This window comes from Macrobrachium rosenbergii, chromosome 48 (genome assembly GCF_040412425.1).
Source record: "Macrobrachium rosenbergii isolate ZJJX-2024 chromosome 48, ASM4041242v1, whole genome shotgun sequence".
Lineage (NCBI taxonomy): Eukaryota > Metazoa > Arthropoda > Malacostraca > Decapoda > Palaemonidae > Macrobrachium > Macrobrachium rosenbergii.
This window is the reverse complement of record NC_089788.1, coordinates 69,601,452-69,745,630: the sequence shown is the minus strand read 5'-3', so window position 1 is coordinate 69,745,630 and position 144,179 is coordinate 69,601,452. Positions and strand designations below refer to the sequence as shown.

Here is a 144,179-nt window from a genome sequence, read left to right as displayed (position 1 = left end):
CAAAACCGGGAGAGAAAATGGTGGTTTTCTGACATTCCAAACGTTAACGCCTCTGCACTAATACCTCCGCCAGACACCAAACCACGGCCCCGATTCCCACTTATTGATTTCCTTAATTCGTAATGCTTTCTATTCCAAGTAACATTCTGCCTGGTCGCTTGTGTTGTTATTACTATTATATTATTACAAGGATTATACTGTGGCGACAGAAAAAAAGACCTCAGAAGTTAAAATGAATAAGCTGTACGTAAAGCATACACCGGATAAAACTACTAGCTCCTTCATACACTCGAAAGAGGGCTCACCAGCAGTGCGTCAAACCCCATTCACACACGACCGTCACATTTATCTTTACATACACTCGCTTCCTGGATACTGAGTCCCTCAATATTACAAACACAGATGTATACTTATGTGTGTATGTATATATACAGGACATACATATATATGTACGTATGTCTATATATACATGAATCAACAACAATTAACGTTACATACAAATGACTGCCAAATAACAACAAAATGAACAACGTGCTAAAGACACAACAACTACGGACAACAGAACAACTCGAGAAACGGCACTTGACTTTTATCTCGGCCAGATTAGCAATCAGACACATCCAAGGCGATCAAGGGAGCCCTTTCAATGGTCTTTCAGAGCCCATTTAAATGTTATTTCACTCTCAAAGGTTTCCTTTGTGCCATATCGACGCGAGGGAAGACTACGCAACCGAATAAACGTTGGGTAAATATAAGATGGGAGATGTACTATTGTATCTCCCATCTTGCGGTTCAAGATATGATTAACGTTACGGAAATACGGGGAAAATGTGTGTTGATGTTACCTATAAACGTAAAATTTAAGTTACTAATTCAAGTCTAAATACCTTTAAGTTGCTAATTCAAGTCTAAATAACTTCAAGTTACTAATTCAAGTCTCAATAACTTCAAGTCTAGATAACTGACAATGGGATAGATGCAATCAAGTTACTTACAAAGAAAATATATACAAATATAAAATGCAGTTACATTAGCAAGGAACAGATTTAAGTAAAATTACTGAAGTACACAAATATAAAAACGACTTCAAACAAACCAAGATAGGCTACTTAAAGTGAAAAACAAACACTTTCTTACAGCAGAAAAAAAATATGATGTAACATGAACACAGGGAACGTCCGCACAATAAATTTACTGGTCACTAAAGATAAGGAAGACAAGTCTTGCCAAGAGTACGTTAACAGGGCTACTTTCGGTGAGAGAGAGAGAGTCTCCGTTACTAAAAGTTTAATGTAATCTTCAAGTACCAGTTCACCGTCCAATGATTCTCACGTGTCCATGATACAGCGCATATCAATAACATTTCATCCCCGTAGGGGGGGGGGGGGTTAGAGCCGTCAGTGCACCTCATGCGGTACACTTTAGGCATTACTTAAGGTTCTTTGAAGCGTGCCTTCGGCCCAAAGCTGCAACCCCTTTCGTTTCTTTTACTGTGCCTCCTCTCATATTCTCTTTCTTCCATATTACTTTGCACCCTCTCCTAACAGCTGATTCCTAGTGCAACTGCGAGAGTTTCCACCCGTTACACCTTTCAAACCTTTGACTGTCAATTTCCGTTTCAGCGCTGAATGGCCTCATAGTCCCAGTGCTTGGCCTTGGGGCTAAATTCTATATTCAATTCAATAACATTTCATAGTTAAAAAAATGATTTAACAATAGCGATATTATGATAAGACTATTTTGATACAATATTACGCTTGAAACAACCTCAGAATTAATAAAAGCATCGATAATTCATGAGAAAACATGATTCCTTACCACTCCCAAAATTCAGCGGAATTTTCTTCATTCGTAAGGGTAGAAACTGACATAAAGCAGCATTATGAAACTTTTACAATTATATTCAAGCATAAAAGAATAACCACTTTTATAATCAGTGAATATCAACATATCTCCGTTTTTATTACGAGGTAAAAGAAAAAAAAAAAAAAATCTGACGATTGGTGGACCAATTTACGTAAACTGGGATCGCAATGACTATGGTCACTATAACAGCATTATGAAACTTTTACAATTATATTCGACCATAAAAGATTAACTACATTTTGTAATAAAGAAATACCATGATATCTCCGTTCTTATCACGACATAATACTGAAAAGAATCTCAATTTTGATGGATCAATTTACATAAAATGGGATCGCAATGACTACGATCAATAGAAAACACAACGCAACACACCTTTAAAAGATAACCCCTTTCAGGAAACAAAACAAGACATAAAACTAATATATATATATATATATATATATATATATATATATATATATATATATATATATATATACATATATATATATATATATATATATATATATATATATATATATATATATATATATATATATATATATATATATATATATATATATATATTAATTCTGATGGGCCGATTTACGTAAACTGGGATCGCAATGACTATGGTCACTAGAAAACACACCGTAAACACCTGTAAAAGATAATCCCTTTCAAGACACAAAACAAGACAAAATTAAAACAACAGAAAAAACAATATTTTAATTCTGATGGACCGACTTACGTAAACTGGGATCGCAATGACTATGGTCACTAACAACAACGTAAACACATTTAAAAGATAAATCTCTTCCAGACATGAAACAAGACATAAAAATAAATTTTACGTAAACTGGGATCGCGATGACTACGATCACTAAAAAAAAAAACCACCCCGTAAACACCTTTAAAAGATAAACCCTTTCAGGACATAAAACAATCAAATACCAAGGTCATCCCCACGAAAACAAACCTTACCCTAAAGACCTTCGATCGGGGATGACGCAACCGAGAGGCACGGCCTGATGCCGGCCAAGTGGGGAAGATGGGGAGGATGCTTCGCTCCCGTCGTTACATAACACCGTGACTAAACAATACATTGGTGCACGTGGCACCAATACTCTACGACCAGGGGGCTCTGAGAGAGAGAGAGAGAGAGAGAGAGAGAGAGAGAGAGAGAGATTCTTATGCAAAGCCCTAAATCCAATTGACGTTCCTTACAAATCTAAACATAGGAGTGTGTGTGTGTGTGTGTGTGTGTGTGTGTGTGTGTGTGTGAGAGAGAGAGAGAGAGAGAGAGAGAGAGAGAGAGAGAGAGAGAGAGAGAGAGAGAGAGAGAGAGATTTCTCCAATAAAACCCTTATAAATTCGTTCCTTACGAACGAGAGAGAGAGAGAGAGAGAGAGAGAGAGAGAGAGATTCTCCTCAGCAGCACCAAAACTTTAACTGACGTTTCTTACAAATCTCAACGCAGAAGGATCAAAAGCCCAAGCAACTGCATTCATTCCTTGGGTATGATTAGATATGCCAACTTTGGTTCAAATATTGTAATCAATAATTACTATAAGTTACAGAGAGGCTATCAGTCGAGAAACATGCCAAGGGCCATCCTGGGTCAAAGTATTTTTTAATTTAACTTATTATATTTTAAAAATGGCACTTGGCATGTTTCTCGACTGAAAAGCTCCGATGTACCAAAGGACAGATGGAGGTCTTTGCTTTATCACCCACTCCATTTGCGAAGAGGCAATCAATGTAGATCCAATGCTACACATTAATGCCACTGTTACTATACTATGTAAAATTCTATACAGGTTATACCATTCAATCTCATCAACATTTCATCATTCATACAACATATATTTTCCATTACATGGCGATAAAAAAGTCACAGGAAAATGGAAAATATATGATGTGCGAATGATGAAAGGTTAATAGTCAGTTGTACTAAAAAGAAAAAAAAAAGGTCTTCAAAAGATCACAATGAGATATATCGCATTAGTTTGCAAAAGTAGCAAAAAAAAAAAAAAAAAAAAGAGCATGCAGACGTCACACCCGTAAAAGTAGTAGCACGACGCAAAAGCCGGAAAAAGTAACATCAAAATGTAAAAGCAATAAAAGTAGCATTAATACACATAAACCGTAAAATGTACCATCAACATTAGTATGGAGTAAAAAGCCACAGGTATAAAGGAGCAAAATATCTGAATAAGATCTCATCCAGAAGTAAAATGTCTGAGGAAAGTATAATTAAAATGTATAATGTCTGAAAAAAAGTCTAGTATAATCAATACGTGAAACACCTTGAAAAAGTCTCAAGATATAAAATGCACTGAGAAAGTCTCAAGATACAAAATTAATTGAGTCTCAAGATATACAACTGACTGAGTCTCAATATAAAATTAATTGAGTCTCAAGATATAAAATTGAGTCTCAAAATATAAAACTGATGGAGTCTCAAGATATAAAATGGACTCTCAAAATATAAAACTGAAGGAGTCTCAAGATATAAAATTAACTGAGTCTCAAGATATAATATTGACCAAGTCTCAAGATACAAAATTAACCGAGTCTCAGGATGTAAAATTAATTAAGAAAGCCTCATGATCTAAAAATCTTATAATAATCACAATCACGCTTAAAAATCTTTAACACCTCGTAACAAGATTTCAATGAACCTCAAGGCAGTCATAACAAAATTTTAAAATTAAAACTCCAACACATTCAAACTGCGTTTCGATAAGCCATGACTTGTGATTTTTTTTTTTTTTTACGATTAACGAGAAAACTCGCGCGACAATGCTGCGTCATCCCTATATGAAACCTTTGTAGGAGGTTGGACGGTCTTACAGGAAATACTCGAGACAAACACGCTCCCCTGTGCCATTCATGATGATCATAATATTAAAGAATCCAGACAGACAGACGGAAAGAATGACGCACCTATTGAGGGAGTGCTACAGCCGTCAGGAAAAAAGGGTTAAAGCTATAAATAAGCTACAGCGATTCCTTGGGAGAATACCTGCATATATACCACACACACACACACACAGATATATATATATATATATATATATATATATATATATATATATATATATATATATATATATATATATATATATATATATATATATATATATATATATATATATATGAATGTCTTTTACTGCAATACCACAGTGTAATATGAATATAAGAAGGCCCATAAACACTATTTGAACGTTGCACCCATATATTTCGAAGGAAGTGCTCGAAATATATGGTTGCAACGTTCAAATAGTGTTTATGGGCCTTCTTATATATATATATATAATCCTTGTCTGAACAACGAAACCTTTTAATCCACAAGACAACTCTATGATAAGGCTACATAATTAGACATAGTATTCTCAAACCCAACGCCAATTAGATTTATAGCAACAGTCCCTATGTATGTAACTTCCACATCCCTGATGTTCGGGCAATTGTGAAAAAAAGAACGGATTCAGCTTTGATTTCAGGTGTTTAAGAGAAAGAAAACATGGATGAAATTATACTTGGTCACTGCATCGCTGTTTTCAAAAGCAGAAAATCTGACATACGATGAAACTGAAGAGAAATTTATTACAGAATGTTGGAAGGTCCCGAACTAACGAAATTACCCTTCATAAAAGAAAACTGTAAATAAAACATTAATACAATATATACATTAATAAACTATATACATTAATAAACCTTCCAATAGGTAGTTTAATAATTAATACTGCTAAAAAAACGCAAATCTGTATATATACATAGCATGCTTCTGAGAACGAGACAAAATGGAAATTTATTAATAAAAAGAACCTAAAAAAATTATCCCTAATGTTTCTAAATGTCAAAATCATCCAAATTAGTGTGATACAAGAGTCAATAGTGTGATACCGTATTAGAGTCACACAGTCGCATTAGCGTGATTACCTAGCCCACTCTCAAGTGCACCGCAAGTACATTACAGTGCAAACGCTGCTACTATGCTATCACCAAATAACAAAAATATCTTACCAATAACAGTAGTGGTAATGGGTGAGAGTGTGGGTACATTAACTGTGGTGGCTTTCATTATTTATTTCTCAAATTTTTTTTTCTTGACATGAATGCGACTGACTGATACTTAGGGGAAAGTTGTTGTTGTTGTTATTATTATTGTTATTATTATTATTATTCAGAAGATAAACCCTATTCATACGTAGGAAGCCTACAGGGCCACTGAATTTCAATTCAAGCTTCCAAAGAATACGGTATTCATTTCATAGATGTTACAGAAGATAACAGGAAATACAGACCTACAGAACGAGAAATAATAATAATAATAATAATAATAATAATAATAATAATAAAAGATATGGAAGACCGTTCACGGGTTACCATCATTAGGAAGCCTTATACAGCCGGCTTATAAATCTTGACCATATTTTTTCCTTTAATAGCAGAAGGAATCAATCAATCACTCAACGTCATCGACCTCCGTGACCTTGACAATCCATCGGTGTGACCTTGAGAATCACTAGAACTTTTATCCATCGATGGGAGCTTCAAATCCATTACTGCAAAATATCATGGCATGGGTCAGTGTGACCTTGCCAATTGATCAACGTGGACTCTCATACTTCATGTTACCTTGATAATCCATCAGTGTGAATTCCAGTCTAGCAATGTAACCTTTACAACCCTCAGTGTGAGATGTGTTCCATCAACATGAACTTATCAACCCTCAGTGTGAACAGTAATCCATCAATATAAATTTTGAGTAAACAAATCTGAAGTGGACACTTGTGTGGGGTCGACGGAGAAATCACACGTGCCAGATTACTTGCCAATATTCCATTCTAGGATTATAAATAACAAGGTCTAGACCTTGGTAAATACAGGATCAGAATCTAACGCTTTCACAAGATTGCTAACTAAGCAGTCTCTTTAATTCTTAAAAGAATGTCCGTGATGTTTCCTTATGGTAAGTGTTTCAGACATCGAAAAGATGAAAAGAAAAAAAAAAATCCCACAACACTGTGGTCCCCGCCACCCAGTTAATCGTGCAAAAACAAGGCCGTATTCAGGTTCATCTCCACATAAAAGTCACAGTTAATTTAGTGTTGATAAACATTCCAACTTAGGGAAACAATAATGAGAACCCACCGCTGATTACTATAACGCAATGTTGCATCCAGCTGAGTCAAACAAACTGTCTGCAAGGACTCTTCGCTTGATTTGTCTAAAGGGGAGAGATAACGCCTGTTAACGCATTTAGCAAAGAAAACCTTCAAAATGGTTTTTGTTGAAGGATCTCGTAAAAGCTTTAAATTACGTTGCACAAGAGGACTGGGAGAACGCGGGCAGTGAAGTGAATATAGAATTTAGGCCAAAGGCCAAGCACTGGGACCTATGAGGTCATTCAGCGATGAAACGGAAATTGACAGTAAAAGGTTTGAAAGGTGTAACAGGAGGAAAACTTCGCAGTTGCACTATGAATCAACTGTTAGGAGAGGGTGGAAAGAAAGAGAATATGAGGGGAGGTACTACAAAAGGAACGAAAGGGGTTACAGCTAGGCCCGAAGGCACGCTGCAAAGAACCTGAAGTAATGCCTACGGTGCAGCGCATGAGGCGCACTAACGCCACTAGCCCCCTACGGTGGAGAGAACGCGGTCAGGCAGCCAGAAGATTCGCAAAACGAGACATCAAATAAGGACGTCGAAGTTGATAAACATGTTGAGGTATTTGTGACTGGCCTCGGTTTCTCTCATGGAAATTCCACTTCATATTGATGTTCAGCTTCGTGTGTATTTGAAGTATGTAAATGAGCATTTAAAAATAAATTTTAATATTAATGTAAAGAATATTCAAAATGTAACAAGAAAACAGAAGTCTGGGAATAGCCATTCTTCTCTTATTAAAGAGATTACGGTTCAAAACCAGGCAAACAAGATCATAAACATGTTATATTATTTTCTCACAACCTTCCTCCTGAGGCTCTAATCCCCGCTACCCTTATTATTATTTTTTTTCTTTCCATTTAAGATTCCTACACTCCTTGATTATTATCCTTGCTGTGGCCAGCATTGAACCTTTCAAGGTTCCTCGGATAATCAGAAAAGTATTGGAATCCTGAAGGCAATATTATCATTATTATTACTGTGTTGTAATCCTGAAGACAGTATTATTATTATTATTATTATTATTATTATTATTATTATTATTATTATTATAGATTGGCACTGACTTCTTTTATATCTTTATAATTCTTCTGAATTTCCTTTATTTCTTCCACGGGGATTGAAAAACAAGCCCCAAGAAAGGAAGGAAGTTTAGAGCATTATAAAATACATTAATGTCATTCAAATTAATAAATATTAATATTTAAATAATTAAATATTGTTATTTAAATTAAATAACAGTGCCTTTAAAATTGATAAAGTCATTTTACCTGAAAGGAAATTTCCCTTGATCACGGATTACTTCCATACTACTATTACTGTTGCTGTTTGTCATATTCAATATATACTTATGTTTTATTTAATAAAGACAGAGGTTTAAGCAAGGGGTATGTTTATATGGCATCCAGGATACCCTAATCGACTTACAGAAACCGTACCCTCGCTGATATATGACCGGGACAGGTTATTATTACTCCAAGGCAATATTGACTTTACAGCACTGCATTCCGCGATAGAAAAAAAAACAGCAGTCCTTGAGAATTATTGGCAACAAAGTATCAAAACTTAATACAGAAGAGAAAGGTATAATTTATCCCCACTTTTGAAGAACACAACTGTTCTTTGTATTCATTATTATTATTATTATTATTATTATTATTATTATTATTATTATTATTATGTTCCGTTTTGGTCAGACCCCTACGAAACCTAATTCCTCCAGAATCTTTTTTTCTGCACTGATCAGTACCACAACGCGTAGTTAAGTCTCCTAATTATCTCTAAGTATTACTGACCTCTGTATATAATCATCAATGAATTACAAACGCACAAAACCACCATAGGAGAGAATAAGGCTTCGATAATCTAGATGCACGTATAGAGTACAAAATAATCAAATGGCCACATACCGGGTACTGCGGCCAATCCCCCCGTAATGTGAGCACCTTCATTAAGAGTGAAGGTTTGCCAATTTATGAGGGGCTGAACTATACCATTTTTCTTCTGGCTTACCAGCTTGCTTCATACTTTTGAACTGGGAATGACTGCACGTCATACTTACTCTCCAAACACCTGGGATTCTCTGACTGGTGGGTCTCTTTACCTTTGCTTCAGACTTGGGAATGTTCTCTTACCGGCTCGAGTTACTGCGCGAAAAATTTAAGATTCCTGTCAGATCAGCTGGTGCACACCTCAGTACAAAATACCAGAATGAATATGTAAACTGGGCGTGCACTCTATGATACCAATGGTAAACTTCAAGAGAGAGAGAGAGAGAGAGAGAGAGAGAGAGAGAGAGAGAGAGAGAGAGAGAGAGAGAGAGAGAGAGAGAGGTATATCTGAAATCGAATGGTCACTATACCTCGATGTTTAGTGATTTAGTGTCAGCTGGAAGAGCAAAACCTACCAGCGATTTCCGTATCAAGCTCGACTTCATCTCAGAGTACCAAAGATTTCGGTAGTCGAAATTAACCTTAACATTGAGCCATAATCTCAAACAAGTTAAAATAGCATTTATACATCTTATGTTACAACAGGCAATGTGTACCTGTGGCAAGCCCCCATACGAGTGGCCACTGCAGAATAAAGGTCCCTTGGTACGAGCTTCGAGATGGCACTTAACGTTCTATGGTCAAGATTTGCAATGCTGACCTTCTCTTATTACAGATGTTTTGACGGAATGGATACACTTGTAAGCATATAACTATCATAATATGGTGCATTTGTAATAATTTAATCAGTCAATCGGAATTTCAATCTGGTTCATCCTTACTGCACACGTTTTCCTTCAGTGACATTTACGAGGCACTCTTCCATAATTCATTACGCTGATAAAACGCGTCGACGGGAACTGCGCACATTCACAGCATCTGTCAATGACGTAACGGCTCGATTGAAGAAAAAAACCTACTTGGATATCAAGGAAAAAACAAAACAGAAACGTATCATCGATGCGAGCACGCATGTCTGGTCTACGATTTCTCTAAACTATAAATGGATCCGAAATTTGTAAGTACTCTTCACTTTCAAGGTGAAAAAATAAATAAATACACGTTGTAGGGAGTTGAGATAAAATGCGAGCCATTCAATCCCTGCCTGGTCTCGAAAACAACAGGAATTCAAACTGTGTATTATGGAACAGACCTAATGTAATAAGCAAGAAACATCATGCCATCATATTCTTTGAAATATTAGGACTTGACCAAGTTGGATAAATGGAAAATAAAAAATATTCAAGTTCGTCGCCAGCAGCCATTTGGGAGAAAATGAGACAGCAGAAAATAATAATAATAATAATAATAATAATAATAATAATAATAATAATAATAATAATAATAATAATAATAATACCTTATACCGTATGTTTTATCATATCTATAGAGACTTTCTTATCGGCACACACTTGCCCCATCGGTCGGATTTTCCGTTTTTAAAGTTTGTCAGCCCAAAATCTTTGTTACACATTAACCTTGTCACATGCGCCCCGGCGCGAGCAATCAACATAGCAACACACGACATGAAGAAAAGTATTTAAAGGTCATCAAGCCTTCAGTTCTTCATGCAAAGGTCAGTGACAGCCACGCTAAAGACGACAAACCACATCTGAAATTTTCGGTACCACAGGCATTACAGATTCCTCTACTGGGGGGGAAAAAAAAAGAGGAAAACATCTTAAACTGGCCAGGTCTGGCATAGCTCACTCGCACGTAAACAAGGGTCCTCCACTAAGATGGCATGGAGTCAGTTTTAATTGCATTTCAATATCTTACCTTGATCTCTTGCAAAATTAGCAGATTGCGCAAATTTTAAAATGTATTTCTAATGAGTTATCATTACCTAGTGAATTAAGACTACTGAAATATAGTTAGCTAAGCTGCTCAAATTATTGACAAATATTAGTTAATGTCTGGCTAATTAAAATTGACTGCTGTTTTAGACTACACACACACACACACACACACACACACACACACACACACACACATATATATATATATATATATATATATATATATATATATATATATATATATATATATATATATATACACACATATATTATATATATAAAATATCGCCAGTTATAGCAGAATTCCATTTTCGATAAGGTTGCCCATAAAACACAAAACAGGGTAGCTTTTACAGTGTTATATTTCTGAAACTACTGTTTCCCCTCATAGTTCCATAAATATAACGCTGTATAACATACTCTGTTTTATGGGCAACTTTTTATTATAATATATACATAATATATATATATATATATATATATATATATATATATATATATATATATATATATATATATATATATATATATATATATATACATATATATAAAAGCCAACATATACCGGCTTCCTTTATAAGGTCAAGAAACACAAGCAAGCCAACGACCAAGCTGATGAGAGTGGCGGAGGCGGCCGCTGTCTCTTTGCTCCGCAAATACATTCTGAATAGATACTCGAGATAATGCCGGATTGAAGAGGCTCCGCTTGGACCAAAGTTTGAGAGATATCTCCCTCGGTCTGAAGGACAAATCTCTCACCACATACGAGCAAGAATTACAATGGGTTTATTCAAAGGTCTAAGGAAAGACCTTGTTGAAATCCTCGTATTTATGACTTTTGAATTATGCAGGATTCAAACGAGGCTTTACGGAACACGCATACTAATGAGCGAGCAAGAGACATGAACATCACGCTATCACATACTGAAAAAAATATTAGCACTTTGACAAGACCAGATAAATAAAGAAAATTATTCAAGTTCGTCGCTAGCAGCCATTTGGGAGAATAATAATAATAATAATAATAATAATAATAATAATAATAATAATAATAATAATAATAATAATAATAATAACAACGTCTTGCCAGGACGTGTTTTCACATAGGCTATGATGAATAGCACTGACATAAGCCCACTATCATTTTTATATCACAACTATTACTTAAACACATAAGACCCCTACTCAACTGGTATCATTATAGTATTTTTATACATAGTGAGCTAAACTACTCAACAATGATTCCGCTTTAAAACAAACGAAATGTGCTTCCCGTCGAAATACGCAGGCGCTTTAGATAAAAGATTCATCTAGAGCTAAAAAATTTAAGCAAGTAACCAATGACGCACCGAATGAAGCCTCAAAATAAAACCAGGAGGAGGAGGAGTAGTTCTCCTCATGAACAGAGTATCATTTTCGCTTAAATTAAATAATATCTTCAGGATGTAATAGATTATCATTATTATTACCATTATTATTATTATTACCATAATAATCATTATTATTGCCGAGGACAACATCACTTGTACTTACCACCAGACTTCAAAAGATCCTCCAGTTGGCGACGTCCTGGGGCCATTTATCGTCTACACGCCAACTGCAAATAAGGAATAATATTAAAATATTTTTTCCATTTTGCTATTAGATGCATGCACGAAAAAATAAAGAAAAACTTTTTTTTATGATCAAGGTTACCGGGCACCACCCAAATACCCGACGAGAGAGAGAGAGAGAGAGAGAGAGAGAGAGAGAGAGAGAGAGAGAGAGAGAGAGAGAGAGAGAGAGAGAGAATGTTACCAGACTGGCATGTCAATTTCGCATTCATACATATCAGGGCTTAGAATATTTTACAAATGCTTCGTACAGAAAAGCTATCTATATTTTCATGTATCTTACTAAGGCTTTCATGTAAGTAGCCTTCTGATTATCGTGTTGAACGAACTATGAAAATTTGAATTTCTCTTAATGACTGGTGAATCTGGGAGTTGGAAGTTTCTTTAACGTTTTGACAATGACCTAAGATACATGTTACAATCAGACCCATATCAAAAACAGCCAAAATTTGCACGATTCAGAAAATACCAAAAATGCTATAAATATATAAACAGAACTTCCTTCAAAGTACTGACAAACAGCACGGAGAGCGCCATGCACAAGAGGAAACAAAGATTAATTTCTGAAATAATCATGATGGTTCCCTGTATGTTTCTTGTGCTTTAAATCTTCAGCTGAAAATCCTTATGGACTGAGTTAAGTATACCTTAGTTTAACCAGACCACTGAGCTGACTAACAGCTCTCCTAGGGCTGGCCCGAAGGATTAGATTTATTTGACGTGGCTAAGAACCAACTGGTTACCTAGCAACGGGACCTACAGCTTATTGTGGAATCAGAACCACCAAAAATGAATTCCTCTAATTCTTCATTGGCCGGTTAACAGACTATAAACCCAAGAGGGCTCCAAAGGGAAATCAGCCTGCAAAGAGACACAGGTGACAGGAAAAGGTGATGAATAATTATACGTGATGGGCCAGAAAATATGTAAAGCCAGAACAACCAGCAAAGCCTATTCATGTTTTCGGGAGTCGCCGCCACTGCCAAGAGCCCGAGCGAGTCACCGAAAGGCCAGCCAGGCACGTCCAGGAGACCTTGCATGCATAATAATGCACGCTGAAACCGCTTCTATTTGGCTCAAACTAGTCCTTCGCATCTTGGGAGCAAAACCTTCACTACAGCATTTAGATCTGGAGTGAAGTGTATTTTTGTTGGGTTTGCCTTTATGATTTATTTTTGGGGGGGGCCACCTTCAAGGTTACAGGGAAGCTTCAGAAAAATGGTCAAAAATGTTCTGAGCCGAACAACGACTTTTGTGTGTACTGTTTTTCTTCCTGCTTACACTCAGGTCGGGACGATTAGGATATTAAAACAGGGTGTCCTTTTCCACAGATGAAATCCAAATTACGCTCATCTACGTTAACATATAAATAAAAATGTAAATAGTAATCCCTGATGTTTTTGTTGTGAAAATGAAGCATCAGAGCAGAGATCATCAGCAGGTCACGTGGCATCCGAGAGCTGAATTCCTGTACCCAAAAACGGCTCTATGTATTCACAAAACCACCCCACGGCTCTGAACATTTTTGACCATTTTTCTGAAGCTTCCCTGCAACCTTGAAGGTGGCAAAAAAAAAAAAAAAAAAAAATCACAAAGGCAAACTCAACAAAAATACATATCATTCCAATGAAAGTTAATGAGCCAAGCGTCATATATTTATTCTGAAATAGTTCAGAAACGCGAATATGTTTACAGAAATAAAACTGATCGTGGCAAATAAAATTGTGAAAACCAAACCGAGTGATTCACGAAACACACAAGAAGTTCAAAATACTACAAGAGAAGGACCTGAAGGATTGATCGATTCTAGTGTTGGCTGTCTCCAGAGAGTGACTGAAGGAATGCAAATCGGAGTGCACAAGGCCACGGAAGTGGTGTCATTGGCCTTATGTCAAGAGGATCATCTCCCGTGTAATGCCCAAAGCAGTTTCTGAGTGATGAGACAAAATAAAAACCAAGGCTGCCTAAAAGGTTCAGGTTACTAGTTCCACATCTTGAGAGAGAGAGAGAGAGAGAGAGAGAGAGAGAGAGAGAGAGAGAGAGAGAGAGAGAGAGTTTCTCAGTTAACTGCTAGATGCAAGTCAGTAAAGAATATTCAAGTAACAGCAAATAGAGAGTCGGCATTATGTCTAAATAAAAACAAGTAGTACCCTGAATAGACAACCCGAGTGGAGCTTCATAACCAATGAAAACAGTATACAACATCATAACAGATAAGAAAGAAGGATCACATAAAAAAAAACATAGCTATCCGTATCTCTTAAGGGACTCCGTTATCCTGTTATCTCTTCAGAGGAAAAATCTTGTTTACTGTTTACTACAGATAATCAGCACATCGACAAAAGTGTCGATTATTAAAGATGTCTGGTTAATGTGATAAAGCTGACGTGACTTTATCATGCATTTTTATGGCCAAAATGATTTGCTTTAAAAACAATGAAATGAACAATGAAAGGAGGCAGGGCCGACTGGAATTTCTCCATGATCTTCAAAAGTAAAAATCAGATCGGATGAGCAATACAAGGAGGCAAGCTGCCTGGAATTTTTCCATGATTTTCAAAAGCAAAAATCAAATCAAATTAACAATAAAAGGAGGAAAGCTGCCTGGAATTTTCCATGATTTTCAAAAGCAAAAATCAAATCAAATGAACAATAAAAGGAGGAAAGCTGCCTGGAATTTTCCATGATTTTCAAAAGCAAAAATCAGATCGAGTGAACAACACTAGGAGGCAAGCTGCCTGGAAATTTTCCACGATTTTCAAAGGCAAAAATACAATCAAACGAACAATAAAAGGCTGAACACGATCCTCAACTAGTGCATTAACCAAACTACTAAACTAGCACAAACACCTGTGACAGCCCGTGGAAAATGGTTCCAACAGCCCGGCCAAAGCCAGATATGTAAATTGAGACGAATGGCCGTAATAATCCTTGCATAATGTGTTCAACACAGGCCACCTATGGGCGCCACACGCAATGAAGGGAGTTAGTCAACAAAGATAAACGGATCCCTCTCAGCTGGCAATCATTCACAAACGTTTTTAGGGTCACTGGTTATTCTATTATCCGACGTCATGACCTTCCTTTTTACCTACAGGATAGTGTTATGCAGTTTGGAATGGGATGTGTCCCACAGGCTTGCTTCCTTGTTTGAGGGGAGTGACAAGGTCAGGTGTCAAAGATACATGCGTGTTTAACAGTTCTATATATAGAACAGAATATAGAATTTAGGACAAAGACCAAGCACTGGGACCTATGAGGTCATTCAGCGCTAAAAAGGAAATTGGCGGTGAACAAGGTCTGAAAGGTGTAGCAGGGGGAAATCTTCGCAGTTGCACTATGTTACACTGTTCTGAAATATATCTTGACAATACTAATTTACAGCTCACTATTCTCCAGTCAGTCAGAGCCCTATCTGAATTTGGTGGTTGGTCCCAGACCGTGCCACGGTTCTTGAGCGGTCTGGCTGTCAGGCGGGGGTACCAAACTGAACCTCTTGGAAGTCAACGACGCGGAAGTAAGCACATTAAGTGACACTACATCGTCATGGGTTAGTGAACAATAAAACCACCTTATGCGGAGGTAACAAAAAAGGCAACACAGAAGCCAATTGACAACCCATTCATTCTTTTATGTTAAAAAGCTAAGTTTTTTCAAAGGTGAATAGCCATTTTTTTTTTTTTGCCCTTAAATAGCACTTTTACATCTATCCTGTCTATCCCGAGGAAAATATAATTTTTTAAAATCTGCAGTGTTTTCAATATCTTAAATTGTTGGATAAAAACTAGACTTCCAATAAACTTCTTATTCTAGATCTCTGTATCAATTTCTTGCACTGTTGTTTTTGTTTAACTCAAAGCGCATACTTCATAAAATTTTTCATAATTCTGATCATCCTTTGCAAGATGAAGTTCCTATGCTATGTGATACAATGTGTAGTGCTAGACTTGCATTTAATTATAACTGCTTTGCCTTTTCTTTTGAGGTTCAATATCATCAAGTTTTCTAGAGGTTTTGTTCCAGCAATGCTCAAGTTATGGAGTGATTTCTTAGTCATATAACTGAATCGTTGGAACAAGTTCAAATTAGGTGCGAATCCATTTTCAATGAGCAATGTTACGAGTCTCACTTCATCATTACATCGCTTTATCGCATTTGTTTTGTTTTGATATTCCTCTTGTACAGTTTACTCTTTACTTCTCTATTTCCTTGTACAGTTTACTCTTTACTTCTCTATTTCCTTGTAGAGTTTACTCTTTACTTCAATATTTCCTTTGCTGCACAGAGCTGCTTTCCCTATATTAACAAACGATCATCTATAGTTCCATGATTAAAACATGATTCTCAGAAACTATTTGTTCGTGAAACTTTTGACCTGAGGTAAGAAGGATCTCTTGGCAAACAATCTCATGGGACTAAACAGAGTAATAAAGAACACAGGTCCTGAACAACTGCTTTTCACTTCTGCTTAACTAATAATTGCCATTGATAAGAGTGACAACAACTAATCTAGCAATCGCACCCATAAGCATGAATCTAAACAAACAGCAACACAAAATAATATTTAATATGACTCCCAACAAAGACACGCAACTTGCCATCACATCGGGTGCACGTGCTACACATGTGCCCAGCTGTCGCAAGGTCACGACAAATGAGTGAACACAGGCCTCACATTAACTGAGTATCACAAGGAAGATGCACTTCGACAACTACACAGGCAATCATATTGTCTTCGCAAATCGAATCGGCTTCAAAACACGCACGTTTATTAAGCAATCTGCTGGACGATGGCAATTTTTGCAACTTGAGTTAAAGGAGGAGGAGGCTGTCAGGAGGATATTTGCGTGGGCTGAGGAGGGGGAGGGGAGGAGGGGGACAGGAGAGGGGCTACACAAAGAAGCTTGACTAGGTCAGCCTCCTTATCCGACCACCAAAGGAGGCCTTGGGTATATCGTGGTGTTGCACTGGCGTAGCCTACCTGCATAGGAGTTCCAGGCGTTTACAATTCTGTCCTTATTCTCTCTCTTAACACTGCATATATATACACACATACATACGTACATACAATAAATATGTGTATATATATATATATATATATATATATATATATATATATATATATATATATATATATATATATATAAATGTATGTATTATTCTCCCTGGTTCAGTGGTCAACATAGCCATTGCAGGCCCCTTGAGTTTGATCTAGGGCCCATTTCCCGATTAATCAATCATTTTTAAGTTTACCTGTGAATTATACACTGGGTGGTTAGTCGACCAAGGGCATACGATTAGCAAGTTCATTCTCTGCAACCACCCACACACGCACGCACGCACACACATATATATACTGTGTGTGTATATATATATATATATATATATATATATATATATATATATATATATATATATATATATATATATATATATATATATATATATATATATATACAGTATATACATTCAACTATTTGTCAGGCGATTGGCGTGATCACATCATTGAAACAGTACTAAAGCTTTAAGTTCAGTCACCGAACCATTCACGTAAGTGTAGTCTTCAATTCAACCTTTGAAAAGTAAATAATATAACAAAACAAGTCCTGGTACTGAATCGAACCTGGGACAGGGACTAAACAGAGAGAGGGAGCCAACAGTTGCTATCTCGTTAGCCTACGTAGACCACACCTTGAATTCGGTCTGACATAGGCCTACACCAGGTACCCTTAAGGCAGCCTTCCAGCCTTACCCGTACACAACCCAGGCAATTTAATTCTGAAACTGATTTTAACAGAGCATCTACTTTCCAAAAAAACTGATGGTGAAACCCGGGACATTTTGCAGCGCAACCTTCACTTTCTTTGGTTTTATGTACAGCCCTTCACAGGGATGATTCCCTCTCTGGCGGGCCCTGGTACGTTTTCAAAATAAGGTGCTTCTTATATTTTGTAATTGTCTTTTAGTGTTTTCTCGTCAGTATCATAGCTCCTGCAGAATAGGAGTGTCTTTAGTTTTTTTTTTTTAATTTACTTTCTTCTTTATGATCTTCACTTCGGGCGGTATTTTGTTGTATAGTCTTGGTGAGCAATGTACAAATGCTCTCTCGCCTGACTTACAATTTGTTCTAGGTTCAAATAGCCTATATGTTTCACTTGCATATCTGATTACGATATTCATTTCAGGTCTAAAGAAGCTTAAGCAGTTTCTCAGATATGATGGTTCACCATATTTTAATGCTTTAAAGACTGTAAGAAGTATTTTATATTCTACTCTTGCTTTTACTGGGAGCCAAGGTAGCTCAATTAGTGCTGGGGTTATTCTATCACGGGAACTTAGTCCTATTAATCTGGCGGCTCTATTTTGTGCTCCTTGCAATTTTCTTAGTAGGTAGTTAAGGAGACCGTAGTATATAACGTTGCAGTAGTTAAGCCTCGAAAGTATTCGGTTGCAAACTGCTGTTTTCTGAGTATCTTCGTTTAGGTATTTTCTAATAAATGCAATGTTTCTAATAAGATTGTTACAGGTTTTTATAGTATAAAATATATGGTTCTTCATCGATAATTTATTATCAATAAATACTCGTAAGTTCCTCATTGCTGCTACAGTGTTTATTGTTGACGATCCAACAGTTATTCTTTTGAAGTGTTCATATTTTCGTAGTGCACTGTCAAATCCAAATAGCATACACTCAGTTTTGTCTTCATTAAGTTTCAATTTCTTCGCTGACATCCAATTTTTTATATCTTTCATTATTGCATCAATTTTACTAATGGTGTCTTCTACCGTTTCGACAGGAAAATAGAACTGGGTATCATTAGCATACAATTTATACTAAACCTTGTTCTTATTTAGAATTCTACATAGTTCTATTGTGTAAATGCTAAATAACAGGGGACCCAGGACGCTGCCTTGGGGCACTCCTTTTGTTAGGCCTTTCTTTTCTGATTTCTGTATATGTAAGATATTTACTAAAAGAAATTTTATTCACACACCATTATCATATAATGCATAGCGCAAGCAAGTGCAGCTGACTGACAGATTGACATGGATGCCAGGCTGTGATATACAACCGACTTCTACCGCCTATGGCATAACCCTGACCAATGGTCTTGGGCTTGAGCAACACCAAACTGGAGGCTTGAGATTCGCGTCTCAATAAACTTCCAAACAGTCCCATTCCCCAAAAAGCCTAGAATGAAATGTCCCTAGTTTTCGCAACTGCAGAAACACCACCTTAAAATTATGGAGTAATCACGCATGCTTCAATAACAAAAGCTACACAACAATCTAGAGTTCTAGAAAACATCGAATGCCATGTCGATACACTTGACTATGTACACACCAACGATACAAGCAATGTAATTAAATGTTGTCTTTGTTACTACTAGGCTAATACCGCGTAAACATCCACTAGAGACGTTTTTATATCCTATCGACAGTTATTTTGAGCCTTCATCAGAATGACTGATCGACAGTGACCTGTGTTGTTTATAATTGCGTATTATACACAAAAGTGCTTGGTCAGCACTCTTTGATCCACCTCTTCCTATTGGCATTTTGTCACACTGACTTCGCACGTTCTATCGATTTACCCTCAACATCGGTGTTTGAAATTAAGATTACATCATTACAGTATTTGAGCGTTGTTTCTGCATTTCTCTTCCTTCAAAATCACTGTCCCATTTTAGTGAGATCACTACAATTCAAAATAATCAGTTTTTCAAAACTCAAAACATGAGTCTTGAATAATTTGTTGACGGAGCTAAATTTCCCCCAAAAAAAAAACTCATGACCAACATGATTACCCGGAATAGGAATACAAAAGCATTCTTTCATTATAAATATTAACCATGGTTTTAAAAAAATTAACATAATCGATACAATCGGACTGCCTTCGATAAGTCGTCCTGAATCTTGACATTCTAAGTTTCCGTAGCTACACACAGTCAAGCAGATTCGATATCACTTTCGTCACGACAAATAATGGAGCACTGTAATAGGCCTATGTTACACACCGTCCAAGGTCTACATTCTGTATCGTCAAACCTCACTACAAAATATTCACTTAATCGATGGTAAAATTCTTTCTCGATTTATGGATCAGACTTAAAACAGCATCACAACAATGGCTGCAAAAAATTCTGTTGAGTAAATAAGGCATTTTCACGAATATTTCTCAAAATGTTTAATTTCCTGTTTGAACAATATTTCTGACTTAATTCTAATCTATATTACACCAAAGACACCAATCACTTTCCAAAAACCTTTGTCTTTCATCATCGACATATTCTTTACACAAGGATTTTTGTAAGCCGCGTTTTTTCAGTCAGTGACCCCTGCTTTTGTGTCGTCAGTTTATGACACTAGACCATTAAAAAACATATAAATCAACTGCAATAATTCAAGTCATGTCCCAGGCAATTCTTTAACATTCAATGCAGGGCGAAAAGGCAGCGTTACAATGACCCCATGTGTTTACCTCAAGAGCCCAATATTATATACTTCTAAAACGGATATCATTAAAGTTTCTACGCTCTTTCGTTTGGTACTCACGTCTATTTTCCCCATTTTCCTTTCTAGTAACTGGACATTTCCTTACTAAACACAGAACATCTTCATTGCTATTTCACTTTGGCCTCTCTTGGGGGTGGGCTAATTACCAGTGACAAATTTTTTCGAGTTTTACACTGAATTTGATAAAAGTTTTATCTGCTCCCTCATCAAGATACCGTCTATAATTGTTTCACCGCATCCTTAGTCTCTCCGAAGTATATCTAGAGTTTTTTTAGTTATATAATCACAATTTATTAGCAAATCCGTTCATGGTTCACAATCACCAACTTTTTTCCACTTTTCATTCGATAAGTTGCTGTTAAAACTGCAAAAATGTTGAAATCAAGGCATTAAGAATAAAGATATCTTCTAACAAAGTTATGACAGGAGGACAATAACTAATGAAAACGATAAACATTAACTGATAAACAAGTGGAGATGAACCAAACAACCACTTCCAAAAATAAACACGGATGATGATAATTATTACCAACACTCTAGGGACATCTTTTACGCGCCAACATTGCAATCCTCTGTTTTATACTATAGTTATATCCTAAAACAAGCAATATCTTACTCAGTGCAATCAACTGCTGGGTTAAACATCTGAAAATGTAAAGATTTTACAGGACAAGCTGTATCCTCACTGACCTCAGCTTGAACTGCGCAGCGCAGGTCCATGTATTTTACATATAAATTTGCCGGCTTCTTTTGCTTTGGTATTTTTGTCGGCACTGGGTAACTGCAGTATTCTGCACTCTATTTCTATTTTTTTTATCACTAAAGAATGATGACCTTTTCCATCCTTTTACAGTTTAAGGGCGAAATAACTTCAAACTCTCGGATGGGACCATACCTCCATTTTTCTATTTACTCTAAAAAAAACTATCATTCAGACGATTGGCATAGCTATCTTGCAATTAAAAATGTTATATCTTTCAAGCAGTTACAATTCTTTGACAAATCAATATCTACTGTATAAGCTAAATTCTTAAGTACAAAATAGAATGTGTAGGACATCTACACAGGTAGACGGCATAACCATAAATTTTACAATCAAACCAAACTTCTTCAGTAAATTATCTAGCTAACTGACAAGTCTACAATTGTGCAGAGCACGAACTAGCCTAGTCTGAGCTGTTACCGATTATATAAACTACGGCTACTAACCATGCGGTATTCTCAAATTCATTAGAGTTAAAGACCTTGTGGTATACGCAACTTGCTAGTATGACTACGCAGTCTGGGACCTTCGGAAAGGGGCCCCCGTGACCTTGAGTCATAATGCAGTTGTTGTGTATATGATTAATTCACTTAAGACCGCAGCCTTCCCAGATACATCGCTTAGCAGAGGCACAAGGCACTTAACATAAGTCTTGAGACGGAGAGAGAGAGAGAGAGAGAGAGAGAGAGAGAGAGAGAGAGAGAGAGAGAGAGAGAGAGGGGTCAAGTGTACATCGCCAGCGACCCGGAACACATAAACACGTGGCCGAAAGATCACTGGACGGCGCCGACGCGCCGTGTCCACACAAGGTCAACCATGAATCAAAACAACAGGATAACGTAAACAGCTGCAATAGTCTTCACAAGAAAAAAAAAAGATGCAAGAATTTTTGGCAACAACCTTAAAAAGGTAATAAAGGGCAATCAAACATTAAAATGGAAATAAAGGGCACTCAAAACATTTCTTGGGCATACCAACCAATCAATATCAAACAAAGAAATATCTAGACATGGAAATCTAAATGAATCAACTAACGATTTAGTACTGTAATAGGCCTAGGCGGTTACATGTACGATAGGCCTAGACCGGGCAGTAAACATACGCTAGGCCTAAATGTTTTTGTTTCCGAGGGCCGTCTGTATCCAATGAACCTGGATTAATACTAATAATTTACGGAAGTAAAAAGTATCCAAAATCTCGTCTGTAATATAAGGCCTATTAAAATATCCGAGCTAGGTCTAGGACATACATACACTTACAAACACTATGCCTAGGTTAAATTATGACACCATCTCCACAACATGAAATTCTAAACATTTTACGGATAAATCCCCTTACCTTCAGAGAATATATGCCGCACCAAATGCCGTACGAAGGAAGTGATCGTGATTTTAATATTTGTATTTATTTACGTTAGGCACGTCTGCCGCTGGTTCCTCTTAGGCTGCAGGGTAGCCTAAGCAACAAAACATGGACGAAAACTGCGTCTAAACGTTACGCTACTGTTTCTATTCCGGTGTGTGCCACTACACGAAGCTTCAGTACTTACAGCACAAAAGTAACGCCAGTAATTTCGTCGGGATAGTAAAAGCTGCTTAGAAAACCGTTAACAGCGTCAACGGGTCGACCTTCCGCCACAACGTCTGATACAATACTAGCGTGTGACGTCATGTCTCCACCATTGATCTGGTGGAGGGAGAAAATTTTGCCTTTTTGCAACTAACATCTTTGCCATAATTAAAAAGATTTGTGATAATAAAATGCTGCATTCACAAACACTTATGTCTATCTTTGATCGATGAAAAATTTAAATTAACAAAAATGAGGATGATACGAAACGTGAAATATAATGTCGACCAAATTCCGTGTACCCGTGAAGAGAGAGGGGAGAGAGGCAACCAAACAAGAAAGCAGTTTCTTGATAAATTCTCTTATCTCTGGTACTTTTAATCCTGCCGAGTCGCTTGTATCTCTGCACTCGTTTCGGAGATAAAACTACCATTAAAATCGTGACCGTGCATGTTATAAGTTACGTAGTATAAAAACGATCCTTCCTGCAAATAATAATTCCCCTCGATATTACCGTTATGCTACTTAATGCACTCACAAATCTTTGCAAGATGCGGTTTCTTAATGAGTCCAGTGCGGTGTCGTATTAACAATGGTCTTATCTTCTCCGTTAGCAAATTAGCTGATACCCATTTTGGCAGTGGATTGGATACACCCGGTGACCGGTAAGCATATGTTCAGATACGAACATTTTTACCGTTTACTGGAACACAACTTTAAAGTTGCATAGCTTGCACCGTTGCAACAGCAGCATTAAAAACAATTTGTTATTCGTCTCTATGCCGTTAATACGACGCCCAGGGTTTTTTAAATACAGGAGAGAGAGAGAGAGAGAGAGAGAGAGAGAGAGAGAGAGAGAGAGAGAGAGAGAGAAACATCATGCAAATGTCATTAGTCGTTGATTTACTATTATCAACAAAGTATAGGAATATAACTGATATTAAAACACATGTCCTGAGCACGGTTACGGGAATCTCTCTCTCTCTCTCTCTCTCTCTCTCTCTCTCTCTCTCTCTTTCCGGTACTACTGCAGTTTACCGATATCCTGCAGAGATATCGTAAAGAAAAGCCGTTTTATTCTTTCTGCAAATTGACTAAATGGAGTTGTTATGACATTAGACCTATATTATTTCACCGTAGCTTGAGTACCATTAGACAGAAACATAATGGAAAATTTACATAAAATTCGTTTGGTTATTCTGTAAATGACGAAAAGTGGATTGCGATACATTTCTCAGTTCCAACACTGTCAGATCAGTGTCGTGAAGTCCAATAATTTTATCAGTAAAATTAATAGAGTAACTTATTTATGGAATTTGTCGTTGCAAAAAGCTGTGGTCATCGAAGCTTCACCTCCTTGAATTTAGTTCATTCAGTTACCCAAATATCACTTGCTTTAGCAAAGCGGTTGGCCACCTACAGATACTGTACAAGGAAACGAACACTCCCCACCCGCCCGCCTCTCGCCCCCGACCCACACCATCTCGCACGGAACTAGCTGTGAGTGACACCGTAACATAACGTTACGTTGCTTTAGTGCAGTTGAACCAGACGTTTCGAAAGTCAGTCTGCATATGTGGTGGTCACTCGACTTTTGTGTTTCACAGCCCAGGTAGAGACGGGCGCGAGGTTACTAACAAGTCCCAAGAAAACGTTTAAAATCTGGAGTTTAACGCCTTCTGGAACAATCCTTCACAGGGGGAAAGGAGTATGGTGAAAAATAAAAGTAATTGACCCATTAGCGTAAGAAGCGTAATTACGGGTGAAGTATAAAATATAACCACAGGCTGACATTCTTATTTAATTTTCTTCATCAAATGCGGCCATTAAATTTCCGACGTGGCATGAATTTACAAAGAAACGTCTATAGAAAAGAAAAATAAAGAAAGTGGTATAGTTTACGAGTAAAGTTAAAATAATAAATATTTTATTGCACATGAAATAACAAATATGTCTAATTATTAATCGATATAAACTTTAAATAGCACAGTATGTGATTACGATAACAACAACAGTAACAGATGACAGGAGATGGAATAAACCTCCTCCTACAGAATTTGAACCGCTCACCAATGAGACACCAGGCGGACTCCATAGCCACTCATTCACAGACGGCATCAAAAGGAGAGGATAGCTAGTTATACTACTTTGTATAATTGGAAGCAAAGCTATATAGTCTTAACCCCTCCTTTTGATGATGAATTAAATGTGTCTCCTCTATCCTGGTGGGTAGGGGTGGGGGAGGGGTTTTAAAACCATATTTCCTTGGTGACTTAGTTCCTCACACCATTGGAAAGTTTCTCTGAGGATTTATTTTTTTCTTTTTAATAAGTGAGATATCTTCTTTCTGTATCTCCCTTTACCTTCGTTTACTTCCTAATGAGCAACATATTCTTTGGAAGCTTGAACTTCAAGTCAATGGCCCCTGTGGGTTTGTTCCATATGAATAGGGTTCATCTCCTGAATAGTAATAATAATACCAGTTCAAAACCTGTTTGTGTTATCATTTATTTCCAAATGAAATAGCCTGATTGAAGTGTGTACATTATGGCAGACTTTTTTTTTTTTTGGTTGTGGGGGCGGGGGTGGGATTAAAGGTGTCTCACCCAGTCAGTAGCACTACTGGCTGGGTGAGAGTATGATAATAACCGTTGTTATGAGTGCAGTAGGCTCACTGTGACATTAGACATCTGCAGTAGCATATCTGGTCCCTCTCCTTTTATTTCCTGTGTGGACGAGATATAATGTTTGCCTGAAGTCTCACTGGCCACCACAGTCCGCAGTTGAACCCCTTGAATATAATGTTGTCCTGATATCCCGCTAGTCAGCAGTTCAAATCTTTAAAGAAATTTGTCTGATCAATAACAATAGTAAAGGAAATTTTCTCTATATGGGGCCACTGTGCAGAAAATTTTTTAGCAGTAACTTGCAACTGATTAGCATGAGTCTATGTCTTCTTCTGTGCTTGCTTCTGCAGGCGATTTTGATTCAGCTCTTCACTATCAAGCCATAAAATGCTTTATTTTAAGGAACCCCGACACAACAAGCCTGTCCGAGTAAGAAAGGTTTATAATAATTTCATTCGTCTTCGTTTGAGTTATCCTCCATATCATTACCACGGGTACTTTTTCGGCCAGGCTCCATTCAGCTAAATAAATATCTGTATAAATTCGTGAAGGCTAAGGTCTGTATAGCATAATAAGGCATAGTCTTTGAACCTAGGAGTAGGGTACCCGCACAAAATTCAATTGCAACGAGTTATCACTCGTTATTTTTTACAGGAGAAAAATCCTAATCATTAGCAATAGGCCTATATCATAGTTCTTAGTGTCGTCACTGTTAACGTGTCCCAGTCTGCATATCTAGTTAATACTCTTATTATTTTAAAAGTTATATACTCCCAAATCTCTTCCACGACTTAACTTTAGTTACTAACACTATTTCTTTCCATAATCTTTTCTTCCCGTGTACCGTCGATGTAGCTGTTCCCTCTCGTGGAGGGTTACCACAGCCCAACAGCATATTTCTGGATATTTCATTTTCTTTTAAGACATCTTAATTCTAGTATACATTTAAAGCAGGTTTTTTTTTCTCTCTCTCTCTCTTCATTCCGGCTGCATCTCCCTACAGTTTACGGGTCATCAGGCATGCAATTCACTGCTCAGGTTAACAGAGGCGCAAAGGGTTTAAGAGTGCAATTTACAACTTCTCTGACTTAGTTTATATGACGCTAGGACCTCACGATTGTCATGGGCACATTTACCCAAATAACGGAAGAGTTGCAGATCCTTATCTCAATGAACAGATATCGGGTCAGGAAAAACACCCACAATTCCCTCTATTATGATACTGCATATTGGAAAACGTGATAACGATGCCCAGATTTTCTTTGACATTTGTGTTATTGTTATTATTGTCCGAAACGAGAAAACAACTTTTGAGAAAAGGTCATTAACTTGCAACGCAATCTTACACAGAACAGAATGCCACTTTGTAACGGAAAGATAGAAGAGAGAGGAAACTATCATTTGAAAAAAGTACTTGAAAAAGGACGAAACTGGTTAAGAGACCATCAAGTTTGCCTGGGATAGGATAGGAGGTAGGTGAAGAAGAAAGGTAAAAAGTGTTATGGAAATGATGTAGAAAGACTAGTTGCACTTTCTCCTTACAAAGTTTAATATTTGGCCTCACGATAGCCTTTTGTCGCTAGAGCTATTCCTAGCTTCAGTACTGGGTGGTTAAGTTTATCTATATTTAATTCCGGTATTGTTTGACTGCACATTCTCTGATATTTGTGGAGATCTTAACAATGAAGGGCTTGCGGTCTCAGGTGGTAACTGAGTCTGACAGTATGCATAACTGAAGTGTGCTTTTTGACGGCCTAATGCAATATCTAGTCTGACATGTTATTAGTATTCACCCTGTCATTTGTGTTCTGAATGTAGGAGTAAGGTATGAGGTGAGTAGCCCCTTGTTTACATATTTTATGGTTATTGTCACTCATACACTTTTATTATTCAGTACATTCTTTGTGTACTCATTGTATGTAAATAATGTGATGCCTTGATTATTGAAACTTGTTGGCTTTAGTACGATGATGTCACGATTCAGTTTTGCTTACAAGTTGGTGTATCCTGGTCAACATTGTGCTGCAAGACTTGACTCTTCTTGCGTCTGAAGTACGTTTTTTAATGTATATGTTATCACGGCTGCGTGCCATGATTTAATCATCTGGACCTCTTGCTGGTTTTGTTGGTTCTTACTTCGCGATGCAGCGTTCTTTGATTTCAGTGAATTTGTCAACAACAGCTGTATGCAGTTATGTTCTCCAATTCTATTTATCAGGTTTTCTATTCGCTATGGAGATTTGGAATTCTCCTGGGAGTTCTGCTCTTCTGCCGAGGAAAGGCTTATTTCTTTATGTCTGTCTGTCTTACATATTCATACGTCCACCTTCGAAATATGCAACCTGCTAGTGTGAGTCTACCGTCCACCCTGTTAATTTATCTTTATTCAACTATCTGCAGCTTTCCTCACGCTGATTCATCTGTTTCATCAAGCTCTCACATTCCTGGTACCCGCTTTCCCAGTCAAGAATAATTTCTAGACCTGTTTGGCGGCTAGAGAAAATCTCGTGAGCCCAAAAGAGGAAGGATAGGCTAACTGATAAGCAGGACCTGCGTCATCACGATGGCGATAGTGTACTGCATAAACACTTCACGTATAACGAGCCTTCTAGAATTTCATTTCCGTAATAAGTAAGGTTCCTTGGTATTTATCCTCAACGTCTTTTGAAACAGAGGAAAGGCTTGTGATCAATCAAAGGCAGACAGGGGATTTTAGTCAACAATCTGCTGATAAGTTGTGTTCAGAATTTTAGGAATGTTGTAACTCAGCAACATGAGTTATAAGTCAGCTGATGTCATATGAATATTGTTTACTTGATATTGCATATAAACAGGAAATAAACCAAACGTGTGAATAAATTTTTAATGGGACTTTTTGAAGGTAAGATAAGGTGACATCATACAGTTGTATTATGCACGGCACATCATACTCGCGTTGTGTTGGTGCCACTGCCATAGAGCTATGAATAATGGAAGCAAGAACAACTGCGTGTGCCTCACATCACATATGAACCGGGATGAGATGTGCCACGTCAAATCTGTAGCGGATAAAGGAGTCTCTGGCTTGAATTAACGACGCATTAAAGAATATCTCTGATGCCTTGCTGTGGAGAATTAATCACATGATGTTTGACCCGTCAGTGGTTTCAAACACGGGGAAGATATTAAATCAGATATGCCGTTTTAATTCCTTATCAGGTCCATGTTGTGTTTTATCTCCAGACCGGATTATGTAAACCCTAACCGTCTATTGGAGACCGAAGGTCTTAAAAGCGAATGTTTGATAGGATACTGAATCCAATATAGAGGGTAATAGAAATTTTTAACAGCAATTTTCAGTCGAAGTCACAGTCATAGATAACGAACACGTTTGCCAGAGTAATAATAAAGTGCTGCCATCTTTATATAAACAAGGGAAAGAACGACATTGTTACCACATCCTAGTACCTCTGCGTTTAGAAATTGGAAACACAATGGCTTTGGTATTTATGCAATATTGATTGATTTTTCCAATTTTTAAAATTTTACTTAATGTGTCCTAATTGGTTTTAAATGGACATTATTTTTTAATATAATGTAAACTATGCAGAGTTTGAAGAAGAATTAAAAATTTCTCCCATAACAATGGAAAGTATAATTATTTTCTGCCCAAATGCTTCATTCTAGTTTCTTCATCAGGCTAACACATTTCCTTAAATAATGTATCCATCAGTGCTTATAATATTATAACTTTACAGTAAAACCATCTCACCTTTAATGTAAGAAAATATAAAAAAGGAATGACATCTAAATGTATCAGTGCAGTTTAGTCTATAAAGTAAGAATTTGTGGAATGATATGCACTGTGCCATGACTGCTAAACATCATTGGATAGTTTATACCTCAAAAGTGATACATTTTTCTTTTCCAACTAAACGTTTCGGTAAACGTTTTGCATCTTTATGACGCATTTAGCACTACGTAGGATTCCCACGTTACCGTAAGTCTATTTTATTTATTCTGTGGGTGATGCGATCATGTATGAACACATCGGGAGTTTATTCCCGAACAGTTACATTTAATAAATGTATTTAGGGTAAGCGTAGCTGTATAAGTAGACGGTCCCAAGGAACAAACATCGTGAAGATTTCTCCAGGATGTGGCAATACTGCAGTCAAAGCCATGTCGCTCGACGACGAAGATGGTACTTGGTGAGTAATGAGCCATTTTACTTAGCTATAAGCTGTCTGTTAATATTTTAATTTTGTGTCACCTGAACTAAATGAACGATGAAGTTATGTCGCAAGCAAATTTTTAGGAATAATGCGAATTATACTATGGAAATAGTAAATGCGTTGTCAGTTCTTGGCCGTTTGACATGTCAACAAAATCAGCTGTTTGTGATGAAAGCAGTTTTTACAACAATTGGGCCAGAGAAAGCGCAGGAATGTTCTTTTGTTTGTAGGCCTGGGTGTTTGTTCATGGTAAATGTATGTGTTTTATATTTAATCCTTAATTTATACTGAAATTAGACAAAGCAGACTACTATTTACCTTAAAACAAGCACCAGGAATTCAAGCGGATGTAAATTTCAGCGTAACCAGTTTTTAGTATGGGTGAACTCGATTACAGTACGGTACAGACGATTTATTTTAAAGATAAAGTTTACCATTTGTGGCTAAGTTATATAGTTGTATATCTTTCTTATGTAGTGCCTTCCGAGTGACGCACAAATTTTCCCTCAGGCATCGGTAGTCGGTAGTCTACCACAGTAGCCTTTGGTGAAATGTTTTTGGGAAAATAAGTATACCTTAGTTTAACCAGACCACTGAGCTGATTAACAGCTCTCCTAGGGCTGGCCCGAAGGATTAGATTTTATTTTACGTGGCTAAGAACCAATTGGTTACCTAGCAACGGGACCTACAGCTTATTGTGGAATCCGAACCACATTACAACGAGAAATGGATTTTTATCACCAGAAATAATTTCCTCTAATTCTTCATTGGCTGGTCGGAGATTCGAACGTGGGCCAGCAAAGTGCTAGCTGAGAACAGTACCGACCTGTCCAATGATGAACTTAATATTTTTGGGAAATAGGCTAATCTACACATTTACACTGGTAGCGAGAAAATGGTTGAAATATGGTTTTTCCATAACGTGTTTTCATGTGTTTCATACAGAATTTATATTGATTTTCTCAAATTCATAATTTTTTCTTAAGCCACCCTTAACTCCAGAAACCATGGATTTCCTGAAAAGAAAAAAAAAAGTCATTATAGAAATAGATCAGCAATAGTTTGCAGAATGATGGGGCTACCTCTGAGTGGAAGCTAAGTCCATTGTTTCTAATGTTTAGTGTTACTTTAGTGGGGTCCAGGGAGGCAAAGCTCCCCCTGCTAGGTTAGGGTAGGGTGCCCTAAGTGAGGTTAGGAAAGTAACGTCTGGTTAGGTCAGGACCTGGCATTCTAGGAAAGGTTAGGTTTGTTTACTAATGCGGCACGTGTTCCTGTCGTTCTAGAATTGCCCCTAGTTGAAAACACATGAAATCAAGCCATGAAAATCATATTTCAGCTGGGCTACATCTGAAATCCACCTTCACCTAGCTAATTGAGGGTGCCTGACCTAACCTGTCCAGTAGAGGCCTTTGCCCCTTTGAGACCCCCAAACTTAACTTCACCCACTGTGCTGTAATTTATGCAATACTTCTTCTCTATGTTAGGGGTGTGGAAGTCATTATGGCAATGCGAAATATGCTTTTTTTTTTTTTTTTGCTTATCATACATAAACTTAAATAATTATCAAACTTCACTAAACTTGACAGCAGTAAATGTCTGTTTAAAAACATGGAGGAGGTTTTACTGTTCTAGTGAAAAGAGTGAAAAGCATAAAATTGAGAAAAATCACAATAAGTCAATTATTCCAGTTTAATCACCAAACATTGAACTAAATCCATATGGATATGGCAGGGCAGGTGATCAGAATGTCGCTCCAAAATTGATCCAAAAAGGTCATGTAGTTTATAGTGACGTTACATCTCTGTACTTATAGGATGAGTAATTTGTAATTTGTCCACAATTTGGCAAATTTGTCAATGTCAAATGGGAGACAGATGGCATTACTGATAACAGATGGTAGTTCACTCAATAAATAAAGGAATATTTTTGTAGGGTAAACTGTTAATTTCAGAGTGTAAGAGTTCAGAGTGTTCATAAGATTATGAAAAATAGGGAAAACTTGGTTCTATAGCTTTCTTGTAAAACACATTTGCCGTTAATTTTTCCCCACTGGTAATCATATTGGGGGACCACAGTGGAAAACTGGTGTTCATGTGGACAATATTAATAATATTGTTTGTTTGAAAACAGGTGAGATATGGCTTTTCTGATAGTTTTAATGTAATTCTAAATATATTTAATGTCCGTTGGATATGCTTGCTTAACCTTTACAACTCCCATACCTAATGATAATGGGTCCTATAGGGCCAAAGTGGGATACAAAGGTTCTAGTGTGATGGGAAAGATAAAATGAATGAAAAGCAAGTCTACATAACTGAACATTCCTGATGTTACCTAACTCATGCCACCTGGCCCTACCAGACTGGGGACTTTGTTCCCCTGGATCACGCACCTAACCTGACTTTCAAGGTATGGTTTCTCACTGGGTCTCCCTATGTATGTAAGGGGTTAAGGCAGAAATAAACACTTGATTCTTAACTCACATTCTCAACTATTAGGAAAACATATTTCACCAGTTTAGCATTTAAAATTATTGTTAAAATCTACAAAGTAACTCATTGGAACACACTGAATAGGTGACATTATTTTGTAGGGTTGTTATGAAGATACATGCATAACATATAAAATTCATTGTGAAAGAATGACTTATAAGGAAAGTGGGAAAGAAACCTGTAGAAGTATCATGATGCCGCATTGCATATTTAATATGAACATGTGCAAATATTGAGTGTTGTCATATGTTACATCAGTCGGTATGGATGAGAAGGCCTGTCGGTACGGACGTGAAGAGAGCATTAATCAAATCTGGGGTTGCAGTGTAAACAAAGCAAGTGTATTTTGAAATAGAAACTAACCCACATCTTGTATAAAAACAATTGTCTTATTCATGGGTGAAAATACATTTCATTGTTTCATTGCCCAAAAAAATGATTTAACAATGTGTCAATATCTTTAGGGGTTGGGGAAACCAAAAACAAGTGAATTATATCAGCAGGCATGTACATAAACTCATATATACAAGAATTGTCAGAGATGTAGTAGAAGTAGTGGTTCTTATGTGTAACCAGTAGGAATCACAAAAAAGAAAGCTTGGAACTATGCCCAACAAGATACCTGACCCAGTCGAGAATAGTGAGTCATACCTGGAAGGGAATGGGAGCTAGTTTGGACCCTCTTGACCCCCTTTTAACCTTTACCAAAATGTCTAACACCTGTGTTTTCAAGATTACACCCTGCCTAACATTTATTTACCAACTTATCCTAATCTACGATACCAGGTTCTAGACCCTTCTTAAACCTAGCCAAAAAATGTGGCAGTGGTAATAAGCCCACATGGTTTCATCCTATCGTAACTTTCCATAATAAATCCTAACTTTGAATGACTTAAGTATGGTAGGTTGAAGTTGTGGTTCATCAGTTGAAAGATGGTCTACTACCCCTCCTTTATAAAAACTAATTAGGTGTGGGTATAGTTTGATGCCTTCCATGAGAAAGTAACGTAGCTATTCCTCCCTCTTTAACAAAAAAGCTCCTTTAAACGCAGTCATGGAAAAACAACATTCACAATGTCTCACCTTCCCAGGATTCTTCGCCTAATGAATGCAACCCCTCCGGCTCATTTGGCGTCTACCACATGGCTTTTGGCATATTGGGGATTATATTGCACTCGCTCTCTAAACAATCGTTGCATAAAGAAATCTCAGTAAAACAGAATATTGGTTGGTTAAAAGTGGGAGAGCTATGAAAACGTGCTGGGACTGTACCATATGTTATTAAGTTTTAATGGCTTAACTGTTATCTTATCAGCTTCAAAATTTGTCTTATATAGGTGTGGAATTGCATGTTTATGCAGTGATATGTACAATGATTGTTCTTGCCCAGAATTGTAAAGGAAGGTTATTTTAGACATAGTTTTATAGTAAACTGTAGCATATGTTACAGATGATAATTTTTTTCATTGTAGGCTTTTGGCCTTAGAATCTGCCTTGCATGAGGGTGTGGATGATCAAGAACTTATTGGCATCACCAGGGGCAGAATCTTACCTGAGGAACATCGTGCTGAGGTATGTAGGAATGTTTTATTTTGCTACCGGCTTGATTATGGTTTACAGTATTTCTTATGAAGCATCTGAAAATGTTTTGTTGTGAAAAATTTGAATGGAAACAGTATGCGCTTGTACTGTACATTAATTTTTATGCTTTTCAATATACAGTGCTTTTACAAATTGTTATGCAAACAAATATGAAAATACTCATGGTGTTTGAAGTTTTAAGGTTTTTTTCATATATCTCATTAAAAGTTCAGCAGTGCTAAAGTGCAATGCATTGTGATGATATAAAAATTCAAAATGTCATCTGACTTATGGTTTTATAATAGCTTTTATATAGATCTGATAGAAAAGCAGCTTTTAGTTGAGATCTGAGGCTTTTGGTTTTAATTTTTAGTTGTGATACAGCTGTCATTTTGTTTTTTATAATTGACTTACTTTTGTGAAGTCATTGTCCAATTTACACCACGACCTCTCTACTGTCTGAACATGCATCATCTGTGATGTTGTGTGATCAGCTCAGACACTTTGTATTCAGTCAAGATTGAGTAAAGACTTTAGGTTGGGCATTACTGATAACAAATGTATGGTTACATAGTGAACTGATTATATGATGAAGTTAAAAGTACTTGCTGGTTGGCTGAAAGATTTCGTAAATGGTGGAGTGAGGGTTTGATATACTGATTCACCCTTAGGCTCAGTTATTTTTAGCCTGCTTGTGTGATTTAGTGTTTGCATTCACTACATTCACAGTGTTTACAGTGCTAGACCTGGTAGTCAGTGAACTAGTGGTTTGCAGCTAGCCTCAGAGAAAGAGAGACAAAACGAGTGAGAGAAAAACACCAGATGTGAGCAGTCAGTCCTCTTACTCTAAACTGTACAAAGTAATTATATTACTAAAAACAGGAGGGTCCCAGTTAGCTAATCCTCACCCTGCTGGCTTAGAACCTGTTATCAGAATCAGTCTCTCTCTCTCTCTCTCTCTCTCTCTCTCTCATAATGATCAGTTAGCACAGCCATATCTTTACTGCATATAGGAGTATTCTTTAGTGAAGAGCTGAAATTGGTTGTTGAAACTTGGTAACAAGGTAATTGATTGGCAGCAGTGGGTGAGTTGTGTTAAACCCACACTCAATTGTCATCACAAGTATTTTTTCTTTGGCTGCCTTCATTTACAGATGACTAGCTACATTCTGCTTGACTTCCTTTTGGATCTTCTTTCTGTTATTTGTATATATGTCATTGTATATGCTCTCTCAAAATGGAAGCATCTAAGAAAAGTTAGCAAAGAAGGTGTGAAAGCCAAGGGTGAATGTATGGTCACTTTATGTCCTCTTTGATTTTGGATCCCCACCAGTTTTGTTCTTCCTGTATTATATGGCTAGGATCTGCAGTTCTTACCTTCCCTTCAAAGGGTGTTTGGGCTTATCCCCATCGCGGTGGAAAGAGGTTTGCCCAGAGCCTCAGATATGCTCTTGCAAGATTGCGTTCGTGCTCGTTCTCCTGTAGGTTCTACTAGTTTTGCTGTTTTTGATCATAGTGAGTCCTTTGGTACAGGTGGCAACAGTTTGGAATTTTGTTTCTGTTCGCAAGTCATATTTGGTTCACGACTGTTCAATTGGTAATGATGGAACTGACCGTGCACCACATTCCCATTTACTGTAGGAATAACTGGGGAAGGCTGGTTTGTTGTTCTCTCTTGGGAGGGAGGGGCTCCTTCTAGGGATATGATGGGGCTGGAGTCTTATGCTGTTAGAACCCAAGCTGGCCAAGTTGCAGTGACACTTTTGTGAGGTCATTGAGCCTATTCATGAGTGCTGCTATTTGGAGGAGGTAACTTTGGTGCCTCACCTGAACCATTTATGACATTTTATCTGTTCATTGGTGTCATAGGGTATGTAGTTATTGAGAATAAACTGGGTCTCTTGATAGTGAACGAAAGTATTTAAGAGGAATTATCAGTGAAAGACAAAGCACCAAAAGAGAAGTATAGATATTATACAGTAATAAACATTGTATAATTTGAGTATAAAGGTAGAGAAATACAAAGGGAAGTATCAAGATGAGAAGTAATGTCTGTGAAGTGGCAAGCCAGCATTAGCTGTGAATGTAGGGGATTCAGCTAAGGAGAAGAATACAGGAAAGCTGATAAACAATAGAAATTAATAAAGCCTAGAAATGCCATTTTGTTTGTTAGGCACATCAAACAAAAGAGTCTATTGTGGAATAAAGTGTTACTCTACAGTACTGTATAGAGGAATTAACAGTGGAAGTTAAATCTCCAAAACTATTGTGGAAAGGTTGCGTTAACAAGCAAATTTTGTTCATGACACTTACCTGCCAGATATATATATAGCTGTATTTCTCCGAAATCCGACAGAATTTCAAAACTCGCGGCACACGCAGTGTGGCCAGGTGGTTAGTACTCATTCCCGCATTGGGAGGCTGGAATCGGAACCATTCCCATTTTCTATTCAGATTTTCTCTGTCACGGTACTGTTAACATCTGTTACAGTACCTCCGCCTCTGGATTTCGTTAACTTGCTTATTCCCACTTAAGTATTCTCTTGACTTTTGGTTTTGATTCTTGGACTGTGGATTGGCACACGCTTTTTCTGGATTGTTGTGGATTTTGCTTATGACCTCTCTTTAACTATGTCTGGTTCTAGTTCTGCTAGTTTCCGTGTATGTTGTATGAGTGATTGTAAGGTGAGGCTACCAAAAGCTTAGGTAGACCCTCACTCTGTTTGTTTGAGGTGTAGGGGCATGTTTGTCTTATAGATGATCGATGTAAGTGTGAACCTTTATCGGATGCGAGCTGGAAGTCTTATGATTCGTATGTTCGCAAGTTGGAGCGTGACAGGGTTAGGAGGTCTTCCTGCAGGAGTGTGTGCAAGAGTCAGGTTATTTCCTCTCCTGATAATCCCAACGTAGTTGATGTTGCACCTGTCCCTGTGGTTTTGCCTTCGGGCCCTGATATTGTGTCTGTGGAGGGTTCGGCCCTGGCGCAGATCATGAGTTCTATCCGTGCGCTCGAGAACAAAGTGACATCTCTCCAAAGTGCTGTGAAGTGTAGTGCTCCCCAGTGTTGTGGAGGGGGCGTCAGATCGGCCCCATAATGCTTCTAGGCCTGGACCGCTGTCAGACTCCCAGGACTCAGGGAGAAGGCATGTCGAAAGCCGCAAGAAGGTTACGGGGGCTTCCCACCGATCTGACGTCCCTTCGGCAGTTCCTGTTGTCGCTTCCCAGGCTGCCAGAGATCGTGCTTCGGCGCGCATTCTCAAGGACTGCTTTTCGTCCTCCGAGGCGTCCTCCCCGCGCAAGGGGTGGAATTCTCGTAAGGACTCTCGTCCTCTCAAGAGGAGTTGTGTTCAAGAGGACGCTGCTCGTCAGTCTTCTTCGTCGGCTAGTTATTTTGATGCCTTTCCACCGCAGAAGAAGTCTAGGATTTCGTCTGATGAGGATGTTTGGGCGCCCAGCCGCTCTATGGAGAGAACTTTTCTTGCTCCTGTGAGGAAGAAGAAGCGTCCCCTCGCCCATCGTCTTCCCATAGGATTGTCTCTCCTCCCAGACAGGATTCTTCACCTTCTAAGAAGATTTTGTTGGAGATGCAGCGACAGTTGTCTTCTCTTATTGCAGAGAAGGACTCTGCTCCTCGTCGTCGCAAGGACTTGACTTTGCCTGTCAAGAGATCAAGGAAGTCTCCTTCTCCTGCTCCGCTTTCGTCGTCTCCTTCTCCTGTGTCGTCGCCTTGTCGCCCTGTTAGCTCTCTTGCTCCTCGTCGTGACGCTCGTCAACAGGACGCTTCGCGAGCTTCTTCCCGTGACGCTTCGGTAGCCGCTCTTCAGGACGCTTCTGTTCAGGACGCTCTTCCGGTTTTTGGGCGTGACGCCTGTGACGACGCTCTTCAGGACGCTCTCCAGGCGCTCCTCAGGACGTTCCTTCGGTTGCTCTTCAGGGCGTTCCGGAGCATTCTGTTTCTTCTGAGAAAGAAGATCCTTCTTCGGATTGGACCTCAAGGCCTTCGTTCCCCTAAAGTGTTGGGTGACTCGGTTTGCTTCTCCGGCTGTGGCGGAGGTTTCTGCCGGAATCGGATCCTGCTGAAGTCGAGCTCGTCTGCTTCCTCTTCTTCGGACTACCAAGTTTTAACCAGCTTGCTTAAGGACTTGTTCGGGACAAGTTTAAGCCTTGCTCCTCTTTCTCCTCCTTCTCAGCTAGCTTCCTCCAAAGCTAGGAGAGCTCCTGGATTTTTGAAGATGACTTCTTCGTTGGCGACCAAGAGGGCTTTCAAGAAAGTCAACATGTGGGATGGAGGAACGGAAGTCCCATGGCAAGACCTCTTTCGCTGTGCCTCCGTCTAAGCTTTCAGGCAAGGCTGGTATGTGGTATGAGACGGAGAAGATCTCAGCCCTAGAGTTCCTTCCTCTTCTCAAGGGGATTTTACCAGTCTTGTCGACACCTCCCGTAGGTCTCATCTGCCTACTGCTAAGGTTTCTTGGACCTTGTCAGAGACCGACCATCATCTCAAAGGTCTCTTCCGCACCATGGAGGTGTTTAATTTTTTTGGACTGGTGCTTGGGAGCCTTAGATCTTAAGCTTCAAGCTCGGACTCTATTACTTTGGGGAGCTCTCTAGTGTCCTTAACTGTATGGACAAGGCAGTTAGGGATGGATCTGAAGAGCTGGCGTCTCACTTTTGGTACGGGCCTCTTAAAGAAGAGGGCCTTGTTTTGTGACTTCACTGCTAAGTCTGTCTCCTTCGCAAAGGGCAGAATTATTGTTCGCTCCCTTGTCCAACCATCTGTTTCCCCAGTCCTTGATTCGGGACATTTCCGCTAGTCTTAAGGAGAAGGCCACGCAAGACCTGTTGGCTCATTCTTCTAGACATCCTCCAGCTCCTTCTTCTTCTTCGTCTGCTTCAGTTTTGTCCACCAGGAAGAAGAAGCCCTTTCGTGGAGGAACTTCTTCCTCTAGATCGTCTCATGAGGAAGAGGTTTCACCAGAGGAGCGGCCCCTCTAAACCTAGGGGAAAAAAGTGACTTCTTTCACCTCCAGACACCTGTAGGAGCCAGGCTTTTTTATTTTGCGGAAGCCTGGAGAACACGAGGGGCGGACGCATGGTCTCTAACTGTCTTAGAGAAAGGTTACAAGATCCCCTTTCTCATGTTTCCACCCCTTTGCACGTCGCCCAGGGATCTGTCGCCGTCTTACCACCGAGAGAAGCAACAGATTCTTTTGGACCTCCTGGAGCAGTTGTTAGAAAAAAGAGCCGTGGAACAAGTTCTGAAGTTGGATTCTCCGGGGTTCTACAACAGGCTTTTCTTAGTCCCGAAACAGTCGGGAGAGTGGAGACCGGTCCTAGATGTAAGCGTCTTGAATCGCTTTTATTTCAAAGGACAGATTCAAGATGGAAACGCCTCAGTCGGTTCTAGGGGCCTTAAGACCAGGGACTGGATGGTCTCTCTGGACTTACAAGATGCGTTTCCATGTTCCCATTCATCCTCAATCAAGGAAGTACCTGAGATTTGTGCTGGGGGGGACGAGTCTTCCAGTTCAGAGCTCTCTGCTTGGTTTGTGCACCGCTCCCATGATCTTCACGGTGATCATGAAAAAACGTTGCGAGGTGGCTTCACCTGGCGGGTGTTCGGGTGTCATTCTACCTGAGACGACTGGCTCATACGAGCCTCTTCTCGGAGAAGTGTCTGGAGGACCTGACTTTCACACTGAATTTGGACGAAGTCCCTGGGACTTCTTGTGAACCAAGAAAAGTCCCATCTGATCCCGACGCAGTCCATCGTCTATCTGGGGATTCAGATGGATTCAGTGGCTTTTCGAGCTTTTCCATCCCGAGAACGGCAACGGCTTTGCTTAAGCAAAGTTTTCGTCCTTTCTAGGGAAAGAAACATGCTCGGTGAGGGAATGGATGAGTTTGCTGGGGACCATTTCCTCGCTGGAGAAGTTTGTTTCCCTGGGAGGCTCCATCTCAGACCTCTCAGTTTTTCTTGGCGGAGAACTGGAGGACAAGGAGAATCTGGAAGAGATTTTGACGATATCTCCTTCTGTCAAGGATCATCTGAAGTGGTGGTTCGACCCCTTGAAGCTTGCAGAAGGGGTTTCTCTTCGCCTTCAGAGCCCCGACCTAGTGTTGTTTTCCCGACGCGTCCAGGGAAGGATGGGGAGCAACACTAGGAGGGGAGGAAGTGTCAGGCACCTGGAGAGGGGAACAGGTGTCCTGGCACATAAATCTCAAGGAATTGGGTGCTATCTTTCTGGCTCTTCAATTCTTGGCCCAAGTTGCAGGCAGAATTGTCCAGGTCACTTCGGACAATACCACAGCTCTAGCGCACCTCAAAAAACAGGGGGTACTCGATCTGTTCCCTGTTCATCCTTGCGAGGAGATCCTGCTCTGGACTCATGCTCGAAGGGTCACTATTCTCACGAGGTTCATTGCGGGAGTGGAGAATATTCGAGCAGACCTTCTCAGTCGGCAAAATCAGCTGCTACCGACCGAGTGGACTCTTCACAAGGAGGTATGTTTAGAGTTGTGGAGAATTTGGGGACGTCCTCTAGTGGACCTCTTTGCCACGTCCAGGACGGCAAGACTTCCCTTTATTGCTCTCCTGTCCTAGACCCAGGAGCGTTAGCCATAGACGCCCTCCTCTGGGACTTGAAAGGACTCGACCTTTACGCTTTCCTCCCTTCAAGATCCTGGGAGAAGTGATAAGGAAGTTTGCAACGTCAGAAGGAGCAAGGATGACTCTAATAGCCCCCTTCTGGCCAGCAGCGGATTGGTTTCCAGAGACCCTGTCCTTCCTAGTGGACTTTCCAAGAACGCTTCCATTGAGGGTGGACCTTCTCAAGCAGCCGCATTTCAAGAGGTTCCACCAAAACCTCTCCGCTCTGAGTCTGACTGCGTTCAGACTATCTCAAAGTTGGCCAGAGCAAGAGGCTTTTCGAGATCTGTGGCAAAGGCCATCGCCAATGCCAGGAGACCTTCTTCGAATGCGGTCTACCAGTACAAGTGGTCTGTTTTTAGAAGATGGTGCAGGAGTAAAGGAGTTTCCTCGTCCACGACCTCTGTACCACAAATAGCTGACTTCCTTTTTTATCTTAGGCATAAGAATAAACTGGCAGTCTCGACTATTAAGGGCTATAGAAGTATGTTATCGGCAGTTTTTAGGCACAGAGGCCTGAACTTGTGCGATAACAAGGATCTTCACGATCTATTAAGATCCTTCGAGACTGTCAAAATTCCTCAACTCAGGACACCTTCTTGGAATCTGGATGTTGTCCTGAAGTTTCTTATGTCTAGTAATTTTGAACCTCTGTCTTCGGCTTCCCTCAAAAACGTGACGAGGAAAGCTGTCTTCCTAACGGCTCTGGCGACAGCTAAGAGGATCAGTGAAGTGCAGGCTATTAGCAAACATATTGGCTTTAGGGGTCCTAATGCTGTATGCTCCCTAAATCCTTTGTTCTTAGCCAAGAACGAGAATCCTTCAAACCCTTGGCCCAAATCTTTTGAAATCAAAGGTTTGACGGAAATACTTGGGCAAGAGTCAGAAAGAGTCTTGTGTCCTGTCAGGGCTCTTAAGTTCTACTTAGCCAAGACCAAGAATACTAGAGGCTCATCGGACAATCTGTGGTGTTCGGTGAAGAGACCTGATCTTCCCATGTCCAAGAATGCCTTAGCATTCTTTTTAAGAAGTGTTATTCGAGAGGCTCATTCCTCCTGCCTAGAAGGTGACATGAGACTTCTGAAAGTAAAAGCTCATGAAGTTAGAGCTATCGCGACTTCGATGGCTTTCCAAAAAGAATATGTCTCTGAATGATATTCTTGGTGCTACCTTCTGGAGAAGTAATTCAGTGTTCGCCGCATTACTTGCGGGATGTGAAGACGACATTTGAAGACTGCTCTTCGCTGGGACCGTGCGTTTCCGCCAGACACTATGTTGGGAGAAGAAGGCAATACTCATCCTATCCTTTAGGGGGTTAGGTAGTATTTTTAATCTTGTTGTTGTCTATTTCTGGTTGTTGGGTGGCCATTGAGGTGGACATCCCAATTTTTTAGCCTATGCTAGGTTCTTTTACCTTAGATAGGGCGGTCAGGTGGTTGGTCGTTGCTCCTTCTCCCTCTCTGTATGGTAACATGATCTAGTCCTATTGTGGTCACGCCCCTTGGACAGGTCATCTGGATCTCTCCAGCTTTATAGGTCCCTACCTTGCTGGAGACTCTGGATTAGCAGAAGCAGGCTTGGGTGACAGATAACCTCGAAGTCAGCTATGCTAACAGGTAAGGAACCAAGGCGTCATTCGCCTACATTTATTTGTTTCCTAAATCCTATTCTGTCTCTTCCCACCTCCCTACGGTGGGATTCAGCTATATATATCTGGCAGGTAAGTGTCATGAACAAAATGATATTTTAATGATAAAATAAGGTTTGTTCATACTTACCTGGCAGATATATATACTTTAGTGCCCTCCCGCCTCCCCTCTTGAGACAGTGGCACTAGAAAATCTGAATAGAAAATGGGAATGGTTCCCGATTCCGCCTCCCAGCGGCGGGAATGAGTACTAACCACCTGGCCACACTGCGTGTGCCGCGAGTTTTGAAATTCTGTCGGATTTCGGAGAAATACAGCTATATATATATCTGCCAGGTAAGTATGAACAAACCTTATTTTATCATTAAAATATCATTTTTGCTTTTCAGATATGGTATACTTGTTTGGGAGGAAAGAGTAAGCTAAGTAATTTTACACAGTTTGATGAAATCTTTGATCTGCAAGAACAGGGCCTCATAAGAGCTGACAGCAAAGCTCTTGTTGGTAAGACATTTTTTCCATTTTATGTAAAGCCATTTTAGGAAGTTCGGCTACCTCAGTTATTTTTGTCAGGTTAATAGATGAAATACTGCTTGTCACTTAATGTAGCATGTGTTACTTTATCCAGTTTTAGTGCTGTTATTTACAACATCTTGTTGAACTTTGTACGTTTCTACTGCTTATTTAACCTTTTAATTCCAGATAAAATCGGTAACGAAGAGGAGGATAAAGTTTCTGTTGTCAGTGATATCGAATCCATATTCACTCACTACTGCAAAACGAGGCACCTCAAATATGATTCCTCGCTGTTGTGGGCTGACATTGTGTTACCACTCTTGGCAGCAAAAATGGCCAGGGATCACATTTATATATGCTTCGAAGAAATACTTGAAAAATATATACCTAGGTAAGGCACTGTTAGTAGATTTAATAATAATAATGTACAGAAATATGATACAATTTAGTCATTGGGGTACTTTGTTTCATTTGCCAATGCTGTTAAGTATACCTTAGTTTAACCAGACCACTGAGCTGATTAACAGCTCTCCTAGGGCTGGCCTGAAGGATTAGACTTATTTTACGGGGCTAAGAATCAGTTGGTTACCTAGAAACGGAACCTATAGCTTATTGTGGAATCTGAACCACATTATACTGAGAAATGAATTTCTGTCACCAGAAATAAATTCCTCTAATTCTTCATTGGCCAGCCGGAGAGTCGAACGTGGGCCAGCAGAGTGCTAGCCGAGTATGATATCGACCCGTCCAATGAGGAACTTTGCCAATGCTGTAAATACTAAAGATGATTAGCTGTAATTCTCTCAACATGCAATAAACTGTAATGAGATATACTTCATTAGACAATAAGTGTAACAGATCAAGGAGAGAGCCATCTATTAGACAAATTTTTCCTCAAAAAACTACTCACTCTATTGTATTTAGCACTATGCTATGAGATTTAGGCCTTATTATTCTGCTTGCAGTAAAATTCTTTTTGCTCTCTTAACCTAACCTAATGCAACTTTGCTTATGCAAGTTCTAAATGAAATGAGGATGAAGATAAGGCAACCAAAGCTGCAATCACTATGATTAGATCAAATGAACGTGTTCCTGTCGGTAATTGTGACTATTTTTAAAACCCAACATTTTAAGTAAATGGAACCCAACATTTTTGGGAAATGGTAGGAAGTGTGGACTCATGAATCTGACAATAGTAAATTAAATCAGGTGAAGCCAAATGTTGGATTGTATTGTTCTTCACTCCACAAGGAATGCCACAGTGAATTATCATAATCCCATCTCCAAATTGGTCTCACTCATCAGACCCATGGATATTTGGTGAATAACCCATGTAACCCAATTCCTGAATGAAGTGAATGTAGTGACACTTAAAGCCAAACACTGTAGTGATTGTCCAACTTTCAGCCAACAACAGATAGCAAGTATTGGAAGCAAATCTTTAAAAGAAATTTTGTCAGATTCTTCAACATTTTTAGCATTTACATCCTGTCATTAAGTTAAGGAGTAGCAGTCTATTTAATAGGATCTAATCATCAAGATAAATATTTTGGGCTAGTCACATGAGTGTTAAAAATGTTAACTCAGTGGTCTTGTTAAACTATGTATTGGTAATGATAATTTATGGTCATGAGAACATCGACGTTGTGAAGGTTGAGTGAAGTGTCATAGTGAATATTATGAATATGCTGTGATTTTTTTTTTTACCATTCCTCACAGATGTAAAATTTAAACTTAATTGTTTGGTCAAACAGTTATGATTTATCATTATCCCAGAATGAGAAGTATCAGATTCTTTCTTCTTTGTAATATTGCAGTCAACATTTGTAAAGCATGGATAGCTTTAATATGCTATCATATTTAGAATTTTTTAAAACTACAGTATATATATATATTTCAGAGTCACAACCATTATTTTACCACATTTTAATATTTTATCCCATCCTGCAATGTCCTAGAAGTATGATAGAAGTAATTTTTGGATGTGCAGTATTGGGTGCTATATTTCCAGCAACATTTTTTGGAGGTGTCTATGTGTGTTTGGTGGCTTTCTGATAATTAGGATCCTTTTCCACTTTTTAAAGCTGGAGGCATTGGCAAAACATATTATAAACTGCTAAAATTTTTTGTGAAAATTTAAGCATTTGAATGTAATAAGGTGATTAGTGGCAACACTGTATAGTCATTTAAACAATTTTCCAGTAAAAGAGTTATGTGAGATTTTATACTGTATCCAGCTCAGTGGCTTGTGAATTTTAATTAAGGTTTTGAACTTTTGTATATTTTTTTTATACTTGACTAACATGAATTTTAATTAAGGTTTTGAACTTCTGTATACTTTTTTATACGTGACTAACTTCTTTTGTAAACAGGGAATCCGGCATTGGAGGTCCAGTCTACCACTTGTTACGGCTGATATTGTTATATCACGACCCAAAGTTATCTACATTCCTAGATTCACGTAAAATTACACCAGATCTTTATGCAACATCATGGGTAAGTTGTGATTTTTACCTGTATATGAAATTTATAGATTTCAAACCAGCTAATTTTAAGATGTCTTGATTGAATTGTATTCTTATTGTAAAGAGAGAAGATATTGTGCCCTTTACACATATTTTAGAAGTGTAACATGGTGTGTCTGATCAGTAATACTTGTTCCTTTATTTTTGCAGTTAAGAAGTTTATTTTCTTCTGTGTGTAGCTTGGATTCGACAATGGCTCTGTGGGATATCTACTTCCAAGAAAGAGATCCATTTTTCATCATCTTTTTGTCACTAGTCATATTGGTAAATGCAAGGTTAGTACTGTTCAGTAAGTTATGTTGTTCCTAGGTGTATTAACATCATACTTATTTCAGGGCTTCCTGTAGGGGGCCTGAATGTTTTTTAGTTTTTATTGTTCCAAGGAAGTATGCAAACATTCATCTCTATATCGGAGTATCCCTTGAGAGAAAGCTGAATTGGTTGTCAAAGCTTGTTAAGTTTCCTCTTCCATTGCAAAGTACATATACATGTTGCTGCTGTACAGCACTGGACTTGATTTGGTTATTGGAGATTATTATCACCTTGATGATATTCTTTCTTGCTTTTTGTTTGAATGTTTCTGTTTAGGAGGTCTGTGCATGAGTCTGTTGCGCATAGGGAACAAGTTCATTGTATTAGAAGATATCCTGGATGTGTATGTGTGTGTGTTGTAATATTACTAAGGATTTGCTGTGTCAAGTATGTTGTACAGTATAACTTTGCAACTGATTGATGGTAGGAAGCCATTGATTTTATCTTCAGTTGCCTTGTGAAGGTTGAAGACAAGTGGGGATGAAGGTGAGCCATTCTGGAAGGTGTTGTCAATAGTTTTTAGTTGAACATTATATGCAGTGTCTGGTTGTTAATTAATGATCAAGAAATGCTGAAAGTTCCAGTTATATGTTGTGTAGAATCTTATGATTACATGTAAAAATTAGCAAAAATTAGATCAAAGGTAATTTTCATATTGTCATTATGGAGACCAAAGTTTGGATACTTTTCACGGTTTATTACCATTTAAATCAAGGTTTAGCAAAAATACCTTTATTGAAGACAATCTCTTAGTCACTTAGCGTATTTATTTCGAGGTATGAAGGCACAGTTATGATTCTCATTGATTAGGTGTGTTACTAACATAGGCTGTGCTGCTGAAGTTAGTATTCCCATTTCCTGTTGTATATTGTACCTCCTGTAATATCAGCTCTTCATAAATCCTTGTATGTATGAATGATCTGTATACAAGGCAGGAATTTCATGATTTTTGTAAGGTTATTTTAAATTGTATCATACTTTTATTATCTCTAATTTTGATTGAAAAATTGGCTGTAAAATTCTCATTGGGCTGTTTGAAGTGATAATATTTTATTAATCTTTTGCAACTTTTTTCCAGAGATCAAGTGCTTGAAATGAAGAGTGAAAGTAGGGATCAGATTATCACTACACTGTCAGGAATTCCAGCAGGTCTTAGTGTAGATGACGTCTCTGATTTTTGCTCCCTTGCAAGATATTATATTATCAAAACTCCATCCACTTTCAGAAAGGTATGGCACTAAAATAGTTTAATGATGATAGTACTATACAGTATATTGAATAGAATGTCAACTCGTGAATATTGATGTATTGTTGCGTGTGTACAAATAAAGTTATGTGGTATGTAATGCGCTAGAATGTAAATGAGAAACAGAACTGCTCCAGGAATATCAGACAGGTTTTTTATTATGTAAAAGAGATTTATAACTAGATTACATTCCAAGGCACTCTTAGGTACGCTTTATGATCCCTTTGTAATTTAATATTATGCAGCCACATAAACGTTATTTTTATTCCAGGACTTTTCAACTGCCATATTTGGATCAGTTTATATGGGACATGGTGACACATGCAATAGAGTAGGTGATCTTCCATTGTCGCAAGCCCTTTGTCTTCCTGTTGCAGCTGATGAAATAATAGATACTTGTGACATGTTGCAGGGTGCTCCAGATGATATTGAACAGGTCAGCCATATTTGTTATTTATTTAAGTAGCTAGTTAAAGCCTCATTTATCCAAATTTATGTTATTCAAGTGTCAGTCAGCTGAAATATGTAAATTAAAAAAAAATATTTCACAAGATTATTGGAAGATTAAGCTTAAAGATCAGTTTGATAATTCCAGTTTTTGTTACTGTCAGTGCTTTATGCCACGATGGTTTCCATGTAAACATGTGGAGCCAACCGTACTGATAGAAACTAACTCTCCAGTTGTCAAGTATACTGTACTCCAGTTGAATTTAAACCAAATATTTTTTTTCTGAAATAGAAGCTTAAGTTTGCTGGAGGTTTGAAAATTGGGAAGACACTTGTTAAGTGAAGACTTAAATAATGTGTTGTTGCCAATTCACAAAATCAAAGCCGGGTAATATTGATGCTTATGTCTACGATATTAATTTTTGTATAAATAGATCCAAGGTTTCTGTACCTCAGGATCTTATATTCAAGAGAAAGTTTTTGAAGCTCATGAGAAAATGGTCATACAAGAGTGGCATAGTTTCTCATATGGTTTTCTGAGTTGCTTCAAGCTTAGACTTGGCATTCTTAAGATTTTGAACTTTACCTTATTGTTTTAAGTTTGTTCTGTTTGGTGGGGGTTGTTACACTGTTAGTTACTGATCGTGTTTATTATTTTTATTCCTGAGTATCCATTTGGCTTTGGAGGTCATTGAGCTCAGCATATTAGTGGTCAGTTTGATTTAATGTATGTAAAATAACCTAGCTACCCTTAACAAGTCAGGTTAAGAAATTTAATGAAGGGTCTGAGTAAAGTTTCTTATCCTTAATTGAAGATTAGAATGAAGGAAACTTATGTGTCTCTATATTAGGCATACTAAGCTATCATCAGTAAGCCAGATTTTCTAGTTATGTGTTAAACAACTCATAAGTTGAGAAGTATTTAGATTTCCATTTTTATAAGTGCAGGTACAGTGCTGAATGCATGTGGCATCCTTATGTTAAATTTTGTATACATTTTAGCTTGTAGTGCTCCTGTGAGTTTCAGAATTGATCTCTGATGTGATACCAGTTTTACCATAAGAACAGTTTTCCTTTTAAAAGTTATATTCCTGTGAATGTTTCACTCAGCATTTTAAAGAAGCTTTTGATATTTGTTTATTACAGGTTCGGTTTTTCCTTGTGGATTGCAGGCCCTCTGATCAGTATAATGCAGGTCATCTCCCCAATGCATTTCATCTGGACTCAAGCTTGGCAAGTGTTTTATTGTTTCATCTAGATGTATGTTTTAGATATTGTCGATTTCTAAGGTGATGGACCATCAGCTCAGTGGTCTTGTAAAACTAAGGTATACTTAAGATGGACCACTACATGTAATTTGAACTGATAACTGTGGTCTTGCTGTTGTTGTTTATGAGACACGTGTCAGTTGTTTGTATGTTCTCGTGTAGCAGGCACATTATTTTTTGGTACTTACGTGGATCAGATGTATTGATAGAAAAAGAGAATAGTAAAACTTGCTGAAAATATACAATAACAAGTGCAGTTAAGTGTGATTAATTACAATGTGTGTTATGTTTTATGCTACTTAGGAATCCCATATAATTAATATGTAAGCTTGGTAATGTGTACTTCGGTAATAGAGTTACCTGTATTTGATAGTAGAACTGATTGAAACTCGCTTTTCTTCTTTCAGATGTTACAGCATCCTGCTTCTTTTCAAACTGCCGTCCAAGGGTTATTTATGGCCCAGCGTCAAGCTGTTGCATCAGAGACCCCAGGTTGTGGCCAGCACTTGTGTTTTATTGGATCTGGTAGAGAACAAGAAGACCAGTATGTGCATATGGTTGTTGCTTCATTTTTGCAGAGAAATACACAGTACGTCAGTTTAGCCAAAGGGGGATACCATGGTAAGTTTTTCTATATTTCTCTTTGCCTTTTTTGATTTAATGTATTTATGTCAAGTAAGTCAGTGGATTAGTTTTACTGGTCTGTTTAAAGTGCGCAATCACATATTCTCAATAGAAAAGGAAGTTAAATATTTTAATCTAGGTGTTGAGATATCCCTTTTTCTCGTTAGGTATTTTAGCATGTTCCAGATGTGTTATGAAACAATTTTTTGGGTTTTTTGTCATTCTTTAGTAGTCAGCAATATATTTAGAATTAGCTGTCATATAGCTTCTTATCAGAAAAAGTCATCATTTTAACCTTCTGTCTATTACCGCATAGGTATTTTAGCATCTGCTCTTGATGGTAGCGTCTTTGTTTTTCTAATTCTGTCATTTGTTAGTAGCTACCATCACAGATAAAAACAAAGCCTGATTGTTTATATCTTAAGTAAGAACTGGGACCATGTTAAGTTTGTCGAAATCTGAGAACTTCTTGCTTATTTTGTGTTCGTAGTGTCATGATCTTAAAGAGAGAAATTTGCTCAACTTATAAGGATAGGTGAAGCTCACTCTCTGTCTCCTTGAATGGAGTTTTTAACATAAGTCCTTGGATGGAGTTTTCAACATAAGTTCAAGAAGAAGATGGGAGGAGGAGATAGGAGGGTCATCAGACTTCTTTGCAATGTACAACAAATCTGCTGCAAGAACAAATGGATTAAGAAATTTGGCTTTATCTTTTTTTTATTTAGTATATTGTACGGATTAATGCAGATGACATGTACAAATCACATGCTGTAACTATTTATAAGTATGTATGATTATATTTCTGTAGTACAGTAAAGTCAAACCACAAGTCATCCGTACCTGCTATACCTGAATTTTGATTAATCCTTACAGAAACTTGATCTGAATATTATAACTTGCATTTTATTCTGATTACAAAGTAACCTTGAACCTTGGTAATTTTTTTTGAAGAATTATTTTTAAGGTAAAACAGCTATTTTCATGAAACTGGTTGACACTCGTTCCTTTTCTTGTGCAATATTATTTTTGTTACTCTTTCCTTTCTTAATTAGAAAGTTTTTGATAGGTTGATTTTTGTTTTCAGCTCTGCATGACATGTTGGTCCACAATATAAATGAAAGCCTAAGTGATCATGACTCCAAACACTGTCTTGTGTGTGCCCCAGACAACCAATCCCATTCATCCGAGCCAGCAGACCAAGAAGATTTCTCTGTTACATCCAAGCAGCAACCATCGTTTATGAACAAATTTTCATCCTTTTCGTCAGTGTTCAAGATGAGGGTATGTTTCATTACCTGTATTTGTTTTGATATAGCTTTTAAAAAGATTGTGTGCATAATAATTATGATTTTTTTATATTGACAGGGGAGTTTCTGTCTGTAGTCAGAATCATATTTTTTATATTTTATTATCTGTAGGGATAAGTTTTAAAAGAAACAAAGCATTGTAAGCTTTAGAAAATAACAGTGGGCAGTAAGTTGAAAAATAAATCTGGAAGAGAATGATGATGATATCAGAAATGTATATAACCAGTGATGTGAAGATTAGAGCCTGCTTAAAGAATAATGTCAAATACAGTTGTAAAAATTGAAAGTAGAGACCAGACTTTAACAGGATCAACAACTAACTTGATAAGTGTATGAACCTATCTGAAAGTATTGTAACCGCTATAAGTAATTTAATTGAAAGGTTGTAGAGGTAGAAATACAAAAGATAATGAGGTAAAGCATGGGTACAATTTTATTGTTTTATGAAAGCTAGTAAGTCAGAAATTACTAAAATGAAAATACAGTACATAGCTATTTTTTGTATTATAACTATTATGTTCAAGTTCTTATGAAGTGGTTGACTTGGAGGTATATGTTTGTCATTGTCATGTTATCTAAATGGATTTTGGTTGTAGAGGCCTGCTACAGCTTGTGGTTAGAAAATAGATATAGGCCATCTACAACAGCTCTTTTTCTTTGACAGACTTGCAAATATTGAATGGAATCACCTGGTATTTAATGAATTAACTTTATATATTGAATAAGATATGTAATTAATTTTTCAAATGGTTGTCCAAGGTTAATCCATGCTTTGGTGGCTTTTTTCGATAGCTTGTATCATCAATTATTTCACAAAACTTTTTTACTAAGAGGTAACAAATTAAATTGGTCATGCATTACTACTTGCTTCTATATTGTAATATGAAAATACATATGTAATTGTAGGGTCCTTGCTCAAAGACTAGAATTGATAAGAAAAGGAACTAAATTTTATTGACAAAGCCTTAGGAAGTTTCCAGTTAGGACATTAAAGTATAGATTATAGGATGTTCTTCCCAGAGAGAATAAAAATAATGGTGTAGTTTTAATAGAAAAGTGAGGATGCAGATGACAAGGAAGTATAATTACAGTAGGCCTATATACTCTCATTAATGTATATACTTTTGTCATGAAAAATAAAGCCATTGATATAAACCTCAAGGTACAGTATAGTACCATTATAAGAGTAAGTGCATACTTAAAGCTCAGACTGCTTGATAATAGGTGATTATTATGTACATGATACTGACGTTTGCTCCCCGCACAGTCCCCTGCTGTGTTTGAGAAGCTGTCTTCTTTAGTGTCAGGGCCTCGGTGCATACCAGGACAAATGGGGAAAATTTCTAAGAGTGAAGCCCCAACAGAAGTTGCTTATAATGAGAGAACAGTATGTCCCAGACAGTGCGATGTTCCAGTAGAAAGTAATCAAAGTTTGGAATCTGGAGAGACTAGTGAGGTGTGGAAAAGTGGGTGTGTTTGTGTGTTTACATAATTTCAGATTTGCTTAGATTACCTGTCTGAGATATTTTGTGTTTTTACATGCTGTACCAGATCTAATACAGTGGTGCAGATCTTGGAGTGACTTAACAGTTGCAATGGGCATGCTCAACTAACGGATTTGAGTAACCACTTGTCATTTGGGATACTAACCACAAGAGCCAGAACAGAATTTTTCTATCTTAACCCTTAAACGCCTACTGGACGTATCATACGTCGACTAAAATTGTCTGTTGGGTGCCAAGTGGACGTACCGTACGTTGACTACAAAAAATTTCAACCTTCGGTCAACTTTGACTCGACCGAAATGGTCGAAAAACGCAATTGTAAGCTAAAACTCTTACATTCTAGTAATATTCAATCATGTACCTTCATTTTGCAACAAATTGGAAGTCTCTAGCACAATATTTCGATTAATGGGGAATTTTTGAAAAAAACTTTTTTCTTACGCCTGCGCGGTAACTCGGCCGAAAATTTCAGAAATTCTTTCGTCATTTTGTCATAATTTTTGCACTGTTCTATATTAGCCGTTACATAAAGTTTTATATATGAAAATGTGCGCAATTTCATGTACAATACAACAGAAAATAACTCATGGTTGTAGCTTTATCAGTTTTGAAATATTTTCATATAAATCACAATAACTGCCAAAATTTCAACCTTCGGTCAACTTTGACTCGACCGAAATGGTAAAAAAAACGCAATTGTAAGCTAAAACTCTTACATTCTAGTAATATGCAATCATTTACCTTCATTTTGCAACCAATTGGAAGTCTCTAGCACAATATTTCGATTTATGGTGAATTTTTGAAAAAACTTTTTCCTTACATCCAGCCAGAAATTCTTTTCACACGTTGTCGTAATGTTTGCACTGTTTTATGTTACATAAAGTTTTATATATGGAAATGTGCGCAATTTCATGTAGAATACAACAGAAAGTAACTCATGGTTGTAGCGTTTATCAGTTTTGAAATATTTTCATATAAATCACGATAACTGCCAAAATTTCAAGCTTCGTCAACTTTAGCTCGACCGAAATGGTAAAAAAACAATTATAAGCTAAAACTCTTACATTCTAGTAATATTCAATCATGTACCTTCATTTTTCAACAAACTGGAAGTCTCTAGCACAATATTTCGATTTATGGTGAATTTCTGAAAAAAACTTTTTTCCTTACGCTCTGCCGCTGTAACTCGGCCGAACATCTCAGAAATTCTTTCGTCATTTTGTCGTAATGTTTGCATCGTTTTACATTAGTCGTTACATAAACTTTTATATATGAAAATGTGCGCAATTTCATGTAGAATACAACAGAAGATAGCTCATGGTTGTAGCTTTATCAGTTTTGAAATATTTTCACATAAATCACGATAACTGCCAAAATTTCAACCTTCGGTCAACTTTAACTCGGCCGAAATGGTAAAAAAACGCAATTGTAAGCTAAAACTCGTACATTCTAGTAATATTCAATCGTTTACCTTCATTTTGCAATAAATTGGAAGTCTCTAGCACAATATTTCGATTTATGGTGAATTTTTTAAAAAAACATTTTCCTTATGTCTGCGCGGTAACTCGGCTGAACATCTCAGAAATTCTTTCGTCTCGTTGTCGTAATATTTGCACCGTTTTATATTAGTCGTTACATAAAGTTTTATATATGAAAATGTGCGCAATTTCATGTACAATACAACAGAAAATAACTCATGGTTGTAGCTTTTATCAGTTTTGAAATATTTTCATATAAATCACGATAAATAGAAAAAATTCGACTTTCGGTCAACTTTAACTCGACCGAAATGGGCGAAAACTGCAATTGTAAGCTAAAACACTTACAGTCTAGTAATATTCAATCAATTAGCTTCATTTTTCAACAAACGGAAAGTCTCTAGCACAATATTTCGATTTATGGTGAATTTTTAAAAAAAACATTTTTTTACGTGCGGGCGTTACGAATTCATGCATCATTTTGTGATAATATTTTCTCTGTGTTGCTTTGATCGTTTTACAATTTGTTATATACCAAAATCATCGCAATTTAGTGTACAATATAACTAAAAAAAATTAACTCATTAGCTTTAACCGTTGTGCTTACAGCGCGATTTGTATACAATTATATGAGTTTTTTTTTTTGCTGTCATATATTCCAATATTTATATATGATAATGATATTTTTTTCATTTCTGATGGTTGCATACTAAACTTCAGGCAATGACAAAAAAAGGAGCCAAAAATGAACTCTTAATCTTAAAAACTAAGCATGCTGTGATTTTTGAAAAAACTTTTTTCCGCTTCGGCGCTAACTCACCGAACGCCGCCGGCATACAGGAGACGTTTTTGTAAATAGAGGCTCGGCGTTTAAGGGTTAATGTGTATTTTAAGTATTCAGTGCTTTTCAAACAGCAGAAAATATAACTTCAGTCGTGGAAAATGGTTCATAGGGAAGCACCTGTTTATTGGGGCCTTTGAGGTAAAGTTGAAGTGTTGATATTGAATCAGATTCTTGTAAAAAGCTCAGGGGCTTTGAATTTTGTGGAGGGCAGTCGATCTAGGAGTTGTGTATTTGACATAATATAAATTTTAAGCTATTTATCTTTGAACGTTTGGTTAGTGGATGGTAAATATGGCTTCCTAAAATTCTCATCTACAGTATACAGTAGAACCCTGGCCCTCGATTGTATCAGAACTCGACATAATCGGATTTTGACGTGAAATTTTGAGTAAATTTTGCACCAGAGGTTGAACAACAAACCAGAATCCGACCCAATGACTCATATGATGTTCGCAAACAAAAGTGTTTCGTTCAGCCGCCGCTAGTTGGCGTTGTTCCCATGCGTCCTTTAAAGCCAGCTCACTCTGCTGCTGTTGTTTTGAAAGATATTGTAAAGTGATTTTCTATACACTATTCCAGTAGACTTTGTATGAAATGTACCATAAATTAATACTGAACGTAAACAACGTTAATGTATTACTGTGATAGGCCACCAGGGTGGCACTTTGTTTTGTTTACATCCGCTCACGCAACACGCTGCCGACATAATGTAGGCAGCTTTTCTCAGGTTTGTGATAAAAGACATAATTTGGGTTATTTTTAACATTTTATTAATTTACTGTAATAATTAGGCTTGTTTTTCAATGTTTTATTATTAGCAACATTTTTTGTGCCTACCCATTACAGTACATACTGTTACCTAGTCTAGCCTATGGCGCTCGGTCAGCCATCAGTAATACGGCCGCGTTGGACGTAGGCCAGTTTTTTTGATACAGTATACATTTAAAAATGGAAAAAGTTTGCCAAATACAGTAAGTTATTCAACTCTGAACTTATTTAATTGTAATTTGTGTAATGTGTTGTATAAAAAGACAAGGTTAGGGTCATGACTGGTGGTCAAGAACAGATTAATCCATTTTCAGTTACTTCTTATGGGAAAAATTGATTCAGATCTTTACTGAATCGCATCTTGACGCTTCTTCTGGAATGGATTAGCATGGAGGACCGGGTTTCTACTGTATTTATGATGTATGGTGAACCCATGGTTGTTAGACGCTGTATCTGTAATTTTAGAAAGTGTTGTCTTTGATATATATTTTTTAAGAAAGCTATTGGAATAGGCTACTATAGGGTACTAAAACCCTGCCATACTAATCCTTACCCTGAAAAAAGTAAATTTTTCGAGAAGCTGTCTTCTTTAATGCTAGGGTCTTGATGCATATCTTGACAAATGGGCCATATTTCTATGAATGATGCCCAGGCAGAAGTCAGTCTTGATGAGGGCACAGCCCGTTCCTCACATTGTAGGGCTCCTGTTGAAAACAATCAGAGTTTGGATTCTGGAGAGACCATTAGGTGTGGAGTAAGGGGAAGTGTGTTTGCCTGTACAGTATTCATATTCTTTGGGATGAATCTTACCTTCTGTTAAAGATAGCTTATATCTCCGCTCCAATAGGTGAGGAGATATAAGCTATCTTTAACAGTAAGCTATCTTTAACAGTATGTAAGTATCCAAATAATAAATTTTATTGTGAAAATTTATAAAATTCTTAATTTTGTGTTAACATTTTAAGTATTGATATTTTAACATGAGATACCAAATCTAATGGAATAGATCTTGAGTGACTCACTAATTGCTATGAGCATGTTTAGCTACTTGATTGAAATAACTTTTTATCTACTGTAGAAAGTGAGTGTGATTGTTTTTTAAAGGCAAGAGGGTTTCAATCGAGCTGAGGGCAGTTGAGTTTGGGATAGTTGTGAGTGATTTTGTAAACTGTTTGACATAGCATGTTGTCGTTTTTATGTGAAGAAATTGGATTTTAGTCTTGGCCAAGTGTACAGAAGTAATGGAAGAGACTTGAAATGACAAACTATGAGTTGTTTGTCATGATATTGCATGTACAGGTGAAATAACATTGTATATATTTTTTTTTACATGAATCAAGGGTAAAGCAAAAGAGAGGGTAAAATACTGTTCTAATCATACAAAAAGCATTTACCTTAAAATTTAATTTTGGTAACAGCTTCACCCAGTAAGAAATCATTTATTAGAATTTCTTTCTTTTTCTAAATTATTACTTTATTTTCATACATGCATATAGTTATGAAGGATTTCGCATGTCCAGTGGTATGTATAAACAAAGATTTTAAAACACACATGAATAGTAAAAATATGGATCAGTTTCTTTGGACATTTCATACAGCTGGCAGTGTGTTGTAATTGGGTAAGTTCTCTCCCTTTCTCAGAAAAAAGGAGTAATTAAAGTTGTTTTTTGGCATTGTAATTGATTTGATGCTTGATTTTATTTTTCAGTCAGTAGAAATGAAAGAGAAGCTGGTGGAATACATAACTAATCCTAATGGAGAAGGGGTGACTGTTGATCGTCATGTCAGCTCGCAGGATCGTGGAAAGTTGTATCGTAACCATGGTGATGTTTTTAGCGTTGGATATGATGATGATGAGGGTTAGTAAATATGGATGCTCTTGTTTTGAGTTGTTTTTCATCTGATCATGTCAGGCTCAGAAATATTTAGTCGTGCACTGTGTAAAATTCTGTATCATTTTCTGTACTTTACAAGAAGAGTTTTGTTCATGGGATTAAAACATCCATAAAAATGTTATGTAACCTTAATACATTGCATACCATATGTCTTTTTCTGTTTTAAGGAAATTAATAAGCCAAAAAGGTGTTGTGTTTAGATAATATAAGTAAAATTGAGGCACGAGAGAAGGTACTTGTGGTTACAGTGTTGAGCTAGTTTAATTTCCAAAGCAGTACTTATCCGTGAACCTGCCTGCTTCTGTTTCAGTTCCCGGTGGCTATGATGGAAGAGAAAACAGTCCTCTGGAAGTTGTGAAAATTTCTCAGTGGCTGAAAAAACCAGATGTCATTTCCTCATTTTCGTGTCATCAGGTTAAGGAAAATGGATATATGTACAAATGGTAATGTTTATTAAATTTTCTTTAGATAAAAATTCAGAGTATCTTTGCTTTTACAATGAAAGTGGAACTATCAGCTTCTCGTTGATACTAATGTGGAATTATCTTCACTGATACTGGTAGATAGAATTTATACTAATATTAAGGGTTAACTTTGTACACAGTGGTAGGCCCTAAGCATGATAAGGACTGTTTTCTGTAATGCTCAGTTTAGAGTAGAGGTTTTGGCAGTACATTGCAGTGAAATGATATTCCATAACACAGTTACTCTAGATTTTTACAACCTGAAATTTTTTATTACAAATCCATTAATCATAAAATAGCTTTTTAAATGTGTGCAGTACAATCAGTTGGTAGATTAAAAATAGACTTCAGTAGAAATTCATCCAAGATAGTTAAACAACAACTAAATTGCCATTTGATATCAGTAGTTTCTATAGGCAGGAAAACTTTTTGGAAGATTACCAAATCTTTGATATGGGCATTTCTCCAAAGACATTAGCCATTCATAGTTTATTTGAATCCTTTCAGAGTTTGGTGACTTAAATTGACATTATCCTATTCTCCACTCCTGAAGTTTCGATTGCACTTATTAGCTGAGAAGTTTTGGCAAGGATTGTGTCATTTCAATTTTTTTCATTTTTAAACATAATACAGTAAAGTAATGGTACTCAACTTTAAAATGACACTTAAAGCTGCTTTACACCTTGAAAAATATATTCACAGCTAGCAGTGAAATAAAAACATTAATTTGTCAATGTGTGCTTTGCCTTAAACAAATTTGGGACACCCCTAAAATCTGAAAGGGGTATGTACACCTGGTGCTGTACTATTGTTTGTATTAGGAAAGAATTCATTTTCTACCAGTGGGTGGTTTGTTATTAGTTTGAGACCATTGAGTCACATTTTGAGACTCGTATGACTCAACCAGGTAATTTGTTCTTAATTGAGAATTGAAAATTGGAAAAAGGTAAAGTTGAAGAAGATACAGTATTAGGTAGGAAGACACCAAAGGGAACAGATGAAAAATAAAACTGATAGAGTAATGCACAAGTACATCTTATTGGAAATCAGCTATGAAAGGTAACAGGTTATGTTAGTTGAAGTCCAGATACTGCACTTTGCAACCTTGAACCTTCTTCGTTACATGAAATTTAAGACCTGTACAACTCCTTGATTCCCATCCCTTCCCTCACTGATAAGGACAGTGTGGTTGTGTTGTAGAAAAATCTATCAAGGACTTGAGCAAGAATTAAACTTGGGACCAATGCTGTTGAAAGTAGTTTAACAAAACTACTAAATCACCCTTTTAGGATTTGTTAGTAAATGAAAAGAGAAAACCAGAGAAAGATTAATTTACATAATAGGAGGCAAGGATGATGAAGACAGCAAAGTGAGAGAAGGCAAAATGGAATGTATAAAAAAAAAAAAACCAGCCAGCAGTGATTCCCAATGTACTCTGCTAGGTACTGTAAGAGTAAACTTTACAAGTTTCTGAAGGTAGAAAGTACAGTCTTTCATATGAAGGTTTGTTGTGTCATGAAATTCCTACGCTTTCAGAATTTGATGTTTTGCCAGTTATCAAATGTCCAGTGTATATAAAGCATATACTGTACTGTATATAGGTAACATTCCTTATTTTGTATCATCATTACCTGAATTTCCTTATTCTTTGAACAGTCACCTCCTGCTTATGGATACACTTCTCTTTGTGATACGAGAGTCCGAAACTAAGAGTGGAGAAGGTCACGTAACAGCACGGAGAACTTTAGCGTCTATAGTAAAGATAACTTCCAAAAAAAGACATCCAGATCTCATAACCTTCAAGTATGGTACCACCTCACCTGATGGAGATGTCACAATCTCAGATATGGATAGGTAAGTAGGAGAGTCTGTTTTTCAGAATAAAATGAATTTTTAGTTTTTATGTAAAGATTTGGGTGAGTATCATTTTGTATACACATCTTAATTTTACATTTGTTCACTGTACAGTTTTTAAATGTACTATTAATGTCCACTGCCTTTTCATTAGTTAATTCATAACAGGCTAAGGTGTTAAAATATAAAATGAGGAAGGTTTGGGTTAGTATTTAGTTACTTCATGTCATCTACTCAAATATAATTATGTAACAAAATATAGTACAGTAATTAAGCAATTTTTTTTTTTTATAAAATGCCTGATTTATGGTTGGTAAGGGTGCATAATTCAAGCACCATGAATGGTTTTTTTTTAAGCAGCATTCTGATCACGTTTAGGGAAAATCTCATTGATCTTATTTTCAATTTGCCAAGTCTGAGGTAGCTGGATTTGCTATAAATAAAAATATAGTAGATATTCCATAAGATATATGAGAGGTTAAACATGACTCTCAGTTTGCTATTTTAAATTTTTGTCACCCTGTGCACCAACTGTTTCCTTTCCATACTGATGCATGATAGCTACTATATTGATAGAAATTGCCTTAGGAAACGAGTATGAGAGTTAATTTATAAAGAAATTTTTGCATATTTGTCCAGCTAGTTGAAGGAAGTTAAGGAAAATTATATTCTACTTTTACAGTAGTAGAAACTTATTTGTAATGAACTTGAAGTGTAAGGACACTCATAAATTAATTGTTATAACGCTTGGTGCCCGAGCATTATAACCTTGACGCTGAAAGTTGTAGTGCTTGTGGACTTTAGATTCAAGAGAAAGCTAATGAAATATAGGAGAAAATGGCTATATAGGAGGTGCACAATTTCTCATCAGGCAGGATGAGTCATTTCAAGCTTACATATGGTATTCCTAATTGTGATATATTGTTGGTGGAACACCCGATGTTGTTGATTTGTGCATATCCTTTTTTTACTGGGAGTTAATGTTTGAAATTTTTTATGTTATTGCACACAGAAACAAAGACTGATTATTTTGGTTGTTTAGTTAGTGGGGACTGTAGCTCGGCAGACTACAGTCAAAGTTCCTTTGAATTCCAGAGGATTTAAAGTGCAAAGAATCATTGAAAAATATGCTAACATGAATGCATTAGTCCCTTCTACTTTGTTACCTTAGAATGTTATGGCAGAGTGGTGTAGAAAGCATATAGATTTATTAAAATAAATAATTTCAGATGGGATCACTAAGACAAGGTCTTGAAGAGGCATTCTCCTGCTTAAAATTTAGGTCAGAATATTTACCCCCACCTGCTGGAGGATTTTCTTCTGAAAATATTTTATAATTTTTCTGCAGGATGATAATTCAGGATAGGGTCCACCGTGTGACGGGTCAACTTCCTCTTGGTTTTCCTTTATTCTGAAACAAGTTATGTGCAAAATGATGAGACTTATTCTCTGAACTTGGTTTTGGCTGTCAGTTCCGTCTTTTTCCTCAAGAGGTCTAAAAGCTTTTATATATGAATCTGGGAAAAAATGAGTATGAAGAGAATTTGGAAGCTTGATCTCTTTCCTTGGAGCTCACATATTTTCAGTTATTTAGGATGAATCTTACCTTCTGTTAAAGATACTGTATATTTCCATGCTGATTGGCAAGGAGATATAAGTTATCTTTAACATTAGGGAAGTATCCAAATAATAAATTTTATGAAAATTTAAATAATTTTTCCATCTTGGAGTGAATAGGTCTTACAAAAGAGCTTGATGAGAATTTGATTTACGAAGCAAATTGTGAAAGGGCATGCTTTGTCAGTAATCTTTAGACTACCAGTATTGCTTTAGACAATCTTTTAATAAAATTTTTCTAGACTTTACCAACTGCTATGTTGTAACAAATGCTGTGGATGCGATTACGAGTCAGTAACTAGTACTGTACATGTGTCATATATATTTTTTGAGCATTTTGTAAGGAACAGCTTAATCATTCTTAGTAAGCCCTTCTTGAGCAGGTCCTAATCATTCTTATTAAGCCTTTCTTGAGCAGGTCCCTCTTCAAGTTATGGGTATTACAGATACCTGGATTTTTTGTGACAGACCAAAAAACAAGTTTCAATAAACTGGAGTTTCTTTCATCATGACCTTGAATTATACTTGTACCCATATTTTTGGCCTGAACATTCTCAGGTTCTTCAGTCTTTTGTTTGTCAGACAGAAGTTAGTCTCTCTACACTTACACCATTTAGATCCTCAGGTATGTCTTAGTAACCTTCCTCACTTATCATGAACGTGCGCTGTTGCTAGGAGGTCTGTTTATTGTTTTCTAACTATTTGCTTAGTAGAGGATCATTATTCCAGTGATCCTCTTCTCCAAGTACTAGGGAAGTTTTAAACTCCCAAAAACATGATGAGTCTGATATCTCATTTGTCCATAATGTTGGACAGTCCCATGAATCTCATGACCTGGAAGAAGCTTTTCAGGTGACTGAACTTCTACTGATTCCACCAACCTGGATATCCTGCAATGCCTCAGAGATGAGGCTTTCAGAGTAGGATGCTACAGCCAAGGTAAGGTCTTGCAGAACATAAGTCACCAGCTTCTGCAGGCTAAGTGGAATCAGTTCTGTAACCAGTGTAATTAAAGGTGTGTTGATCCAGTCAATTTCACTGTCAGTCTCCACTGGCAAGAGATATAGAATGCCATTTTGAATTTGAAAGTGTTTGAACTTTTTAGGCGTAGTGTGGTTTCTCTTCAGGAGTTCAAGCCTTATCCAGCAGTGCAGAAAGATGGGTTACTTAAACCTCCTACTTGGGATCTCTCTCTCTTTCTTCAGACATACAGCATGAGTAATCTTTGCTGGCCCTCACATTCAAGGAGGTCTTTCTATTGGTGGCTGCATTTTCAAGAAGGGTCAGCAAGATTCACACACTTTTGGGAAATATTAAATGTACTTGAGGTTGGTTGATACAGAGGTGTCACTTGCTCCTTGCTCGGTAGAGAAGACCCAAATGACTACTAGTCAGGATGGTTCACTGCACCTGTTGTCATGCCTTACTTATCTGCTGTTGCTAATAGTGAAGAGGACTTGCTCTGCTTAGTGAGGAAGACCAGACTTAATGGTCGACACTCTTAGACTGTAAAGGAAGAATCACGCTACAAAGAACAATGTCATATTGGCTAAAATATGCAGTGTGAGGAGCTGACAGTAATGTGTTGGATGGCAAAGCATAACGGGTCAGGCTTGCAAGACCATGTGGTCAGAGTGGTCTATATATAAGTAAAGTTTTGAATTGTCTTCTGTTTTACACATAGGTGCCTGGCAATGGTAGTTTACCTATATTACCATAAATCTGAGACAATATATTCTTATATTGGTGAACTTCTTTGTCATAAGACAGTCTGCCTGACCTTCCACCGAAAAGAATGCTTGTTTGTAAAAAAGAAAATGGCTAACTAAGTATAATTGAATAGATAAGAAATGAAAAATACATAAGAAATAAGAAAAATGACAAATAGATATAAGAACAAAGAGCTGAGAATTGAGCAACATGTATTTTTCGCACATGTTAAGCCTATGAGTCATCCTGTTTATTTAAGTGTTTATTTTGCAGTTTGTCAAATAGTGGTCTGCTGGGTTGCTAAAGACTACAGTAGGTTATGAAATAGTTTCTTTCAGTATATTGTATGTCAGCTAAATGTTCTCATACCAAAAACATACGATGTAATTAAAGTTTGCTTGACCTGAAATGACTGTAAACATATTATTTTTTTCAGATTCCTCATACCAAAAGCCAGTGAAGCCACCAAAGTCATCAAAGAACAGATAATGAAGCAGATGGAAGCTGCCAAGACCTAGTAGGCAGCATGTACAGCACTGGTTTTTTCATAAAAGTTGTTTACTATCGACTTCAGTTAATACATATTTGTATAAATAGGAACAGAGATTTCAGACTTCAAGAGCAAAATAATGTTTGTCAACAGTGAAAGTAGGTGAAAAGTAAAAGAACGATCATTAAAATGAATGTCTTGGTTTTGTATCTTTGCAAGACGTTTTAATAGGGCAAGGGAAGTTTACTGTATATTTGTAATTAATCTCTGCAAATCACAAAATGCAGGATGACTGTTGTATAATTCCCTCCATTACAATTCCTGGCTGATATCTTCTTTAGAACCACAACTCCATTCTCCTTCCTCTCAACGTCTTACGTCCATGCAGAAACGTGAAACCTCTGTACCTCTTAGGACTACCTGATTATTTATTCCTCGATTCCAAGACATTTTTTTACTTGTGTATATAATACATAATAATTCCATCCTCTTCTTGGGTGGTGAAGTGTCCCTGTTTGATAGTATATATAAATATATATATATAAAGAGAGAGAGATTTACATATATTGATAGTTATCTTTTAAAGTTGAAAAGTCACTGAGCTTATGTATGGCTTGTTAAGATTTCTTGCTTTAGCTCAGGTGGTTTTAGGGGAGAAGATTTTTTTAGTGTAGGTTTCTTCTGTTCGTATCATTTTGATTTCTGAGAAATCAGATAACTGAGGGTTCCAGTAATTGTTCATCATTATGTATTTGTTTCATACAGTTATTTGAAAATGCATTTATAGTTTACGCTGTTTAGTGTTTTTGATACTATAATTTTTCATAGTGTTTCTAAGTATCTTAAAAACCTGCATGCTGTAGTGAAAAATCATAATGCAATTGTGGTTTTACCATGGTTTTTTTTTTTAATTGTGGCCAGTCTGCAGACCCCCAGCCATTTTTTAATATTGCACTTCCTTTTTATTTGTACTTTTTATTAGTTTGCTTAGGGGCTGATGTGCACAAGAAAACTTTAGGGAGAAAATTATCATTTTACATTTAATTTTGAATGATAGAGCAGCTTATTTCTTGGGGAAAATGCTTGCACAATTAAGCAAGTTTTCCTAGTGCCCCTTTTAAAGAATGTGAAATTGTTGAGGTTAGGCATTTAGCAAATTATTTCTTTTATAGGAACTTCAAATGGTATCTTTATGAAAATTAGGGAAGTTTGGATTGGTGACTGTAGAAGTAAAGTACATACAGTATAATCTTGAGAATTTCTTCCACACCGTGCTGCAAATGAAATGGATTTTAAATTGAATATCATGGGAGACGGGACATATGGCTCTACTACTAGTTATGAATGGAGTTTTAGTGTGCCAATACTACATTAAATGAAAAATACTTATCCTTAGGGAAGTGTGTTATCATGATTTCTTCACTATTTAGTTTAACCAGAATGGTACCGCATGCAAGAGAGAAGATGGATAAAAATTTGCCAGACCGAGTGGTATGTTTTTTGTGTGAGAGAATAATTTTGTCATGGAATAAGCACAATGCCCAACTTAAATTTTGTTTATGGGCAAGCAACATTACTGTACAAAGACTGTTATTGATAATATAGAGAAGAGTATTAGTCTTTTAACAAGTTTGTTTATTGACAAGAATTTTCAATACAACTATTTTATGATGGTAATGATAACATCGTTTTTTTTTTTTGTCATATACAAGGCAGCATTTGGTTACCAGTTTTGTAAGTTTGAATTTTAGATTCAGCAGCTTTCCTTGCGTTCCTTTTACTAAACTTGCAACCTGCAGGCTCTACTGATAATGTTGCTAATCGTCTGTATTCTATAAAAATGTCCTAATTTTTGTAGGAAAATTGTGAACAAAATCTAGATTTTAGTATGAAAGTAGTAAATCCCAAAACGTGTGACAGGAGTTGTACTGGATTACTCATATTTTCATATTTATATGTTTTATCCTCATTTCACAATTTATGTGGCTCTAACCTGTTGATTTCTTATTTAAATATTTACCTAGGGTTACTTTTTCAAGGACAGGACACTGATCATGTAAAAATTACTTTTCAAATTTTAGTAAAACAGGCTTTGTTGTGTCTTTTGCATTAAAATTATATCTATCGTGACCTGTAAAGTAACTTCTATCCTCTGTAGTATAACAATCAGTAACCAGGAAGTTGTATGCTGTCATATCTTAGTTCATTCAGATTTTAGGAAGTCAGACTACCTTGAAGGGAGATTCAAGGGGTATACAGTATTTGTTTTTTGTATCTGAATGGGAAGACAAATATTTTGCATAAAGGTAAGTTGTCATTTATATTGCTGACTTGTCATAGAGTTTAATCAGGCCAGATGCCATACTTATTCCACTGTTTAGATCCTAAAAGTTAATGATTTCTTAGCTTGATTAGGACTACTAATTAGCAACTGGGGATCCTAAGTAGTGAACCAGTGTGTCGTTATTACTTAAATATTTTTGTAGCTCAAAGGTAAGCTTTTGGGGAAGATTCTGAGGTTGTTTTGAGTGCTAACTGATATAATTTCAAAATGAGCTTTTTTAGGACTTTGCCTCCTTTCATTTTGCTTTTGACACTATGCAGGTGCCATACTTGTAAAGCAGTAAACTAGAGGAGTGATGGAAAAGTAAGAGAAAGACATGAACATAGTATATATGTGAAGTTAAAAGTTAATGTGTGTTAGTTTCAGTAAATAATATAAAATTTTGACGCACACTGTATGCAGTTAATATATAAAACTCTCAACATATAATTATAAGGCTGGCTATCTTAATTTTGTTAAAGTACTAATAAAAACAAAGGCAGAGAACCCAGGAGCTAATGATACAGGATCTGTAGACTCCCACACAAATTGTATGAATTCTTCCAGGAATGATCCAGTTTTTCTGGAAATTTCATGCAACTAACTGTACAGTAAACCCCTCATATTCACGCGAATAGCTAAAATCCACGCATACTTAAAGCCCCTCTAAAAACACTTAGAACTGCCTATTTTGATTTGATAGTTCAAGCACAAAAAAAAACTCTAAAAATGCTTATAGCTGAGTATTGTAAGTTTTATCACAAAAAGTGCATTTAGTCATGAAAATACAGTACTGTAATTAGTGAATATTTTTCAGCGAAAAATACTGTGAATGGGGAAATTTTCCGCAAATAATGTGTATATATGTTTCATAGAGAAATCTGCGGATAGCCGAGTCCGCGAATCGTGAGGACACGAATACTGGGGTTTACTGTAATGGCATTGAACAGGTCATCACATGTTTTGTGTAAGGTTTGAGCTGGAAACATCAAGAAGCCAGTAATCTTAATGTTTTCTGGGCAGTATTTAAATTTTGAGAATTAATATTGGCTTTTATCCCATTTAAGGTCAACAAACAAGCATGCTTCTGTTATCTGTAGATTTACATCTTCATTCCCTTTCAGTCTTGTTACATGGCATTGTGGACAACCCTGACATGTTCATATGCCATAGGAGGTCATTGTTTTTGTTCCTTGCTGCTGTCATTTTGTTCAGACTGAGGTATGAGTACTTACAGATGCCTTCAATGCTCCAAGGAGTTTGCGTATGTTTGCTTTAGAATACAAGGAACTGTTTTGTATCATTTGCTTCCCCTTAAACTAGTTTATTTTTTTATTATTTGTAAACTTTCTAAGGAAGACATTATTTCCAGTGACAAAACACCTCAAGTTTTTTTTTTTATTTGGCTTTTGTCTCCTCTTTTGATTCCTTGTTTTGCAAAACTCCTCTCTAGAGAATTGCACTGCAGTGTCATTTAACCTCCTTACAGAAGCTTGATCAGTATTTCAGTCTAAATAATACTATTGTTTAATAAGGGATGCAAGCCAGATGGAACCAGTGGCACTATTATTTGATGATTTGCTGTGAAATTACAATCTAAGAGTTCCATAAACATAAAAAAAAGTGTATATTCTAGGAATTCAGATGTGGTGAGAACTCAACCTAAGTAAAGTTGAACATCAAGTCACTACAGCAAAAAGTAAAATTGAACATCAAGTCACTATAACAAAAACGATTGAAATTTTTAAAATTTTTTTCTCATTGCCTTTTCGGTTCCCTCTCACCACTCAGGTATGCGGATATGTGTCATCATGAAGCTGCTCTCTCTTCTCTGTGGATTCATCATCCTTTGTCATAAAGCTTTTCTCTCACTCTCTCTCTTTTTTCTATACTTCCTGCATTCAACTGATGATCAGTTAACGCAGAGCAGCCAAACCACCAGTAGCTAAACTTCCACATGAACACTATAAAATGAATTTTACATTTGAGACCCCTTTTCATGCTCTTTATCTCCACATTTTTTTTATTCTTTGTCACAAAGCTGTCCTCTCTCCTTATTTGCATTCAGCATTGTCACAACCACATCAAGCAGTAGCAAAATGTACCAAAGCCCAAAAGGAACTTTCGTATGGTTGATACAAACATTTTAAAACCAGACTGTGTAGTTAAAGTGCTAAATCCAAAGGTGTTTCAGTATCATTTCTTACCACATGCAGTTCTATCTGATGTCTTGCAATGAAGTGAATGTCCTTTGTAGGCTTTTCTCATTCAGGCAACCAAGTCCAAGTGATGATTATGGTTGCACACTGAAATTTTTCATTCTTGAAAAGTTTTCACTATATAAGCACCCCCAACTTCATGGAAGTTGTCAAAAATTTAGCCACTTAACTCACTAATATGACCAATATCCCTTTTAATCTACTGATGTATAAAAGAAGTTTGTTTTTGCCTAAGGAGGAATCTCAAAGGAGTCTAAAACACATATTCTTCTCTGAAGTGCAATAACACTCGCGTGATTTTCAAGGTTTTCCCTGTCTCATTACCACTGACAAGAAGGAAAGGATTTCTTAGTATGTTAACTCACATTTTAATATGCTGAAATGGTGTTGAAACTGTTTTCTGTAACCTCGGTGCTCTTTTGAGCAATGAACTTATAATATTTGCCATTCATCTTGTGCAGATGCAATCTAAATTCTGATTAGTTAAAGTTTCTTTTAAGAAAAAATTTTATACTTATGATGAAAACATTGATTTTTTAATGGTAAATGTCTTTAAACACTACATTCCCCATAGGGGGGTTTAGTTCCATTAGTGCCCCTCATCTGGTGCTCTGTAGGCATTACTCATATTCCTTGCAGCATCCCTTCAGCCCCTAGCTGCAACTCATCATTCCTTTTACTGTACCTCTATTCATAGTCTATTTCTTCCATCTTTCTTTTCAACCTCTCCTAACATTTGCTTCATAGTGCAACTGCGAGGTTTTCCTCCTGTTACATCTTTAAAACCTCCTTTACTCTCAATTTTCCTTTCAGCACTGAATGACCTCATAGGTCCCAGTGCTTGGCCTTTGACCTAAGTCATATTCCCATCTTATATATTTAAGATACATTCATATAATAATGAACACACAATTTGTTTACTACATACCTGAGATAAGGTTGACCTTACTTATTGTATTCCACTATACAACACTAACTACAGACTGTGCAAAAATATTTTATCAAAACAATGGGCACCCTATATTAAATGTCTAGTTAGCAGTTGCCACACCTCTGTCAGCCAGTGGTACTTGATTCTATGCTTTATTTCTTTAAATTATTGGTAAGTACTGCATTGATATCTAGAATGTTTAATGGGATATATACAACAGCAAACTCTTATATTCACCTTGCATAATATAAGCACACTTTAACTGACTCTTCTTAAAAAGTTAAAAATAAGTAAACAACCATGCAATGAAAAAATTCCAGGAAAGCATTGAATAGTACAACATTTGATTATTTTAATTTTCTTAGTTGGGAGAAGTTTCAATAATATTACCTGTACCATTGTACCTTTGCTATGAAAATGTATTGTGAAATAAGAGAATACAAATTTAAAGCTAGGGAAAGAGACATGCAGATCTGAGAGTAATGTTTTACAAATACTATATACCAGTTTAACATTTCAGGTATATTGGATCCAAATGGGCTTTTCCACCAAAAATTAAGCAGTTTTTAAAAAAAGATGTGATACAGCAAATGTGAAATTGATTCCTATTTTTATGGGTATGTTACATTTGTGATCATATGAGTCTACTGACTGTACTCACAAAACCCATGTGAATGTACACTGTAGTTATACAAAATGAACTCAACCTCTTAGCTCCCTAATCCATCTGGATACATTTTTATTGACAATTCTAAATTTGAATTATAGGAATGAAATCTAGAAAATGACCATTCCTGCTAAGATCTGACCCTGGATCAGGAAGGGCTACAGTTCAACTCAATTTTATTTCCATCTTCCGGTCAAAACAAATTATGCATTATGCAAAAGTGTCTTTCCCACCTAGCCTTAAAATTAGAAAGTTACAACGTACAAGGTACCTATCACAACTGGGGTTGGGCTATCAAAGTTCTAATTACACTTTGCTACTCATGGAACCATGATTTTTCTGTTTGTATGTTTTACAGAATTCTAGCCTAGGTGGAAATAAGCAAATTTCTAGGAGTCCTCAATCCTAACCACCGGTAAAAGTAGACAGAAGGTTATGCTGGAAGGTGATATCACAAAAAAAAAAAAGAGGTCAGTGTAAATAAAACTGAGGACTGGAATCAAGTGGTTTAGGCTATGTAAAAATATTTGAACATGTTCTTGACTTCAACAATTGCAGGGTTCACCGTAGACTAATTTCTATAAACAATAAAGCTACCACTTTAAAACACGAAACTCGCCTTGCAATTCATTTCTTGAACGTTACAGAAAAATGGCTCTTATAAATGGGTTCGATTCACATCAGTCTTAAGTAGGAAGACTTACAATCTTTGATATATTGATAACCCAGTTCATGCTGAAAATCTCGAGTGTCCATTTTGATCCCCTCACAGGACCAGTGTATACTAACGTAGTTTGCACTATGGCAATATATAAATTAGAAAATAAAGGAGATGCTTTCTATCTATAGTCCACTCACGCATTTTAATCTGTAAGAGATTATAAAACGGATGTGGATGGTTAATGCCTAATAACGTCTCTTAAGTAGGCTGGTTAAGATATCAACCGTCCGTCAATATAATATACAATATTACGTTACAAATAAACAAATGCACACATGAAAGACTGTATATAATTGAATGTAATTCAAACTATTACATTAGATATCTGGGGACGGCAGAAAATTTCTTCACATAATACAGAGAAGAAGGTTATTGTTATTGTTTCTCGAGGCAACGAGCAAGAGAAAACTAACCTCAAGTGTTGAATATTTTGAAAATCACTTGCGGTAACAATGGGATTGGTGGAGCTTTTGGCATAACATTGCATTCCGCATTGTTGTATGTCAGACTTCTGTCAGTACGCGTCAAGGTTTCGGTTAACAAAGTTTGTGGCTCAAGCAACGAAAAGCTGTAAAATAAGCAAGGACAAGTGCTGTATGGTAACTCCTGTGATGTTATCTATGAGTGCGACTGAAAATCTTGTGGTAAACTTTTATCATTGTGGGATAACTTATATTTTGTATGACTGGCTTTACTTCTGTCAGTGACAACGCGTAACAACAGCTGAAGGTAAGTTGTGTTTTAACAACCTTGGCAAGTCTCGTTTGAATATTTTGTTAAAGCTCTTCATGGCAGTTGTTATACTTCCAGAGAGTGTCTCTCGGTGGTGTTGATTCATGGCAATTGTAAGATTTACAGGGAGCATTCATATGAAACGTCTAAAATGGCACAAGGCACTCACACGAGGGTTTTGTTTTGTTTTTTTTTGGTGGTTGGGGGCCGCATTTGTTAAATTAAAAACTATAATAATAGGTAAAAAGATAAGCGAGAGAGGAAAGGACGGGAATAATAATTGCAATAATAACCATTATCAGTATTATAATTATTATTAACTCTCTTATACACGAAATATTTAATGATTTTGTACCAGCCAGCATATAAATAATTATTAATGATGTTGCGATTTCAAAACTGAAGTCACCATTGCACTCATGTGCCACGATAATATACTAAAGATGTAAGACATGGTAACTCAAACGACGTATCTTGTGCCAAGACATTACACTGACAACCTGTAGGGGGCTAGCGCCAGTGTTGCCAAGCGTAGGGGGATTCTCGTACGGTAGGTTAAACCTACCGGGAAAATTACCTATGTGTAGGGAAATTTCACTTATTTCCCTTATAAATATTTTTTTTTCAATATTCTGGATAAAAACAAAGTGAAATATAAATACTACCAGTGAAAATATTAAACAGTCCAGCATAATGACAGTATTAAAAACCCAGTACTTGCTAATTCTAAGGAATAACGTGTTTCAGATTCAGACATGTGATTTTGAATCTCAGTTTAGCTTCAGTCTAGCCAGTTCCCGATAAGGATTGCGAGAGGAGCTTTATTATTAATCACATAGATTTGTTTTGGGAATTTTGTAATTATGCCTATAGTAAGTGATAAAGGTTACCGTGCCCAAAGATATAGGGGGAAGAGGAGAGCTGGAGTTAGGACGGTTATGTGATGGAAAGCACGACGGAAAGGCTCGTTGCAGAATGTGATAAGGAATTTGTGGCAGGAAAATCATACGAAATCGGATTCTCCTGTGCGTTTTGCTAAAGGAGTGACGAGTGCAAATCAGACTATGACTGCTTGTTGAACTAAAGGATGACTGTAGGATTAAAGCAGAATTGAATGTTGTAATGGTAGTTAGAACAAATCTTTCTTTTAATTGTCCTGAAAAGTCAAGATACCCTGAAAAATATACAGACAGTGAAATTAATCAAATTTTCAGTGATTGAAGGATTTTTAAATGTTACATTAATGCTTTTTTGTAATAGAATAAGCTGGTATTTATTTACGTTTACTATCAGTGCATTAACAATTCACTTAGAAATGTATTTTCTTAGGTTACTTTAGTAGAGTCCCTTTATCCTTTCTTATTGATTAAAGGCAGCACTGTTGTTACATCCATGATTTTTGAAGTAAAACAATCTAAAACCTTTTTACATGCATTATAAACTCAATATATGCTTATAATTTTTCTTGTAAAATTTAATTTTTCCTCTTTAAGCAAAGTTCTGTGACTAATTCTTAATGTTGAGTCAATTTTTTGTGATAAGATAATTAACTATTCATTTGTATTTGCTATAAATGCATTAAATTTTCATACATATTTTCTTTAAGTGAGTTAATTTTTTGGTACCTAAAATTTGAATTGTTTATTTTTAATATGAATTGAAACTAAAATGTAATACTTCATTTATCATATTATTACGTTTGTGCGTAGGGGAAAATCACCTCTGGCATAGGGGAAAATGCTCTCAGTGCCGTGGCAACACTGGGTAGTGCCGTCAGTGCATCTCATGGGGTGCATTGTAGGCATTACTAAAGGTTCTTTGCAGCGTCCCTTCGGCCCCTAGCTGCAGTCCCTTTCATTCTTTTTACTGTACCTCCATACATATTATCTTCCATCTTGCTATTCACCTTCTCCTAACAATTATTTCACAGTGCAACTGCGAGGTTTTCCTCCTGTTACACCATTCAAACCTACCTACTCTCTGTTTCTTTTCCAGTACTGAATGACCTCATAGGTCCCAGTGCTTGGCCTTTGGCCTAAACTCTATTCCATTCCATAAACTGACAAACTCAAAATATGGGTAAATAAATTCCAGCATGCTTTGCCACCCTGTGAATGTTATCCTGCATGGTATCTCATGAAGAATAAGAAGCTACACAACGTACCACCAAGAGGATAATATACTAAAACAAAAAATCACAGGACACACTAAGCTCCTATTTCATATTTGCGGTTTTCAGTTTTTTCAAGTCTGTGCAGCGCTGCCCCGGTGGAAGAACACCAAACTACGTATTATACAGATAACGCCTCCAGATCACTGACCCTCTGTGGTTAAAACATGAAAAATTATTTGGTGTCCGTATTGGTGGCAAGGCATATGATGACTTATAGACTTGAATATTACACCAAGAATAGAGGTCTCTGTCATCGAAAGACGTGCCTCAGTTTTAATGTTGCATTTACAGTGTGATTTTCAAATTTCTTAAGTTTGCATCCGATTTCACTGGTTGCGTAGACAATAAATTATACAGTGCTGTCATGAGCCTGCTCCATCTGATATAAACCAATTGTAACAAATATGGTATTGTGGGAATTTGTTTTAACAGTTCTTGATATTTTTTTTAACTATTAAAAGAACTTTCCTTTCGAAATACCTCCATTACCCTACCAGTTCTGTATAAAATAGGGGAATGTAATACTGAAGTAATGTTTCAGCTCTAGGTGTATTTCATTATCTAGCAGATTTTTAAAACCGGTAGCAGCAGAACCACGTATTATGTTATTTTTATGTATAATTTTCTTTTATTTTTTATTTTTTTTATTCAGATGGCCTTATTCCAGCACGGGAACGCGTAAATTTACTGATTTTTGAAAGTCAAGGTTGCTAACAGAAGACAGCATTACAAACGTTGGCTAATAAAGGTAGTACATTACCTGCAGATTGGTTTGTAATGGTTAAAATTCGTTGAGTTTAGCCTAAAAAAGAAAATGGGTAATGTGTTTACATAGGAACAACGTTTTCTGTAGTTCATTCGATACAGACTTTATAGTTAAAATGTGCTACTTGATAAAGTATTATTGGGTGATTAACCAATATTAATCTCAAGCTTGAGGCAGTGTAAGAACAATTTTTCCATATCTACTAATATTGCAGATTTTTTTTTTTTTGTATCACTGGTATTTGCTTAAGTGAAACACGAGGTATTTTAACGAAAACTGAAAATGTTTTATATTGAATTAAGTCAGTAGGCATAGATAAACAACAGAGGTCCTAATATGGGTATCAAGATAAACTTTTTGTGATATAGTATTTTGTCGTATTTTTTACATCTTGATATTGCTCTTACAATTATCACCCATTTCATATGTATTAAAGGTAGGTCGAACAGAAGTTTGAAACTAACGTGAACCACTTCCTTCAGAATTTGACAACCGGGTCAGTCAATAACAGTGTTGAGTAATTGTTAATTTAATTGAATTTTTTCCATGTACACATATTTATTAGATAACTCATAAACTGCCGGTAATTTATCGTTCTTAGTTTATGCTACTTTACCTTCCTGTCGAAAAATATCAACCAAATTTAAAGGCCTAAACGCCAGTTAAAACAAAGTCTCCCAGCTAGTAAGAGCTGTTACAAAGATTCTCGAATTTTGTACCCATTCCATTGGGCAGTTTCTGAAGAGGAGAGAGTTGAAGACTGGTCAGTCTCCGTTACTCCGTTCTGTTGATCCTTGGAATTTGTGCTTGGATCCCCCATCAACTTGATGCTTGTTAGTGCGAAGGAAGAGAAGAACTTTCTGCAGTGAAAGGTAAGGTTTTCCACAGGATGTTTAGTGAGTAATTTAGGTTACTGAGTGCTTTATAGATATTCCTGGTTGTCGAGGAAAGAAAATGGTCGCCATTTTCATGGAGGTAGGCTAGTGGTAAACATCTTTTTTAACCAGTGTAGGGTGATATGTGTATGATTTTGAAAAATCCAGTGTTATGAATTGTACCTGATGGGTAGAACTATGAGGTTGCTCCGCATCAGGTGTTACCTGGGAAATTGACTTTTCCTTTAGTATTTTGATTGCATATCAAGAATTTACCGTTATTTTTAGAATATACTGTTATGGTAATTCTAAGCCAGCTGTCCGCGGTGAGCTATACTGTGGCAATTGACGTTTTTCTGTTATTTTACTTGCTTTACAAGAATTTGAAGTAATATTTTGTCGGCCGGCTGTAAATAAAATGTAATTGACCTTTGAAGACTACACGACTTAATTACCTAACGCGGGGTAGGTCTAAGCCGGCATTCCGCGGCAAGCCCCCCCACCTCCCTCCATAGCTAATACGGCAAAATTATAACCAGTAAATACTTCTAGGGTATGTTACGTTGGTATTTTTAGGGGTGTTTACAGGTTACAATTTTGCCGTATTAGCTATGGAGGGGGGGGGAGCTTGCCGCGGAATGCCGGCTTAGACCTACCCCGCGATAGGTAATACAAGTCGTGTAGTCTTCTAAGGTCAATTACAGTTTATTTACAGCCTGCCGACAAAATATTACTTCAAATTCTTGTAAAGCAAGTAAAATAACATAGAAAAACGTCAATTGCCACAGTATAGCTCACCGCGGACAGCTGGCTTAGAATTACCACTGTTATTTTTTGTTGGTCGACAGTAATTAACCCCAGAACTGATTATATTTTTGCTGTTATGCATGCACAGTTTTATAGGGGAACTTTTGCGGAAACAGTGTTTCCTTTTCCTTCACCAGGAGGGTCCAGGGGGTGGAGCCCCCCTGCTAAATAACACGGCCTACTAGGTTAGGTTAGGTAGGGTACGTTATGTTAGACTATTATTGTTCTTTTTATAATAGATTTCCCTGGCCAATCCTTTCTTGAACATATGGCTCCCAAATGTCTCCCGTATTTGGGGAACTGTTCCATAGGCTACAGTCTGTGTGGAGCCGATACTGAGAAATACCCTAATATAGGTTACTGAGTATCTGTTGGTTATCGTGGAAACTACGTGGACGCCATTTTCATGGAGATGATGAAGTTAGCCTAGTTGTAAACATCTCTTTTAGCCTGTGTAGGGTGATATTTGTATGCTTATGAAAAATTCAGTTTTGTGAATCCTATCGGAGGTAGAACTATGGGGTTGTGCTGCATTGGGTACTACCTTGGAAACTGACTTTTCCTTTAGTACTTTGGTTGATTATTAACAAATTACCTGTATTTTATGGTGGTCGACTGTAATTAAACCTGTAATTAACATCAGAGCTGATATGTTTTTGTATGCTGGCCATCCTGGAATGCTATTGTGCATGTGCAGTGTTATACAGGAACTTTTGGTAAAAAGTGAGTTTCCCCACACCTGGGGGCTCCCTGGGGTGCAGTCCACCAGCTAAGTAGCACAGCATGCTAGGTTAGGTTAGGGTACGTTAGGTTAGTGTATATAGTTCCTTTTATAGTAGGTTTCCTTGGCCAATTCCCTCTTGAACATATGGCTCCCTAATGACTTGCACATGTGAGGAACCATTCCATAACAACATGGCAGTCTTTGTGAAGTTACCCCGTAGTTTTACCTTCTGGTGAAATGGTATTCCGGTATTTCTAAGCAAGAGATACGCATGGACTACAACCTTGGAAATTAAGGAATACCGGTAGAACTAAGCATGAGCTCAGCATCAGGTATTACTTTGGAAATTGATTTTTCTTATACTTTGGTTGCTTATTAAGAATTTACTGTTATTTTTTGTCAGTCAACTGTAATTAACACGTAATTAACCTCAGAAGTTGTATGCTGGGCATCCCGGAATGCTGTTGCGCATGCGCAATGTTATAGGGGAGCTTTTGGTAAAAAAATGGAGTTTTCTTCACTGGGGGGTTTGGGGCTCTGCCCCCCAACTAAGTAACACGGCCTGCTAAGTTAGGTTAGCTTAGGGTATGTTAGGTTAGTATTGTTCCTTTCATAATAGGCCTAGGGTTCCTTAGTCAGTACCTGCGTAAACATATGGTTTCCTGATGACTTGCGCATGCGCGGAACCATTCCATAACATCATCATGGCGGTTCATTCCCTTCATGGCGGTTCGTTATTTCTCCCAACGTTTCCAAAACCCTGCGTTCCCTAAGGGTCCTCAACCATGTTGGGTATATATGTGAGGTTAATATTTGTTGATCGACAATAAACAACACCGCTTCCTTCATCAGCAGCACTAAACGTAGGTACAGTAGAATCCATTAGTGTCTATGTTTGTGCCAGTTTTGCCCGGATCATGGTTGGGTTCGTGTGGCATAGGGTCAACGTAGCCAACCGCAAGGAGACATAATTCTTATATTGTAGGTAAACGTATTTTAAACAAATCAAAACTTTATTATGACTTTGGTAGCTGTCCACTAGAACAACTAAAACAACTCTGCACAGCTTATTACCTTGAAAATTGAGTTTTCCTATACTTTTAGTGTTACTGGTGAAGGAGGTGGTGTTGTTTATTGGTGGTCAATTAATATTAGCTTCACATCTTTATCGTTGACCCTTTGAGAATGGGGGGTTTGTTTTGGGCGAGGTAAAACACAGGGAGAGAAAACGGGCATGTTATTGTTATGATAGCCACCCTGGAGTGGTTCTGTGCACGTGCAAGGCATGTGGGGGCCATATATTCAAGAAGGGATTGGCTAAGGAAACCTGTTATAAAAGGAACTAAACTAACTTAACCTAACTTAGTAGGCCGTGTTACTTAGCTAGGGGCTCCGATGTGTGATTGTATTACAGGATGGCCAGCATACAATAGCATATAAGTTCTGGGGTTATTACAGGTTAGTTACTGATAAACAGCCAAAATACTATAGAAAAAAATCAATTTCCAAGGTAATAAGGCATGTGGAGTTATGCTATGGTTCTACCCTTACCATTTAGGATAATTATATTGGCAATGATATTTGAAGATTTATTTGATTTTACAGCTTTTGTTTATGCATAACCTATTACTGTGAACTTCCATATAGTACTTTGCACTGATTCCCATATAGTACTTCATACTGATTCCCATACAGTACTTCATACTGATTCCTGAGTGTTCTGGCAAGGTGGGCTGAAGTAACCTTTCAACCAAGGGTCCTCGTATTTCATGGGCAGTCAGTGGTAGTAGACTGTGGGTTAGATGAGGAGATTGCCATTCCGTATTATTTTGCTTAGTTCATACAGTACATAGTCAAAATATGAAAATAGTGTACTAAGACAGGTTTCATGTTGTTGACTGAGGTGTAGGCTACTAATTTTTTAATTTTTCTTTGCAGTATTTAAGATTTTGTTTGGCTATTAAAAGTGTACGACCCGACCATATTCTTGGTTGACATAAAAGTGCATAATGTTTGCTTTGCTATGAAAGATTTGCTAATACTGTATTGCAGAACTGGTCATTATATGTCCTTTCGGTATTTCTGAGTAATAGATACACGGCAGGTATTTAGCGAGAAAAGGCATTTTCTTATAGTATTTTGGATGCTTATTAACAATTTAATGTCAATTTTTGGCGGTCGGCTGTAATTAACCTGTAATTAACCCCTGAAGTCCATCCAACAAGGGGTTTCCATACACGATCTTCACAAGACAGAGCACGGGTACGTATGTTTTGAACAGTTCATATCCCGTTGGGCAAGTGCAATACCTTGGGAACTGGTTGTTTCTACACTTTTAGGGCTTCTGACACTGGCGGTGCATTTGTTTACCCATTTGTTTGTTGTTGGCCAAATGGAATGTCCCTTCGCCGTGTTTAGTACTGGCCCGGTGGTAGGGGGTTACCCATACGTTGACAAGTTATTGCACTTGCCGGACGAGATATGAACCGTTCGAAACAGACGTAACCGTGTTCTGTCTTGTGAAGATCGCGTATGGAAACTCCTTGTTGGATGGACTTCAGGGGTTAATTACAGCCGACCGCCAAAAATTAACGTTAAATTGTTAATAAGCATCCAAAACACTTTAAGAAGCTGCCATTTCTCGCTAAATACCCGCCGTGTACCTATAACTTAGTTCTACCATCCTTTCCACCCTCTTCATTTTTCCCATTAAACTGCATGTGATGCAGTAATGTAGCAATTTTTTTTGGAGATGCGGTAACCCCAAATTTGCATTCCATTTTCCCCCCCAAATACAGTAATGTTAAAAGCATTTAGTACTTTGGGTAAGGTTAGAGTTCATTAGCGTCTTTTGCCCAGTAGAGTTTTATAAATTTTTTGTATTTCCCTTAACATGGCTGGGACTTATTATTGGCAATGATAACATTTTTATAAGAACTTTTAGTTCCCATTGCCAAATTAGCCATGGAACTACATGTGGGCTGTTTTACTTGTGGTGTGAGTAGTGATGTGACATTCTCCCATAAATTGCTTAATGGTCATAGGTAACTACAGGACATTTGTTAATGTATACGAGTTATTCAAGGTTTAATGACAGGTACTCTTTCAAAAGTTGAAAAATGGAGCTTCAATGTTATTTATCGAGTGCCTGTCTAATATTTTCTAAATAGGGAGAAAGTAATTACTGACTGTTTCAGCTTTGAATAAAAATGTTGATTTAATAGGTACAAATTATTTACATTGACTGTAACTTAGAATAAAAATCAAACAGTGGGTAATAGATACTTCAGTACTAGTTATTTTCAAAGGGACATTTAGGATACTTTGAAATAATGCAGTAATAAGGTATGAAAAAAGTTTTTAATGCAATAGAATGTAAAGTGTCGAATGATTATGAAATATAGCCAGTTTGAAGTTATATTGCTAGCATTTTGTAATCCAGTAATTTTAGGAAATACTGGTGTTACAGGTCTATGGGGTCAGGTATTTGTGGTAAACTATGAAATGAGGCAAGTATTTTGTAATATAACCGTAATTTAACGAGACATTTACACAAATCCAGAGAATTAGGCGGTGATAGGCTACTGTACCGTTAGTTGTTACCAGTGATTGAACTAAATTCAGACAATTTTCTACCATAACCATTGATAGTCTGTCAATATATAAAATATACAAAATATGACATTTTTATAATAAAATAAGATTTTATATCATACTTACCTGTTGTTTACATATAGCTGTAATTCTCGATCTCGACAGAAAATTCAAAACTGGCGGTCCCGCTAATATATGGTCAGGTGATACGACTACCCCCCTCTACCGGGTACCTGGATCCATTTCCATCAACAACTAATCATATTTTCTATGTCCCCTTGTCCCTTGCGGGAGGCGGGTGGGAATGTTTTATATGTAAACAACAGGTAAGTATGATATAAAATCTTATTTTATTATAAAAATGTCATTTTTATACATGAACTTACCTGTTGTTTACATATAGCTGATTGCCACATTGAGGCGGTGGGCATGGACAGCTGTAAGTGTTAAATGGAAAAACCTGAGATCATCAGGCTAAGAAAAAACTTCTTAACTTTGGATCCTTACCTGCTAAGGAAGCTGTTTTCTCGGTTACTGCCTCTGTAACCTGCTATCCTTAGTGCAACTGCGGGGCCTAGTAGCTCAGACGCAGGTTGCTATATGGAGAAAGGTCTGTTGGCCCAGCCGTCTTCGACACAATCAACCAAAGCATATAATGCCCCTGCTCAGGCGCAGTACTCAAAGCATCCACCATCATATCACCCAACCAAAAAACACACCAACCTATTAAAAATTAGACCTACTAGGCCATCTAACCTCTTAGGCTCTAGTAGTCGACCAAAAGAAACTTCTGCACCCAAGGAAACTAAGGAGAGGATCTAGAGCCTCTGGTTTCCTTGCCCATCACCGTGTCAGACGCAATAAAGGGCCCAACGTACTGCAGTCTTCATATGTGGTTTGGATCTGTCTCCAGATAATGCGAGGCAAAAACAGACGAACATCTCCAATAAGTTGAACTTAGAATGTCCTTTAAAGCCATGTTCTTCTTGAAGGCTAAAGAAGTTGCAATAGCCCTAATTTCATGAGGCCTCACTTTAACTAAGGAAATCCACATCCCTTAATTCCTTGTGTGCCTCCTGAATCAGTTCTTTCAAAAGGAAAGCAATCCCATTTTTAGATAGAGGGTTCTTGGGGTTCTTAGTTGAGCACCATAAAAAATCATGAGTTCCTCTTACACTTCTGGTCCTGTCCAGATAGAATTTCAATGCTCTGACCGGACAGAGAAGTCTCTCCGTTTCTCTTCCACCCAAGGAGGATAGGCTAGCAATGGGAAATTCCCTTGGCCATGGATTACTAGGGTTTCCGTTCTTAGCTAGGAAACCCAAGGTGAAGGAAACTACAGCCTTATCCGCACAAAAACCAACTCTTTTGTCCAGAGCATGAATCTCACTTACTCTCTTTGCCGAGGCCAGTGCCAAGAGAAAGAGAGTTTTCTTAGTTAGATTCCTAACGGAGCAGGAACTCAAAGGCTCAAAAGATTTGGAGGTAAGCCACTTTAGCACCACATCCAAATTCCAATGCGGTACACGAAGAGATTTGCCTTTAGTGGTAGCAAAGGATTTAAGGAGTTCTGCAATATCTTTGTCCGAGGAAAGGTCTATACCTCTATTCCTGAAAACTGCCGCCAGCATACTCCTATACCCCTTAATCGTGCTGACAGCCAATTTCTTCTCCTTGTGCAGAAACAAAAGAAAATCCGCCACCTGGCTTAGAGTCGTAGAAGTGGAAGACACTCCAGACTCGGAGCACCACTCCCTGAAGCGCTTCCACTTCGCTTGATAGACCTTTGTAGACGAGGGCCTGGTTGATCTAGCCATTGCCTGCGCCACTCTTCTAGAGAAGCCTCTCCTCCTGTAGAGTCGCTCGAGAGTCTGAACCCTGTCAGATTTAGATCTGACGGGTTCCTGTGGAACTTTCTGCTGTGCAACTGGCACAGAAGGTCTGGTCTGAATGGCAACCTCCTTGGCCAATCCACTACTTTCTCCAGTAGCTCTGGAAACCATGATCTTCCTGGCCCCCATGGAGCTATAAGGATCATTGACGCACCTTTGTGTGCTCGAAACTTTTTCAGGACTTCTCCCAGCATCCTGAAGGGAGGGAATGCATAAAGGAAGAGACCCACCAGTCCAGGAGCATGGCATCCACCGCTAATGCTTCTGGGTCTGGAACAGGAGAGCAAAAGAGAGGTAGTCTGCGGTTTTCCTCGTTGCGAACAGGTCTAGCATGGGAGTTCCCAAACCTTCCACAGGCCTTGGCAGACTTTCTGGTGGAGGGTCCATTCCGTCGGAATGACCTGGAGTGACCTGCTGAGGATATCCGCTCTTTCGTTGAGAGCTCCCGGGATGAAGCGAGAGTTACTAGCTCTATGTTCTTGGTTGCCGCCCACAAAAGCAGGTCTTTTGCGATCTCGAACAGAGAGAAGGAGTGAGTGCCTCCTTGTTTCTTCACGTACGCCAGAGCTGTGGAGTTGTCCGAGTGCACTACTATCTTTTTGTTTTCTACCAGAAGCACGAAATGTTCCAAGGCTAGATGTATTGCCTTCAACTCTTTCGCATTTATGTGCCAGTCCCGTTGGGATGAAGACCAATTGCCTGACACTTGAAGATCCCCCAATGTTGCTCCCCAACCCTCGTCTGAAGCGTCGGAGAACAACATCAGGTCTGGGTTCCTCTGTCTCAGTGACAAACCTCGATCTAGTTTGCTCCTGTCGTTCCACCATGACAGGTCTTGCTTTACTTGAGTGGATAGAGGAAAAACAAACGAATCCGTGTCTTTCTTCCTGTTCCAGATCTGCTGTAGGAAGAACTGAAGAGGTCTCATGTGTAGCCTCCCAGACTGACGAACATCTCTAGCGATGAGAGGGTGCCTAAAAAGGCTCATCCATTCCTTGGCAGAACAAGTCTTGGCTGCCATCAGGTATCTCGCTTTCAGCAGGCATTTCTCGATCCTTTGAGACGTCGGAAAAACCTGAAAAGAACTGAGTTCATCCGAACTCCCAAATAAGTCAAGTCTTGAGATGGAGAGAGTTGTGACTTTGGAAGATTTACTATGAGTCCCAATTCGTCGGTAAGAGAAAGGGTCCTTTGTAGGTCCTTCATGCATTGGCCTTTTGACGGAGACCGGATCAGCCAGTCGTCGAGGTAAAGGGAAATGTGAATTCCCTCTAAGTGAAGCCATTTCGCAATTGGAGCCATCGTCCTTGTGAAAACTTGTGGGGCTGTTGATAGGCCGAAGCAAAGAGCCCTGAATTGAAAAGCCCTGCCTCTGAACACAAACCGTAGGAATTTCCTTGATCTCGGATGGATAGGTACATGAAAGTATGCGTCCTGGAGATCGAGGGACACCATCCAGTCTCCTTCCTTCAGGGAATTGATAACCGACTGTGTGGTTTCCATCTTGAATGGTGTTTGAAGCACAAATTTGTTCAGGCGCTTACGTCGAGGACTGGTCTCCATCCTCCTGACGATTTTGGAACCAGAAACAGACGGTTGTAGAACCCCGGAGATGAAGGTTCGAGGACTGCTTCTATGGCTCCCTTTTGAAGGAGGGAAGTAACTTCCTCCTCCAACACCACAAGTTTCTGTGAGTCCCTGGATGATACGTTGAAATCTACTGGCGAAGACTTTAAAGGAGGACTCTCTGAGAAGGGAATGGTGTAGCCTTCTCTCAGAACGTTGATCACCCAGGGTTCTGCTCCCTTGGCCTCCCAAACTTGCCAGAACGACTTTAGTCTGGCTCCGACCGTCGCATGAAGGACCTTGAACTCATCGGTTGGTACCCCTAGCTTTCTGGGGATGAGAAGAGAATTTTCCTCTTCCCCTAGCACGGGAAAAGGGCCGAGAAGGAGTACCCCGAGAAGGCCTAGAGGATACAGGGAAAGAAGACTTGGGTACTACTGGAGAAGTCGAAAACCTGGGTCTTTTCGAAGAATGAGCCAGTAGGTCTTGAGTAGACTTCCGTGAGAGAGCCTCCGAAATTTCCCTAACTAACGTGGCGGGAAAAAGGGATTCCTTAAGCAAAGGAGCAAAAAGAAGAGCAGATTTCTGGTTCCTGGAGACTCCTCTCGCGACAAACGAAATCCAATGTGCTCTCTTCTTCAAAATGCCGGTAGCAGTCACTGAGGCAATTTCTGACGTTCCGTCCGTGATGGCCTTGTCCAGGCAGGCCAAAATAGCATCAAGATCTGTAGCAGTCTTGGGGGGAAGATCACAGACTTTCACTATCCTGCTCAAGGCTCCTATAGACCAGTCAATAAAAGAAAAGATCTCCAAGATCCTATAGGAACTCTTCACCAGATGGTCAATTTCCGAAGACGAGAAGCCGACTTCGGACGAAGAAAAGCTGAGCGACGGGCAGAATCCACAAGGCTGGAGAAATCCCCCTGAGAGGAGGCAGAGTCTCCCAAGGAAAGACTTCCCCAGTCTCATACCACGAACGAGACTTAAAAGACAGTTGAGAGGGGGAAAACAAAAAGATGTTTTACCCTGAGATCTTTTCTTGCTCAACCATCCTTCTTGCCTTCGGAGAGCTCTTTTCGCCGAAACAGACAGGACCAGCTTCAGAAATCTAGAGGAAGGAGGTTTAAAATCCTTGGCAAACTGCGTAGTTGGAGACGAAGGGGAAGCTGGAGCAAAGTCTTCTTGAAAATGTTCTTCAAAAAGTTGTAAGAGATGCTTAAAGTTGGACGTAGGAGCAGACGGAACATCATCTACTTCCGAAACATCGGAAACTGGGGAGAGAATCTCTGAAGCAGTTGGAGCACCGCGATAGAAACGTCTCCGGAGCCAAACTTGCGTTATCCTCTTGAGTATCGCCGAACGTCACCGAGGCGCCAAGAGCCCGACCCGCGTCAAGCGTATCCGAAACATGAGCTTGAGAGGAGTCAGGAGCCTTAGAAGATCCGAGAGCCAAAGAGGCGCCAAAAACCACGGTAGCGCTAGAAGCGCAAACATTGTGCGCCTTGGAAACGTGTTTTGGAGAGGCGCCAAGTGCCAAAGTAGCGTCGTGATTGCGGCCGGTGCGGGCGGAAGTGGCGCCAGGAGCGCGATCAGAAGCGGAGCCAGGCGCCGCGAAAGGAAGCGGAGCCAGGCGCGCGAAAGCGGAAGCGGCGCCAGGTGCGTGAGCGGGAGCAGAGACCGAGCCTCAGTTGCAGAAGGAACCTGAAGTGCTGGAGCTTTAAAACCTTCGAAAAGTCTCAAAATCTTGTCCAATTTGTCCTCTTGCGAAAGGGGGCAGGAACCGAGGCATAAAAGCCGACTTGGGATCCAACGGGAAGGAAGCCGCTACTTGCATGCTAACAGGAGGATCCGGCGCCGCTACGATCCGTAGAACGTACATCCGGACTGCCTGAAGAAGAAGAGATCTCTGGGCTATCCCAAAAGCTACAAGACGGAAGAGGAGAATGTGCCGAAAGTTTCTTGATAGGAACTTGACTTGGAGAGGAAGCTCTGCGTCTCTTCAGCGGCCTACTAGACTCTGACTGCTTCCAACTCCTCCTCGACGAAACAGAAGCACAAGAAGACACTTCCGCATCGCTTTTACTATAGCGAGCTGCAACAGCCTGGGACGCAACAGGACTGTTAGAGGGAGCAACTGCTCGTGAGCAGACCCCACTCGCCTCCCTTCGGCTTTCGGCATGTCTTCTCCTGAGCCCTGGGAGCCGGACAGAGGCCTCGACCTAGGAGAGCGAGGGGGACGAACAGTCACCTCCTCCACAACACTATCACTCGCAACACTTCGATGTCTAGACATCGCACTCACATCCTGGCCAATCTTCTCTATCGCAGAGAAAAGAGCCGAAATCTTACCATCAAATTCTGCCCGAAGGTCTGACACGGTAGTGGGTTCGGAAACAACAGGTTCCGGGGCAGGAATAGGAACAGGAGGGGTAACAGGAACAGAACAAGAGGCAATACTACTCCTACTCTGGGAGGAACTTCTGGCCGAAGCCTTACGTGCTCTATCTTTACTTAATTTTGCCTGATATTTAGCCAACTTTTGCCAATCAAGCACAGACAAAGACGAACATTCATCACATCTATCCAGATTCGTGCACAATTTCCCTCTACAGTTAGAGCAAGAAGAGTGAGGGTCTATGTTAGACCGAGACATACGAGTTTTACAACCCCCCCCGCAATATCTAATTTGAGATCCTGAATCAGACATAACTAGAAAAAATCTCAACCAAAGCCAAAAAACAAGCCAGAACCGTCAACAAAAGTGGGTACTTCACCAAAGAAGAAACGAAAAAGCACCGATGAATTTCCTGAAGAGGAGCAGACGACTAGTCGCCGGCCCCGACAGAGAAAATATGATTAGTTGTTGATGGAAATGGATCCAGGTACCCCGGTAGAGGGCGGGGTAGTCGTATCACCTGACCATATATTAGCGGGACCGCCAGTTTTGAATTTTCTGTCGAGATCGAGAATTACAGCTATATGTAAACAACAGGTAAGTTCATGTATAAAAATATATAGCCAGTGATCATGTGTAACAGGGTCGACTGAATGTCCATAGTAGGGTTTTTAAAATTTTAGTGCTTCCCTTTAGCTGGTAATTATGAAATTATAACTACTTGGTTACATGAAACCCATCAGAGGTTTGAGGAATGTTCTGTTTTTCCTTAATTTTATTATGAGAAACTGCTTACTGTTACATCCTGGCAAATTTTTGCATGCCGGATTGGGAGTCAGTCTATAAAATGTTTGCTTGGTTAGGGGTTACAGAAATATGAATTCCCTTCCTAATTTCATTTTTGTGTTTATTGTCTTCCTTCCTAATTTAATTTTTGTGTTTATTGTCTTCGTACTTATTTTGATCAGTAGGGTTTTTGGTTGACTACATCGGTTAAGTAAATAGCACAAGACTTAGTATAATGCCAATTTCTGTACAGCATGTTTAATTCTGTGTTATATGTTATTATATGTCATGCAACATTTTGATTAGCTTCCCTAGTTACTTTGTTTATGCAGTACAGATATGACAATGATAAGCTTTCCTATTTAGAATGGATATAATCTTTTATGATGATTTAGACAGTAGACAGACAGGCAATGACTACCTAAGTTTGCCTCGATTACTGCTAGAAAAGAAGATATATGGTGGACTTTCATAAAAGAAATTAATCATTGTTCTGCCAAGCTGAGAGTTAGGCCTATGTGTTAATTCTGGTTTCTGTTATTTTCAGGAATACTTTCATCGTAATGGCTGCATGTGAAGAGGATTGTAACCAAACAAGCCATCATTGGACTAGGCTACATTGAAGATGACAAATATCAGATATTGGAGGCAGCATACAAGTTTGACTGTGACGTTAGTGCAGTCTTCATCCGACTTACAAATTGAAATTTGTGACGCCATACGAAGTCTTCAGTACCGTATATAACTATATTTTCAGTTTTATGTTATCTCAGTGATTTTGGGTATCAATTATAGAAAAACCTATCCCAGAAAATGATTAATGCCGGGGATGAAATTTCTACCACTGCTGCCTCCCCCCTCCAACCTGCTCACCTCCTTGGTAATTTTTCATATCTTTCTATACAATTTTTCATCTTTTAAATACATTATAGGCGTGGTTTTAATGCTTAATATGGGAATTGGGTGGTTTTTGAAATGGTTTTGTGCTTTTGGTCAAGACAAAATGTGGATGGTAAGTTGTGAGCTAGCACTCCATAGTTTTTGGTCGGTCAGTTGTAAGATAGGAGGAAAGTCTTTGTAAAAAGCACGATGGTAAAAAATGAGTTTATATGTGGTATTTCCACAGTAGTAAAGAAACTGAGCATGCAACTAAAAATCTAGTAAAGTCAGTCTGGTTTTACTTAGAATATTAATGGGTAAGCACATCACTTTTGTGGAAGTGCAGATTCAGATGTACTTAAACTTAGGAAAGTAAATGTAGTGTAAAAACACATGTTATAGCTAACCACCTAACCTTTAAATTTGTTTTGAAAATGCAATAAAAGGTCTGATTATCTAGCAGTGTGACAGTAAAGATTGTTGAATAGTAAATGCCACTGTCATGACAAATGTGGCAAGACAGTTCCTTTTGTAATTTCTTAGAAGTTGATATACTACAACCTCTCCACAATTTGGCTACCGTATTGTTTATACACTAAACAATAAAAAGTGCTGTATAAATTAAAAACCTATGGAAAGGTAATATGTATCCTAGACCGTTTTAGATATCCCATGGGAATCTGGTTCACAGGCATCTCTGCGCTGGAGAATGTGTGCTGTTTAAAAAAAAAAAAAAAAAAACCCGCATTAAAAATACTGTACAACCATTGAACTGAAATTTTTGTATGATTTCAATTTGCTAGTTGAACAGTGGTCTTTGTGCACATACAGCCTGCTTTGGTTACAAGTTAGTGAATGATAAAATATCAAAACTACGTACTTACATAGGGATTTGCAGTGAAACATCTGTGAACACAAGAAAAGAATTGGTGTCGCAAAATGAGAAATCCTTGAATGTCGTACATAAAGATTCAGTAGAGGTATGGTTGGGGTAGTCTGATCTTAGTGGCAGGGATTAAGATTTGGTATACCTTAAAAGAATGTTGTAGTTTGTATAGATAGTAGTCAGTTCATAACTGATAAGAACAATTGCCAATTATAAAGTAGAATCTTGAGCACAGTTTAGGTTAGGCCACCAAAAGTTTAAATGTAGATTTTCCATTAGGTTAATGACATATGCTTTGGAATCTTAATGATATCAGATAGGAGTGGATCCAATCCCAGTTTTTTGACAGCACTATGTGAATGGGTCATGGTTATAATAGGCCTCACTATTTTTTTTTTTTTTTTTATAAAACCACTACCACATAGTGACATAACACTTTTGGCACTAGGTGAGAATTGTGTTTGTAGCACTGACAGGATAGTATGCAAATCACATGATTAAAACTTAAGCATTGAAGCAATTCTAAAGGTGCAGAATACACTGTGTATATTGTGCTTATCCCTTAAACATTAATTTACGATTTAAAGATGTTGAAGTGAGTTTTTAAGGTGTTTTTATTACAAAATAGTTTAGCTGTGTATGTGAGGCCCCAAGAAACAAACCAAAGTGCCAGTTTTAGTGGTGGAAAATTGTATGCAGTTTTGCTTATTTTAAACAAAAATAACTTTATTTTTTATGGTAGAAAGTTTCCCCCCCCCAAGGATTTTTCCCCATACTTGCAGTCTGCATTTTGAAATAAGTTTGAATCTGTTAAAGGGTTAAAATTTTGACATTTTCAAAACTTTGCTTTGTTTTTTTCTTGAGTGCCTCACACAGAATGTGATATGACGTACAAAATTCAGGCTCTTAAGAAGCTGACAAGGCTAATGCATACTTTAAGCTGCATTTTGGGTTATTTTAATCAACTTTTAAAGTAGGTCATGATAGTATTGAAATGGTTTACTTGTATTTTAGTTTTTTAACAAGAAGTTAATGGTAACTGGCTGCTCTTGGTAATTGTAAATACAAAATCCTAAAAAAATCGTGTAATGTTTACTGTTGCCATAGATATTTTGTATTATCACCTTTGAATTGGCTTCAGTAATTTTATGCTCTAATAATAATTCTATATAAGTTGTCTTTGGACTGCTGCTTTTAATTTAATAACCATACTCTGCAATGAATAAGGGTATGAAATTGACAAACTGGTTTGTAACTTTGATTTATAGACATGACTTTCTAGTTAATGTATTCAGCAATTGGTGGTGTAGTTCCCATAAAAAAGTAGAGATTACAGAGCATTTAGGATGCCTCAATCCTAAAGGGATTTTATCCCTACTAAACTTTACTAATTCGAATGTTCCCTATCTCCATCCATTATGTAACATTGATGTAGTAGAATTTTAAGAATCCCAGGAATTTGCACATTGGCTGGTCAGTGGCATGTTTTGTAATGGTTTGTATGATGATGATTATTATTATTGCAACAACTGCAAGTGAATATCAATAGAGAAATGAAATTGATAATTGTGTTAAATCACTGCTTTTGATGAAGTTGAGCAGCAGGTTCTTTTAAGCTGCTGTTGTAGCTGTATTTTAGCCTGGGACTTTTAATGTATTGTAAAACTTTTGGATGTCATTTCTCCTTTAGGTATGCACTTTGAAGCTTTTTAAACAAGATATTTTCATAGCCCATCAATCACACAGTCCTTGATTTTCCCCAGCAACAGAAAGCAGCCTAAGGTGATACAGTACTAGTGCACCCTTGACCCAGAAGTAGGAATAGTGTGTAAGCTATTGCGCACAGCTCGACAAGGTTTGCCCGGACTTTGTTTGCTGGGTTCTGGACACTCCTGCTTCTTGTTGTGCCTCCGTCCTTTTGGTTGTGAAATTGAAGGATCATCTCTCATCTAGCATGGCAGTTTCTCTATTGTCTAGCTCTCTTGTTTGTGTCTCTTGACTGCTCGTCCATGGTGCTACCAGTTGCTTTGATGATCAGCCTCACTATTCTTCTTGTACGTGCTTATACCTATGCCCTTTGAGAACCTTCAGCTTCTGCTTATACTGCTTGTTTTATTTTGGAGAGCTTTGTTTCTCAGCTACTAGATGAGATTTTTTTGTAGATGTCAAGGGTTACTCCAGTGCGCTTGTCTCCTAGAGCTTTACTGGATCCTGTTGCGTGCATAGATGAATCTGGGATTGGTCATTTTCTCTGCTTCCCTTGTAAGTTATGATTTGGGCTCAGTATGACTGATGGTTTTTGAAACATATAGATGTGTGGCATACGAGATATGTAATACAAACTCTTTTAGTGCTCACCTCTAGCAGATTAGTTAGCTGTTTCACATCCATTGTATGTGAATAATGAAGGAGGAAAGATTCCTGCTGATGGCTCCAGTGTTTGTATGGGTTGTCAGTCACCTTAGGCAGTGGGTCTTTTCTTACGTGTACAGGATGAGAAAGTACCTGGGAAAATTGCACAAACCACAATGAGAGCTTGGTATGATTGATGGGTTTGTATAAAAAGGATGTTTTAAGTTAAAAATGTAAATGAAATTTGTGTGATGAACAAACTTAGTACTTTGCATCGACTGCTTGCTTAAAGTCTAGCAAAGGGTTTTGGAGGTAGGATTACTGAAACATGTTCTGTAATGAGATTGAAACACTTGTTGTATCAACAATTATGTTATGGACTAACTTCAGTTTAAATCATGGTACAGTAATTCACATTTGCTGTCACTATACTTTTCCTTTAATTGAAATTAATTTTTGTGCAATGTATCTGATTACTCTTGATGCTGAGAAGTTTTTGGTTAGGTTGTTAATCATACCCACTATTTTATAGAAGGGATTTAAGAACAGCTTTTAGTTACCAAATTCTGATTCCATATCAGCAGGGGCACAAGTACTTTGGATATTTGAAGTTGCCATGTAAACTTTAATTGTAAAATGTCTATGATCAGTGATTATTCTAAGGTGTAAACAGCATGTGAACATTGTTAATATTCTAATGAGAATTCATTCATACTTAGGTTTTGACAAGCCTTAAATTAATTTTACAGTTTGGTCTTTATTATTGTATGGAATAATTTTTTGAATAAGGGGTGAGATTGCAAGGTTTTTGAAGTGGTTCATTTTCACTTAAAAGTTTTCTTGTGGATTCATATTTGTCGGCCTTTTCATAATTTTTGAGCCTTCAAATCAGGTTTTGGAACAGATTGTTATTACTAAATAATTTGAGATTTGAGTTTGTCATATGCTTGGATAAATTTCTAGATGGCTGTAATTCCCTACTAGCAGTACCTTGAAGTAAGCAGTGTATTTTGTATGGTTAAAATTTGCAGAGATTCAATTATTGTACATAATAATTCTTACCCTGTCTCTGTAATAGAAGGTCATAAGTTTGTAAAACATAACTTGTTTTTGATGATACATATTACAGTGATATGAAGTGTGTTGACAGTTATAAAATTTTCAATGTGTAATTAAAATAGAGAATGTTAAGTATTTTTTTGTCACATTTCTCAGGAAGCCCTCTAGAAACTTATCTTTAAGTAAAATCTTAAGCCATGAGTCCCATGAATTGCAGAGAATGTTTGAAAAGATGTGAATGTATGTACTAAATTTTCTTGGTGTAGTTGCTTTTAGAGTACCTGTAGTTTCTCTCTCTTAGTTCCTCATTGGACGGCTGGTTACCGTTCTCAGCTAGCACTCTGTTGGCCCCGCGTTCGATTCTCCGACTGGCCAATGAAGAATTAGAGAAATTTATTTCTGGTGATAGAAATTAATTTCTCGCTATAATGTGGTTCGGATTCCACAATAAGTTGTAGGTCCTGTTGCTAGGTAACCAATTGTTTCTTAGCCACATAAAATAAATCTAATCCTTCGGGCCAGCCCTAGGAGAGCTATTAATCAGCTCAGTGGTCTGGTTAAACTAAGGTATACTTAACTTTCTCTCTCTCTCTCTCGTAAGCAGCAGATAAACTTTTAGACCATTGAAACTGGAAACCAGTATTTTACAGTAGTTCTGGGGCTGAATGAGAATGTGATATACACTAAGGTAACTTTCAGCAAATGATTGTAGACTGTACATTCTTAAACTGCTTAATTTCATTAGCAAAAGTACCTGTAGTCATTCTGATTAATCTACAGTATATTTTTCAGACGTGGAAAGAAAGAAAAAAATTCCAGAGTCAACATGGCATTGGCACTGAGCATGGGAGTAGTGAGGTTTCGAGGTGATCAAGCTGGGACTTCTGTTGGAGCAGATGACTGAGCTTTCTGAGCTGTGGTTGGCAAGTTTTAACCATTTATCCATTACCCAGAGATTGGGAAAGGTCCTTGGTTATCTTGTTTGCTTTCAAACAGAGCCATATGCTCTGCCATTGCAATGGTTAGTTTTTCATTTATATAATTCAGGCTTGGAATTTGTTGGTGTTATTTAGGTAGACATTAAGCCAAAACATGCTGTTGTAATTGTGCCATTCTTACAAGTATTTGCCAGTTACTTTGTCAAGGCTGTAAGTGAACACTGACTGATACAGCTAAGCTTATGCCATGTGAACTGGTATGAATTATGATAGACTTTTCATTGAAATCATGTTACTTCGTTTGGTGGCTAAATCAAGGTTAGTATTTTCACTCATTTAAGGCATTAAAAATCTATAGGTTTTAAAGCATATGTTTTAGAATATTTGGTTCGGTTTGAGACTTTCATACTTGGATTTTTCTGTGTAAGTGCAGAGTATTCTTGGTGTACAGTATACTGGTTAACTTGAGAAAATGCTTGTCTAGTTTCATTTTATTAACAGGAAACTGGTCTGTTAGGCTTGTTTTAGGAGAAAGTCTTGTTTCATTTCTTAGAATTAAAAACAGTTAAATGAAAGTCTTTTCTCTGTCATTAAGATAAAGCAGGTCATGTTATTCAGTGTAAAATATCCCAAAGTTGTTGTAGTGGATGTAAGTTGATCATTGTTATTGAGTATTTGGTAATTTTTACTTTTATACATTGTGAAAATTTAGTGGATGTGAAATCTGATCTGAACAGACTTTTGAAAACTCTTTGCTGAAAGTCAGTTTAATGTGTTTTTTCCACTTATGGGGAATGTGTTGATGGTAGTTTATATAATCAAAGTTACTTTATTAATAAGGTTTTTTTTTGATAGCCATGTTTGAATGTTTTTCCCAGATGTCTAAAAGTTAAGAAAATAGTCATATATTAACAATTCATGGTAAAGTTATTTTGTTAGGTCTTGCGTTACAGTATTAACAGTTGGCTCAGTTTTCCCTTTTGCATATTAAGTTTTCCTTTTGACCTTGCATAAGAATTTATTTTGTTATGCTTAATGATGCATGTACTGTATTTGACTCAAAAAGGTGGTACCAGCTTGTGGTTCAGACGCTTCTCCTCATCTCAGGTTTATTGTTTCATTCGTGCACTTGAAATAAAAGAATGGATAAATACACAAAGGGCATATTTTAGAAGTCGGCTTGTGATATATCCTCCAATCTCATTTCATGGTGTAGGCCTAGTGTCATGGTTTAGGTAGGTTGGCAGCTTTGTCAATACGAGTGAATTATTAGAACATATTGACAAGGTTGAGAGTAGTTAAAATGTAACACAGCTTCATTGTCTGTTTTTAGCTCCTGGAGAAAGACTAGATTAGTTGTAAAGAAATTTAAAGTGATGAGAATACAGTTTCCAAGAGAAACAAAGAGACGACTGAAAATGTCCATAAGGTAAGGATTATGTAAAGAGACCCTAAAGATAGGTTATATCGTTTGGAGTTCTTGCATTTGAACAGTTTGGTCCATATAGCCTTGTGGAATATTTATATAAAAATGTGAAAGTGTACAGGAGAGAGTTACCTGGGGAACTGAGTGTTGTGTCCCAGAGTTTGTATGTAGTGCTGCATTATTGTTGTTAGTGATGATTGTTTTACCAAGCCCTATAAATAGGGAGTAGTGATGATTGTTTTACCAAGCCCTATAAATAGGGAGGGTCAGAGTCAGGAAGGGCATCTGCCAATAAAACGTCTGCTAAAACTAATTATGAATGAACTGTTCAGTTAATGTTAGAAATAAAAGGATGTTACCGGGAAATGACCCACACATAAATTGACTTAGCTCTGTGGCCATTAGGGGTTACTGCATTGAGTGGGTGTGGCCGAATTAGCAAGCTCAATCAATGAGGTTTGGAAATTTAAATGACAGCAGCATGACGTGTGATTGCAGATCTGATGAAAGTGGGAAGTAGATGTGGGTGCAGGAGACACATTGGAAGGGTAATAATGCAAAGGAAGTGGGGAGATAGTTATAAACTGTACAGTGGGGCATAAGTGGAGGAATGAATGAATGGTGTTGGTATTTCTGTCTGGAGACCTTAAAAATGGGAGGCCTTAAAAAATGATCAGTAGGAAGACCAAATGGATTACATGAGGATAAGGCTATGTATCAGGAACACCCACGTAACATTGAGTGCATATTCTCCTGAAATAAGATTTACTGAAGAGGAGGAAGATAACTTCTGGACAGACTTGAATGAGGAAATAACATGAAATGAAGCACAGGAAAGAACCATTATTGTAGGGGATGTAAGCAGGAATGTCGGTCAAGCAATGATGCCGTAGGTCACCCCATGGAGTACATGTCTACAGTAACCAAAATGAGGTGGTGAAAGAGTAAGTGACTTTGCAGTATTGTTTGACATGGGGATGCTGAACACCTTTTATAAGCAACCAGAAAGCATGGTCACTTACAAAAGGAACTGCATGTCTAGTCAAATTGACCATCACTTACACAGAGGAAAAGATTTTTTGGAGCTGAAAGACTGTAAAACCTCCCCTGGTGGCCATTTAATTGCACAACATTTAGTAATTATGAACTGGCAACATAGAATAGAAAAGGACCCAAGAGGAAAAAGCATGGGGCAGAGAAAATCATTTGGTTTAAGCTGAGAGAGCCTAACCTTGGAAGGCATTTTAAAGAAAAAATATTGGAAGAGATTGTTCACGAGATTACATTAATGAATGTTGGAACCAGACGGGGGAAATTATGTTGACACTGCAAAGGCAACTTGGGAAAAAGTAGTAGAAAAATATGGGAAATAAGTAAACTTTGTGGTTTAATGGGGTGCTACATGCTACCAAAAGAAAGAAGGAAGCAAAGAGAAATAGGATGAGACTGAAAAGGATAAGATAACCCACGAGGAAAGGAATGAGTGGGAAAGGAATGAGGAAGTCAAGAAGATGGTAGCAAAAGCAAAGATGAAGCAAATGATCAATTGTATCAAGATTCAGAAGTGAAAGAAGGCAAAGTGATGATTTTCACGCCAGCCAAAGCAAGAGACAAAGGACATACCTCATAAAGGAAGTCAAAAGAGGACAGAACAGTATTGAAGTAAGAAAAGGGCATAGTTTAGTAAAGAGAGGGAAGGAATATTTTGAAATACTATTGAATAAGGAGAATTAGATTCATAAGGAGAGTTTTAAGCCTAGATTTTAGAATGGTTAATGAGTCAGTTGAGAAGTAAAGGAAGCTCCAAGAAAGATGGAGTGGTAAAGCAGCTGGACCACATGAACTGCTGAGGCATGGAAGATAGTGGGCAAGGAGGGAATATAATTTAGTATGGGAGCTGATGAATAAAATGGAAAAGGAAACTATGCCAGAAAAATAGAGATATAACTTGATACCAAATTTTCAGATAGAATGACATGCAAAGATGGGTAATTAACTTAATGGATCATATCTAGACAATAAGATTGGAATTGGTATAATTGATGGAATATTCTCCTTGTGCCAAGTATAGTGACAGCAAAGGGCCCTTTATAAGAGCTTTATCAACCTAGAAAAGCATTTGACAAAAGTTGTATGTTGACTAGAAGTTTGAAGCTTGAGGAAGTAAGAAGCACTAGAAAAATTTGAGAATTAATGAAATTTTGAGTACTGTGCCTCTACTTGTTAATGTCATGCTAGATATATACTGTAGTAATATCCAAGGATGTAAGGGATGAACCCACTTGCTGTACGTACTACCCTGATATTTTGAGTGCAGAAACTAGAGAGCTAGGTACTGTACATGGAGATGTCTGTTAGAGAGCAAATAGCTGAAAGTAAGTGGAACAAAGACTGAATATATGACAGATGGAATGGATGATGATCAGCGAGCCATGATTAGGTTGGGAGAAGTGAACATAGAAAGTGTCTCTCCAGTATTTAGGCCCAGTGATAGATGCAGTGGGTGGAATGAATAGAGCAGTTACCCATCAGATTAAAGGCAAATGAATGAATTGTGGGGTGGGGACCCGGCATGCTGTGCAAAAAGTCCATTGTAGGTTACATAGGGTGGCGTTAGGACCTGTTGTGTTTTGTGAGGTTGATGTGACACCACCGAAGAAATTAGAGCAAATTAATTTAGATGGGGAGGGGATTAGATTGATGATTGGGATGACAAGAAGAAATTGGATAAGAAATGAATACATCAGGGGATCAACAAAGGTCATTGGAGTGTCAAAGAAAGCCCAAGTGTCAAGATTACGGGAGTTTGGGAATCCTGAAGATGAGAGGAGAAGATAGAAGTACTACTAGGGACAAAGAAGATTGAGACTTCAGAGAAAATGGAGGCTGTGCTCATTCCTAGAAAGTTAGAATTATAAAATGCAGAGATTATAAAACTGCCAAATCTCCACTCAACAGAAAATGGCCCCAATTCATTTATCTGGTAGGAAGTGTTTTAAAATTTTCAAGATTGGTAGAAATAGTTTTGTAATTTCATTAGCAATTAATTTTTTAAACCCCTTAGGCAGTAATTACAAGATTCGAGTTTGGTAATTGTCTTGGCTACCATAATTAGGTTTACTAATATAAGCAACTCTTATATGAAAAATTCACTAAAGATATAGTGGTATGCACTATACTTGGCGTTGATCAGATGAAGGTCCACTAGACAAGTACTAGGCAGTAATTGTCCTCAGTAGATGCATTGGTGATTGAAGATATTTTGATTAGGAAAAACTAATTTGGAATGTTTTGAATTATTTAGTTGAAAAGGCAGGAACTCTTAGATGAATAGATGGCAATTGCTACCACCACACATGCATTTGTGTCTCATGGGATCCACTTATCATACAGAGAAAATTCTTGTGCTAAAGTAGGTAATATTAATCTTTAAACTTAGCCTTAAGGAATAAGAATTGAAGAATTTATTGCACAGCCGAATCTAAATTGCCATGGTGGTTCACGTTTGTAGAAGGTGGCTTACGTCCGATTTGGCTATCTTGTTGGGGGAGGATGCAGGGATAGTCAGAGCTTTCACTGCATGTCTCTTCTGTTTACCAGACTTCATCCTGCACATTGAATGGTGTCAGACTGCAGGAGGGTTTGAGAGTTTGAATTGTCTAGTCTGCTTTTGAGTTCAAGCTGCATGTATCTTGTGTGACTAAATATTATTGTTTGTGCAAGGGTTGAAGGATCCCTTGTTTGTGTTTATTTTTTAAAAAATCGTGGAATTAGTCTGAAAAATTATAACCTTACGAAAACCTTTGAGGATTAGATTATTTTAAATCTTTAATTTATAAAAATGATCAGAAACCTTAGGATAAAAAAATTTTGCCAAGATCAAATTTACAGACATTGGGTGAGAATACTCATGACATTGACAGAAAAACATGGCTTTGTAGAAGAAAGGAATCATATTAAATAAAATTAATCTTCTGAGTGAAATGGTTTATTTCATATGAGAAAATTAGTGACTATTTCCATACTAATGTTAAAATGCAGTACAATTTTTAGAATTACCAGTTCTGTGAAAATGATTAATGAAAGGTTCAGCAGAGTCAGAATATAATCTTTCCCATTGATAACTTAGTCTTAAAGATTTCAAGTAATGTTTGTAGAATTGTCGGTAAATTCTGTCAACTATTAATGGATTGTAAAAATAACACTTCCTACTAAATACTGTAGAACACGTAATGTTTCCAAAAAGTAGATCAGTTCTGCTGCCATTCCGTGCAGTTAAATGCATTAAATTCCATTCAGCAAATTTTCGTGGTGGTTTGAAAATTCCATGTAAAATTTTTTGCACAAAGAATAAGCTGGAATTCTATAAGTCGAATGCTTAGCGTCTGTGAATTCTCTTTTGTTTCGTGAAGCATAAGCTTGAGATTAATTTCAGTTGAAAGTTAAAATTATTTGTAACTGGGCCCTAGTGTTTTCTATACACATTTTAAGTTTTTAGTTGAAATTGATAGATGCTGTAAGGAAATAATTTACCATGCCATTTTCCATAATTTTGCTCTGTATTAGAGATCTAGGAACCAGTGTTTTGTGGCTATAAGGTACAGGCTGTTTTGTTGGAACAATAGATGTGTATTGTGGCTATGTCAGGCTTATTGGCAAGTTCTGTTTGTGATAAGAGAGTACCCAGACTGGTTTCATTTGAAGATTGAGAAGTCTTGGCCCTGTTAATGTTCCTGTTACCAAATAGCTTCACTTTAGGATAAAGAGAACCAGTATACCAGTTTTCTTCAATGAGTCCAGAGAAAGTTAACTATAGTGTACTCCATTTTCTTATCAACCAAATGAGCTGTAGTAGAGATGCTTTTCAGCACAATGTTTACCCAGGTGTAAGGTGTTTCTCATGTAGAATCAAGCATAGAATTGCAAACATATGGTTTAAAATACCTGTACTTTTTTAAAAATCTTAGTTGAAATATACTAGCATTATTTGACCCCAGGACTTGCTTCCAAGTCATATATGATTTAATGAAACAGCAAATTGGCTTGTCATACAACTTCTCAAGGCATCAGGTTAGTGGTCAGTTATGGCCTTGGCAAATTAGTATTGCACTTGCATGAATGGCATGGTTGCAGCAGCATTTTTTGGCTTGTATACCCAAGATACTAACCCAACCACTTTAGGCTAGAAAAACTAACAACAACAGTGTCAGAGTATATATTTATTTGTCTGAAAGAGCAGCACAAGGGAGTCAAGGGCCTATAAAAAGTAATGAATGGTTAAAACTTGTCGACCAATCCTTGGAAATATGGGCAAGTATTCTCTTACTGTAAATGAAATGCACTCTCAGCTTTGTCACCTATTAGCTGCTACTTCAATCAGGACCACTATAATGCTGCACAGGAATTATTCAATTTTTTTTATTTATGAATCAAATATGTAATTTTAACTGCTTACAAATCAAATTACAGTAACTGAATCTTCATCACATTACTGATATTCAGTGGTAACTGTACAGAACATAATAAAAAAAATTATACCTAAACCTAAATATCTCCATAGTTTAAGACACTGCAACATTGGAAATGTTAAAATTTACAAAACCTGTAAACTAGAAAAAAATATATGATAATTTCAAAAGGCACTAACAAACGTAAAGCAACAAGCAACTCAAATATCTCCTTAACAATACATGTCTACAAAGATGAAGCTTAGTGACTTTTTCTTAAGACAAGACAGTTTCATTCTGTTACGATACCACTTCTATTAACTAATCAAACTTTCACTGGTGCTCTGAGATGATACACATTATATAACAAAAGTACAAAATATTTTCCCTTTCCTTTCTTTAAATCCCTTTAATCTATTCCCACTTTGCTATCCACTTCTTTAGCCTCACCTTACTCCAATTTACAATTTCCATGGAATACCAAGCAGAAGTTCATCAAGAAATTAATTTCCCTTATTACACAGATGTCTGGAAAATATTTCTTGTTCTGTATGAAAAAATACTGGCTAGTTCCCAAGGTGATTTCAATTCTTAAAGCACGTTTATTTATCAATTACATTAAGAAGTAATACTACCTGAGTTGAGTTACCTTGCTAGCAATAAAAGACTCCTCAAACCACCAGTGTTAATTTGAATTTATTTATAAATTCACATACCTAAAGTCCTTGTCAGAGAACCAAAAACTTTTCTTAAAGTACCACTTCCAAAACTAGAACCTTAAAATACCAACAGTCTCTTGAAATATGAAGACATGCCACGAAAATATTGTTCATTTAAAGATAAACTTTTAACTGAAGCATTAGCTTTCAATAATTCTATTTTCAAAATTTACAAGATGCATTATTTCCATGGCAAACTTGTACAAATTTAGGAGTATCATTACATCACATAAAAATTACAGCAAGGTCTCCTTTCAGCAAATCTGAGATAACAACGAATAAACATAATTCTGAAATATTTCCTGTTGTAAAATACAAACATACAATTACTTTGTTCTGTGATATCCTTCCAGTATTAATCTAAGCCTTTATGCAACTTTAATCTCTAAGTTTAAGCCCCAGTGTTTATGTACTTTTACAGTGATATAAAAGATAGATGCATTAAAAAATTAACTTTACATTAGCATGGATATACTGTAATAAAACAAACTGAAACAAAGGCTCTGAGAACCATCTGCAATTGAAAAGCTGTCAATAATTACTGATAATTATTCCATAAATGTTTTAAGTAACACCTCAGAGATTCGTCACTAAACTACTGTATATATGACCAAGAAAAAAAAATGTTTAATATACATCAATATGATCTATTCCTCTTAGCTAATGAAATACTAGCTATTAAGCAGGTAAGAATCTCGTGGAAATTAAAGAATATTATCAGAACAATTTCCTATTGCTCTAAAGAACTCTGGGAAAAGTCAATGTCTCCACAAATCTGCTAAATAATTTACTGACAATGTAAATATGGAACAACAACTATACTCTGATCAATATACTACCTGATACCACCTACCAGAACTTCCCTTGAGTCAACATAACAACCTACAATTGTTTATTACCTGATATACAAGAAATCAAACAATGGAAAATGCTTTTATCCTCTCGTGTAAGACTGCTGGGTACCTGACATCATGATGTTGATGTTAAAAAGGAATGCCTGATGTTAGAACATCATACATCCTGTACAACCTGACAGCTGTCATTAGGCCTATGAAAGTCCTGTCTACCCCTGAGCCAAGCCTGTGATGAGCAAGTTACCTTTGTACAGTCTCTGTGACATAACCTTTCGTGTTATGGTACTCATCCTGGCGTCATTTCAAAACAAAATACCTGTACTTTATTGTGGTTATGTTCACAAAAAGCCAAGCAACAAATAGAGGGTCAAAACTGCAGTAAACTCAAGAGTTGGAAAAGCTGAAAATGACAACTTATATCTGACTCAATGGTTGGATTTTGATGTTGCATCCACAATACTCCAAGGGGTTTGCATGCTGGTCAACTGAGAACTGATATTTTCAACTGATAGGATGTTTAGACTAATAAGCTATGCATGTTGAAACATACTGAATAATACTACGCAATAGCTAACATTTAACCGTTATGAGATTTATATTACAAACTATGTACAGTACACTGTAATGAAACTTTTGGCTTGCATAGGCTGATAGGAAATTTATGTATTAAGCCCATTAAATTTAGGCAAAAACTATACATCCAGTCAACAAAAATAACTGAATGCAGATATGTACTAAACAAACAGCTGATTTTAGTCATGAACCACTTACAGTATCCTGAACTACACAGTAAACACCTGCATCTGCTATCAACCCAAGTTTTCCTTAGACACTATTATGACCCACACAAAGTAACATTTTTATGACCTACATAAAGTAAAAATTGCAAGGAACTAAAACTTGAGCTTCTGTCATACTACACTTGCCCGGAACTAAAACTTAAGCCTGTGACAGCTTTAACAGTGAAAGGGAAACTAAAATCCCTATTTATAAAAGTAAGAGCCTAAATTATTCAATGAGACTGATTCAAAGATATATAACAATCGGATCATTTTTCCTGCTAACAGGTAATGTATCAAATTTTTCACTACCTACAGTTAATTGATGTTTGTGAATAACCACTAACAACAATATTACATTAGGTTAAAACATGAACGTATTTCTTGAAGGTATGATCTTCCGTTGTAGAAATTCCTTGGTGAGAGTGGAATATTCACAGTAGCTCAGTCATATTCCTTGTGATTTCCTACTGTAGTGGTACAGAGTCTTCAGTAGCTAATGCCTGGCTTACCCAGATCTTATATGGGTGGAGAGGTGCTTAGGTGTTAAACACATGATATATGTTGTTCGACCCCAAGGGTACCAGAGCTAGCACCTCCATCTACTGTCTACGGATTGCCAGTTGTAGGTGATATTCTGAAAAGACAAGAAATCGGTTAATTAAATCATGCAACATTCAGGTCTTTTGAATTACAAAGCATGAAAATGAGGAGATAACTATAACCAGATTCCAAATATCCTAACCTGAGTTCCTATTAATAAAAGGGGCAGAAATGGGACAATAGCTTTTGACCTGTGTTGAGCATCTACAGTCTTTTATCAAGTACATCTTAAAAGAAATAATTTTTTGTTACAATAAGTGTAAATGTAATGAAGCTTTTGACTGCAATGCAAACTTTATTAAAACAGTAATAGAAGATTTTAGGAACAAATTTTATCCAGCAAAGACAAAATCTACCCGAATCTGAGTAAACTATTAATATTACAGTATTAATACTCTGTAATTCTTCTTCAGGTTCAGCAATTTCCTATTTTGTTTAACCAAAAGGCTTTCATGGTACAGTACTTGTGAAATACCAGACTTTTTTGGATATTGCATTACAACCAAACACTAATTATTGGGTGAAATACCATACTTTTTTGGATATTGCATTACCGCTAAACACTAATAATTGGGTTAAATACCAGACTATTTTGGATACTGCAATACAGCCAAACACTAATTATTGCATGAAATACCAGACTATTGGAAATTGATTTTTCCTGTACTTTTAGTGTTGCTGATGAAGGAGGTGGTGGTGTTTATTGTCGGTCAATTATTACTGACCTAATATCTACCCAACATGATTAGGGACCCTTTGGGAATGCAGGGTTTGTGGGGGGGGGGGGGGGAATCATTGGGAGAAAAAAATGGACTACCATGTAGTTATGGAATGGTTCCGCACATGCACATGTCATTAGGGAGCCATTATGTTCAAGAAGGTATTGGCTAATGAGACCTATTATAAAAGGACCTATACTAACCTAATGTACCCTAACCTAGCAGGCTGCGTTACTTAGCCAGGGGCTCCAACTCCAGGACCCCCCCGTGAAGGAAAATCCACTTTTTACCAAAGGCGCCCATATAGCACTGCACATGCGCGATAACATTCTGATGTTAATTACAGGTTAATTACAGTAGACCACAAAAAAACCCGTAATTTGTTAATAACTACCCAAAATACTACAAAAAAAGTCAAGGTAGAACTAAGTACTGTATTAGCTCTGTGTCGGTATTACCTTGGAAACAGACTTTTTCTATAGTAATTTGGTTGCTTATCAAGAATTTATTGTTATTTTTTATCGCTTGACTCTAACCTCAGAATTGATTATATTTTAGCCACTGCGCATGTGCAGTGCTACAATGGAACTTTTGGTAAAAAGTGGAGTTTCTTCACTGGGCGGTCTGCTGGATAAGTAACAAGGCCTGCCGGGTTAGGTCAGGTTAGGGTGGTATGTTAGGTTGGTATGGTTCCTTAAATAATAGCTTCCTTAGCCAATGCCTTCTTAAATATATGGCTCCCTGATGACTTGAGAATATGTGTAACCATTCCTTAATAACATTGTGGCGGTCCGGTCTTTCTCCCAGTGCTTTCCGCCCACCCAAAACCCCGTGTTCCCAAAGGGTCCCCGACCGTGCTTGGCAGATATGAGGTTAATAATAACTGAGTGACAATAAACAAAACCACCACCTCCATCAGCAACAGTAAAAGTATTAAAAAGGAAATCAATTTCCAAGGTAATATTCAGTGCAGAGGTTTTGCTTAGATTTACCAACAGCTCATTTATTCATTGTTTTCCATTATGCAATAAACATTTGATAAATGTGTACCCTGGCCTTGACTGACGTAATGCAGTGAATTTGGACCACCTAAACTAGGATTACCTAAATGACTTGGCCAGCTTACGTAGCTGGCTCCATATGAACAATAAGGCTACCCTCATTCAATGCCATACTTGACTCAGTTACTTGTAATTAGGCAATCACACACGACATAATTACGGGTAATTAGGCAATCTTCATTTCGAAATGACCTAGGGGGTCTAATAAACGTTAATTTCCCGAACTTTTAAAAAAATAAAATATATATATATATATATATAATATATAAAAATTCGACAATGTCACAAGGTGCCTTGGCAAAGACCTTCCAGAAAAGGGGGTTTGTTTTATTCCTGTGCCTAGAAAACGGAATGATTACTTATTACTACACTAATTATGACTCAATTACCGTAATCGTGACTCATCTAGAGTAACATGGAAACGGTCTTCGGTACTAAATGATGTAAAGAGTAATTTGGACCTCAAAGGGAGATGCCTCAACACTCGAGGGTCACGAATTGTAAACAAAGATGGACAGTTTCCGTTCGCGATTTTTTTTGTTTATATATATTTTCATTCTAATTTTTTAGTTATCTAGTCCATTTTTTACTATCTTTATTGAAAAATCTAAGTATATTTGTTATTTGTTTATTTTTTTTATTTCCATCTCATTATCCTGAACTTTTGCTCTCCGCTTTGACTGAATCACAAGTTCTGATCATCTTCTTCTGAAAATAAGGACAAGAATTTACGTAATGAAGACAAAATCAGACACTTTTCTCGTAAGAATATCTTGATATATTGTTAAACATACACACTTGAAATCCTTAAGGCACAGTAATCACCAAGAGCTAGGGGATTAGGTGTAATTTGAATGATATATCAATATATACACGTAAGACAAGGGTCTGATTTCATCCAATCTTTTTAGGAAAGAATTGTACTTCGTAGTATTCAATATTATTTACTATAACAAGCGAGGAGGAGCATCAGAGCAGGCCTAATATACTAAAACAACGAAGAACAAACTGAGCATTTGGGAGAATGGCCTCAATAAGTTGAAATATTTAATCATTCTTTCAATAATAATCGTAATAACAATCAATATGTCTGAGTCTCAGATTCAAAAGTTTTAAACGTCTCTTAGGTATCAGATGATAAGCTCATCACTTCCTCTTTATAGAATAGCTGTTCAGATGGATTATTACAGAACAAATATGCGTAAGAATAACACCACTCAAATAACGGAAGCTTAATTTACGCTAGAAACAGCTTAGTAGGGTACGGAAAAGCGTGTACAAGAATAAAACTTATCACGAAAGCGCTCTGAGTTTAGGCCGATGTGACGGAAAAGCGCAAATAATTCTCCTCTTTCAGTTTAAGTACCTATCAGTGTTCCTATTTTCAACTTAACTACACCCTTTGTACTATTTATGAGAGGTATATGTACTTCCTGATTATCAGTGACTTTAAGGCACAAAGCCTTCATAGTACCATCGGCTTTTAATTCTGAGGTATATCCGAGTATTGTATCTTTCATTTCATTTACAGACACAGCATAAATACCTGCAGAAGAGGGAGGTAGGATAATTTTTTTCTTTAATCTTATCTCATCTACTCCAAGGCTTAATGGCTGAATAGTTTTGAGATTTCTAATTCTCCTTGTGGAAGGTCTCGGTTTAAGAAGCCGCACATGATATGTAATATTATCCCAAATTACTATACCCTTTATACGATCCCATGTTAGACGAGCAACCCCAAGCAAATCTGCGCCCAATAGAATTTCTGTATCTAACAAGTTGTCTGGCACAATAAAAAATAAGTGAGTAACAACTCTAGTGCCACTATGAACATCTAAATAAACAGATCCTAGTACTGGTACAACTGCCTGGGTGACTCCCATTAACCTTGGTAAATTTCTCATCTTGGCAGGCTTCAAACCTAAGCTTTCCACAAAGGATTTCTTAACTATACTGGCAGAGCTACCTGTATCAACTGAAGCTTCAATCATGTTATCATTAACCACCAGACTGATACTAGGAGCTCGTGCCAGACTCCCTAGTCAGTTTATACCTACTTTTCCTGGACATCCTACATGACCTCTCCTACTATTTTGTTGGAAACAATCAAAACAAACTCCCTTGGGAGGATCAAGAGGACAATCAGACAGATTATGGTCAGTCACTCTGCAAAAGGCACAATATTTACTATTACTCTTTTGTTTCTTCATGTTTACTTTCTCCAGTTTTTTATTTAACTCTTCAAGCTTCTTTCTTAAATTATCTAGCTCATTTCTTTGTATTTCCCCCTGTTGAACACCTGTTACTGGGGATGATGACTGAGGATTCCCAGTGCCTGAAATTGGCAAGACTCTATTCCCATTACTACTATTCATTCCTTGAGCCCTATAATATTCTTCTTCGGCCCATGTCATGAAATTTTCCAACGGAATATGGTCTGCTAAGAAATCAACTAGTTTGGCTTGGGCCTGTGAATTCAATCCCTTATAAACTTTTGTCTTAAGGAATTTATCTGATGTTGGAATTGGATCATTGGGGAATTTCAAAGTTAAAGCTGAGATTTTACACTGTAATTTATTAATAAAGGAACTAGGAGGTTCATCAAAATAGTAAGTCATGGCAGTAATCTCTTGCCATGCCTGTAACAGAGTGGCTGAGCCAATAAACTGCTTCTTCATAAGTTTCTTAATCTCATCCCAAGGTAGATTATTACCCTGGTTTACTAACGCTGCTGTTAAGAACGTAGCTATATCTGGTTCAGTCCGGGCCATTGCCACTTCTATTCTCCTGTCATCTGAACTAGTGCACGACTCTACCTGTCTAAAAAAAGTATTAAGTCTGTTGTCAGCAAGAACTCCCTTGAGTTCAGAAAGTTTGAGAAGGGCTACATCTTTCGGATTTAACACTGGTACATTTTGAGGAATTGCTACTGGAGTATTTATTGAGTAAAAGTATGGATTGGTATTATTAAAGGGATAAGTAGGTTGTGGTCCAAGGAAAGGATTGGGTATAACAGTCTGTTGACCTTGCTGCAAAATGAATGGGTTTGACTGACTGGTATGAGGGTTTTGACAAGAGTTACCTGATGATGGATCAGGTATAGGTGTGGATGGTTGTATAGGAGGTTGTACTACCACTGCAGGATTAGGTGGTGTTGATGAGACATTTATGGGTATTAAGGGCACTATACTTGTGATAGTAGTCGTGTTTGTGGTGGATACTTAGTATTTGTACGAGGCGGTATTGGGGGTCTGTATTGTGGGGTTCCTGTTATGGTATTGAGGTTGTCACATGAGAATGGATCACTTGGAATATGTGATGTATGTGGTGTAGACATTATGGGTGGTTGAGTGTTATTATGTTTGGGTGTTAAGTGTTGTATCGTCCCCTGTATGTCAACCAATTTCTGGTCCAAGTCTTTGATTTGATTTGATAGATCTCCCACTTGAGACCAAACGTCCTGGTAGGATTGAGTGAAGTTCTTAACTGTCTGTAATGTTTGTTGTGTTTCCTGCTCTAATTGAATTAGATCAATATATGATTCATCATTACCAGTTGCCATTGTTACAATATTTCAAATACTTACAATCAAACAATAAAATGTAAACTACATTAATAGACAATATCCTGCACTCCGTCACCATAGAAATAATGAATATGCATGAAAATAAGTCATGACCTTAATCAGATAAAAATCAACAATATTGTATAAAGAAATGCATACAATATGACAAAACATTATAAGTGACCTACATAATATATAGGCACAGTGGGTATGGATCAATAGCACTGGACTAAAGATCCTATCCCACCGCTGCCACCAAATGTCACAGGAGGATTCTTCCCCCCCCCACCAAGACATTAAGATACGAGAAAAGAGAGAATAATAATACTACTATAAAGATGCACTGTTGTCAGTCTTCTTGCCTGGAGACAGGGGTCAGAGAATGGTCCTGTGTCATAGTTGACACGGTGGGTATGAAGACTACTGACGTTTACGCTGCCTGGGAATTAGGGTAGGCCTGTCCTACCTGCTATTACATGATATTCCTTGGGTGTATGGGTCTTATTACTGATGAGGCCAGGTGATGTCTTCCCACTGGGAGGCAATTGAAGTGCTGATTTCCATTTTAGTGGTAAGGTACGATGGTACTGAAGAAAATCCCTGGTACTCAGTTCGTTTCTTTGTTACTCATTACATCATGCCAAATTTCTCCCAGGCCTAGTCTCCCGGACTTGGTTAATTTACATAGTCTTCAGAACTCCTGGACTAGATCCAATTTACATACTCTTCAGGACTCCTGGACTAGGTCCTTGGAAATATTCCTTTTATTTAATTTTTATTTCAAGAAAAACAACACAAGTGAGTTGTTTTAAAACAACAAAAATAACTCTTTATATTGAGAGATCTCAAAAAAAATATATCAACTACATACTGTGGGAATTGCTTTTCCTTCACAACAGAATAAATATCAAACATGGAGCAGCCCTGAAATCAATTAATTTACAGTAAGGTGTAAATCACTTGATACCCTACTCCACACAGTACTAAATGTTTTGTACACAACATATGTCAATGGATAAGACTACCTGAAAGATTTCTGAGAAACACTTAAACTAAAATGAGGTAAAACTAGGCTAAGGTGCCTTTCAACAGGATATAGTCTAGGCTAGGCCTCTTCAGAAATCGTTAAGGATAGCCTATGCAAAGTTTACATGGCTGATTTTTGACTAGGTTACAATAGGCCACAAGTTAGGTTAGTTTAATGAGGGTATAGGCTAAGTCCTACGTAATTAAGTTTTCATGAACTTTTATATATATAGCCTAAGCTATTTGTAACAAAAATAGTCATAATTCCTCATTCAAACAGGATTAGTCTAGGGTAGGCCTTCTTAAATTACTGTATAGCCTAGTCTAAGATCGTGATCGGCAGTGGAAACTTCCATGAGGAAGGTAGGGGCAAACCCAAGATGCCCTGTTGGACGGCCATTTTGTGGTACCCTTTAGGCGCTGGTATCTACAAAAACTTTACACAAACAAAACACTTATAACTATCTCTTCCTAACGCTCTACAACCCTATCAAATGGTAAGTTACAACTCAAACTAACGCAGCAAAATATCATGACAACTAATGAATGTGAAGAATATTTCACTACAAAAATTTTCACGTTAAGGCGTTGCAATCACGTTTGACTGGCATGCAACAAGGCTGCACCTAAATCTTCGTCTGTTACTGTTCTTTCATGATAGTGATCTGTTCCAACTAATGAACTACCGGTAATATTATGACTTTAAAAGCTTACCTTGCAAGGGATAGATAATAACTTGTATTAATAATTTGGTAAAATAGCCAAAGTGAAGGGTGGACCGCTTGACGTCCTTTTCACACCAACAGCGTTCTCGTCCCTTACATGTTTCTTTAGTGTTACCAATATGCAGACGAAAGATTCAGGACAGCGCTCCCACATTCAGAGCGAAAGAAAAACAAAACAAGGGACAGGCTACACTGCTATGCACTCGACGTCCACAACAAAAACGAAAACATTTTACAGTCCCAATCACTCTCACAACAGCAGTGTAAAGATATTAGAGGAGGATGATGAATTAATTCCTAAACAAATCACTAAATAATTAAAGCCATATTTTTCCCATTACAGCTCTGTATCGGTATTACCTTGGAAACAGACTTTTTCTATAGTGTTTTGGTTGCTTATCAAGAATTTATTAGTTATTTTTTGTCGCTTGACTCTAATTAACCTCAGAACTGATTATATTTTAGCCATTACTCATGCGCAGCGTTACAAGGGAACTTTTGGTAAAAAGTGGTTTCTTCACTGGGCGGTCTGCTGTATAAGTAACACGGCCTGCCAGGTTAGGTCAGGTTAGGGTACGTTAGGTTGGAGCGGTTACAGTTTCGTATGCTGTGGGTTTCGTCTGCCGATTTCCTATCCGAGACCCACCACCAGGTGGCAGTGGGTACTGGCTAGAGAATCGGCGGACGGATACAAAAAGATGGCGACGCAACCGGACGAAACCGACCTAACCGAACCTAGGACGGCGTGCCCTTACCTGGCCGGGGCTTTGCCTGGACCCCACCGACCTAGGTCGCCACCGAAACTAACGAAACCGACCTAACCCAACATAGGACGGCGTGCCCTTACCAGGCCAGGGGGGCTTCACCCCCCCAGAAGGGCCGTGAAATTAGTAAATCTATAACTTTTCGAAATAGCACGTACCTCATTCGAAGTCGGAATCGGCGACATTAGACCGCATTTTGGCGGGTGTTTAAGGGATATGCACGTTTAATTAATTCGAGGAAAGCTTTAAAGGGGCAAGGGACGACGCTGCCTTCGTCACACTTGCCACAAGTCCCGCTGAAATCGCCAAGTAGGCCACTTTTCATTAGGTAAACCAGCAATGAACGCTCTTCGTGACACAAAACGCCTAAATCCCTAAGGATCACTGGATTCTTAGCCCCAAATTCCACGTGGGTCGGATACGACACGGAAGACACGAAAGTAGCCATGTTAGCAACTCTTGAACCCGGGAGAGACTGAGGAAGGTCGCGGGGCATTTCGGGTCGTTGGTCGTCAGCTGTTTGGGTGGAACTACTTACCTTGGCGGAGGGATCTCGGCACCGCAGAATGAGTTAGGCGGCCCAGAATACGAAACTGTAATCTACCCGTTAGGTTAGTATGGTACCTTAAATAATAGCTTCCTTATCCAATGCCTTCTTAAATATATGGCTCCCTGATGACTTGAGAATATGTGGAACCATTCCATAATAACAACGTGGCGGCCCGGTCTTTCTCCCTGCGTTTTCCGCCCACCCAAAACCCTGCGTTCCCAAAGGGTCCCCAACCATGCCTGGCAGATATGAGGTAAATAATAACTGACTGACAACAAACAAAACCACCTCCTTCATCAGCAACAGTAAAAGTATTAAAAAGAAAATCAATTTCCAAGGTAATATTCAGTGCAGAGGTTTTGCTTAGATTTACCAACTGCTCATTTATTCATTGTTTTCCATTATTCAATAAATATTTGATAAATGTGAGCCCTGGCCTTGACTTTGACGTAATGCAGTGAATTTGGACCACCTAAACTGTAGGATTACCTAAATGACTTGGCCAATTTACGTAGCTGGCTCCATATGAACGATAGGGCTACCCTCATTCAATGCATTACTTGACTCAATTACTTGTAATTAGGCAATCACACACGACATAATTAGGGGTAATTAGGCAATCTTCATTTCGAAATGACCTAGGGGTGGGGGGGGTCTCATAACCGTTAATTTCCCGAACTTTAAAAAATATATATATAAAAAATTCGACAATGTCACAAGGTGCCTTTGGCAAAGACCTTCCAGAAAAAGGGATTTATTTTATTCCTGTGTCTAGAAAACGGAATGATTACTTATTATTACACTAATTATGACTCAATTACCGTAATCGTGACTCACCCAGAGTGAAATGGAAACGGTCTTCGGTACTAAATGCTGTAAAGAGTAATTTGGACCTCAAAGGGAGACGCCTCAACACTCGAGGGTCACGAATTGTAAACAAAGATGGACGACAGTTTCCAGTTCGCGATTTATTTTTTTGTTTATATATATTTTCATTCTACTTTTCTGGTTTATCTAGTGCATTTTTTACTATCTTTATTGAAAAATCTAAGTATTTTTGTTATTTGTTTATTTTTTTTTATTCCATCTCATCATCCTGAACTTTTGCTCTCCGCTTTGACTGAATCAACCAGTTCTGATCTTCTTCTTTTGAAAATAAGGACAAGAATTTACGTAATGAAGACAAAATCAGACCCTTTTCTTGTAAGAATATCTTGATATATTGTTAAACATACACACTTGAAATCCTTAAGGCACAGTATTCACCAAGAGCTAAGGGATTAGGTGTAATTTTAATAATATATCAATATATACACGCAAGACAAGGGTCTGATTTCATCCAAATCTTTTTAGGAAAGAATTGTACTTCGTAGTATTCAATATTATTTACCAAAACAAGCGAGGAGGAGCATCAGAGCAGGCCTAATATACTAAAATAACGAAGAACAAAATGCGCATTTGGGAGAATGGCCTCAACAAGTTGAAATGTTTAACAATTCTTTCAATAATAATCGTAATAACAATCAATATGTCTGAGTCTCAGATTCTAAAGTTTTAAACGTCTCTTAGGTATCAGATGATAAGCTCATCACTTCCTCTTTATAGAATAGCTGTTCAGATGGATTATAACAAAAAATATAGACGCACAGAACGAATATACGTAAGAATAACACCTCCACTCAAATAACGAAAGCTTAATTTACGCTAGAATCACCTTAGTAGGGTACGGAAAAGCGTGTACAAGAATAACCCTTATGACGGAAGCGCTCAGAGTTTAGGCCGATGTGACGGAAAAACGCAAATAATTCTCCTCTTTCAGTTCTCTTTCCATGTGAAATTTCTGATTTTTTCTTTACTAAATGAAGAAATATGAATTTTACGTCTTCGTTTTCACTGGAGTTTTTAAGAAATTATTATTTCAAGGTAGAATTTTCTTCGAGTTAACACGGTATTTAGTCACAGTGCAAGTACGTACGTGTGTGTGTGTGTGTGTGTGTGTGTGTGTGTGTGTGTGTGTGTGTGTGTGTGTGAGAGAGAGAGAGAGAGAGAGAGAGAGAGAGAGAGAGAGAGAGAGAGAGAGAGACTCTGTGAAGACGGAAGACTCCGGAACGCTAGACCGAAGCATATGCTGGAGCCTATCCATGACATCGAAGGAGACGTTCTGGATTACTGGAACCGAAGTAGTTCTCAGAAGCTGGAAAAGTCTTCAGAAGCAGGAGAAGTCTTCAGACGCCAGATTAATCCTCAGAAGCCAGATTAGTCTTCAGAATCCGGAGAAGCCTTCAGAAGCCGGATTAGTCTTCAGAACCCGATGATGACGCGTTCAGGAGCCAAAGTCAGCTCGAGGCTTTTTCTAAAACTAAGCATAAGGCAGACCTCCAATAATGGGTAGCGAGCAACTGTGACCACCTCCAGGAAAAGGCCCAGTGGATCCAAATTCTGGAAACGGCTTTGGCTACTAAGGAATATGCGCACGCCGAGGAACTGATTGATCTCAGCCAGGAGGCACAGAAAAAAATCACACAAGCTGAAGATACAATTGAAATTTTCGCAAAGGAAAATCGACTTCTGAAGCAGGCAAACGAAAATAACAAGGGATTAGTAGTTAAACAACGACAAGATATTGATAATTTGAACGGCCTCATTGCGGAGAAAGATTTAGAGTCCAGGAACAACGGACAGTGCAATGAAGAGTTGCAGAAAAAAGTGGTCAGCCTTCAAAGTAAATGCATCTCACTACAGGAACGCCTGAATGAAAGTGAGGTCGAAAAGGTTAAAATTGAGGAGGAAATGGAAGACATAGGAAGGAAATTGGGAGACCAGGAATTTCACCTGAATGACAAGACTCAGATGGAAACGAGGACGAAAGAGATAGAATAGGAGAAGGATGGAAGCCTCTTCTTGAGAATAGTAGAAAAAGAAGTCACCGGTCTACGAGAGCTGATAAACACTGGTGAATCTGACCTAGGCACGTTTGGGGACAAGATGAGTGAGGAGGTACAAGGAAAGGTCCTCGCAAGAAACTCCTACAGGAGAAGCGTAATGCAATGAAGGAGGCCATGAAAGAAAAGCAAGCAACCTAGCCACTGAGAGTGGGCAGACAAGCCAGCCCAACTCAGTGCCGGTCCCAAGCCCGGATAAATAGGGAGGGTTGGAATCGTCCGTAGCATCAGGCCTAGATGCTACATGACCAAAATGGCATAGGCAATTATACCCACAGAACTGGTGACACAGATGTCTCGAGGGCCAAGTCCGAGACACCAGTTCAGAAGAGACATGCAAAAAGAGGCAAGTCTCGATGCCTGTTGCCTTCCACAGCAGGAGGGTGGGTGACCTGTGACACCCCAAAAAAACCAGCCAAACTGGCCCACCAAAAAGGCCCAACCAAAAGGCCAACAACATGAGTGAGTCACAGGCTGGCTCGGCGACCATGGGGCTGACCGCACATCTTCAGCAGCATGACAGGGACTCCATGATTCCCCACCTTCAAAATAATCCCCCCCTTGAAGGTGTTCATGGCAGTTCCTCTAATGTTGCTTTGGGTGTTTGTGTTCAACCCCACAGTCATCAGGCCATTCTGTGACCCATTTGTGTTTGGCCTATTCTCTCAGTCAGTCAGGAGGAGCTCGGCAACTGAGCTTCACCGCATGGACTAGACTGATCTTCCTGCTGTACATAAAACAACATTTTAACCTAGCCACTGAGAGTGGGCAGGCAAGCCAGCCCAACTCAGTGCCGGTCCCAAGCCCGGATAAATAGGGAGGGTTGGAATCGTCCGTAGCATCAGGCCTAGATGCTACATGACCAAAATGGCATAGGCAATTATACCCACAGAACTGGTGACACAGATGTCTCGAGGGCCAAGTCCGAGACACCAGTTCAGAAGAGACATGCAAAAAGAGGCAAGTCTCGATGCCTATTGCCTTCCACAGCAGGAGGGGTGGGTGACCTGTGACACCCCCCAAAAAAAGGCCAGCCAAACTGGCCCACCAAAAAAGGCCCAACCAAAAAGGCCAACAACATGAGTGAGTCACAGACTGGCTCGGCGACCATGGGGCTGACCGCACATCTTCAGCAGCATGACAGGGACTCCATGATTCCCCCACCTTCAAAATAATCCCCCCAGAAGGTGTTCATGGCAGTTCCTCTAATGTTGCTTTGGGTGTTTGTGTTCAACCCCACAGTCATCAGGCCATTCTGTGACCCATTTGTGTTTGGCCTATTCTCTCAGTCAGTCAGGAGGAGCTCGGCAACTGAGCTTCACCGCATGGACTAGACTGATCTTCCTGCTGTACATAAAACAACATTTTAACCTAGCCACTGAGAGTGGGCAGGCAAGCCAGCCCAACTCAGTGCCGGTCCCAAGCCCGGATAAATAGGGGAGGGTTGGAATCGTCCGTAGCATCAGGTCTAGATGCTACATGACCAAAATGGCATAGGCAATTATACCAACAGAACTGGTGACACAGATGTCTCGAGGCCAAGTCCGAGACACCAGTTCAGAAGAGACATGCAAAAGAGGCAAGTCTCGATGCCTATTGCCTTCCACAGCAGGAGGAGGTGGGTGACCTGTGACACCCCAAAAAAAAGGCCAGCCAAACTGGCCTAACCAAAAAGGCAACAACATGAGTGAGTCACAGACTGGCTCGGCGACCATGGGGCTGACCACGCATCTTCAGCAGCATGACAGGGACTCCATGATTCCCCCCACCTTCAAAATAATCCCCCTTGAAGGTGTTCATGGCAGTTCCTCTAATGTTGCTTTGGGTGTTTGTGTTCAACCCACAGTCATCAGGCCATTCTGTGACCCATTTGTGTTTGGCCTATTCTCTCAGTCAGTCAGGAGGAGCTCGGCAACTGAGCTTCACCAGATGAACTAGACTGATCTTCCTGCTGTACATAAAACAACATTTTAACCTAGCCACTGAGAGTGGGCAGACAAGCCAGCCCAACTCAGTGCCGGTCCCAAGCCCGGATAAATAGGGAGGGTTGGAATCGTCCGTAGCATCAGGCCTAGATGCTACATGACCAAAATGGCATAGGCAATTATACCCACAGAACTGGTGACACAGATGTCTCGAGGCCAAGTCCGAGACACCAGTTCAGAAGAGACATGCAAAAGAGGCAAGTCTCGATGCCTGTGCCTTCCACAGCAGGAGGGGGTGGGTGACCTGTGACACCCCCAAAAAAGGCCAGCCAAACTGGCCCACCAAAAAAGGCCCAACCAAAAAGGCCAACAACATGAGTGAGTCACAGACTGGCTCGGCGACCATGGGGCTGACCGCACATCTTCAGCAGCATGACAGGGACTCCATGATTCCCCCCACCTTCAAAATAATCCCCCCCTTGAAGGTGTTCATGGCAGTTCCTCTAATGTTGCTTTGGGTGTTTGTGTTCAACCCCACAGTCATCAGGCCATTCTGTGACCCATTTGTGTTTGGCCTATTCTCTCAGTCAGTCAGGAGGAGCTCGGCAACTGAGCTTCACCGGATGAACTAGACTGATCTTCCTGCTGTACATAAAACAACATTTTAACCTAGCCACTGAGAGTGGGCAGACAAGCCAGCCCAACTCAGTGCCGGTCCCAAGCCCGGATAAATAGGGAGGGTTGGAATCGTCCGTAGCATCAGGCCTAGATGCTACATGACCAAAATGGCATAGGCAATTATACCAACAGAACTGGTGACACAGATGTCTCGAGGGCCAAGTCCGAGACACCAGTTCAGAAGAGACATGCAAAAAGAGGCAAGTCTCTATGCCTTTGCCTTCCACAGCAGGAGGGGTGGGTGACCTGTGACACCCCCCAAAAAAAGGCCAGCCAAACTGGCCCAACCAAAAAGGCCAACAACATGAGTGAGTCACAGACTGGCTCGGCGACCATGGGGCTGACCGCACATCTTCAGCAGCATGACAGGGACTCCATGATTCCCCCCACCTTCAAAATAATCCCCCCCCTTGAAGGTGTTCATGGCAGTTCCTCTAATGTTGCTTTGGGTGTTTGTGTTCAACCCCACAGTCATCAGGCCATTCTGTGACCCATTTGTGTTTGGCCTATTCTCTCAGTCAGTCAGGAGGAGCTCGGCAACTGAGCTTCACCAGATGAACTAGACTGATCTTCCTGCTGTACATAAAACAACATTTTAACCTAGCCACTGAGAGTGGGCAGACAAGCCAGCCCAACTCAGTGCCGGTCCCAAGCCCGGATAAATAGGGAGGGTTGGAATCATCCGTAGCATCAGGCCTAGATGCTACATGACCAAAATGGCATAGGCAATTATACCAACAGAACTGGTGACACAGATGTCTCGAGGGCCAAGTCCGAGACACCAGTTCAGAAGAGACATGCAAAAAGAGGCAAGTCTCGATGCCTATTGCCTTCCACAGCAGGAGGGGTGGGTGACCTGTGACACCCCCCAAAAAAAGGCCAGCCAAACTGGCCCACCAAAAAAGGCCCAACCAAAAGGCCAACAACATGTGGTGAGTCACAGACTGGCTCGGCGACCATGGGGCTGACCGCACATCTTCAGCAGCATGACAGGGACTCCATGATTCCCCCCACCTTCAAAATAATCCCCCCCTTGAAGGTGTTCATGGCAGTTCCTCTAATGTTGCTTTGGGTGTTTGTGTTCAACCCCACAGTCATCAGGCCATTCTGTGACCCATTTGTGTTTGGCCTATTCTCTCAGTCAGTCAGGAGGAGCTCGGCAACTGAGCTTCACCGGATGAACTAGACTGATCTTCCTGCTGTACATAAAACAACATTTTAACCTAGCCACTGAGAGTGGGCAGACAAGCCAGCCCAACTCAGTGCCGGTCCCAAGCCCGGATAAATAGGGAGGGTTGGAACGTCCGTAATATACCTGCCAAAACAAATTAAATGAGGGAGGGAGAGAGAGACAGAGAGCAATCTCTCATGGAAAACCTGTAGAAAAATCTCCCTTTAAAACCTTGAGATAAATTTTTATATAAACTTGGTTGAATGCTACACTTGAAGAGTCATGTAGCATCAGGCCTAGAGTCTACTGCATTGCCAAGCACCTACCTAGCATTTATCTTCTATTCTTTGGAATTTATTTGATATATATTTTTAAGAATAAATTCCAAAGAATACAAGGTAAATGCTAGGTGCCTGGCACTGTAGAGTCTAGGCCCAATACTACTGTTGCTCTAACTGTAGCATTTTAGGGGACCGTCCACTTTACATTAACCTTATGGGAAAATGGGGTTTTTCAAACTCTATAAACTTTTTTGTTTTTCAATCGATTTTTCTCATTCAAAAACCATTTGAAAGATAATTTTCTCTACTAAAAACTAATTACTGGAATTTTTAAAAAAATTTTAGTTTTTTTTTATTATATATTTTTTACGTAGTATTTTTTTTTTTTTTAATCGATAATTTCAATAGGTAAAAATCAAATTTAAAAATTCTGTGCTATGAATATTTAGACATTTTAATGCTCTATTATTTGGTTTTTGAACTACTAAAATCGGTCGATAAAAAAAAAAGTATAATTAATTTTTTTCCGAAAATCTTAAGTTTTGAGAAAACGAGCTTCAAAGTTTTCATATACTACATTTACTTCTGTAAATTCTGAAGTGAACCTAGAGACTTGAAATTTGGAGGATACATAGAAACCATATTTATAAACATAAACTGTAATTTTTATTAAGATTGTTTGAATAGAATTCAGTATACATAAGTTTGAAAAATTATAACTTCAGATAAACACTGTGAACAGACAATGCATGTGGGCGATTATACATTTGTCTTTTTTTATCACTGACCACATTTCACGCTTTTAGCTTACTTGATTATCATCTCTATTACCTTATGCTACTATGAATATGATAATGACGCAAAATCATTACAAATATCTACGAAAAGACGAAGAAATGAACAGAACTTACTTTAATGGCTTATCTTTGGTTTTTTAGAAAACTCGTATCATTCAAAGAAAACGTCGAGTTCATTTAGGAAAACAGATCTCTAAATTTGGGAGAGACTATAGAAAAAATTTTCAGGTACTCAGAAAAAAAGTTCCCTACCGGATTAGTGTTGCTTATATGACCCCGTGCTAGAGGAGGCATAGATAAGTGTAGATTGAAGCCTTTTTAGACATGATTTATACATATTTCATAAAAAAATTGTTTGAAACTTAAAGTAGAGTGGTTTTCCTACCCAAAACCGTCATAAACCGAAAATGGGTTTCGGACCCCATGGGTCGCCGGATGAATGTCCCCTTAACCAAGTTTATATAAAACTTATCTTATGATTTTAAGGAGATTTCTGCAGGTTAAACATGACAAATTTCTCTCTCTCTCTCGAACAGGTTGTGGGTGGAGAGCTGTTGAAGGGTTGTGGGTGAATAGTTGTGGGTAAAGGGTTGTGACTGCAAGGTTGTGGGTGGATGGCTATGGGTAGAGGGTTGTGGGTTTAAGGTTGCGTTCAGGGTCATGGGTGGAAGGTTATGGGTGGAAAGTTGTGGGTATAAGGATGCATGTGGAGGGTTGTGGGTGTAAGGATACATGTGGAGGATTGTGGATGTAACGAAGTGTGTGGAGGGTTGTGGGTGTAGGGATGCATGTGGAGGTTTGTGGGTGGAGAGCAGGTGGAGGGTGGAGGGTTGCGGGTGGAAAGCAGACTGTGGGTGGAAGGCAGGCTGTGGGTGCAGGGTTGTGGGTGGAAAGCAGGCTGTGAATGGAGGGTTGTTGTTGAAAAGCAGGCTGTGGGTGCAGGGTTGTGGGTGGAAAGCAGGCTGTAGGTGGAGGATTGCAGGTGGAAAGCAGGCTGTGGGTGGAAAATAACCTGTGGGGTGGAAAGCAGGCTGTGGGTGAAGGGTTGCGGGTGGAAAGCAGGCGGTGGGTGAAGGGTTGTGGGTGGAAAGCAGGCTGTGGGTGAGTTGTGGGTGGAAAGCAGGCTGTAGGTGGAGGGTTGCAGGTGGAAAGCAGGCTGTTGGTTGAGGGTTGTCGGTGGAAAGCAGGCTGTGGGTGGAAAGCAGGCTATGGGTGGAGGGTTGTGGGTGGAACATAGGCTGCGGGTGGAGGGTTGCCATTACGAATAAAAATATGTTAAAGGCAACTTTGTGCCATTAAGAATAAAAATATGTTAAAGACAACTTAAGACACATTGGCTGTCCGTGCAAACAACGTTCAAATTGCTATTAAAAAAAAAAAAAAAAAAAAAAAAAAAAAAAAAAAAATTTGCTAAATCTGCCGGTATAGCAGTCTTCAGTTCAGCCTCCTTTTACTTCAAAATCCTCTTTGATATTGGAGTGCTATTTGTGATGTTAAGTCTCCTTGAGTTGGGTAATATGAAAATCACGCTCAAAGAAAAAGCAAATTTACCGATACCGAATTATTTACCGTCTTTTATTTGTGTTTCCTATTTATTCCAATGTGGGATGGTAGTGAACACGACGCCCTTGGGAATGATGTTTGGTATTATATAAAACGTTAGTGACAGAAACGTTATAAACGTTCATACTTCACATTACAACATATGTAAATTATATTTTCAATCCCAAAATGTGATAATTGTTTAAAATTTTCCTGAAACTGTTTAAAAAATGGCATAATCTCAATGTGGCATTTCAAAGACACATCGCAACTCAGGATCGACAATTTACTTATTTCTGCCACTTTTGGTCATATAAAGCTTTGATCTACCAAACATACGCAAGAATTAACTTCTAATGTACCTTGGCGTTACTTACAATTAATAAAATGAGGAAGAACTATCAGTTAAACACTAAAATAAGACGGCCGGTGAGACACCATGGACGGTTGCCAGGAGCTCAGGTTCCAATAATATCCTAACAGCTTTGAGCGTTATTTTAGATTATTTATCGTTATCTATATCACATTATAAAGCCAATACTGAAATACGCGATATTATAAGATATTTAATAAAGACTATACATGGCATTTCTCGTTAGATCTTTTATTTTATGGCTACAACAAGATGTAAAGTTCCATCGATGGAGACTTTAACTGAAAACCCCGTATGTTTGGTCGGCTGTTCATGTAACTAAACTACAAGAAATATCGTTTAACAAACAAATGAACAATATAGCATCAACCTTTGACTGATTAATGATTAAAAAATAAATATCAAGTACAAAACAAAGTTAGATTTTATGTAAAGCCTTAAAAATCTCCGAGTGCTATTGTCGTATCGTCGGGTGACAAGACAACACTAAACGCCATTCACAAACAAACATAGAAAGAAGTTTGAATATAATTCATGTACAACATGTACACTCTGTAGTTGAAGAAGGTTACCTAACTTGATGAGAACTGGGCAAAAAAGCTGAAATACAGAAGTCCTTGTACATTTTAGTATTACAATACAGCACTTTCCCATTATTCAGACCTTCAAGTTCCATTTTAACATTAAGAACTAACTGAATCTTCATCACATTACTGATATTCAGTGGTAACTGTACAGAACATAATAAAAAAAATTATACCTAAACCTAAATATCTCCATAGTTCAAGACACTGCAACATTGGAAATGTTAAAATTTACAAAACCTATAAACTGGGAAATTTGTTAGTTAGTTATAAATGATTTGTTTAACCAGACCTCTGAACTCTTTTAGGGTTCTTCTCGGGCTGGGAATAAACTGGGAAAAAATATATGTGAATTTCAAAAGGCACTTACAAACGTAAAGCAACAAGCAACTCAAATATTTCCTTAACAATACATGTCTATAAAGGTGAATCTTAGTGACATTTTCTTAAGACAAGACAGTTTCATTCTGTTATATCACTTCTATTAACTGATCAAACTTTCACTGGTGCTCTGAGATGATACATTTTATATAAGAACACAAAGAGCGAAATATTTTCCCTTTCCTTTCTTTAAATCCCCATAATCTATTCCCACTTTGCTTCCTACTCCCTTAGCCTGACCTTACTCCAATTTACAATTTCCATGGAATACCAAGCCCTTCATAAGTCTTAGAAGGAAAGAGAAACACTTGACTTGTCATGTGAAACATGGTAATGATAATAGTCCACTACATACTAACTATCCTTATAGCAGAAGTTCATCAACAAATGAATTTCCCTTATTACATAGATGTCTGGAAAATATTTCTTGTTCTGTATGAAAAAATACTGGCTAGTTCCCAAGGTGATTTTAATTCTTAAAGCAAGTTCACTTATCAATTACATTAAGTAGTAATACTACCTATGTTGAATTACCTTGCTAGCAATAAAAGGCCCCTCAAAGTACCGGTGTTAATTTGAATTTATCTATAAATTCATATACCTAAAATCCTTGTCAGAGAATCAAAAACTATTCTGAAAGTACCACTTCCAAAACTAGAACCTTAACATAACAGCATTGTCTTGAAACATGAAGAGATGCCATGAAAATATTGCTCATTTGAAGATATACTTTTAATTGAAGCATCAGCTTTCAATAACTCTATTTTTAAAATTTACAAGATGCATTATTTCCATGGCAAACTTGAACAAATTTAGGAGACTATCATTACATCAAATAAAAATTATAGCAAGTTCTCTGTCAGCAAATCTGGGATAATAACTAATAAACATAATTCTGAAATATTTCCTGTTGTAAAATACAAACATACAATTACTTTTTTCTGTGATATCCTTCCCGTATTAATCTAAGCCTTTATGCAACTTAAATCTCTAGGTTTAAGCCCCAGTGTTTATGTACTTTTACAGTGGTATAAAACCTAGATGCATTAAAAAATTAACTTTACATTAACATGGATATACTGTAATACAAAAACTGAAACAAAGGCTCTGAGAACTATCTGCAATTGAAAAACTGTCGATAATTACTGATAATTATTCCATAAATGTTTTAAGTAACACCTCAGAGATTCGTCACTAAACTACTGTATATATAACCAAGACAAAAAATGTTTTATATACGTCAATATGATCTATTCCTCTTAGCTAATGAACCACTAGCTATTAAGCAGGTAAGAATCTTGTGGAAATTAAAGAATATTATCAGAACAATTTCCTATTGCTCTAAAGAACTCTGGGAAAAGTCAATGTCTCCACAAATCTGCTAAATAATTTACTGACAATGTAAATAGGGAACAACTACTATACTCTGAACAATATACTACCTGATACCACCTCCCAGAGCTTCCCTTGAGTCAACATAACAACCTACAATTGTTTATTACCTGATATACAAGAAATCAAACAATGGAAAATGCTTTTATCCTCTCGTGTAAGACTGCTGGGTACCTGACATCATGATATTGATGTTAAAACATAAAAGAATACCTGACGTTATAACATCATGCATCCTGTACAACCTGACAGCTGTCACTAGGCCTATGGAAGTCCTGTCTAGCCCTGAGCCAAACCTGTGATAAATAACAGTTGCCTTTGCACAGTCTCTGTGACATAACCTTTCGTGTTATGGTATTCATTCTGGCATCATTTCAAAACAAAATACCTGTACTTTATTGTGGTATGTTCACAAAAAGCCAAGCAACAAATAGAGGGTCAAAACTGCAGTAAACTCAAAAGAGTTGGAAAAGCTGAAAATGACAACTTATATCTGACTCAATGGTTGGACTTTGCTGTTGCATCCACAATACTCCAAGGGGTTTGCATGCTGGTCAACTGAGAACTGATATTTTCAACCCCCCACCCTTGAAGGTGTTCATGGCAGTTCCTCTAATGTTGCTTTGGGTGTTTGTGTTCAACCCCACAGTCATCAGGCCATTCTGTGACCCATTTGTGTTTGGTCTTTTCTTTATGCTTTAAATTTCTTTATATGGTTTAATTGAAAGAGTAATTTAATTTTTTTTTTTTTTTAGTTGCTGCCAAGTCACCCAATGGCTCACCAGGCACACCCCACCCCATGGAAGCAGTTGGGGAGAGGCACCCTCTCTAGCATTTCCCTCCTCTAGCTCTGTATTTTGTTTTCCTTTTCTGCTCCTAGATCACAACTGAGAGGATGTCTTTGCAGTGTGTTAGATGGATGTCAGTCCGTCTTAGCCTGTGATTTCCTCTGATAAGTCTGTCATCTCGCTCTGGCTGCGTTGGAATGAGCAGGGCCCAAAGACTGAGACCAGTTGAAGCACTTGACGGTCATTATTGTTAGCTCTTCCCCGAACTATGGCAGCTTGTATCTAGTCTTTTGGGAAGAGATGGTGATGAATTGTAAAATTGTTCTGTTCCATAAGGCACTTACAGACTAGGGACTGTGTATTTAGAGACCCTGGGAAGAGCAGAGTCCCTTCGTAATCAGTTTTCAGCTAGCGCAGGAGAAAATCCAAAATGTAAGAACTTCAGGTTTGAATGTTAAGAAAATACAAATGATTAAAAATTTGTGATATTTTCTCCTAAGCCTTTGGAAACATGATATTGTAGAATATTCTTGGCATCTTCCCACCTCCAATAAATGGCTACCTGAAAGTAAAAAATAAATTTAAAAAGATTGAAATGTCTTAATTTCCTAATAATTTATTTATCTGCATAATCTTAATTTCCTGATAAATAAATTGTCTGCATAATTCCTAAATCACTTAAAAAGCAGACTACAACAAAAACTAAAAAGGAGCCAGAACCATTGCAATTTGCAGAGGTCCCAATGGATTGAAAATTTAAAATCCTCTTTTCTGCAAGGAGAAAAACTTAACATATCCAGCCACTTGCTTAAAGCCCAATTAATTACATTTCTAAGATTCAAGATCAAAACTGAATGTGTTACATACAAACCACTGACCATCCATTTTATTAACAGAGCACATCTATCTAATTCCAGGCCATTTCAAACCTCCCCTCATGCTTATCTAAATTATAAAAAGACAAGAGACCATATACAAAGTGATGGTTGGATGCACTTTTTGCAAATCCACGTTCAACTTTTTCCAAAGCCTGAGCTTCATTATTACATCCAAAATATTCACCTATCAAGTCAGGTCTAACATTTTTTTTATATCTATCCCAAAAGTTGGTAGTTGGCCATGAATGTCTGCCTGCAAACTTGTTAAAATGACTAATGACAAACCGCAAAACCTTCACCATTTGGCATGATACTATGAGGTGCTTTCAAGAGGCTGCTCATGAGCAGAAAAGGCAAAGGTCACAATACCCAAGAGACCAAAATACATACCAAATTGCACCAAAGCCTCTTCTCCATTGGACAATAACTGCTGAGGAATTCAGAATGTATTCATATGAAGCTCCTAAATCGCCATACTGCACTGAATTCACAGATACACAGATGGTATTACCATTGAAATCTATTCAGCCATGAGTGGGCTTAAACTCTGGAACAGTCCAATGATAACAGGAATTACGAGGCAATCCATGTTAGCTACCTGCAGACCCAAATTCCTAATCCATTCTGTCGCCCGTGCAAACCCAAGGATGATCACCTTATCAGGCTGCTGTGAAGCATTCATCATAGTTGTCTCTATCCCAAAAAAGACAAAAAGCTTTAACTACTCCAGACTGAAAAACTAAAAGTACCACACAGAAATTTACACTGGCAAAGAGAAAAACCAGAACACCAAGGCAAAAAATGGGCAGGAAGTGCTAAAACAACTGGCTTCTTGGATAGAAAGGCAGTAATGCTGCCTTCCTATGAAGGCAGATAAGAGAGAAAACTGATGTGCCTCAGCGTTACTGGGGTTAAACTAAGTTCGGCTGCGCCCACCTTCTTCACCGCCGTTGGCTGTTTCCTGTTGCCACCAAAATCCTTGTGCTATTTGTAACCGGACTCCAGCAATGCCAGAGAATTTCCCTTAAGACAAAAGGTTTGTTGTGAAAAACAGAAATTGATTAAAAATTAATTTTGAAAAGATGGCACTACTCCTGTCTAGAAATATCAAAATTTGTTCTATCTGAATGGTGGGGGTCCTTCAATGGCAATTAAATTCAGGTAATATTCTGAAGTCAAGCCTGAGAAGGCTGAGTAATAACTGTATTCCTCTTAAGACAGTTTTTGAAATGTCAGCTCTATCTATGGTGTGTCTTAAGCAAAGGATGATTCATCTCTCTCTGACAAGCCAAATCTGAATCAAGTAAAGCCCAAAAGAGAAATCAAATTTCTGATGTAACAAGAAAATTGGCAGGAGCTGCAAGAACTGGTGGTTAAGCAGCATCAGTGTCAAGATGAGTCAAACCAATGGCTTCATAATAGTCTAGCCATGAGCAGTATATCCATGAAAATGAAACTGCAGAAGTTCCAAACTAGCAGGAGAAAAGACAGAAACCAACAACAAACTCAAATGCCCTATACAATCCAGGATGTCAACTTTTAATGTGGTTACAGAAGGAACAAAATGAAACAAGGTGAGGCATCTCTTACTAAAGGTCTGCCTAATTTCTCGTTTCATCTACAAGACCTGTGAACAAGATGATACACATACAATGTAAAAGGCATGTTGCATTTGTAACTTGGAAAACAATGTCAACGTAGACAAACAAATGCTAAAAAAAAAAAAGTTTCTTATATAGAGTAAGCAAAATACAGTAAACTTACAGGAATCGTCAAGACTACTGAGCCAATGATACAGTGCCAAATGGGCAAGGAGGACACTCTCCCAAAGCAAAATGGCCAAAGTAGGTAAACCACCATCATGAAAATATTCTGCAACTAATCACCAAGGAATAAATGAGAAGCCTACAAAATGGGTCGTAAATCTTATCACAGACCATGGCCCTGGTGAGTATTTTTGTGGAAAATCACTAATACTGTGCTACATATTGTGTAAAATTCTGAATGGTTATTTTACTGAAGTTTGCTAAGGTAATCAAAAGCAAATCATCCTGATCTACTATCCCCAAATATACACTATATAATTAACTGAACATTACAGATTCCTTTTAGGAATAAATTGCCAATTTGATTTTTAATGTCTTAACTGGTGTGCCATCTGAAAAGTCAGTCCAGAGGAAATATTAAAGAGGAAACCAAGTTGCTTTTCCATAACTTCCATTTTCCTTTAAATATTTCGAAATTGAAAAAAACCTTTCCTTGTCTTATCTAACCAAACTACCAACCACTGTACTTCAATCAACATCACCTTCAATTACATAATAAAAGGGAGGACATTAAAGTTATTGCATTGTGTGGTCTGGCCATATTTCATTGTAGTCATGTACTGCGTATAGGACCTACCTTTGAACATTACTCTATGTTCTTTACATATGCACTTGAGCCACAATGGTTGTTTGGGAAGGCTGCAAAAGGTGGGCTACCTGGAGTACTGAGAATATGCCAAATCTTCCCAAGGTACTTGAGAGATGACATCTTGGTACCTGCAAAAAATATTCCGTATGTTCACTTTTCATAAGAGATTTGTTGCTAATGAATGAAATTTATTTAATAAGCTAAGGAACAAAATTTCTTTAAAAGTTTATAACAATGTTGAATTTAATGAAGTAATAAAACCTACTTCAATACTGCAATTTTTTTAATATTGTATAGGCACCAAATTAATAGTATGTACAGTATACCAGTTACCTACATTAAGTAGAATTTTTCCTCCACTTGAGTACATTGCTGCAAAATATCAACCAAAATATTTTGGCAGTTAAGCTAAAATACATCATCTTGGCAGAAGCACCAGCAGTTCCATGTCACTTCTGAATTCTAGCATGGTGAATCAACTTCATTACCAAGAATGTGGGTTCATCAGGTTATCCATCATAAAATGATAAAACAGATGGATAATTACACTGCAAATGCATAAAACTGTGTTATCTATGAGAGGACTGATTACTGATATTCTACTGCATTGTCAGTAGGGTTATCTATTATATAAGTTCCCTCTCTTCTGCTTGTGCACTTAACGAAATCCTCAAGTCTAGTCTTAATCACAGTCTTTCATGATTTTCTGGGATTTCCTACTGGTCTTTGTCTTGGTGCATCCATTACCTACTTCTTCTTTATAGCTGTTCCCTATCCATTATCATCAATTGGCCAGACTACTCAAATTTTTCCACTCAATCTATTTTCCAGCAGCTGAACATGTTACTCAACTTCATATATATCTTCTCATTACACTCTAGCCATCAATGATGGCTGCATTACCTTGAAATCTGGTTCCTTTGTTGGAGGCCATATATCAGCTGCAGAAAGTTATATAACACTTACCTCAACACCTCATCTAAGCTGTATTACTCATTCTTGGTTGCCTTTCTCAATGCCTGCATCACAAAGTAGTGTCCCTAACATTACACCATTTCTCTTCCTTCTAACCACCAGAATTGCATCGGAGACCCCCACACACACTGTCTTAAATCAAGCCACAAACCATATTCAGCTCTCAACGAACACAATGCATGGGAAAGAACTAAAAAGTTTTCTTTTGTCAGTGACTGGCAGGCTCTGAGATTGTTGTGCCACAAACTCGTGAACAACAAGAATGAGAAGGGTTCCCTGCCCTCAAGTGCTGAACAAGATATGATGGCTGTGGAACTTATCAACTCGTGTCAACCAGGTTAAAGCTAGCAGAAAAACTGTGATGAGACCTTGGTCTGATGCATCCCCCAAGAGCTCTATGGCAACCAAGTTAGGCAAAACTTTTGAACTCCTATGAGAACGAACAAAGCTACCAATGAAGAGAAGTTCAAGCCCTTCATTCAAAGACCCGGCCTGAGGTAGAGCAATCAGCTTCATCAACTTGACTGTGAGGTGCTTGTCTTCATGAAGGCACACAAGGAAGTGCCATCTCCTGAAAAGTAGCTCCAACTGAAGCAAGACCCTGTCCATGATACCAGCCATAGAAGATGGCCCCTAATTACCTATTAAACATTAGCCGAGATGCACCACAGGCAACCAGACATCACCAAACCTACCTGTGAGAAAAGCCTCTTCTCTAGAGAACCACTGGAAAACTTTCAACCGAGAAGGTTGAGGGGCTGAACCACCTGGTGGTAGTACTTCAAAATGGGCATCTAACAGAGGTTAGAGGAGTGAAACCATGGGGAAATCTCTGAATGCCTCAGCTAGAGAGGCTATGACAGTATGATATCACTTGTCATGGGGCCAATGAGGCAGCCAGGGGTATCTGAACCCCACAATGTCATACCATGTTAATTAATCACCAAATCTGACTTACTGCAGAAAGTCATGGACCTCTAGACTGAACTAATAGAGCTGGAAGGCATCCTGAGCAGCCCAGGGGTCTGGAACATGAGTTAATTTTCTGCAGTTCCTATGGATTCCAAACAACACAAAATTTGTTCAACTGACATGAAAATGCTTAAGAAAAAAACCACAATCTACAAGTTTTTTTGTGATACTGTACCAGCATTCTGATAAATGATGATCAAGGTATCTTGGTTGACTAGTATATGTCATTTAGGCTATCAAGCCTAGCACTGGGACACTTTCTTTCATTGAGCATCTTAGACAGTGAAACGAGATAGTTGGAGTGGTTGAACAGCACCGTTAAAGGATTCTGAAAATAAAAACAAGAGTCTAGAGGTGACACTGGGGGAAACTCTAAAGTTGTAACAAGTAAAAGTTAAAGAGGTTGGTAAGACTGAAGAAAGGATGTGGGGATGGAGATAAAGTAAAAGTTTAAAAACTTTAATAAGTCCCGTCCAAACAAGCCAACAATGTCAGCAGACAGAAGTATGAAATTTGTTCTTAACAGACTCGCCACTTGTGTCTGCTGTACACGACACCAAGGTGTACGTTGGGCACCTTGAGCAAAAACCAAGAGCCAATGCATTACTTATATTTCATAGAAAACTTGTAACTTATGAGAGCATATACTGTACTTAATTACTGATAATGCTAACGCATTATTATGAAAGTATTTACTGGAATACTGTACATCAATTGTGAACATGGGTATTATAATTTAGTAAATTTTAAATTAAAATATACAATTAATATACAAACTATTTTTTATATGTTAAAAAATACATCACAATACAGGATTATTTTTGGATATGTACGGTTATTTATTTTAGGTTTCCCTCATGCTAGTCTCCTACTTCACTGTAGGCTAATTTTATCCAGTCAAGTTAGGTTATGGGTCCATTCTTAAATAACTTTTGGTCTTACTAGTTCCCTTCAGTAATTCATTTAATACTGTAACATGACTTCTTGGTTTTTCTTATACATAAACCAGCTTTTCACCATTTCCTTTTGTCCAGCATTCCTCTCGGTTTTTAATGCACATCCCTAACAATTGGGCCCAAAGTGCCATGCACTTCCTATTTTTTTTTGGCTATGAACCATGCTATAGTTGCTATTACTGTTGCAAACATTTTCTTCCAGCCCAGAAGCTACCCAAACATGGCATAAGGACAACATTAAAACTGTGCTTACAATCTCTATCTGGCAACATATTAAGTACACCAGATACTGTACGCTCATGGCCTAGTGCACCACATGAGGAGTACTGACATCACTACTTCAATGCAGGGCATGGTAAGTTGGGGCAAGGGCATTCCAAGGGTTGACAGTTTTCATCATTGTCAAAGAGCCTATGATGTAAAGTCCCAAGTTGTTAAGTGTTTTTGCAAGATCTGCCTTTTTCTCACGTGTATGGTTTAATTTGCAGTAAATGACATACCACAGCAAAATCTATGGTAGATCTAAGCCGGCTGTCCGTGGTGGGCTAGGTTATGGCAGTTGACATTTTTTTATAGAACTTTACTTGCTGAACAAGAATTTAAAGTAATATTTTGTCGCTCGGCTGTAATTAAGCTGTAAATTACCCTAGAACTGTAACCGACGGTAAGGGGGACCTGTTGGGAATCTGGGTCCTGGGTGGGTAAAAACACTTTCGAGAATAGCTCACGGTGAGGGGGACCCGCTGGGAATCCGGGGTTCTGGGTGGGGTAAATAACTTGGGAAAAGGTTTGGGCAACTTATTGTTGTATTTCTAGTTATATACGTCATTTGGAACACGAAAAAAAAGCGTAAAAATAAGTGGGAATAAATGGACAGCACGAGCCGTTGCAAAGGTACTTTTCACATATCACTACTACTGCTGATTCCAGGCCATGTCACGCATGCGCGGTCTTACAGGGGAGCTTTCGGTTCATCCAATGCCTCCAACTGAGAGAGTTGTTGGTGGGATTTTTGGCGGGTGGCTGTACCCAACCAATCACTTTGCAACGTTACCCCAACATTACATTTCACCCAGGTGGAGAATTTTGGGGATACATAAACTCAGTTACATGTATTCCTTTTGCTCAACTGTTTTATAACCGTTTCCTATTCGTTGTAGCTTGTGCCTACAACGTTCTTCCAGTACTTTTCCGTTCACAAATATATTGACGTCTCTTCGCAACATGATTTTACCATAAATAACTTACAAAATTACTTTACATTTGTCGGCAGACACCTGAAGCATGTATATGGGGTAGGAGGAGAAGGGTCTTGCAGGACGTTTCGCTACCACTTTCTCTCAGTGACGTTAACAGAAACCTTTTTTTACATATTTTGTAAGCCCAGTGGTTGGCGCGCGCAGCGCAACATTACCGCTTGCCAGAGCATACGAGCCTGCCAGATTATTTTTAAAAATGCGGATAAGGCGCGCAGCGCTGCCCGCTACCCCAAAACTGAAAGCAGAAATACACTTTTAGCACCCCAACTTCATCCTTCCTACCCTGTTCCGGTGCAGTTCACCGCACAGTTCACTCACTCTTCAACCCAGCATGATGACGGACGTCACCCGGAACCTCCCGCTCCTCTGAGCCTGTAACCAAGTGCAATTTGCCTCTTACCTGTGTCAACTGCTACCTTAGTTATAAGGACTACATTGTACCGGGGACAACTATTGTATCTGATTGCTGGAGAGCTTATGACTGCCTGAAGGACGAAGGCTACGTGCACTTAACCGTCAATCAATCCATGAACTTTGTGGACCCAGTAACTGGTGCGCATACAAATACTATTGAGAGGAGGTGGAGGAAACTTCGTGAGACGACGCCTGGGTACGGCCGTGGGAGGTACAACTGTCGGGTACTTGGAAGTAGCCCATTTTAAAATCCACTTTGATGACCCGAAGACGAGGCTCCACGCGTTTGTAAAGGTGGCGGCTGAATTGTACCCTCCACCCCTTTAAGGTAAGGTTCCTAAACTATCTTCTTTATTAGTAGGTAGTTAGGTCACCTGTGTTTTGGTGTTATTAGGTTTTAGTGCTTTTCATGTAGGAGCGTTATTATTTTTTGGGTAACTGTCATTTACCGCCATGTTTCTACATAACAGTCCTACGTCACTTTACCAACTTGTACCTTTTGTGCAGTACCTCTCCTCCCCTGCTGAACATATGGCTCCCTAGTGGTTACGTAACCCAAGATGGCGGATTTGTTTACCGTTTACGTTTCTTCGCCCCGATGGCAAGCAACGGTTAGTGTGTAGTTGAGGTAGCCTGTGGCAGTTGACGTTTTTCAGTGTTGCTTTGCTTGCTCTGCATGAGTTTAGGGTAATATTTTGCCCGTCGGCTGCAGCTAAACTGTAATTTACCCTTGAGCTGTATGCGCCAGTACAGGGGACCCACGGTACCGGTGTGCAGTCTTCGAGGGTCAATTACGCTTTAGTTACAGCCGACCGACAAAATTTTACTTGAAATTCTTGTTCAACAGTCCAAGTTCTATAGAAAAACGTCAACTGCCATAGGCTACCTCACCGCGGACAGCGGGCTTAGAATTACCCCAAGCCCTAGTCTACATTTTATTTTAACCACACTGGGTCTGGGGGCCAGTTGCCTATAGATCCTGCACACACCAACTAAGCTTAAGTGCTGTGAGGTTTATATTAATGCATACTAAACTACGTTAAGCAGTATATCACTGCGGGGAAGACTGGCTGTGTAACAATACCTCCAAGCAAATTAAAAAATTCTTAGGATTACTCAGCCATGTCGGGTACAGTAACAATATACGACAATAAAGCAAACTGCCTAAAGCACTGGGCACAGGACTGCAATGTGAAAAGAAGATACCAAGCACTTGCAGCCTCAGGTTAGTTTGCAGAACGATGGGATCAGGACTTTCCGATGTTTAGTGCTATTTGGAAAAGGTGGGGGGGGGGGTCAAGCCGGCCAGGTGAGAGCACGCCGCCCTAAGCGAGGTTAGGATGGTAAAGTCAGGAAATGGCATTCTAGGAAAGGTTGGGTTTATTTTCGTCTGCGGAACTTGTTCCCGTCGTTCTACAATTACCCTTGGTCTTATTTTGACACATTCCAACGTTGCAATTAAAATGGCAAAGTAAATGTCTTTGGGAACTTCATCCATTCCTCTGGTCTACACCTTATTCGCACCCAGGTAGGAAAGTCATCGCAGCTCTGACCTTTCCACAAGTAATGAAAGTTCTCATCTACCCATACATTCATCAATACTTGTCCTGATCTCCTACATCAAAAGGATCAACATTTCTTACTATTACCAATAATCAGAAGATACACTATCACCTTCACGAAGACTCCACAACGGTCGCCCTACTAACAACCAATGACGGCCATTACAGTACCCTGGCCTGTTGGAAATGGAAACTATGGTTTTGGGATCCTTGAAGAATGACGTCACCTCTACAGACTTAAAGACAAATTAGAAGTTAGGAAAGGTATGTTAGCTTAACAAAAATACATTTTATGACGTACAAAACTGAGATGGAGCATCCGCCTTTGGAAATAAGGAAATACTAAGTTACCCAATATTCATACACAACTTCCACAAAGGGGCCATGAGGGATGAATTAAGCAAAGCCAAGCAGCTGTAAGCATGGTGTCATTTCGCACGGACAAATCAAAAGTGAAAATATTTGTAAATCTTAAGAAAATGTCTGGATGCCTTATTCTAGTAAAAAGTAAGATTAAATTCAACTGCCATTTATTTCAAAGTTTTTCATCATTTCAGTTAACGTACCTTTTTAACATGACCAACTGAAAATTTGGGCAAATTACAATTCTGTACAGTAAATGTTCACAAAATTAATACACAGCTTCGAAATACACTCAAACACTGTAGGAATAAAGAAAATAGCAAATGAGTAAAGAATTCAGGATTTTACCTTGACAGCAGCCCACTGATAAATTTATACCATCAACGGGAGATTGTTAAATATACGTGAATAATTTCGAGGCAGTTTAATATCTGTCAGTGATATAATCTTGTGAGACTGACACCTGTATCATATGACATTTACCATCCAGAAACTACTCATAATTTTTCACGAGCATACTAATGCCCTCTACTCAGACATCATTCAGCTATGCCTCTCCTCTCTTTCACATTCAAAACATTCAGTACTCAGATACTCAATCACCACTGGGATACACTCGTCAACCAGCCTTTCTCCATTTACATCTTTATTTTTTGATTCATTTGCCCATTAACATTTTTCCCTGTATCTACTTCCTTGTAAACAAACTGAACCCCATAAGTTCTCGTTCACCTCTCCCTTCGAATTTACTTACGTTCTGTTCGGATTTCCGTTTTCTCTCGCTGACTGAAAATAAGAAAAAACGGTGCTTTAGGATTCGATGGGAAAGTTAATTAAATATTTCTTAAAACTTGTCAAAATTGCCTGTGATTGGAGAGAATAACGATTGATTTGTTAAATAACTGCGAAAGAATACACCATAAATCGAAAAAACTTGCTTTTACCTGGAAACCTATGATCATCATCATAAAAATACTGAGAACATGATACTTCGAATGTATTTTTTATTATATAGACGTGTTTGCAACAATGCTTAAGTTCTAAAACTTACCTTAAAATCTGTGACTTGCAGTAAGTTTCTTGGACTAAATGTAATTCTTTTCTATATATACTTATCCATGAGAGTTAATCAGTAACCTTTATTTTCATATAACACATATAACATCATTAAACCTTTGTACAGTACTTTGTGTCATCCATCATATAGATGCCGTTGCAGTCAGATTCACAAATAGCTTTAAGAAGGAAACTGTAATTTCATAAAGAAGAATGTACAAGAAGTTCTATGACATGCACCTCAGGTCATGTGTGATAAATCTGCTTTTAATCTATTACATTTCCTATTAAATTTTCAATTAAATTCTTCTGAGTTTTCTACAACTCGATATTTGACTCATGAAGACGTTTTCAATAATGTATGCATGGGGATTTGATGAGCTGCTAATGAGTCTTCTGTGAAGGTGTGAAAATGCTAATATTGTGGAAGTCTTACTGTAAAGGTCACCCACAGTTCATTAAGTATGAACATGAATGTGGCAAGGACTATCCTGTTGTTTTCTCTCTGGAGCCAACCAATTTTAGAGCACTGGGGCTACTTCCCAGGAGGGAGGTTGGGCTCCTGCCAGGCCGGGAAGCATACCCGGAGAAGGGCCTCACCACGGGGGACCGGGAAGTGTAAGTGTGTATGGGGGGGCGGCACCCCCAGCAGTTAGATCTTCCCGTTGAACGGTTAAATTTATATAAAATGAGAACATTTTCGATGTCGTTAAATCGACGGATATTTCGCCTTCCCTTTAAGCGTATTCGCCGAGATAGATTTACTGAACCGGAACATTTAAGGTAATGCTTTATGGATGATACTTGGAGTAAACATAGGTCTACAATAATTTTTTTTATAGTGAAAAACATAATATATACATCTACGCAACGAAGAGAATTTACCACTCCAAGATAAAACCACGTTACAATAACTACAGTATATCTCCAAAAATACTTCGTTCCAAAACGAGCGTGCCCAAATATGAACACAACATCAAACAGGACCCGACAGATGGCAAGGGCGTGGTGAGATAAGCAAGCAACTGCCTCTCCAAATATAGCAGAGGTTATGTCTCGATTACGTATGCATTGTGGGGAATTATGTATTCATGCATCTCGACATTATAATATAGGTTACCTTCTCCGACGGCTGGTGCGTGAGATAATTATTAAGCCTCTCTCTGTCTCTCGCTAATACGCACGCACACACACACGCGCACACACACACACACACACACACACACACACACACACATATATATATATATATATATATATATATATATATATATATATTTTTTTTTTTTTTTTTTTAAATCAAATAACCAGAAAGTATCTATATACATCTATATTATTTTTTTTTCACAATTACATAATTTTCTGCCTGTGCATTAAGTAACGTTTAGCAAACAAAAATGATTTCTCCTTTGGTTGGAAAGCGCTCAAATCCATAAATGTGGAGATATGTGAATCAGTCGGAAGTTGAAAGGAAATTATATTTGATTAACTTGACACCCACAGAAGTTAATGGACCCCTGTGAGTAATGTATAATACTTCAAGTTTTTAAATGTATTCTTCAGAGGCCAGTTTGCGCGGAGCAAAATCTACTTTGCTGTATGAGAGAAAATGCCGATTTCGTTTCTGAAAGGACACTCCAGATGCCGGTATTCGCAAATATTAAGCTTTAGTACAAAACACAGCAAGAAAACTGAACAATGAGAAGAGTCTTGATATGGAGAAACAAAGCCTCAATTACGTATGGGTATGTATATTTAAAAATAAACCTCTACAGAGAGCTTCCGGGAATCTGTTCGATTCCCCTTTCGGTACGTATATTTAAGAATAAATATCTGCAGAGAGCTTTCAGGAATCTATTCGATTCCCCTTTTGGTACGTGTATTTAAAAATAAATATCTGCAGAGAACTTTCAGGATTCTGTACGATTCCCCTTTTGGTACGTATATTTACAAATAAACACCTCCAGAGAGCTTCCGGGAATCTGTTCGATCCCCCTTTTGGTACGTATATTTAAAAATAAATACTTACAGAGAGCTTTCGGGAATCTGTTCGGTTCTCCACAACTGTGGATTTTTTTCTCCAATGCAAAGAGCAATACTCAAAAAGTGAAGTCAGTGGGTCCTGCGTATGGCGGACAATCTCGTTTTTTTTTTTTTACTTTTATTTTCATTTTTCGAGTGAAAATTTAAAATTGTTGGTGGCCTGGGATATTATGAAATCGCAAACCCCATCCCTCCCCACCCCCCAAAAAAAAATAACTCAGCAGAGAATTCCAGGTAGTTTTCGAAGCCATTACTTTACAATGACTTGCTAGCACATACTTTAAATAGTTACTTTCCCATACACATATATAATTATGCTTGATTCTCTCTCTCTCTCTCTCATCCACACATGACAAGATTATTTTTCCCTAATTAAGAGCGTATGATGTTATGATACGTACATAGACACCAAACAGACATACACAATAACTGATTCTCTCTCTCGCTTTCTCTCCCATACAACAGAACAAGATTAATCTTTTTCTAATTCGGTGTCTATGATAAAGTGGTACGTGAACACCAAACCTCTCTCTCTCTATCTCTCTCTCTCTCTCTCTCTCGCACACGACCACACGCGGGCGCAAGATTAACATGTCTTGAACCTATTTGCGATGAGGTGGAAAACGAACGAGTTTCAACATAATTCAAAGTCATTCTCACTTCTTATACTTTTTTTTTGCTAACCTTTTGTAAAGTCATGAAAACTCACATTTAATTGTGACGTGATTAAGATTGCGTACCAAGGGCAGCAAATGTCTATGAATGGTCCTTTAAATATTATCAGTCAGTATTGGCACCCTACACATCACAGATATTCTAAAGAGATTCGATTCACATGGCATAATGAAAACACACCCAGACAAAAAAAAAAAAAAAAAAAAAAAAAAAAAAGGCGCGCTTATCAAATAACTTCTGATACGCTCCTGCGCGCTCGCAGGGCCCGTATTGGTTTAAGATAGATTCGAATTATTGGTATTTTCAAAAGGAAACATTTCCACATGCGTTACCATGACAGAAAAAGGATGGATGCAGCGGCAATGCGAATATTTGGACGAGGTCGCGCGCGCGCTCGCAATATTGGAATCAGATAGTTCCATATCTATATTTCCAGACGCCACGTTTTCGTTTCGAATTACATATAAATTCTTGTGGAAAAATCTTAACAGATTACACGCATATACATATACTGACACAAACAAAATAATATATAAATACTGTATATATATGTATGTGTAATATGTATATATATATATATATATATATATATATATATATATATATATATATATATATATATATATATATATATATATATATATATATATATATTATGTGTATATATATTTATATACAGATATAGATATACACACATATATATATACTGTATATATATATATATATATATATATATATATATATATATATATATATATATATATATATATATATATATATATATATATATATATATATATATATATATGCCTGCGTGGATATGTGTAATTTGTCTTAATCTTTTGGAACACTGACAGAATGCTAAATTACTACTTCAACCCACGAGTCACAATTTTCTCATTTTTTTGTCACCTCCGAAGGCAATCTCACAAATTTACTTGATGTTCAGCTAATCTCACTTTACGACTACTTTTATTATACTTAATCATCTCTTTGAGCTTGTCACTTGCACTCCTTAATATGAAGACCATGTGTCACTCATTAATTTTAATTTTTTCTTCATTTTTTTTCAGTCCTTTAATGACCTTCATGTTTTACATCAACGGAATACTCTGTCATTTTTCATTTTGTTTCGTTAACTTTTATTTATACTGATTTCATAAAGAAAGCAGCATATAAAGTAAAAAAAAAAAATTGCTGAAATAAGCAGCAAATACAATTGTTTTGTTTACGAATCTTGCGTCACAACAAATGTGGTCACTGACTCCAAAAGGAAATACAATTTTTTTGTTGACGAATCTTACGTCACAACAACTGTGGTCAGTGACTCCAAAGCAAACTGACACGTGTGTGACAGACCTTTGAATGTCTTCGAGACAAACCTTGAGGCTATACTTATATTTTAGGGGCTTTTCATTTCCGGGTACTTTAATCTCCTTCCTACTCCGCCCTGCTCTCTCTCTCTCTCTCTCTCTCTCTCTCTCTCTTCTAAATCTTACAGTTTTTTTTTTTACATATGATCACCTTATCTATTTTGTCGGTACTAGTAGATAGATGTACATTTATCATTATTACACAATTAGATACTTAAAAGTATTTAATTAATGTTATAGAAATAGGTGATATATTTCTTGTTCATTTTTCGAATTACGAATTAAAATAAACTTCTTTGTCGCCTATATATTATCTATAACGAGGAGTGACGACCATCTTAAGTTTTAAAAGACTATTTTTTTCAATCAAACTTTTTTTCCACACCACCACTGAGGTAAAAGTCAAGGTGCGCTTTTTTTCGAGAGAGGTTTCCCCTGTAGGCCTAATCCTCTCTTTTTTATATAATTTACTCAGAAAACTCGTCATCAGAGCTATCAGCTATGTTGATGACAAAACTATCAACCAACTTGTCTACAGCCACATCTTGCCGGGCATCCTCTTTCTGAATTTTCTCCATGTGCCCTACTGCATTCTTCCAGTTTTCCGCCGTGACATTATTCAATGCTTCTTGCACTAAAATTCTGAGGTCTGCCAGTTTGAACGTATTCTTTTTCGCTATATAAGACTTCACCTGAGCCCATATGAGCTCAAATCTTGTAGAGCTGGGTTAAGGTCGTTCAATGAGATTAGAAGACGTCTTCCCCATACAGTACAATTGGCAACGCCCTTCAAAAACTATCCCCATACAGTACAATTGGCAATGCTCTTCTAAAACTATCCCCATACAGTACAACTGGCAATGCTCTTCAAAAACTATCCCATACGGTACAATTGGCAATACTCTTCTAAAACTATGCCATACGGTACAATTGGCAACGCCCTTCAAAAACTATCCCCATACAGTACAACTGGCAACACTCTTCTAAAACTATGCCATACGGTACAATTGGCAACGCCCTTCAAAAACTATCCCTGTACAGTACACTTGGCAACACCTTTCTGAAACTATCCCCATACAGTACAGTTGGCAATGCTCTTCTAAAACTATCCCCATACGGGACAACTGGCAACGCCCTTCAAAAACTATCCCCATACAGTACAACTGGCAACACTCTTCTAAAATAATGCCATACGGTACAATTGGCAACGCCCTTCAAAAACTATCCCTGTACAGTACAATTGGCAATGCTCTTCTAAAACTATCCCCATACAGTACAACTGGCAACGCCCTTCAAAAACTATCCCCATACAGTACAACTGGCAACACTCTTCTAAAACTATCCCATACGGTACAATTGGCAACGCCCTTCAAAAACTATCCCTGTACAGTACAATTGGCAATACTCTTCTAAAACTATCCCCATACAGTACAATTGGCAATGCTCTTCTAAAACTATCCCCATACAGTACAACTGGCAACACTCTTCTGAAACTATCCCCATACAGTACAATTGGCAACACTCTTCTGAAACTATCCCCATACAGTACAATTGGCAACGCCCTTCAAAAACTATCCCTGTACAGTACAATTGGCAATACTCTTCTGAAACTATCCCCATACAGTACAATTGGCAATGCTCTTCTAAAACTATCCCCATACAGTACAACTGGCAACGCCCTTCAAAAACTATCCCCATACAGTACAACTGGCAACACTCTTCTAAAACTATCCCCTGTACAGTACAATTGGCAATGCTCTTCAAAAACTATCCCATACGGTACAATTGGCAACGCCCTTCAAAAACTATCCCTGTACAGTACAATTGGCAACACTCTTCTGAAACTATCCCCATACAGTACAATTGGCAATGCTCTTCAAAAACTATCCCATACGGTACAATTGGCAACGCCCTTCAAAAACTATCCCCATACAGTACAATTGGCAACACTCTTCTGAAACTATCCCCATACAGTACAATTGGCAATGCTCTTCAAAAACTATCCCATACGGTACAATTGGCAACGCCCTTCAAAAACTATCCCTGTACAGTACAATTGGCAACACTCTTCTGAAACTATCCCCATACAGTACAATTGGCAATGCTCTTCAAAAACTATCCCATACGGTACAATTGGCAAAGCCCTTCAAAAACTATCCCTGTACAGTACAATTGGCAACACTCTTCTGAAACTATCCCCATACAGTACAATTGGCAATGCTCTTTCAAAACTATCCCATACGGTACAATTGGCAACGCCCTTCAAAAACTATCCCCTGTACAGTACAATTGGCAACACTCTTCTGAAACTATCCCCATACAGTACAATTGGCAATGCTCTTCAAAAACTATCCCATACGGTACAATTGGCAACGCCCTTCAAAAACTATCCCTGTACAGTACAATTGGCAACACTCTTCTGAAACTATCCCCATACAGTACAATTGGCAATGCTCTTCAAAAACTATCCCCATACAGTACAACTGGCAACGCCCTTCAAAAACTATCCCCATACAGTACAACTGGCAACACTCTTCTAAAACTATCCCTGTACAGTACAATTGGCAATGCTCTTCAAAAACTATCCCCATACAGTACAATTGGCAACACTCTTCTGAAACTATCCCCATACAGTACAATTGGCAATGCTCTTCAAAAACTATCCCCATACAGTACAACTGGCAACGCCCTTCAAAAACTATCCCCATACAGTACAACTGGCAACACTCTTCTGAAACTATCCCCATACAGTACAATTGGCAATGCTCTTCAAAAACTATCCCTGTACAGTACAATTGGCAATACTCTTCTGAAACTATCCCCATACAGTACAACTGGCAACGCCCTTCAAAAACTATCCCTGTACAGTACAATTGGCAACACTCTTCTAAAACTATCCCATACGGTACAATTGGCAACGCCCTTCAAAAACTATCCCTGTACAGTACAATTGGCAATACTCTTCTAAAACTATCCCCATACAGTACAATTGGCAATGCTCTTCTAAAACTATCCCCATACAGTACAACTGGCAACACTCTTCTGAAACTATCCCCATACAGTACAATTGGCAACACTCTTCTGAAACTATCCCCATACAGTACAATTGGCAACGCCCTTCAAAAACTATCCCTGTACAGTACAATTGGCAATACTCTTCTGAAACTATCCCCATACAGTACAATTGGCAATGCTCTTCTAAAACTATCCCCATACAGTACAACTGGCAACGCCCTTCAAAAACTATCCCCATACAGTACAACTGGCAACACTCTTCTAAAACTATCCCCGTACAGTACAATTGGCAATGCTCTTCAAAAACTATCCCATACGGTACAATTGGCAACGCCCTTCAAAAACTATTCCTGTACAGTACAATTGGCAACACTCTTCTGAAACTATCCCCATACAGTACAACTGGCAATGCTCTTCAAAAACTATCCCATACGGCACAATTGGCAACGCCCTTCAAAAACTATCCCTGTACAGTACAATTGGCAACACTCTTCTGAAACTATCCCCATACAGTACAACTGGCAATGCTCTTCAAAAACTATCCCATACGGCACAATTGGCAACGCCCTTCAAAAACTATCCCTGTACAGTACAATTGGCAACACTCTTCTGAAACTATCCCCATACAGTACAATTGGCAATGCTCTTCTAAAACTATCCCCATACAGTACAATTGGCAACGCTCTTCAAAAAACTATGCCACATTTGCGATAGATAGGCCTACAAGTTTTTTTGTATCTTGTGGTAATGGAAACTGAAGGGACAAGTTTTTAGATGAAAACTAAAAAAAGAATCTCGGGCAAACCTATATAAGAATTCTTTAAAAATCCCTAATCAGTACAATTTACATACTATGAATTTCGTATATTTGACACTACAGTACTTTATTAATCTACCTTCGCTCCGGCCTGTAAGACTTTCCTGCTGACGCTCTGAAGATTATATTATCAATATGAACGAATCCGTACACACGCACGTATTTACAGAAGTCATCTGTACTTAGCTGCTTACCTATAGACATACAAGCAAACACACACACCCATACACGCACACATACGTAAGGAAACACAGGAGGCCCTCTGTACCTACCTGCCTACCTATACACGCACACACACACACATGTATGCAAAACACGTAGCGACGCACACGGGAAAGAGAGGCCACATCGGCGTTCTCTCAATGATTTTTGGTGACCATTCTCAACGGTTTTCGGTGACCATTTGGGTCCCGGAGTCTCATCTGGGCGAACAAATAGCTTAAACGTGCCCGATTTCAAAGCTAGCTCGTGCCTGTGTGCCTCTTCTCTTTTCCGAGTCCCAGAATGCTGTTCGACTTTTGGGCTACAACACAGGTATTCTCGGATGGGAAGTTTCCCCTTGAAAATGACGGGGATTAGAGATGGCCTCTTGCTTTGTATAATTTTTTTTTTTCGCATGAATTAAAACTCCCATACATACATATAGTGTATGTATGTATGCATGTGAAGCACACATATACCATATACACACACGAATATATATATATATATATATATATATATATATATATATATATATATATATATGTATATATATACATATATTTTCATATATGTATATATATTTATATATATAGTATGTTAAAAATATTTTCATCGACTATTATATATTGATAGTTAGACAACACAATTAAACTGAAATTTCTCACAGAATAACGAACAGTATATAGATTTACATGCATATATATATATATATATATATATATATATATATATATATATATATATATATATATATATATATATATATATATATATACATACACTCATCTATATATAGTTCGTAATTTTAAATAAACAATGCTATCTATCTACCAATACATAATAGTCGATGCAAATATTTTTTCTGTATCTCCTGTAAGAGAGAGAGAGAGAGAGAGAGAGAGAGAGAGAGAGAGAGAGAGAGAGAGAGAGAGAGAGAGAGAGAGAGAGAGAGAGAGAGGAGATTGAATGAGTTTAGGTCAACATTTTCCCGGGCCTACCGTGGAGCGCAATTTATCATGGACCTGATGCTGATCAAATAAATCAAAATCACCTCCCAAGTGAGGGTAATTTATTTTCAGAAGTAGTCTCCAATAACGCACACGCTATAGCTCGATATATATATATATATATATATATATATATATATATAATATAAATATATACGTATGTATATAATGTATATACATATATATATATATATATATATATATATATATATATATATATATATATATATATATATATATATACATACATATATATATATACACACACACACACACACACACACACATATATATATATATATATATATATATATATATATATATATATATATATAATTTCTTAATAAGGCATCTCCCTCTACATACTCACTATAGCTCCATATATATATATATATATATATATATATATATATATATATATATATATATATATATATATATATATATATATATATATAT

At 37.9% G+C, this 144,179-nt stretch overlaps 3 protein-coding genes and 3 long non-coding RNA genes across 11 annotated transcripts in view; 3 read left to right on the top strand and 3 right to left on the bottom strand.

The window, feature by feature from the left end:
• LOC136831504 (WD repeat and SOCS box-containing protein 1-like) overlaps nt 1–23,605 on the bottom strand; it is a 108,994-nt gene extending 85,389 nt beyond the window's left edge. Inside the window, exons 1-2 of one of the 4 annotated variants that reach the window (XM_067092032.1) lie at nt 23,048–23,605; nt 12,350–12,413 (exon numbers count right to left, since the gene is read on the bottom strand). In XM_067092032.1, coding sequence (XP_066948133.1) covers nt 12,350–12,395 — 46 coding nt within the window. In that variant the 5' untranslated portion in view covers nt 12,396–12,413; nt 23,048–23,605. The remainder of the gene's footprint in view (nt 1–12,349; nt 12,414–23,047) is intronic. The other 3 variants (XM_067092027.1, XM_067092033.1, XM_067092028.1) reach the window with 3 other exon arrangements.
• Nucleotides 23,606–28,373: 4,768 nt separating this feature from the next.
• On the top strand, nt 28,374–65,489 carry TBC1D23 (TBC1 domain family member 23). 3 transcript variants are annotated; one of them, XM_067092021.1, is made up of 16 exons: nt 29,982–30,095; nt 34,084–34,183; nt 42,879–42,993; nt 43,192–43,396; nt 45,378–45,501; nt 45,681–45,805; nt 46,921–47,071; nt 47,360–47,524; nt 48,682–48,768; nt 49,211–49,424; nt 50,512–50,708; nt 52,002–52,190; nt 57,038–57,188; nt 57,535–57,667; nt 59,345–59,542; nt 63,306–65,489. In XM_067092021.1, the coding sequence occupies exons 1-16, from the start codon at nt 30,067–30,069 to the stop codon at nt 63,385–63,387; spliced, it is 2,265 nt and encodes a 754-aa protein (XP_066948122.1). In that variant the 5' UTR covers nt 29,982–30,066; the 3' UTR covers nt 63,388–65,489. The 3 variants fall into 3 exon arrangements, with proteins under 3 accessions (XP_066948123.1, XP_066948122.1, XP_066948124.1); XM_067092022.1 differs by lacking the exons at nt 29,982–30,095; nt 52,002–52,190 and adding an exon at nt 28,374–28,536; XM_067092023.1 differs by lacking the exon at nt 52,002–52,190.
• A 9,123-nt stretch (nt 65,490–74,612) lies between these two features.
• Nucleotides 74,613–89,480, top strand: LOC136831502 (uncharacterized). The gene is made up of 2 exons (XR_010850911.1): nt 74,613–74,763; nt 87,078–89,480. It is a non-coding gene; the product is annotated as an uncharacterized lncRNA (long non-coding RNA).
• A 9,789-nt stretch (nt 89,481–99,269) lies between these two features.
• LOC136831503 (uncharacterized) lies at nt 99,270–111,820 on the bottom strand. Its single transcript, XR_010850912.1, has 2 exons — nt 111,720–111,820; nt 99,270–102,506 (listed from the first exon to the last, which is right to left on the bottom strand). It is a non-coding gene; the product is annotated as an uncharacterized lncRNA (long non-coding RNA).
• A 1,187-nt stretch (nt 111,821–113,007) lies between these two features.
• On the top strand, nt 113,008–113,762 carry LOC136831132 (tropomyosin A-like). The gene is made up of 2 exons (XM_067091087.1): nt 113,008–113,094; nt 113,298–113,762. Exons 1-2 carry the CDS (start codon nt 113,008–113,010, stop codon nt 113,760–113,762), a joined length of 552 nt encoding a protein of 183 aa, XP_066947188.1.
• Nucleotides 113,763–120,232: 6,470 nt separating this feature from the next.
• On the bottom strand, nt 120,233–133,379 carry LOC136831500 (uncharacterized). Its single transcript, XR_010850910.1, has 3 exons — nt 133,249–133,379; nt 127,018–127,157; nt 120,233–124,298 (listed from the first exon to the last, which is right to left on the bottom strand). It is a non-coding gene; the product is annotated as an uncharacterized lncRNA (long non-coding RNA).
• Between the last annotated feature and the right edge of the window lie 10,800 nt (nt 133,380–144,179).

Excerpts from the sequence above, each read along its gene's own strand:
- TBC1D23 (XM_067092021.1), top strand. The coding sequence starts at position 30,067 with ATGTCGCTCGACGACGAAGATGGTACTTG. Across the intron at positions 42,994-43,191 it reads TGACAGCAAAGCTCTTGTTG|ATAAAATCGGTAACGAAGAG; the intron begins GTAAGACATTTT and ends TTTTAATTCCAG. Across the intron at positions 57,668-59,344 it reads AATGGATATATGTACAAATG|TCACCTCCTGCTTATGGATA; the intron begins GTAATGTTTATT and ends TTCTTTGAACAG.
- LOC136831132 (XM_067091087.1), top strand. The coding sequence starts at position 113,008 with ATGCTGGAGCCTATCCATGACATCGAAGGAGACGTTCTGGATTACTGG. Across the intron at positions 113,095-113,297 it reads AGCTGGAAAAGTCTTCAGAA|GAAAAGGCCCAGTGGATCCA; the intron begins GCAGGAGAAGTC and ends GACCACCTCCAG.